The sequence below is a fragment of the Podarcis bocagei genome, assembly GCF_964188305.1.
Source record: "Podarcis bocagei genome assembly, chromosome: 8".
NCBI lineage: Eukaryota > Metazoa > Chordata > Lepidosauria > Squamata > Lacertidae > Podarcis > Podarcis bocagei.
The window spans coordinates 40120695-40263574 of record NC_138133.1 but is presented as its reverse complement, the minus strand read 5'-3'; the positions used below and the strand labels follow the sequence as shown (position 1 = coordinate 40263574).

Here is a 142880-nt window from a genome sequence, read left to right as displayed (position 1 = left end):
GGTAAACAAATTCCATCTGTAACAGGTTTTTCAATCCATAAAAATAATGTACTGGTGGAAATTCTAAGCCTTACACTAACAATTATGTAAACAAAACGGGAAGATGTTTGCATTTATATTTTCTGTTCCACTGTGAAGCTCATTGACATTTCCCCCCCTTATTCTTTCCTTCTCCCTCTTATGATGTCAAGCCAAGAGCTGAGGGTTTGGTTTTATTTTATTTTTTTCATTTTTCATTTTTCGTTTTCGTTTTTTGCTTTTACTCTGTAATAGCCTACTAATTACTTGGTATATAATTGCATGTTTCAGTATCTACTATAATTATATCTGAAGTACACTGACATTTGTGACTTGTGGGAGCCTGCTAATGTTTTTATTTCCGTTGAAAGCTAATCAAGCAGTAGTGAATATTCAGCTTCTACAGCTACACAAATAAGTATTGTAATTTCTTTGGTCGTGATTCAGAGTAGAGCAAAACAAATGTGAAAACAAACAAACCTCTGATGCACTAATTAAACAATTCATGAAGTATGTTGCTTGTGTTATCCCTGTATAAAGCAGCTCTGAAGCAATATCTGCCTGGGGAAATAAATAAATAAATAAATAAATAAATAAAAGCCCTACAGTGGCCTTCATAGTCATTATTGATCAACACCTTTTTGTGTTCTTATCTGAAATACTCAGACCGTTCCCAAATGTCAATTTCTTTTTGAATCACAATGATACAAAATGGCAGAATTGTACCTTTTCAAATAGGCACCTTAAAAAAATATCAAGGTATATTATTTATTATTTGCTTGATGTATGTACTAATTATCCTTTTGGACCCAAAGCTTTGAAAATGAGGTTCTAAGAATTCTGTATTAATGCAACCAGGTGATCAGCTGACAAAAGCATCATGTAATTAGGTTTTTCTGTGTGGTCAGAGGCAGGGCAGTATAAGTCAGCGAATGGGAACCTGTGGCCCTCCAGAGACTGTAGGACTCCATCTCCCATCAGCGCTTGCCAGCATGCACAACGGTCAGGGATGACAAGAGCTAGTGCTCAGCTGTATTTGGAGGCCCATAATTTCTCCATTGGATTCCCTGGGGTAAAGTAGAGAGGAAAGCCCTTTATGAAGCCTGTTGTGTTCCAAGGTAGACTTGTCTCTTCAGTCAAGCAAAGAGGGGAATGCCTTTGTAGTAATTTAGCACTTACCCTAAGGGTCTTTGTTACACAACTCCATAAGCCAAGGTTGGGGGGCCCTCAGGATGATGTGCCAAATGCGTTCCTCCAGGCCTCTCGACCTGCACTCTCTCCCCACCCATCGCCAACCCTGTTTCACATCCTTTGTTTTTGCCTGTTTGAAATGGATCAATGAAGTCTAATAAATGGCCCTTCTTTATCTGGATGGAGGATAGAAAAGAATGTGTGAGTGTGTGTACAAACTAGCTTAACACAGTAAAGTAAAATTTACACTTGCTTCTCTGACTTAATCTTATTTTGTACTGTGTTGATTTTGTTAACCTTCTTGAGTACAGCGGTACCTCAGGTTAAGTACTTAATTCGTTCCGGAGGTCCGTACTTAACCCGAAACTGTTCTTAACCTGAAGCACCACTTTAGCTAATGGGGCCTCCTGCTGCTGCCATCCGCCGGAGCCTGATTTCTGTTCTCATCCTGAAGCAAAGTTCTTAACCTGAAGCACTATTTCTGGGTTAGCGGAGTCTGTAACCTGAAGCGTATGTAACCTGAGGTACCACTGTAATGTTGTAGATAGATTAGGGAAAGTATTATGAATAATAATAATACCTTTAACTGACTAATAATATATAAATAAATAACAATTTCAGTCAATATAAATGAAAACCAGGTTGTTCTCTCTCTTGTGAGTGAGGTGGAACAGTGAACATAAGCCATTACTAAACAAATATCAACAATTCAATAGGAAAAAGTCTCCACATAGTGATGAACCAAACCACTCTCTGAAGTGGCTCCCACACTCTGTTAAACACCCGCTCCCCCAGTTATGTAATGGAGGCAGGAGGTGCTTCAGAGGGCAGTTTGCTGAAGCACCCCCCACCCTGCTTTAAACAGCTTGCTTGGCTGCCTGTCACCCATGCTGCTTGCTCGTTCACCTGCCTGCCACTATGTTATTGTGCTGGAGTTGGCATGACAACTGCATCATGACAACAGCCTTACAAATTTAGTATATATTAAGAAATTAAAGTAAGCTTAATTATAAAATTATAAATTCATTTCCTTCAATATTTGTTTTCCCCCTGTGCAGTTCTTCGTTATTTTTTCTTGACACAACCTACAGGTGACTTTGCTTCTTACCTGAAGTACATAGAAATAAATAACTTAGCTGGTTTAATTAGCATTCCCGGCACATGTTTCAAACATACTGCAAGAACATTAACACTTTAGTAAGTCCATATATCTTATAAGGTGAGATTAAAAGAACTTGGCTTGTTTAGCATAGGGAAAAAAGATGCTGGGGTGGTATGATAGTACTCTGCCAATATTTTAGAGAGGGTTGCATAGCAGATGACAGGGAGAAATGAGTTGGTTATGTGGAACAGCAACTAATAACTACTAATTGGCAATTAAGACATTTCAGTGGGGGGTATACATATATATATGAGTACAGTTTTGAAACAATTTTCCTTTGACTGTCATAATGGCCCATACAGCTTAAACAGCCCAGTCCTATGTTCAACAAATGGGTATAGGCATATCTAAGGAGTGGGTTGCAGGAATTACATTCAATGGAAAATACCACCCACCGTGAGTGGTTTCTTCTGTCCTTGCAAAACTGCGATAGAGCAAGCATTGCCTGATGAAATTTTGCCTAATATGCAACTCTCACAGACTAATCTTAGCCACAATCTTCAAAAGGTCTAATCCCTGGTAGGTCTAGTGTGGGGAAGGGTGGGCTAGGACCACTACCACCCTGCTACATTGTGGAAATCCGTCCCCACAGAGCATTGCACAACTTTCAGTGTATGTTGAAGATGCACTTCTTTAGCTTGTTCTTTGTCAGTTATTTTGTTCTGTGGCACCACCACCATGGTCTTCTTCTGCTGCTTCTGCTTCTGCTTCCTTTTCTATTCCATCTGGAATGGCTTTCTCTGTTTTATCATTGTCTGTTTTCATAGTTGCATATTATATTGTTGTAAACAACCCTGGGGCCTTATGGTGAAGGATGGGCAATAAATGTAATTAATTAATAAATGAAATAAATAAATAGCAATGAGAGATACTCAGGCACTGAAAGGCCTCTACTTGAGACTGCCAAACTAGACATTACTGAGCTACGCAGATCAATGGTCTGAGTCAGCATAGTAAAGAACAGCATGTCTCGTTTGACTACTTGAGGAGAAACGGCAAGCACCATCGTGCCCTGCCACTGCTGCTACTCCCACCACCACCTATCTGCTCCAGCAGCTGCCTACTCTGCCAGCACTGCACACCCTGTTGTATCTACTGCTGGCAGAGAAGCACCACTGCCATTGGTGGCAATTCTGGGCAAGGTCTCATCCATTTAGGGCAAGATATCCCCCCAGATTGGTGTGATCTCACCCAAAATTGGTATGGATGATGGCAGCACTTCTCTGCCACCACTGGCGGAGGTGGTGGGGTGGGCAGGGCACCCACAGGCATGCCACCTGGGTGTCTTCTGTCACCTGAGGCAGTGGCTTCACCCTGCCTAATGGCTTGCCCAGCTCTGAGTATAGTGCATGTCCCTGGCACACACATATACCACTGGTTTGTCTTCACAAGAGCATTGTGCAACAGCTTAGGGCTACAAAGTAGCAACAGCCACAAGACTGAAGTCCATGGCTAAGGTGGCTAATGTTCTTATGTGTAAGCTGCATTGAATCAAGGGAGATAACTTCAAAACAGACCTGGATAGATTTGGTCTGTGAGTCAGAGGACCTTCAACCTGAATACTATTGATGTTTTCCCATGTGTGCATAATGACTACTGAATCGCTTTCCTTGATTCTTCATACAGTCCCTACACACAGACGGAGTTTCCTAGACTGCACACTTGCACAGAGTTTACCTGTAATGTATAAGTGCTGCACACACCCCGTAATTTTTGCAGGTGATCTAGTGACATGTATAGTACATATGACTGTAGAGCCAAACATATAGTCAAGTGATGTCACTTGGGTTGGAGAAGAGTGTGTATATGTTCAATTTTGAAGGTGAGAAGTGAGACAGGCACATTCTGCTACTCACTCCACGTTATCTGGCATCCCATCCCTGCCCCCCCCCCCAGGAGTATACACTCAGCTTTGGAGGGGGAGGCAGGGGAGGCAGCTCCCTTGAAGCTAGGAGCCTTGCAGGACCTTCTGTCCCCAAATGTATTGTAAAGTGAACATATTGCTAGTGTACTGTTGTTGCCTATGTCTTCTCCTACTACACATCATGAGTGTTGAACTACCATCTAGGTATCCCTAGTGGATTTTTTGGTTCCCACTCTACAACTTCAACAAAAATAGGAAACACCTGGGGGGAAATAACATTTCTTAAATTTGAAACAAGTAGTTCTCTTTCCCAGGAGATGAAAATTCATGCACATAGGACAAATAATCTCTGCTTTTACATGGATCAGGATTTCTGTTTATCATTTATAACCCATAATGAGCTAGATGTAACAAGAAAGTGGATACCTCAAGAGAAGGGTGTCCACATTCACTCTTTTGTGTCCTACCCAACACAATTTAAACTCCATCTCAAGTGACATGCTAGCTATTGCTTTAGCCATTATTGGAGTCTGACTATGATGAATCAAAAGTACATCTCCAGTCAGACAGAAAGCTGTCACTACTGTGGGCTGTTATTAAAAGAAAATAGAATGGAATCAAAATGGTCTCTCATCTTTCTTCTTCTTCTTCTTCTTCTTCCAGTTGATAAAGGGAAACTGACTTAAAAGCATTATTGGAACTTAATAAGGAAGAACTAGTGGAGAGGTTAGTGTACAGGCTGTCACAGAAGTGCAGTGGAAGGTGACCTATTGCAGGAAAAAAAGTTGCCCCTGGACTTGTCTGCCTGTCACCACATCAGACCTGTCAGCTTAAATATTCCATAATTCAGGGGGATGTGGATGGGTAGCACAATGTCACATTTGAGTCAAGAGTACACAAGTGCATAACATTGCTCATCATGGGTCCATACTTTTTTTCCAGCTGAAGACAGGTCGTGCTGGAGAGGTGAATCTGAAACCTGCTGGTCTAGAATCATCCAGTGTAAAAAGCATACAGAAATCCAGACAGCTTTTGAGGAGCACAAATACTTTGTGGTAACGTTCAACTTTGGACCATGCAGCTACAATGACCAACCCATTTACAGCACAATAGTTCCCATGGATGTGAAGGAATATGAAAAAGTGGTGTAATAAAATATGTGACTGAAACATCAAAGAATGGGACAAAATAATTTTCAATCTTTTTAGGCTTAATTAAGTGTTGCATCTAGGGGGTCTATAAGCTGTTATATTGTTGTGAATTGTTCTGAAATAAATTTTACTTGATTAACTCTCCCCTCTGTTGTATTCTCGTTTAGTATGGCTAGTTGGACCTGTGCCCAACTTAAGATCACTCTGAATTATGGGTTTTGCAAACACAATATTTATACCTTAAAATGCTTCTAAAGCACTCTTCATTCTTGCATATTATTGGGTGTCTTAGAAATATATTTTAAATAAATAAATACTACATTTGCAGACCTCATTATGGATACAGTTAATTGAGGTGAATAGCAATAGCATCATGTTGCCAAAGAGAATCGTTTCCCATGATCCTCCTGTGCATTGTTGGTGGGGTGATGGGTAGTTCTTTAACATGTTTCAAAAGTACCGTATTTTGCGCCCCATAAGACGCTCCGGCCCATAAGGCGCACCTAGTTTTTTGGGGGGGAAATAAAGGGAAAAAATTATTTCCCCCCCAGGCGCGGGGCTGGGGCAGCCCGAGCTTCCCCCGACCCCAGCCCGCAAACAGGCAGCTCTCTGCAAGCCGTGGGAGCCCAGCGGTGGTTCCCGCTGCTTGCGGAGAGATCCGCGAAGCCTGCACGCGCTGGGATCAGCGCGGGCAGGCTTCGGGATGCCTGCAACTCTCCCCAAGCAGCGGGACCGTTCCCGCTGCTTGCGGAGAGATCCGCGAAGCCTGCCGGCGCTGGGATCAGCGCGGGCAGGCTTCGGGATGCCTGCAACTCTCCCCAAGCAGCGGGAACGTTCCCGCTACTTGCGGAGAGATCCGCGAAGCCTGCCGGCGCTGGGATCAGCGCGGGCAGGCTTCGGGATGCCTGCAACTCTCCCCAAGCAGCGGGAACGTTCCCGCTGCTTGCGGAGAGATCCGCGAAGCCTGCAGGCGCTGGGATCAGCCCGCGCAGGCTTCGGGATGCCTGCAACTCTCCCCAAGCAGCGGGAACGTTCCCGCTGCTTGCGGAGAGATCCGCGAAGCCTGCCGGCGCTGGGATCAGCGCGGGCAGGCTTCGGGATGCCTGCAACTCTCCCCAAGCAGCGGGAACGTTCCCGCTGCTTGCGGAGAGATCCGCGAAGCCTGCCGGCGCTGGGATCAGCGCGCGCAGGCTTCGGGATGCCGGCAACTCTCCCCAAGCAGCGGGAGCATTCCCGCTGCTTGGGGAGAGGTCCGCGAAGCCTGGAGAGCGAGAGGGGTCGGTGCGCACCTACCGCTCTCGCTCTCCAGGCTTCAGCGAAAGCCTGCATTCGCCCCATAAGACACACCCACATTTCCCCTTCATTTTTGGAGGGGGAAAAGTGCGTCTTATAGGGCGAAAAATACGGTATGACCAAGGCTGAACAGAAATTTAAAACTAATAATCCATCCTATAACAATGACAAAGATGATGTGATGAGCATGGTTTTATGAGTGCATCATAGCTGAGTGGCATCTAATTTAAAATGTTACAGAAGTTGATTTATAGTAGTTCTAAGTTATTGTACTTTGCCCACATATGGCTGGTGAGTATGGAGTAAGATAAAATATTGAGTTTATAGAAAAGGAGAAAACAAGTAATATAGTACATGAGTTTAGATTGGAAAGGGACACAGAAATCAGAACTGGAGCAATGTCATAATATAAATGCATGTATAAATCCCTTTCTGTCTTGTTTATGATATAAATTAGACAGCCCTGCATGGGTTGTAGCTAACATTACTTCTACTCTGAGTAGACACACAGTCATTAATGAGCATGTGGGGATTATTTTGTTAGTTTTTCTCTCTATAATATGAGTGCTAATTATAATGTGAGTTTCGAATTTAATTTGCACATCGCCCTTCATCCAAAGATCACAGGGTGGTTCATAACATAAAAATACAAAATGAAAACACAAAATACATGATAAAAGGAAACCAAGCCAATAACTCATCTCCCACAAACATAATATTCTTATTTATTAAATTTTACCCTGCATTATCTGTTGTGCTGTAGAACTGTGACTTTTGATAGATATACCACTATTTCACACTAAATTTCATTCACACTAAAGGGTGTGGTTCCTATGCAATATTTTTCTTTACAGCATTGGACTTTCCTTTCGCTTCCAGGCATATCCGCAACTGAGCATCCTTTCGGCTTTGGCCCAGCCGCTTCATCAGCTCTGAATCTACCTGTACTTGTCCTCTGCTCTTCCTCAGTAGCATGTTGGATGCCTTCCGACCTGAGGGGCTCATCTTCCAGTGTCATAACTTTTATATGCCTGTCTTTGTCCATTGAGTTTTCTTGGCAGGGATACTGGAGTGGCTTGCCAGTTCCTCCTCCAGGTGGATCACGTTTGGTCAAAACTCTCCACTATGACCTGTTCATCTTGGGTGCCCTGCTCGGCATAGTTCATAGCTTCTCTGAGTTATTCAAGCCCCTTCGCCACGGCAAGGCAGTGATCCATGAAGGGGCAAAAGCTATGGTTTTCCCAGTAGTAATGTATGGAAGTGAGAGCTGGACCATAAAGAAGGCTGATCTCCAAAGAATTGATGCTTTTGAATTATGGTGCTGGAGGAGACCTATGGTGCAAGAAGATCAAACCTCTCCATTCTTAAGGAAATCAGCCCTGAGTGCTCACTGGAAGGACAGATCGTGAAGCTGAGGCTCCAATACTTTGGCTACCTCATGAGAAGAGAAGACTCCCTGGAAAAGACCCTGATGTTGGGAAAGATGGAGGGCACAAGGAGAAGGGGGTGACAGAGGATGAGATGGTTGGATAGTGTTCTCGAGGCTACCAGCATGAGTTTGACTAAACTGTGGGGGACAGTGGAAGACAGAAGTGCCTAGCGTGCTCTGGTCCATGGAATTTAGTTAGAACCTTATGAAATTCAGATAAAGTTCTCAAAACATTGTGAGTTCAAATTCAAGCATTTGGCCAAAGAAACAAATAGTGCACATGCCGTTGAAGAAGTGACTCCGATTTAGATTCCATTGAGGGTAAACAGAATTGTTTCTCGGATTTTAAAAAGTATTTTTTTCCTGTCCTTTAAAGGTATGAACCAGATGTTATTTTATTACATTAACATTCCTTTCTCTATTGGTTATTGTTTTCCATACAGCCTGGGTCACAATTCGCCAGCTGAGGCTTTGTCTATACATCCATTAACTTTCTAAGCTGGAGGGCTTGGAACCAGAGCTGTGACAAGTTCATATTTTTGTGTTGTTGGCAGAGAAAATCACAACCATAACATCGTGCTGAAATATTTTCTGTTGACAAGTATTTACTCTTTTGAACTTCAGTGCCATCTACTGAAGCTTACTTTGGCTTCTTGTGGTCCTAAACATATTCTTGTGTAATGTTATTGAAGGTGAGCAGGAACTCTTTTGAAGTCCTGCAGCAACATATGAATCTACTCTGTGAATAGTCTCCCAGACAACAACACAAAAGAATGTAACCTTTATGAAGGACTCAGCAAAACATGCCATTATCCCATTAAAGTAAATCAACAAGCAATTACAGGCATTCTTTGTGACAGAATGCCAGTCAGCCAACCAAAAATAATGGTTTTGATAAATCAGCCAATCAACAGATAATGATGGTGCCAATTTCAGGGAAAAGGAAATTGTTTCTTAGGACCAGATATTTGAAGCATACGGCATCAGAAGGTCAGGGGAAAATCAAAGAAATGTGGACTTTGATGTGAAGAATGAATAGCAGGCAATTTTAAGAACCAGAATTTGCTGTAATGCAAAATTTTATGGCTCAGGATCAATAGTTCATCCATATATATTTCTTTTTTAGTCCTACAAATGTTTTGAATGACATTAGATTTCAAAACACAGCTGATCTACTGGAAGAAACACTAGTTCATTAGCACTTTAAAATAAGCCCTACAATGTAATTGCTCTTCATAATATTTTAAGTTAATCTATTGCCCTTATTACTAAAGAAGCAGCTTTAAATTAAGCAACACTAACTATTGTAGATTCCCTCTTTTAAATAATTTGATTTAAAGTTTCAATTATCTCTACAAAGGAATTCCACAGACTGGCCAGAGTAAGAAACTGTTAATTGTCCAAGGAAGAAATATGCAATTATTTAAACATTTATATATTGGTGTGTAAAATGACAATTCTAAAAATAATATGAATTGAAGATACTAAAAATTCTCTTCTGAAATTCTCTTCACTTGGCAGTCTCTCTCTCTTACATTTTTTTTTCTTATGGTGGAGGCTGCTATCTTCTTCCCACTTACTGTTACTGTCCTTGATGAACAATCGGTTGGAGCCACTGTCCTTGAAGACAATGAGTTGAATTTTACATGCAATGTGTTGTGTCCCTAGTGCACAGATCCAGGATGTGATGGAGAGATTGCCAAGCTTATTAAGCCTACTGATCATTATCCCTCCTCATTCATCCATATGGGAACCAGTGACACCATCAGGCACAATTATGAACTTAGCATATCTGACTCTAAAAGACTAGACCAAAAGGTGAAGGCCTAGGGACTTGTTTATTCTTGCTATAAAAGGAAGAGGAGTACAAAGAGAGAGATGAGCACATCTGGTGACTGAATGGCTACATAGATGATGTCAAAGGGAGAGGTTCGGTTTTCAGGACTACAGTCAAATCTTTATTTGTAATAGACTGCTGGCAAGAAATGAAAGTTACTTCACTAGTTATGTCTACTTTTTTAAAAAAAACAACAACCACAAACTTCATGTTGCTCTTCCAAAAAATATAGACAATATGGATCATTGCATCTCAGACATACTGATGGCACAATAGAATCTGTTGCATGCTGGCTCTTTACGATCAATATACAGGGTTGTACATTAGAGATAGGTGTAATTGCACCATTACATTGTACCCTGTGCTAAACATCAATGACAGCATGGAGTCCATTTGGACTTGAAACACGGTGCTGAGAAATGTAGGAGTGAAGTGATAAACAATAGAATGGGAGTGAAGAAGAATTAAATGATTCCCTATACAATTAGAACATTACTAAATCATCCTGAAAAGTTCTAATGTTGCATACATTGTCGATTGGCCGGAAGAGTTTATACGCCTTTCTGTCCCTGAATATTATTATTTCTTTGTGAACTCAAGGCTAACCTACCCCAATAGTCTGGGGTCACACCCCCACAGTTTTTGCACTTCAATAAATTGAAACTAAAATGTAAAAATATTGTATTCATTTTAAAACACACACACATATATAAAATCATGAAGAAGCAATATTATTGCATTTCTAATGCACTCATGGGATCTGGAAGAGAAGCTGACAGGTAAAATTGCCTGTAGTGATGGAGCAAGCTCAGATAAGATGTTGGGGGGTGGGGACTGTTGGAGAACAAATTTATTTATTTATTTATTTTATTTATAAAAATATTTATATCAATCAATCAATCAATCTTTATTACGGTCCAGAGACCCAACAAATCATTACAAATCAATACACAATTCATACAGCCTACCTCCAGGACGGGGAACACTTCCCAGCCATAAAAAGCATCAGTAGCATAAAAGCTTGTTGTTGTTGTTGCATTGTTGAGTATTTTGGGGTTCACGTGGGTCCCCTTTGTGTCCATCCCTCTCAATGAAATGGGAAAGGGCTGCGATCTTCCCTTGGTGCTCACACAATTCTGGAAACAAGCAGATTTAATATGAGCAGGTTTCCTGTCCATCTGTTGTTCCTGGTGATGTCTTCCCTCCCCCCCTTCTTCCTTGGGGGGAAAAGAACACACATACCTGTCTCTCTTTACCCCAATCCAGGCATCATCCTGCTCACCTGTTCTAGGGGGTGGAGAGTAAGAATTGAGATGAGACGATGGGAACCTTGTTCTGGAGATGTGTGATCGTCATCGAAATGTACTTACATTTGTCATGAAGCCTGGATTCTTGGAATCTACCACTGTCTTCTTTCAGAAATTGCAGTTGAAAGTGGGATGCACCCCAGGCTTTGGATAGAGCGGAAGACTGTTCCTCTCGTGTTCCAGATGTTATGCATACGATATCGAATAGTGTAACACTGCAGTGCTGTCTTTTCTGAGAAGGAAAAATGAAAGATCAGGATAAATTCTTTTAAAAACCCACAGCGATTCTCATTTCTGTATTGCAAAACTCAGCCATTGTTTGCCAAAGCGCAAGGATTGATTTCCTGGCGTCCCAAAAATATGGCACCAACCACTTTGAGATTTAAAAGCAACAATAACTTTTTAGTAATGACTGCAGAATTCAGCATCTGGATAATTTCTAGTTCTTTCCCCCCCTTTTTTGTACTTAAAAAAAAATCAAGTTTCTAGCCCTCATGATGAAGAGGACCAGCTTGATGATGTCTGTGGGCCCATATCTCAGAAGCATTTTACTGTTTTTCGTGTCGGCCTTTTGTCCCTTGCCCTGGCTTAACAGAGCAATTATGCAAAATATTTATATACCGCTATATCATAAAAGATATTGAAGTAGTTTGCAATAATATCTCTATATAACAAAAACACATAAAAATTAAAATCGGAGACTATCAACTAACTATTATGGAAAGATGTATTCTTGATTGCCTGCATAAGCCTGGCAGAGTGCAAGAGATTTCAGGAGGGGTTTGAAGGTTGAAGGAGGAGGAGGTGCTAGCTGAATCTCTATTGGCAGAGCATTCCACAGGACTGGAGCAATAACACTAAAGGCTGCATTTGGGGTCGATGCCCAGGGCTTTGCATATTAATATGAAGGGCTTTGAACCTGGCTCAGCAACGGATGGGGAAGCAGTATATATGCTTTATCACTGGTGTCAGATGTTGCCAGCCAGGTGCCCATACCAGCTGCCTGGCTGCTGCATTCTGCACTAGCTGGAGCTTGTAAACTAAGCCAAGGACAGACCCACATAGAGATCATTGCAGTAATCTAGCATCAAGGTTATCAACACATGGGCTACGGCAGGCTATACCTATTTAGGAACAGCCATAGTGGGTGAAACAGACAAAGCTGGTAAAAGGCATACCTCACTTAGGCCTCTAATGACAAACATGTGTCCAGAAGTAGCCCCAATCTACGTACTTGCTCCTTCAGAGGAAGTGAAACCTCATCAAGGATAGCTTACTTACCTATCTCCCCAACCCCCACAAGGGGGTTCAAGCACAGTTATTGACCCTCATCCAGTCCACCAGTCCATCTATGCACTGATCCAGAACATTTACAGTCTCTCATAATTCAAAAGTTAACGAAGAAGTAGAGCTGATGCCTTACTCCAAAATGCCGGATGACTGCTCCAATGACTTCATTTGGTATTGAGTAGCCCTAAGTTGCCTTGAGGGAACTTTTTGGCCAAATGGCAGCTCATAAGCAAGCTAAAATATAACACAATTTGTGAATAATTTCAGTATGCAGAAGTGGCATCACTGGAGAATTAATTGAGCAGCATGTTCTCAGAAGATCCCCCTTTTCATAACATTCTTTAAATATGTCAAACCTGAAGTGAACATAGCTATTTGCAGGGGAGTATACACAACAATCTGGGACTTCATATGAATGTTCTAGAAAACAAATCAATCTCCATAGCTGAATCATTTCTAAGGGGTAAAAAACCGCAACCGTCTACTAGCCTGGGATTTCTTTACATATACAGTATGCAAGTTTCCTTGAGGCTTTCAATTGATTTGATATTTCTGTGGTTCATTTAACTTGCATTTCAAGGTTTTCTGCTTATTTATTGCATGGTCCTTTTCTTACTGATGCTGGCAATGCCAAGCATTATGTTGAGATACCTTGCTTTGAGAGTCAGCGAAAACTACACCAGGCAGAGAGGAGTGCTGCATTTTCATGTGTCCTCAACCATTCCTTTGTGGGCTTAGGCTGGATCTACACAATTTTTTTTTTAAAAAAAAACCTATTAAAAATGCTATAAGAATACAGCTCCCAATGGAAATTTTCATCCACTTAAGATTGCTGCTCTACAGCACCATCTGGTGTCACATTATTAGAATGCATTAAATGAGTGTTTTAGCTTAATTTAAAAGATGAGCAAGAATATGGAAACCAATACTTTAATAATAATAATTTTATTATTAATATGGCACCCGACTGAGTTGCTCAAGCCACTCTGGGCAGCTCCTAACAAAATATTATGAACACAATAAAACATCAAACATTAAAAACTTCCCTATAGCCTTATGAGGAATGGTTGTGGGAGTTGGGTATGCTTAGCCTGCCTAAGAGGAGACTGAGAGGATATATGATAGCCATCTTCAAATATCTAAAGGGCTGTCACATGGAAAATGGAGCAAGCTTGTTTTATCCTGTTCTAGAGGGTAGGACCTGTGACCTGTGACTAAACATCTGGAAAAAGCTTTCTGAAATAAGAGCTGTTTGAGAGTGGAATGGACTCCCTTGGAAAGTGGTGGACTCTCCTTCATTGGAGGTATTTGAACAGAGGTTATGTGGTCATCTGTCAAGGATGCTTTAGCTGAGATTCCTGCATTGCAGGGAGTTGAACTAGATGACCCTCAGAGTCCACTCTAACCCAAAATTCTATGATTCTCTGAATTGTGAAGGGAGTGGAATAGGGAAAAAAGGAGACTTATAGCAATTTACCATGGATTTATTTATCCCCACTTATTCACTGACAGTTCATTTTAAAAATGTATGCTTGACAATGGATGTTTGAGGAGTTAAAGAAGCCTCATTCACTCCCCATATAAAGGTAAAGGGACCCCTGGCCATTAGGTCCAGTCACAGACGACTCTGGGGTTGCGACACTCCTCTTTCTTTACTGACCGAGGGAGCCGGTATACAGCTTCCAGGTCATGTGGCCAGCATGACAAAGCCGCTTCTGGTGAACCAGAGTAGTGCACAGAAATGCCGTTTAACCTTCCCGCCAGAGTGGTACCTATTTATCTACTTTCACTTTGACGTGCTTTGGAACTGCTAGGTTGGCAGGAGCTGGGACCAAGCAACGGGAGCTCACCCCGTCGCGGGGATTCGAACCGCCGACCTTTTGATCGGCAAGCCCTAGGCTCAGTGGTTAAACTTCTCCAACTACAATTCACTGGGTGCAAATTGGGAATTCTCCAACTGCCAGCTGCTTTGCCCCAGCACTGATCCCTGAGGGTGGGAGCAGTCGTGATTCGCCGCAACAGTCGCCCACTCCGGGACTGGTAAGCAACCATTCTCTTTACAGTTTTGAAGCAAGGATGGGAAAATAGCAGCCCTCCATATGTTTTTGCAGTCCAACTCCCATCAGGTCATTGCCAGCATGGCCAATGGTCAGATATTATGCACTTCCAGTGACAATGCTAGATCCAAAAGCAGAACCTTACTGCATGGTTGCTCTTTCAGGGGAAAAAGAACCCTATCCATTATAGGCAGTGGGTCAATTTCTCAAACATGGGACCCACTCACCTAAAGTAACTCCATCTTGCCAGGATTCAAGCTTCAATAAACACACCCATTGCTAAGATAGCAAATTATGCAATTGCTGAATTGCATTAAAATTAAGATGAAGATGACTGGCATCTCTAAGAAGAGGTTCTTTTAGAGGGAGGGGGTTTAAAGGCAAGATTATAAATTTGCTGATATACCCTAGGAAAGCTCAGCTAGATGCTAAATCTCTCTATATTATATAAGACAATTTCACACCTGCTCCCTTTTGTCACTCCATATGTTTGTCATCAATGAAAAATCCTCTCCAGAAGTGCCTTTTCAGTGAGAATGATTATGACACATCTGATTATCTTCTGCAAATTGGACGGTTCAGTCTTTGAACAGTTGAATAGTACCCTGCACAGATCTTGCCTGCAATGCAGACTTGGCTGGGCATTGGCGTAATTGAGCTGAACTCATGACACAGAGTTTGCTCTCTAAGCTCCGCTGTGAGCAGGAGCTTTTGAGCTGTAATGGAGAGTGCGCAAGCAGGTATTCCTCCTTAATTCAAAGGCCATGGATCTTTTAAACAATTTTAAACTAAAGCTGACCAGTTTTCATAAGCAATGAATGGTTGTCCTGACATTAGACATTCTGTATGTGATTTCAGTTGGGCGGGAAAGAATTTCCTAAGGCTGCACACTGGTTCTAAAACCTTTCTGCAAAGCAGGTCAGTGCCAGTTCTGATACTGTATCACTGTTACTACTTCATTAATTTCCTTTTAAAGAGGAGAGGAGAATGAATTATGTCGTAAGACATTTAGCAAATCAAAGCACCTGTGAAAAACTCTTGGAGTAAGGGCGCCAGCTATAGGTTTGCTGGATTTTTATAAAAATCTAGAATTTCTATAAGGCTAACACACCAGATTATGTATTTGCAAACACACACACACACACACACACACACACACACACACACACACAACTTTAAAAATACTTTCAAAATTGAAAAGGTTACTTTTTCTGTAGCTTCATTCTAAGCACACTTACTGCACTGTAATGTCTAGCATTCCTAAAATAACAGGATATTTTTTTTAAAAAAGCAAGCTAGCAGGCCCTGTAGGCTTGCTTCTGTATATCAAGAAACAGAGATGCTTGAGGAATTTGATCATTGTAAATTCTGATATGAGCTGATCTGATCTGCACCCCCTGGACGAATAGGCGGGTTGGAACTTAATTATCCACTAGCTTTCACATGTCTTGAATGTTCTGGCACAGTTCTTGGCTCAAGAAGCATAACAAAACACTTTTTAAAAAATGACTATTTGAGTATGTTTAGAAAAAAACACACATTTTAATATATCTAGAAATAAACATGCATTTTCAATGCACATTTTAACCATAATTTAATAACTAAATACATTTGCAGATTATGGTTGAAGCAGGGTGGAATGACAACAACAACAACAACAACAACAACAACAACAACAACAACAACAACAACAACAACAACAACAACAACAACAATTTATTTATACCCCACCCATCTGGCTGGGTTCCCCCCCAGCCACCCTGGGCGGCTCCCAACAGAATACCGACAACAACAATAAAAAAGCAATAAAATATGAATTTATAACTGGATTTATAAACCAGCAGATGAGAGACATGGGCTAGTAATGAAATAATTCCTCCATCCCTACAATGAACTGGCAACCATGACAGGTAATACATAGCAATTTATATCTGTTTTTGACCTTCAAAGCTTTTAAATACCTTTGTCCAGAATAACCTGGAGAATTCTTTCTCATAATCCCTCCACTTCCCAGTGAATTCAAAGAAACATTTTTACGGGCACCACTTCTGTAACTTACGAGGTTATCCTATACTGGGACTATTTGCCCTACTTTCTTCTGATAATGTTAATGAATCTACTGTAATTTAATAGGATTCTTAAAATGTGTATCAGTGATGTTCAACCATCTTTGATTTGCTCAGTTGTAAACCACACCAAAGGTGGAAAAGCAGTATGTAAAATTAAATATACACTAATAAATATTTGAGGTGTGGAGCCTGAGGCAAACAGGGCTGACAGCCAGGTTTTCACACGCCTCAGTTGGACTGCAATGTAAAGGAAGCAGGATCTACCAGGTTGAGCAGCTTAGACTGCAGCTGATCACTGGCTCAGCAGGTGTCAAGTCCCCAACCCTGGCTTACCAATGCAACATGCTCATCTCAGCCATCTTAACCAAAGCTGGCTTTGTTGTTGTTTAGTCATTTAATCGTGTCTGACTCTTCGTGATCCCATGGACCACAGCACACCAGGCACTCCTGTCATCCACTGCCTCCCGCAGTTTGGTCAAACTCATATTAGTAGCTTCGAAAACACTGTCCAACCATCTCATCCTCTGTCGTCCCCTTCTCCTTGTGCCCTCCATCTTTCCCAACACCAGGGTCTTTTCCAGGGAGTCTTTTTTTCTCATGAGGTGGCCAAAGTATTGGAGCCTCAGCTTTGGGAACTGTCCTTCCAGTGAGCACTCAGGGCTGATTTCCTTCAGAAAAGCTGGCTTAGTCAAAGGCAATGTAACCCCCATTCCCCAAGGGGGTGCTAGGGCCAGGGCCAGAGAGGGGAGACTGGAACCTAAGCCTGTTCAGCTTAGACACATGACCTGGCAACCTGTTTTATAACACTATTTCAAAGGCTTGTTTTCCCTCTGCCAGCCTTTGGCTCAGCAGCAACAGCAGTCCCTCTGCTGAACAGGGCCTGGATCTGGTATAGCTTTACCCCAGGCTATCTTATAGCACCTCAGTTTATGCCAGCTTCTTATGCATAGGATTGTTCCCTAATATTCACTGCAGATCAAAACTTAACTCTGCACTTACTAAATGCCACAACACAGTTCTTAGCAGTTCAAACCTATCAAAATGCATCTTGCAATAAGTATTTTGAAATAAAATAAGAGCGTATTGTGCATTATGAGAAAAAATATGTTAAGAACTGTGTATTTTGAAAGTGATATGTATTTTAATGGGGGGGTTTGGTACAGATTATTATTTTATTTTTGGTGGCAGAACCACTAATGAATGCAACAGCGGCACACGATGAACAGATATGAAATCGACATACAGCAGAAATAAATTGGTTTGCCCAACGGATTCCTGTTGGGAGTTGTGCCCTCACATTTCAGAGCTGAATTGACAAAATGTGATGTCAAAGTGCAACTTTTGCTCCGTTTCAAAATGTGATGATGTCATAGTAAGAGAAAATATATAAATGCATATTTTACATTAGAAATGTCTCATTGTTCTCTGTATAATTCCATGAAGTAGTGCTAAAGAATTACGCTCTTATCTGAAGCTTCAGAAACTTGAGTAGAACATGGGGCTTTGTGTGAACACATGACATTTCTTCAGAAGGCCAAATTTCCATTGATGGGTTTTATTTGTACACCAATAGGCACAGCGGCACTTTCATCTTCTATTTTTAGTTCTCAAAGCAGCAAAATATACAGAAACCACAGGAAGCCATTCAAACGAGAAAAATTGGACATATATTGAATTGAGGGTAAAAATAATAAAATCATCTGGAATGGGCATCTTTTTATGTGCCAAAAAAAAAAAAGAATGAGGAAAAAAAATGTTTACTTTTTAACAAGAGACCTATAAATACCCACACAACTGTCAATATTTGAACCAGGCTCTAAAATAACATTGTTAGGTTCATTAACAAAACAGTACATATATCTGCTCAGCCATAGTGAACAGTCTGTATGGGTGGTTTAATTAATATATTTTTAAAACTTTCAGGGGACGAGGATTGTTGACTTTATTCATAAAGGCACATGTGATCTTATATCATGTATACAGTGACTTCTTTTCATTTTGAAATCCTTGAGAGCACAAACACAGATCATGGCTTTCCTCCTGGCAATACTGACATTTCTACTGCAGAGCTGACCTAACGTGTTGCTTACTTTCTACATTGCATAGGGGGAAAATATTCCCTTTCTTCCAGTTCTCCCCTAATACCACAGTATTTGACACCTACTTAGTTTTATAAATCAATGGACTGAAGAGGCAAAATGACTGGATGGGGGAAAGAGGATGATTCTGAAAATGAAGAGATGAAACTGAACTGACATGAAGGAAGGAAGAGGTGTGGGAGGAGCCAGTCATAGCAAAAATGTTAGGGTTATGCAGAAGAACAGAAGCTCCTGCAGTTATCATAACCTCAGAGCAGTGATGGGTAGAAGGTCATTCTGGATCTTCTGGTAGATCTCTGGGTGATTTGAAAGTGTCTGCCATTTTCAGACACATTACACACAAATGCTAGTGAAGATTAAACCAAACCCAGTATTCACCAGGATGCACATGTCCTCACAGGATGCCAGCAGATCTCTGACTCAGCTGGCTGATTCTCAGCGCAACTGAACTATGCCCAAACAAGCCCCATATCCTGGCTCAGCCAGAGATATGCTGGCGCAAGTACCTCATCCAGCATTAACTGGGGCTTAGATGGCTAGACTGAGACTGGTGGATTTGATGTTGCTGTAGGCCATGAAAAATGGGGTACTGGGGTGTGGGCATGACCAAGCAAGGGGTACTTATGCTGGTCCCTAATTTAGTTCAACATTTCCCCCCTCCATTGGACTTAGGCCAGCTCAGCTAGTGATAGCTCCTGAATGGAATTTGGAAAAGGCATAATTTACACTGATTTAAATTAAGCCAGTATGAATTTCACCACTTCCTTTATTTAGGATTAATTTTAAGCTCACCCTAAGACTGTAATGGACGCGGGTGGTGCTGTGGTCTAAACCAATGAGCCTCTTGGGCTTGCCGATCAGAAGGTCAGTGGTTTGAATCCCTGCGACGGGATGAGCGCATGTTGCTCGGTCTCAGCTCCTGCCAACCTAGCAGTTCAAAAGCACACCTGTGCAAGTAGATAAATAGGTACCACTCTTGCGGGAAGGTAAACGGCGTTTCCGTGTGCTGCTCTGGTTTCACCAGAAGCGGCTTAGTTTTGCTGGCCACATGACCTGGAAAAACTGTCTGCGGACAAACGCCAGCTCCCTCAGCCTGTAAAGTGTGATGAGTGGCCGCAACCCCAGAGTCGTCTGCGACTGGACTTAACTGTCAGGGGTCCTTTACCTTTACCTTTTTAAAGACTTGCCTACAATTTATTACCAAATTCAGCCCACAAAGATTATATTTCCCCCCCCACAAGGTTTTTCAGCCTTCTGAGGTATATGCAAATGATAATTCTGAGAAACTCAGCCATGAGAAAGCAACATAACTCAGTTTCAGTTTTAATATGTAGAAAGACACAGAGGCCAAATTCCCCATTTGGGAAGGGAAAAATATTCCAAATCCTAAATTAAGTTACATGGACGAAGAATCATTGCCTAGTACCAGACTCAATAGACAAGGAAGAATTTTATGGAGAGAAGGGGCAATGTTCACGTGAACTGCTACCACTAAAGGAAATGCTATATGAAGCAACACATTTTCAGACGCTGCGTAACACTGAACGTAAAATTCAGTGGCATGCTACTACAATCATTCCATCATAATAAGCTTCTTTGGTTGCCAGATAAGCCCCCTAGGACACATTGAGACTTTCTTCTGAGTAATAATGCATACACTTGTACTGCATGCCCCAGATACACAGCCCATTTTCTTCCAGTCCCATGCCATCTCCATTGGGAATTACCGTATTTTTTGCACCATAACACTCACTTTTTTCCTCCTAAAAAGTAAGGGGAAATGTCTGTGCGTGTTATGGAGGGAATGCCTACGGGTGGCATGCCTACGGATTTTCCTCCTCTAAAAACTACGTGCGTGTTATGGTCGGGTGCGTGTTATAGAGCGAAAAATACGGTAATACTCTTTCTATGATTCTGTGATTATGATTTCTGCTCTTTCTATGATTCTGTGATAAAATATCTACACACATTTGCGTGGTGCATTTTAAATGCAAATAGCATGTGGACTGTGGATCGGAAATATGGAAGACATAAATTTCCGTTTTCCTGGTTGCTCTTCTTTATCCACCTATTCCTTCAACTTGATCATTTATCTAAATGCAAACGCACAGGCTGGATAGGTTAAACAGGCATAGTTCTCAGATCTATCATCTTGTTTGGCTGTTTGGTTGTAAGTCGCTATTGGTTGCCTTGGGCAAGATAAAGTGACTAAAAAAATTAATAAATCAGCATCATAATCATCAACTACCATGTTCCTAATTTTGTTTTTCTCCAAAATGATAGCTAGCAGTAATGTTTCCCAGTGCATTTAAACTGTGTTCCTTAACACCATAGCATAATTTTTGAAACATGATTGATTCAATACGTCATAATTTTACTGCAATAACTATGATAGATTTCACTTGGCAATATGGACAGCTTTCCTAACTGCATTTACAGCATTTTTCTCTTTATAATGCAACATTAATTATTGTAAAATTGTATTCTGGGCAGCAAGGCTAGGTATCAGTACTAAGAACATATTTCAGGATTATCAATGATCAATGATTACATCATTTCCTTATCTTTCCCCCCTTCTTGAGAAATGACATTTCTATAAGAAAGCACACACACCAAAAAGTATATCTCTTGCTTATAACTTGCTTGAACAAAACCATTGTAATAGCATACAATGATTTGGGTCTTTGGCCTGGTCTTTATTGGAACAGGGCTAAGTGGCTTTCATTTCTTGTTCTGTGGCTTTGGTTTGTGCTGTGTTTCATAACACAGGGGTGAAGGGATGTATTGGCATCTAATGGATAACAATCCACTGCTTCCTAAAATTCTATCCCCTCCCCCCAGTTAATAATGGATGTAAACCTTGTAGACTTTCTCACGTTGTCTCCCTCCCATGTTTTCAGCATAAAATGAATATATCAGATGAAGATTAGTTAGCAGTGGAAACTATTATGTCTTCCAAGCTTCAGGCTTTGCACACAAGGACCACAAAAGAGAGTGGGGAGGACCGGATGATGACTGATGTCTGTGCTCAGCTCAGTCCAAAATGTAGGAACAACATTTAACAACATCCCTAAAGGACCTCTGCTCACATACATGGTGGGGGACCACAATATTACTTATAGGCTAGTCTGCCGTTATATAACATTGGGAACAATCCTAAATATGACGAGTCAGCTTAATTTATGTCACCTCAAATTTAACCAGTATTAATGTACTCCAGATCCAAACTCCATGTGGAGTGGGGCTGTTGCTGGTTGAGCCAGCCTAAGCCTGGCAAATGGAAAGCAAAATTTTAAAATAAAATGTGATTTTCATCACCCTTGTTGCCATTGTAAATTCCACCAGCTTGCCAGGTCACATTAATAGAGCTCAATGGAGTATGAATCCAGCATAAGTCCTTCATCCTCCGATCCTGTTCCTGCTATTCCTGTAGAATGCCTTCCCCCCCCCTCAACTCAGCTGGCTTAGCCCTAACTTAGCCAGGATGAAGGAGTTACACCAGTGTATCTCCAGCTGAGTCATGGTTGGGAACGCACACGGGCCTAGCCTGGTTGAGCTGAGAACCTGCTGTCTGAGCCAGAGATTTGCCCAATCCTAAATTGCTCATTCTCAGCAGATCTAGAGTTAGGACAGCACCCTAATTCAATATTTTATGTTATTCCACATATCTAGCATTTATTGCATATATTTATTCTATACTACTGTATGTATATATTGGTTTCTACTCTAAACTCTGAAATCCCAAAATTTTCTTCTGTGTATACCTGCATCGGTTGGAACAGGACTTTCCCTCCTTTGTGAGTCTAGCTGGAATGGTACTGTGATGGGATGATGAGCTGCTTGTGCGTAAAATCCTAGTCACTCAGAGTTTGGTCAAGTCCGCAAACCTCTGTCTGTGACGGAGCGCCTTAAACATGGCTCCGTCAGTCACTGGCAGATTCCGACAGTGGTTGCTTTCGGAATCGCTTCCAACATAAAAGCTCCTTAACGGAAACACGTCTTCTGGACTCACGGCGTGACAGTTTCCGGCGAGGAGTGGGTATCCCTATGGGAGGTCCAGAAACCTCCCCACTGTTCTCGCTGGAAGTGTCTCTGAGCCATCCCTCCTGCTCACTTTCCCTCAGAGACCCTCCTCTCCCCCTGCTGGTTCCCTCTTCAGCTGCTGAGTCTCTCCCAACCTCCGTGAGCCCTTCCACCACCTGTCCTTCCGATGGCAGTTCCCTGACAGGTACCTTTCATTAAATTTCAGTGTTCACTTACCTTCAAACAATTTTCACTTGAATCTGTTGTTAATAAATAAAGGGAAGCAGGTCTGATCTGAAGCCAATTTACTGTTTATTGCATTCTGTTAGCCATTCTCAGCCTGTATTGAAAAACACAATCAAATTTCCCATACATTAAGAATTCAAAAGGAACAAAGCAAGAAAAGAAAATCAGGAAACAATTGGCTTGTCTTTCAACATCTCATTAAATAATGCCAATTAATTAATACACGTTGCACACCAAGCTTCTTAGCCAGCGTGTTCACATTTCCACTCACACTTCTTTGTGTTGTGTTGTTTGTTACTCCTTCCCAGTTCAGTCCATACCAATATGGAGAAGGATGTCTTGTCAGACAGAAAATCAGAGTCAATGCAGAAAACCATTTTACATAGTTTTTTTAAAGCTCTTATTGCTTTTCTAAGCTTCTCATTTATATTTATATTTTCATCTTTCCTTAAAAAGGCAAGCAAAACATACTAGCCCCAGTCCCAATATCCCCCTGATCTCTCTATTTGGCCCTCAAGACTTTCCACAGGACACACCTTGGCCTTGACCCTACTCTGCACACTCCTCAAATGCTCAAGGAATGTGTCCTTGAGCTATGATAATGCTTGCCTAGATAGAGGAGAATTCCTGTAACAACTAAGCAGACACCTTGAATTCTATAAAGAAGCACTCCACCAAAGCCTGCTAAAAACCAGTTTGTTGATATCCCACCTTTTCCTGCTCCTGCATTGAAAATCAACACAATGGGAAAACACACATCTTAGAGCTGGGCTGCACAGTCACTACATGGGGCCTGCTTAAAAGCACCTTTGTGATGCAACTGCTCTTCAGCATTAACCCCTCCAACTGAACAGACTGTGAGCTGATTTATATGTGACTGGAGCAAAAGAGCAGAAGAGGAAATGCTCACATCATTGACTCAGACTGCATGGCTCTAAGTCCAAGCATTACTGTAGCAGCATGGGTAGAGTACGGAGAAGATACTCTTACATTGCTCTAGGAACAAATGAATCTGCCGTCTCTCCATGCCAGCAATGGATGTGCTGTGGAAAGGCTCCTTGCAGTCCAGCTGATTCACAGCATGTCAACCAACATCTCTGGTGAGAAGTGGATTGGCAGCCTGCCTCCAACCCCAAGAACACATTCATAAGGAAAGGGCAGGTGAAGCCCCTGCTTCAATTCCCAAGTTTCCACTGCTCCCTGGATAGGCCCATGCCATCCTCAAATATGTATAGCATTGTTCCATTTTTCATTCCCATTGGGGCTTTGGCGTGAAAATGGATTCATCTTGCCCTCTCTTTGCTTCCTTGTTAGAATTTTGACAAGAGGAAATGAAAAAGGAAGGGGTGCACATTCTGTGCATTAGATTACATGTAAAAGGTCACCATCAATTGGTTTAGTAGTATCTGTCAAACAGCCAGAGATAAATGTATGCCAGATTTCTTAGAAATCATGTCGCTGATGCTTAAATCACTGTAGGGCCTATTTTCAGCTGCTGACCTTTTCTAGTTAGGAAAGATGTCACAGCAGATCTCATACACAGAAGCCCTGAAACAAAAATCTTTAAAGAGGAATTTCAGTTCAACATGGGCACGTGATATGGTAAACTGTTTAATCAAACCAAGCTTTATGTGGTATCTATGGTCTGTGGTAACTTTCGCATAATCAAGAAATGTGATCTAGCTGAAGTATGATGGGAAGGCAGAAGGGACCACAATAAAAGCTGTGGCAACAGGTTCCACCACTTACCCATGTGGTACCATTTCTTTTGCTCAAACCCACTTATTTGTCCCATGGCCCTCGCACACAGACAGAATAAAACTCTGTTGCCAAGTGTGGAATATTTATTATCTGATGGTAGATTTACATTACAATGAACATGAGGCCAGCACTGAAACTAACAAGCCAACACTGAATTCTTCCTTTTGTAACATGTAGATAAACTTACTCACATCCTGATATCACAAACTAGCGGAAGAGCTACGGCTCAGGTAGAGCAACTGCTTTGCACTCAGGAAGGGCTGAGAATATCTACTAGATACCAGATGTTGAACATCTGGAGGACATCATATTGGCTACTCTTGATTTAGACTTAAATTCAAGAGCTACCCAAAGCCTGAACATGAGATTTTGGCATTGGCACTGCATCAAGCTCGTCAGGGGGTGAAAAGGCACTGGCATACACAAAGTGTACCGAAAACTCCACTTGGTAGCAGAGAAACCTGTTATTAATTAGGGATGAGAGAATCTCTTAATTTTGATTCTCTCACTTATTCACTTTTCCATTCTTAAGCTCATTTCTCCACATTTCCATATCAATTTGAATTTTCTTAAATGGTTTTCATGAAAATTCACCTGCAATTTAGTGCATAATTCTCCTAAAAGACACAGTTTTGTATGACATTTTGCCCAACATACACATTTTTGCAAGCAATTTATTCTCATAAAATATGTTGTTGTATGCTATGGTACTCATATATGCATTTTATGGACACACAATGATTTGGCTGAAGATGTGCACTGCAAAATTCAAAGAAATGTGAATTTTGATGGATGGCTAGGTGTGGTTCACACATTGCTTTGGAAACTGTAAAGCAGATAAGTTCACCTTTAAATGCAAATTTAATCAAATTTCTCTCCATTCCTCATTGGAGATAAACACCCACTTTTCTGTACTACTGTTGTTCATGCACCAAATTTGATATCAAGGGTGCATAAAACACAGGTTTGTCATGCCAGTATCAGTTGTTTTTCCTACTGGCTTCTTTCACCCGAAGATATTTATGCAGTTGAGTTTCAATGATGAAACTAGATTTAAGTGCAAATTTAGAAGGATTGCTGTGTGTGAATTAGGTAGGTTTGCCCTGAAATGCTAATTGCCTCCTATCCTCCGTCCCATTCGTGACTCATCACTCACTGCTCTTCCTTGTAGCTTAGTGGGTATCCCTTGTCTTAAGCATCTTGAAATGGGGTGAGAGAGTGTGGAGAAAGATAGTACACTTCTTTGCATGCCCTACTTGCTGCTTTCAGCTCCTACATAGTTCATAAAGGTGAAGACATATACCATAACTCCTGGGAACTGAATGTTTAGGCCTAGCTGCCTGATGCATAAAAATCTGCACTGTACACATATTACCAGTCAGGAGCCGGAATGTTTTCCTACTGAAGTTGTTATTAGCTTACTCCACCCTTGTGAATTCTCTGAACTCGAATATCTCAGCTTGTCTGACATTTATTAGTAAAGTCCACATTTTATCTACAGTCATATGAGGAAAGATATACATTTTTATTACAGTTAACTCAGGCAAATTTATCAAAGCCACCCAGAGTTCTGAATATCAAACAGCCATTTGAAAAGAACCAGGAAGTCAGTCAAGGAGAATCATAATGTTATTCCCAAATAAAGCCAAATATATCACCTGCTATCAGTGTAAGACATGAATGAGGGGCTGTGGTCTTCCAGATGCTTTTGGACTCCAGCTTTCATCAGCCCCAGTCAGTATGACCAATGATTATGGATGATGGGAATTGTAGTCCAACAACATTTGAAAATCCACAGGTTCCTCTATCTCTTGTATAAGGAAGCAGTAAAATACATTGCTTGGACATAGTAAATACCTTTAATTATTTACTCTAGTGACTATATTACAAGTACGTTGGAGGAAAGATGAGTGTGAGAAGAAAGAAGGTTTGGAAAATATGCTTTGGCTTTTGTTTGAAATGAAAACCTTTCAATAAAACATTGAACACAAAATATATTGACTAAATTAGTATGCCTGTGTGATGACTCTCAGTAAAGCTATACTTCAGCTTAGCAAACACCTTTGATACTCCTTGATACTTGTTTAAATCTTGTAATTAAAATATTACAATCCCACACAGAGCCTGCTATAAAATACATCCTTGTGAGAGTGTTCCACCTGGGATTCATAACATTTATATTATTCTAACTAGGCGGATGACCCCAGTTGAATGTAGAATCTGAAAAGTCAGTATATGGTATAAAGAGCCATCCATTTTATTATATATTTTTATATTTGTTGTGCTGTGATGGCTAAGGACTTGGATTTTCATAAATGTAGTGGGTTCTATCTAAGTTTTACTCAGATTCAACCCATTGAAATGAATGAACTTAACTCAATGTGACTTCTCAGAGAATGACTAATGCTGGAAACAACTGAATTATTCTTATTACTCTTATTCTTATTTAAATTTATATACCACCCTTCATCCAAAGATCTCAGAGCCGTTCACAATATAAAAATACGGTAATATGTTGAAAGCTGCATATTCTAGGGTGTGCATAGAAATGTATGCTGTGAATACAGAATACAAATATGCAATCTACCTGGGGAAATTGCTTTCTCAAATTGTGCAGATTCAGGAAAATTGCATACAAAAATGGCACATTAGGAGAAAAGTGCATTAAAATGCTGGCAAATCATGATATATATATTTTTTAAAGAATTCAAGCTCATGTGGAAATGTGGAAAATTGAACTTAATATTGGAAAAATGAAAAACAGAGAGACTGTCAGATTTCGCCATCTCTAAGTGGCATCAGCTGGTAACACAAGTAGTGTGCTCATATCCTGTGGTGAAAGAATAAGATCCAAATGAATTTCTTTTTTTCCTCCTGGTTCCCCCAGGCTGAATGCACTCACAGAAATGAGTGTGGGGGTGGCTATTCGATCCGGTGCTTCCTAATAGTTTTGCATATTAATTTTAACCATTTTCCTCTTCTAGAAGCATCCCTCCAAAAAGGATACAAAGGAAATTGGCATGTGCTGTGTAACAGATGGATTGTCTCTCTGCCTCTTCCCAACACATTCTCAGGCTGCCATCCTGCCAGCCACACTTCCTTTCAGATTTGTTCGCTAGTGTTTTAATAGCCACTTTGGCATTTACACCACTGCCCACTCCAAGATCAGGGAGGGAGGGGCAGCAATAACCAGGTTTTATAGATGAAAACAGAACAAAATATCACAGTCTTAAACCAAACTGTAGGCGAGGTTCTGTATAAGACCATCACATGTCTGCTTGAAATGTGTCCAGTTGCCAGTGAAACTAAGACACCTTCATGCATTACCTGTGCGAAGGGACTATGTTGATGAAAGGGATGTGGATCTGAGATCTGCTGACCCAGACAACAATGTATAGTTATTCCTCTCAGTTACCTGACTTTCCAATTACGTATAGGGCTCATTGCTATGTACTAAAATTGCATCCTAGATTTTAATCTAACACCGCAGTTTACCTGCCATGCTTGCCCTCCTCAAACTAATCATTAGCACTGAGACCTATATATTGTCATAAATCTGGGGGTGCAAGACACCCTAAATTCCAGATTAAGCTAGTGTTAGAATTTAATCAAGGTTTGGTTTATTTAAATCAAGAAAGAGCCAGACCCATGTGTATTTGAGATTGACCCTAGTCTGTATTTGAGCCATGCTAGACCTTGCTAATCCTTTAATTAAGCCATGTGTTACAGCTAATTAAGGTGGCCAGCGGATTAGCAGGTCAGTGTTAGGAGTGATATGACAAGCAGAAAGCAAACGGGCAAAGAAAATCACCAATATCTTCTTTGAATCCAATGCTGCTCTTATGGAGGAGGCAAGACCTTCTTAGAGTGTAACTCTGGAGACCCCTCCACCATAGACTCAAGTTTTATATGTGTGTAAATAAGCCATATATCATAATGACACCACAGTCTCCGCTGTGCCTCATTTCTCAAAGGAAACACAGACCCTGGTGGGTAAAACATACCTGGAATTCCCTGGAATCTCGTACTGTTGTGGTGATTGTGGGTGGCATGTAACAATGTTCAACACTGGTAAGAAAGAGGCCTATACACTAATCACTGCTCTACATCATGAGGACTATTAAGGTGGTCAAAAATCTTGATCATTTGGAAATACCTTTCACATGGTCCACTATATACTCAGACATTAAGGGGACTGATGTCAGTGGGTAAGTGATTCTTTCTCCTCACCACACACATCGGGTTTATGATTTGGAAGAGGAACGCAAGTGTACCATAATGGTCTGCCTTCTTGAGCTCTGTCCGCCCCTCCATATAATGTTAGACTATAACTCCCCAATAAGTGGCCATGCCGGCTGGGGTTGATGGGAATTACAGTCTGACAACCTTTGGAAGGCACTATGTGGGCTAATCATGCCTTAGTGATCCAGATTTAGATTCAGATGTGCTGTGAACATCTTTTTAAACACACACACTCTTTAAAAGGCACAATAATGTATAGAAGGTTGAATGTAACTTTTGCTCCTGTTCTTAGGCACTTATGTTGCTACGAGCCTTGTGCTTTAAAGTCCTTACAATTGCATTTACCATTCCCCAGACTTCTACAATCTATGCTGGGTTATGCTGAAGTCAAAATTCTACTCAGTAATTACTCCACTATAATTACAAGCTTACCTTTGGTAAAAGTATATGCCAAAATAATAGAATAGATTGACACCAACAGTCATCAGAGAGAGAGATCTTCACCCAAATTAACACAAGCACTGAAAAGCCATTAGTATGTAACACAAAGACCAAAAGGTGAGAGCAACTAGTTCAGCAGGATTTGCTAAAGGAATAATTTAATTTGCAGTCTAATTTTGGGCCATGTTACTATGACAGTAGAGGATGGCTTGCAGAAAAATATGCAAAGGAAACTTTTATTTATTCAGGCTGCCTACACCCTTTAGGATACATATGCAGATGTTTTTAGTTATATCATACATAGCCTCTCCCCCCCTGATAAAATTGCCTGAAATGACAAACACACACACACACACACACATATCCACTCATCATCATCACATGCCGTAAAGGGAACACAAAGGGGAAGTAATTGTATGTTTGTATCTTGCCTCTTCAAAACAAAATAAAAACATCCAATGATACATCCAAACAATTCCATAAGATCATGTGCAATGTCCAGTACAGGCTCAGCTTTTTAGAAATAACTTTAACTTATAAAAAGAGCTGACAAACATACCTCGCTTGCTCTCATGCTCCATTTTGCCTGCATCCCACCCCAAAACTATGTGCTCCTGGACAGCCATTGACATGTCCTGACTCTCAAAGAGTCTAGGAACAAAGACTCAAAGGCAACTCCCTTCAAAATGGTGATTTGCAATTCAATACCTTTGTCACTTGATCTAAGTTTAAACCCTCAGGTGTTAGCTAGCAGAAAACAACAATAGTTAATTACCAACCGAGTTAAAACTTATAGTCCCATTCTTGGCTTCAATATAGCCCCATGGAAAATCTCCATATTAAAGCCTTCAGTAATACACATTTAGGCATTCACCATTTAAGTGTTAAGTATAAACCAATTATATTTAAAATCCTATGTGCAGAAACAAGGCTACTGTACAAAGGTGAATTTTACATTAATTACTCTACCTACTTTTGCCTCTGTCTCCAACTCACACTGGCACATCACCCTTGGGCTGAAAACTGTTCCCCACTACTACTGTATAATATGTCTGGATAGAGACCATTGTTTACAAAGGTCTCTAGGAGGCATATTTGTCCCAGACCGGTAGCTCCATAGCCCAGCCCAGCAATGGGATCCTTCTTCAATACAATGATTTTCCCATGTTGTCATTTATTTCAGCCACAGAAACTCTACACTTTTGTGTTCATATGCAAACTAGTGGGGAAGAAGACAAAAGCACACAAAAAATCCATGATCAGATGAGGCAAATGAATCCAGTTCCGAAGAAGCAGAAATTATATTTACGTCAACTGCTATCAGCCATGATCCTAACATACAATAAGAAACAATGAATGAGATGGAAAACCATGGGATTGGTCCTATAGATAATGGACTGAAACAGGAAGGATTGTTACAGTTCTGGAAACAAATTGAAACCATTATTTCTGTTCAATAAAACATGTGCCTTATGAGCTTGGCCACTTTGCTGGCATGCTGTGTGTGCCTTTTTACTTTGCTCTTTTGGGTCATCAGACTGAGGCTGTAGGCAAGAATCCATAATGCAGCTATGTGGGAATGTGACCCGAAGATACTGCTACGGTGACAGTCGCCAGATGGTGTGGTTTGGGTGGGTGGGAAAATCTCACCAGCTCTTCTTCTTGGAGTCAGAACAAATATTTGATCTGAGGCAAGTTATCTGAAATAAAATCTGATCGAGCGGCAGAATTTACATTCTGAAAAACCTATAGTTGCTTGCACATAACTGGAAATGCTGTTGATCCAGTGGGATGAATGGCCCCACATACCTGCCCTTGTCCAGGGCATGACCCTCATCATACTCTCCTAAATAAGGAGAAGATGAAAGTTGGATTTAGACGGCTAGTTACATAATTTCTTGTATTTATTCTGAAAGAGACAGTTGGTACAATCAACATATGAGATGGCTCTTTCAGAATAAATGAAATCATCATGTCACTGGTTATGTAGATTTTGAACTGATTGTTGTTTGATAAGGCTATAGACACAATCACTTCTAAACAACCGCAGGCAAGATAAAGTGTTCTCGGCTACTCTGCTGTGTTTCACAATTAATGACAATTAAATGGCAAGTTTAACATCTAAAGTGTAGATGGTGTAAAACTTGACTATGACTAGGCACAGATTAGAGCCCAGACCTTCTCTCTTCGAGAACACTGTCCAACCACCATCTCATCCTTTGTCGCCCCCTTCTCCTTGTGCCCTCAATCTTTCCCAACATCAGGGTCTTTTCCAGGGAGTCTTCTCTTCTCATGAGGTGGCTAAAGTATTGGAGCCCAGGCTTTAGGATCTGTCCTTCCAGTGAGCACTCAGGGCTTTGATCTTCTTGTAGTCCATGGGACTCTCAAGAGTCTCCTCCAGCACCATAGTTCAAAACCTTCAATTCTTCGGCGATCAGCCTTCTTTATGGTCCAGCTCTCGCTTCCATACATCACTACTGGGAAAACCATATCTTTAACTATACAGACCTTTGTTGGCAAGGTGATGTCTCTGCTTTTTAAGATGCTGTTTAGGTTTGTCATTGCTTTTCTCCCAAGAAGCAGGCGTCTTTTAATTTTGTGACTGCTGTCACCACCTGCAATGATCATGGAGCCCAAGAAAATAAAATCTCCCACTGCCTCCATTTCTTCCCCTTCTATTTGCCAGGAGATGATGGGACCAGTGGCCATGATCTTATTTTATTTTTTTATGTTGAGCTTCAGACCATATTTTGCACTCTCCTCTTTCACCCTCATTAAAAGGTTCTTTAATTCCTCCCCACTTTCTGCCATCAAGGTTGTGTCATCCGCACATCTTAGGTTGTTGATATTTCTTCTGGCAATCTTAATTCCAGTTTGGGATTCATCCAGCCCAGCATGATGAATTCTGCATATAAGTTAAATAAGCAGGGAGACAATATACAGCCTTGTTGTAGTCCTTTCCCAATTTTTAACCAATCAGTTGTTCTATATCCAGTTCTAACTATAGCTTCTTGTCCCACATAGAGATTTCTCAGGAGACAGATGAGGTGATCAGGCACTCCCATAGATAATAGAATCATAGAGTTGGAATAGACCACAAGGGCCATCGAGTCCAACCCACTGCCAAGCAGGAAACACCATCAGAGCACTCCTGACATATGGTTGTCAAGCCTCTGCTTAAAGACCTCCAAAGAAGGAGACTCCACCACACTCCTTGGCAGCAAATTCCACTGTCGAACAGCTCTTACTGTCAGGAAGTTCTTCCTAATGTTTAGGTGGAATCTTCTTTCTTGTAGTTTGGATCCATTGCTCCGTGTCCGCTTCTCTGGAGCAGCAGAAAACAACCTTTCTCCCTCCTCTATATGACATCCTTTTATATATTTGAACATGGCTATCATATCACCCCTTAACCTCCTCTTCTCCAGGCTAAACATGCCCAGCTCCCTTAGCCGTTCCTCATAAGGCATTGTTTCCAGGCCTTTGACCATTTTGGTTGCCCTCCTCTGGACACGTTCCAGTTTGTCAGTGTCCTTCTTGAACTGTGGTGCCCAGAACTGGACACAGTACTCCAGGTGAGATCTGACCAGAGCAGAATACAGTGGCACTATTACTTCCCTTGATCTAGATGCTATACTCCTATTGATGCAGCCCAGAATTGCATTGGCTTTTTTAGCTGCCGCGTCACACTGTTGGCTCATGTCAAGTTTGTGGTCAACCAAGACTCCTAGATCCTTTTCACATGTACTGCTCTCAAGCCAGGTGTCCCCCATCTTGTATTTGTGCCTCTCATTTTTTTTGCCCAAGTGCAATACTTTACATTTCTCCCTGTTAAAATTCACCTTGTTTGTTTTTGCCCAGTTCTCTAATCTGTCAAGGTCGTTTTGAAGTGTGATCCTGTCCTCTGGGGTGTTAGCCACCCCTCCCAGTTTGGTGTCATCTGCAAATTTGATCAGGATGCCCTTGAGTCCATCATCCAAGTCGTTGATAAAGATGTTGAATAAGACCGGGCCCAAGACAGAACCCTGTGGCACCCCACTAGTCACTCTTCTCCAGGATGAAGAAGAACCATTGATGAGCACCCTTTGGGTTCGGTCAGTCAGCCAGTTACAAATCCACTGAGTGGTAGCATAGTCAAGACCGCATTTTACCAGCTTCTTTACAAGAATATCATGGGGCACCTTGTCGAATGCCTTGCTGAAATCAAGATAGGCTACATCCACTGCGTTCCCTTCATCTGTCAAAAAACGAGATCAGGTTAGTCTGACATGACTTATTTTTCAGAAATCCATGCTGACTATTGGTGATCACAGCATTCCTTTCTAGGTGCTCACAGACTGTTTTCTTAATGATCTGCTCCAGAATCTTCCCTGGTATTGATGTCAGACTGACTGGGCGATAATTATTTGGGTCCTTTCTTTCCCCCTTTTTGCAAATAGGGACAACATTTGCCCTCCTCCAGTCTGCTGGGACTTCGCCTGTTCTCCAGGAATTCTCAAAGATGACTGCCAGTGGTTCTGAGATCACATCTGCCAGTTCTTTTAATACTCTTGGATGCAGTTCATCTGGCCCTGGAGACTTGAATACATCTAAACTAGCCAAGTATTCTTGTACTATCTCCTTAGTTATTCTGGGCTGTGTTTCCTCTGCTGAATCATTTGCTCCAAATTCTTCAGGTCGGGCATTGTTTTCTTTATCGGAGAAGACTGAGGCAAAGAAGGCATTGAGGAGTTCAGCCCTTTCTGTGTCCCCTGTTTGCATTTCACCATCTTCTCCTCTGAGTGACCCCACTGTTTCTTTGTTCTTCCTTTTGCTACGAACATACCCATAAAAGCCTTTTTTGTTGCTTTTAACCTCTCTAGCAAGCCTGAGTTCATTCTATGCTTTAGCTTTTCTGACTTTGTGTCTACACGTGCTGGCTATTTGTTTGAATTCCTCTTTGGTGGTTTCCCCCCTTTTCCATTTTTTGTACACATCCTTTTTTAATCTTAACTCAGTTAAAAGTTCTTTAGATAGCCACCCTGGCTTCTTTAGGCACCTTCCATGTTTCCGTCTCATTGGTATTGCCTGAAGTTGTGCTTTTACTATCTCCCTCTTAACAAACTCCCAGCCATCATGAACTCCCTTTCCTTTTAGTATTACTGTCCATGGGATCTCACCCAGCACTTCCCTAAGTTTTATGAAGTCGGATTTCTTAAAGTCAAGAAATTGAGTCCTAGTATGCTTGGCTGCTCCTTTCCGCTGTATAGTAAACTTCAGAAGAGCATGATCACTCGCGCCTAATGATCCTTCCACTTCTACCCCACTAATGTCTTTAATAACTCCCATGTCTTTAAGAACTTGCCATAGTTTGCAGTGGTCGACAGAGTCAAAGGCTTTTGCATAGTCAATGAAGCAGATGTTTCTCTGGAACTCTCTAGCTTTCTCCATAATCCAGCGCATGTTTGCAATTTGGTCTCTGGTTCCTCTGCCCCTTCGAAATCCAGCTTGCCCTTTTGGGAGTTCTCGGTCCACATACTGCCTAAGCCTGCCTTGTAGAATTTTAAGCATAACCTTGCTAGCGTGTGAAATGAGCACAATTGTGTAGCAGTTGGAGCATTCGTTGGCACTGCCCTTCTTTGGGATTGGGATGTAGACTGATCTTCTCCAATCCTCTGACAACTGCTGAGTTTTCCAAACTTGCTGGCATATTGAGTGTAGCACCTTAACAGCATCATCTTTTAAAATTTTAAATCAACATTACACCTGTTCAAAGTTGGCCAGTTGATCTGTTTGAGATCCTGCCAGGCCTGGTGAAACATCATCAGGTTGATCCATCAAAGGACTGTTGTGACCCATTTGCTTTACATTTTGCAGAAAAAAATTGCTTGTCTCTGCTTTGCCTTTGGTGACCTACTTTTGACTGAATCAGAGGTGGAGGCAGCCAAGGTTCTGCTTGGTCATGTTGTTATGGATACTTTTGAGCTTCTGCAGCGTGAGGATGTAAACAAGCAGCTTGGCTGGATGAAGCCAGCCACCTGTGTTCTGCCTCCCTTGGAGGCACAGCTGGTGGGGAGAAAACAGTGGCCATTTTCATTTGCAGCACCCAGACTTTGGACTCCTACTCCAGAAACACCTCGATGGCTGTTAAGATCTTTTCCCCAAGACAGTTTGTCCATACTGATTTTCTCCTCCTGCTTGGTTTTAATGTGCTGGCTCCTGTTTTACTGCTTATGTCATTCTTATGCTTTGACTACATTGGCATGCCTTTAATAGGAAGCCTCATTTGTGATGCAATGGTTTCTTGTCATGCTCAACATGGGCTGAGCTTACTTGCTCAGGTTGTATTCCACATCTTGGCTCTGCTCTCCAGGCAACACACAACAGACTCTGGTATCATAACAGTCTCCTTTATTACTGCTGTACAGAAGAAGACATTAACTTCTGAGGAGCCACTTGGCCTCAATTCCAAGGCCTGCTCTAAGGCAGGTTTCTGGGAAGAAAAAACTAAAACCTATATGATATCTTAATGCTATATATACACACTCCTAAAAATAAGGGCTGTGGTGTGTGTTGTTGTTTTTTAAAAAAACCTTATAATCTATTAAGAAGCATCCCTTTGTAATGACAAAAGCTAAAACTGTCAAATGTTGCTGTCAGATTATAACAGTGACACCCACATTTCAACATCAAAATGTTAAAATTTGGAATGAGCATGGCATAGTGAAAGCCTGCATGGCCTTTGGGAGTTCTTTTCCATCATGATTTTCATCTGAACTTCCCTCTTTTCTTTCCCCTACCCTGGGATGTCTGTATTGTGGCTGGCAAGAGGCAAAAAAATATTCTGCCTATGTATCAACTAAAGTCAGCAACTATTTATGCAGAAATAATGGGCAATGCTTTGAACTTTCACCCCTAGGTTAGACTATCACATACTTTGTTTTTTGGGTATTCTGGGGGGGGGGGGGGAGAGAGAGGCCTGCACAGACTTCAAACTGGACAAAATGCTGTTGTCAGAATTTTACTCACACTAAGTGGCCTCAGCATGTTGCAAGTATCCTGAGGGAGCTACATTGGCTCTCTGTCAAACATAAAATTGATTTTCAAATTGCTGTGATGGTTTATAAGGCAGGGCAGTTTGGGCACTGTGAATTTATTTGAGGCACTGCCTCAGCATGTGTTCAGTCTCTCTTTGAGATCATATGAAGCAAATAAATTGGCCATTCCAAACACCACAGTAAGGTTAAAAATCTAAGGTTCTCACACTGAGCCAGTTTGTAGTATTGCAATACGACTCTAGTATGTGTTCAGTGACCAAGCTTTTCATTGTGTACTTCACTGACCCATCCCTATAGTACTATATAACGAAGTTCAGATACTTGTGGGAAGCAACTGATGGACATATTTTTATCTAGACCTGTGCAGTTCATGTCTACTTGGAGGTAAGTCCCAAGTTAGTGTGCATTAGACTGAAGACTTATAACATAGAAGGCCATTATTTTTTCTGTATAAAGGTTGTTATGACACCCATAACTCTTTACTTTCAGAAAAGGAAGATGCCTCCCCTCTTAGTCATTCCTGTACTGGGGTTTTCCTAGCACTCAGATTTGAATTTAACACAACTTTGTCTGTCGTTCTGTCTCCTTGCATGCTCCCTGATATCTATAGCAAGGCTGTATGTCTGCAAAGGGATCCCTGAATGAAAGAGGATACAACCTAAATTTGTCAGGAACTAACATGCCCCTCCATTTATCCCAGATTCCCAGAATTTGTGGTTATAAATGGTGATGGCAGTTATTTCCATTTTGACTATCTGTGAGGATCTAGATGAGTGGTACCACATGATGCAGTTTTGAATCAAATCATGCCTCTCTGCCTTGCTGACATGTCTTCCTAGAATGATGTACCTAATTATGATTTTCCAAAGCCACATTTTGCTGTTGCTTTGAGAGACATTGTTTAAGGCCCTTGCTTTTCTGCACACTTGGATGCAGACATGAGATAATATATGGGATGAACAATATACTCTGTCCCATCTATATCTGCAAGGTAATAACAAATAATTATCTCAGTGTGGGTATTGCTCTTTAACAAGATGGCTACATTTTGACTCCATCCCTATCAGCCTGAGATCAGCCCTATTTCTTGGAGGTGATCCTCTCAAGGAGCTGAGGCAACTACTGACAGCAACATTAACCTCAAGGTGTTTCATCTTTGAGGGCAATGAAACTTTCTGTGCCCCAGGGAGGTTCCCATTCCACTTCTTTCCCACCACAAAGGCTTGAAGGTTGATTCTGGCATCTTCACCAGGAACAGGTCTCGCAACATTATCATACTTACTATTTTCCTTTCTAGCTCAGTCACGCACAGACATTTTATTGACTTCATCTTCAAGATGAAGAAACCTTTTTCTTTAAATCCCGTTAAATTTCTCACAAATTCTCTGTTTCAAGAATGGAGAATCTGTGGCCCTAAATATGTTGTTGGGTTCCACTCCCATGATCCAAAGCTAGCATGATCAATGGTCAAGAATGATGGGAGTTATTGTTCAGTAACACTTCTAAGGCCAACCTTTTCCCCACACCACATCTTTTTAATGTACTTCCTCCCCTCAAAACATATTTATCCCTCTCTTCTTTAGGCAATTCAGGCCTAGTTTTACTGAAGTGGTAAATTTGGGTTGAAGATGGAAGCCTAAGAATGCTGCTTGAAACAAAAATATCCTTCACGTAGGGAAACAAGCAATACTAGGAAGCTAACCAGAATATGCACTTGTAGAGTCTAGTTTTCTATGTGTGGTAGGTTTTTGAAAAAAAAGAAACCCAGCCACATTAAATCAGCTTCACTCTGAAATGAAACAGTCCAGACACAGGTTTACTACCTTTGTGAGATCAAGGCCTCCAAATACATCTTTAAAGTAATAGTTTTCATATTACCATAGCTCACATTAAATCTATAAAGTCTTGGGAGATTTCAAGTAGGTATTGCAATACTAATTGTGAACAGATTATGATAAATCACAAAAGGCTGCCACAGCATTTCAAAGAAAGGGTGTATTGTGGGGTTTTTTTGCTTATTCAATTAAGTTGTGATTTTATTGTGCATTTTTACAACAGATATCAACAATCCTGATGACATTTTCAATATGGCTATCAATGTCTCTCATTACAATTACTTCAAGAGCTTTGAACTTTATGCTTTGACAGGGAGGAAGGAAACGCTGATGACATTAGATTTTATGTTTTCTTAACAAGCCTCTGTAGACTATGCTTTAAAAAGTAAAAGTGTTCCAGAACATAAAAATCAATTATAATTATGTGAGAAGAAAAGACGAGAAGTACAATTTCATCAACTTTCTGGAAGTTATCTTGACTGTGTTAAGCAGAGTTAAAATAAAAGTAAAGTACCTTCATGAAATTTGGTATGATCAGATACTTTTCCTGGTGCTATGGCCACTCTATGGACCGCTGTGAATATTATAATTTTTCTACCTTGAAAATGAAAAGGAATGTTTTGCATTTAACTTTTTTTTAAAAAAGAAAACTACACTGTAAGCAGTAAAGCAATCTTATTTCTGATGAGATACCATATCTTGATGCTACTATAAGAAAAAAGGCCTCATCTTCACAGAGCAAGTCCTGGGGAAGATAGCTGTGGAGGTTCATATGAGAGGAGGTGGTTCTTCAGAAACCTTCTTCTAGGTAAGCAAGAAGAAAACTTACTTCTCAAAATAAATTAAATAACTCCAAGAAAATGTTTAGAGTTAGAAGTGGCATAAATATTTTTGATCTCCTAAAAATAAAATAGTATTTGCTATAGAATGCCCCAGCGAAGCAATGCTAGAACTAAATCTAAGCTAATCTAAATGCAAATTATTTGCACGTCAAGGCCCCGAGCCCTCCCCCATTCTTGAGAATAAATCACACAGACACCAGAATTTGGGTTAATGGGTGATGCAGGAGGAGGAAGAGAGAGCTTCCCCGGCCCTAGGGCCATTTAAATTGCCCTAGCCATGCTCTCCTGGATGACTGGATTGGTCAGCCAGGGCTGTGATGCAGCCAGGAACTCCCTGTGATCTGGGGGCATCGCCCCCCCCCCACTGTACATGGGGAGAGTGCATGGCCGGACTGAAACCCCACCCCCCTGGGATGGGGAGCAGATTAATATTTTGCTTGTTAGCATGCAAGAGGGGAAGTGGTGGCCCCCTCAGTATTTCCCCAGAGGCTGGAAAAGATGCTCAACACAAGTTTCGAAACAGTATCCAACATGGTCTAAGGCTGTACTTGTAGTAAAATCCCCATGTCCTCTTTGCAGGTGCCATTTTGCAGGATGCCATTTTGAACCAAGATGGTCAGCAGAACCTTTCAAAACTACACTGATTTGGGGGGTTTCTTAGAAATCCTGAGCAATGCTGGGTGTGAGGCTGCTAGTCCTTTGTAAATAATTAAAATATATATTTAGTGTTTTGAACTGTTATGTAATATCAACAATGTATGTGTTTGGATATTATTGTCAAAGCTAGCTCATTATAAGCAATCTTTTTAGTAACCTTAACCAAAATATTTTCAAACTTTTAATACTGCAGGTATTTCTTATTATTTTTTAAAGCCTACCTCTCTTTAGTTCGTCTTCTTTTGCAAAAAAAGTAATTTTATTCATTTAAAAGACTATGCATATTGAAAATAAAGTTGTTGGTAAATATTTCTAAGTTACATAGGTAAAATATAAAAAGTTTTGTCCCAAATGAAAACAAAATATAATAGAATTTAATATTCAATATTCCTCAGGCATTCTGAATTAATTCAGCACTGAAATATAAAAAGACCCAAAGAAAAGGACTCATGAATGAAGTCAAAAACATTGTTTTAGCATCCATTATTATTTTTCTTGCTGAAACCCAGGAGGAGGGGGAATATTGATTTACTACATTTGTAGCCGTTAGTTATCATTGATTTATTATTTCTCTTTCTGCTATTAATCTACACCATCAGACTAAAAAATAGCTTAACTACAGAAATTCTCAATTTGTATTTCCCAAACTAACCCTTCTAAAATATCAGAACAATTGGCCCTTTTGACACAAGCTTGAGACAGCACTATTCAAATATCAAGAGTTTAATAGCGATTTTCAAATGTTTCAGGAATACAATTTGGCAAGTAACTATTATCTGAAATAGTCATATATTTATTTCACTGTTATTTGGCAAATGTTTTAGAACCTGAGCCTCGGTCAATATAACATACTTTTTTTACAGACTGCCTAAAGAAAAATGCTTAAACAAGCCATGCAATCCCATACATGTATAAATTATACTAGAGATTGATGGTTGCTTTAAAGGATTTTTATGTAAGCAATGCCCTTAATTTCAACATCAGAAATAAAGGAAAATAGTTCAGGCAAGGAAGACCGATATAGTCCTGGGAGTAAAGTTAGATAACTGGGAGATGATGGAATGGCATTGGCTGAGGTGAATATAGATTTATAAATTGTTCTCTGCCTTGTGGCTACTGCAGGGTGTAAAAATGGTTTCTCACACTGTCAGCATGAGATTATATTAGGTTACAAACAGAGTACTTGATTAGTCAGACCAAAGTATTAAAATGGAGGGAAGCTTATTTTGAGGAAAGTGCTGTGTTGATATGTTATCAGAATAAGGAACATCTATATTTTTCTAATAGAAATAGTTCACCATTATACTAAACATAAGAGATCACAGTCAGACAAGATCTATCAGGTCCAGCTTTCTGAGCTCACAGTGACCAGCCAGATGACCATGGAAAGTCTCCAACCTCAATAGCACTTTCCCACTTGTTATCACCAGCAACTGGTCTTCAGAAGCTTACTGCCACGATTACTGGAAGTAGTATAACTATTGTGACTAGCAGCCATCAATTGCCTTTCAATTGCCTTATCTTCCATGAACCAACCCTGATCATCATCTGAGGCCCATCTCATGTGCCTTCTCTGCCAGAGGTCTGGAGGCAACACAAAAGTGGGCCTTTTTCCTTGATGGCTCCTTGCTTGTGGAATGCGCTCCCCACCTGGCGCCTCCATTACACATCTTTAGGTGCCAGACAAAAACATTCTTCTTATCCCAGTCCTTTAGCTAATTAAACAATCTATGGCCTTTTAAACTGTGTGTGTTGGGGATGTGTGTGTTTTTGTTTGTTATTAAGATATGTATTATGCCCCGTGATCTTACGACCTTAATGCTTCTATCATTAAACTTTAGATTGTTAAATAAGAATTTATTTAGATTGCATGAAACTATCATGAAAGAGATGGCATATATTGAACAATGACTTAATGGTTTATTGGAAAAATTCTTAAATCCAGATCAACTAAAGCTCAGTCTTAAATTTCATCTAATTCTTTCTCTTCTCTACAATAACCTGAAACAAGTATAAGATTGGCTCACTTAGCTAAGTTCATGGCTGTATTTATAAATAGTCCTTTCTCCCAGGCAAGCAGAATTAGACAGACTTAACAGAATCTCATAGGCCTTCATAATTCAGCACCTTGAATTATAGCTAAAACCAATGCACCAGAGATCTTGTAACACATGAAATAATAAAAGCTGTTTAATGGCACAAAAAAGCTTTGCATTTTCTTAACGACTTGTTAAATCTATTAATATCTATTAGGGAGTGGGGGGGGATGTAACTCCTTAAAGCATGGTAACTGTTACTTGGAATATGCTCTATAGGTACACCAATTATCCTTACCTATGGAAGGTTATTATTCTTTCCAGTCCAGCTGGACATCATCTGCTCATTAATTCAGATTAACAAAGAGAGGTTCACAGCATTCTAGACAAGGGTGACATATCTAGGACACTGTGGAAACCCACAGCACTACCAATGGGACAGACGTATGTTAAATGTTCTTATTATGAATACAGAAATTTCCTGAACTGTGACAATAATAGGACTATGGTTCCATGTAGTAATGAGACGGGCCATTTCCTCTTTAAATATACATGGGGTGTGTTGTTGTTTTTGCTTCTGATACATTTGTCTGCCCTTGAAAAATGACATTATTTGCCCATGAACTGTGTTCTTGTGTATAGCACACTTTGTCCATGTAGCAGGCTGGATAGCTCAGCTGGTTAGAGTGTGGTGCTCATAATGACAAGGTCGCAGGTTTGAGCCACTGTATATTTGAAAGGATCATAGAATTGGAAGTGACCCTGAATATCATCTATGCGCAAGAATTATAGGTTTTTGTTTTACAAAAAACGATGGGGGACGTGAAATAAGCTTTATTTTCTTGGCTAAAACAAGGCAGATAATACACAAACGTGGGAATGCTGGGAAGCATAGCTTGTTCCACCAGCTCTGCTGCAACAGGCCAGTTTCATGAGGGCTCCTCTCCTTCGACATTCACCTGGGGCAGCCATTCCATCAGGCTGCCGCAGTGGGAGAGATAGGTGGTAGGGCTCATTTCTCCAAATTGGCTGGAAGCCCAACTCCATCAGGGACTTCCTGTCCCTGAACAGTGCCAGCCGGTCATTATAGTAAAAACTGTTGAAAAAATTGTGCCTGAGTTTTGATTTTGATTTTCCTCTTCCCTCCCTGTCCCCTTTCCCTGGCATTTATTATAGTTGTCAGATTGTAAGCCTGTGGGTAGGGGCTGCTGTCTTATTTTGATTATATCTTAGCCACTGCGGAAGGCTTTTTTTGCCTGAAGAATGGGGTACAAATGTAGGTATGGTAAGTAAATACAACACTACCATATTCATAATCCAGTCTTACCCCCAGAATTGCAATTAATTTTGACACATTTATACTTCTTAAAAGTTTAATAAACTGCCTAGGCTCTCCTGCCACCTGCAGCCCCCCCACCTGCCTTCAAAATTTTCTCCAGTGGTTTGGGGTACCCTTTGGTGCAGATATAGGGGGCACCCAGGAAGAGGAGAAAAAGAAAAAGCTACTTTGTGCAAGCAGAAATCCACTTGCACAACGTTGATACACCATAACACTCTTCAATGACTGCTTATGCCCATAGGTCAGAATGGGGTAGGGTGGGGGCTAAAGCCAGAGCACTGAGGGACTCCTATGGAAAAAGGAGACAAGAAAATTTCTCTTGAGGAAACATTGAAACAACAATTAGTCATGCAGGAGGAGAAGTCACTACAGACAACATCAGAGAGACTTAAGAGTCAAAAGGGAGTCTAACAAGAGATACAAACAACTGTATCAAAGGTAGAAAGTTATACTTTATTAAAACTATCAGGGTTCACAAAGGCTAAATATATCATTTGGCATGCTGGAAATCGTATTTTCACACTTTGTTTAGAAAGATAAATAAATAAATGAAAAACACTGTTGATATACCTTTTAAAAATGCGGGGAGAGAAAAGAATTTCACAGCATACCATGGCTGCTGCGTGTGGGAGGCTAGCCATCGCTGTTTAACTAAGTAATTAAAGCAATCATAAAATTCTACCACATATGCTTGGCTTTCATTAGAATAGTGCTATATAACTGAAAAGGAGTGTTCCAAGTAAAAGCAGATGCAGACACTTATAAAATGTCCATAGGTATCTGGCATTCTCATCCACATTTGCCTTACTGTTATTATTCTATCCCATACTAGTTTTCTGACACATACACAAAATCAAGTTGGCATACAGAAGCATTCTTGGATGAAATTTTATAATTGACAGATTGGAGCAGTGGCCAGAGGGGGTGAGAGTTTCTGCATTTCCTGCTTTGAAATGATGCTGGTTTGTCAGCATTGGAAATTAGTGGCAATAATTGTCCCTGTCTAGCAGCTGAAAGAATGAGGTGCCAACTGGTGGCAAAGCTTCAATAGGCTGAGGAATACAGACAAACCAACCCTCCATTTTTTTTAGTGCTCCAAAGTGCTGAGAGGCAACAGTGAATGATTTCATACAACTATTCAGAAAATAAGTAAATGCAGGATTTTGGGGATAGCGATCTGCTCTTATTGACTACTTCCACTTGAAGAGACAGGAGTTTGAAAATACTTATTGCTCTTATTGCTCAAACTGTGTTTTCACTGGCTGGATCAGGCCAATGGCCCATCTAGTCCAGGATCCTGTTCTCACAGGAGCCAACCAGATGCTTATCTCCTAATAATTTCTGAGAGCCAGTGTGGTGTAGTGGTTAAGAGCGGTAGTCTCGTAATCTGGGGAACTGGGTTTGTGTCTCCGCTCCTCCACATGCAGCTGCTGGGTGACCTTGGGCCAGTCACACTTCTTTGAAGTCTCTCAGCCCCACTCACCTCACAGAGTGTTTGTTGTGGGGGAGGAAGGGAAAGGAGAATGTTAGCCGCTTTGAGACTCCTGAAGGGGAGTGAAAGGCGGAATATCAAATCCAAACTACTACTACTACTACTACTTCTTCTTCTTCTTCTTCTTCTTCTTCTTCTTCTTCTTCTTCTTCTTCTTCTTCTTCTCCTCCTCCTCCTCCTCCTCCTCCTCCTCCTCCTCCTCCTTCTTCTTGACAGCTCTACTGCTCTGACCTTCTGGAGAAGGACAAGTACACACAGAAAGGTTGTCATCTATTATCCTCCATTCCAGAAAAATAGCCAGATGTCCCTCTCTGTTTCATTGCCGCTCCATTCAATATCTGATAGTTCTAGAAATTCATTTTTATATATATATAAAATGAGATGGATCCAGGTTTCTTATTCACCTGAAAGTTAACAGTCATGGCAAAGGTATCCCTGACTGAAATATTTTAAGGTCTTTTTTTTTCGAGATGAGGGGAGAGCAGACAGTACAATGTCTTCCAAGCAAGGCAAGCTAAAGAATTAGAACAGTTAATGTCATTCTTCATAGCAGGAGGTCAATAGGATTGTTATTATTATCAAGAAAAGAGTTATTTTAGGTAATTTACTGCTGTAACTAACACAAAAGCATGCTGATAGGCATGAAAGGAAGTAGGCTCATTATCAGCCAAGAGTGGACAGGCTGGTAAGTGTTAGGTAATAAGGGTGAGGAAATATACTGCTATATCAAATCACAGCTCAAAGTTCAGAGCCACATTATTGAATATGGTTGATGCAAGATGTGGCCTTTCATGCCAAGAGTGCAATATGATGGGAAAGTTTCCTCCTTTCTCAGATTCTCAACAGTAAGAAATTAAACACTAAAACTGACCAGATTCTTTCAAACACTGTGATGACACTCCAATAAAATGTCAGGCACACACACACAGCATTTCCCTATCTCCTTCTCCTTCTGTACTTTCATATTTATCCCTACCATTTTTAATTAAGATAAGTGTTTTAAACAAAAACATTAACATTATCTCACAAGAAGCTGAAGTACCTTGTATCCATTCTCCTAGCCAAGGATCTCTTCAGGAATTATTGTGGTACAGTTGTACCTCAGAAGTCGAACGCTTTGCAAGTCAAACATTTAGGCTCCTGAATGTAACAAACCCGGAAGTGATTGTTCTGGTCTGCAAACGTTCTTTGGAACCCAAATGTCCGTTGAGGCTTCCAATTGGCTGCAGGAGCTTTTTGCAGCCAATTGGAAGCTGCACCTTGTTTCCCAAACATTTTAGAAGTCCAACGGACTTCCGGAATGGATTCCGTTCGACTTCCAAGGTACCACTGTATACTGGTCTGTGACATCCCTCTTGCGTTCTCAACACCTTTACCTTATGAGAAAATAATCTGCAAATAATTTAATCTATTTTGCAGTCCCATTTTTCCTTGCCTTTTGAAGCTGGACAAGCTTTGGAAAGAAGAGCGAGAGATACAAAAACCTGCTCCCCTGCTTTTATAATAAAGAGGATGAAGAAGATCCATCAGCCTTGGTGCCTGCCCGTCAAAGCAAGCCCTACCATTGGACATTTCTTGTCATCTGTTTTACCTTTATAGCAAAACTGAGTGATTTCACAATAACAAATGGGAAATAAGGGTGGGGTGAGGGTGGGAAGAGAAGCAACTTGTAATTCAGGCACTCCCCCCCCACTCCCAGTGACTCTCATTAAAGAACAATTTGGAAGCTAGTCACAGGGCAATTCAAAGGTTATTCACTAGTATTATCACATTATCCTCAACTAGAAGCAATAAAAAGGAGACAAACTGGAGGAACCTTTTAATTAAAGGCTCATTAGACCTGAGAGGTCTCTATATATCTTGGCCAGTCCATACTGGATATTTTGCACTGACACTGCATTGTATTACACACACACGCATGGACACAGAGAGAGCGAGAGAGCGCAAAACAGGTTTGAAATTTTTTGAAAAGCAATATAGAGACATCTAGAAAATAATGGGCTAGCAATAATATTGTATGGATCCTAGGTAAAAAGTGAGTGGCAGGTTCCAGACTAACGTTATAGTATGCAAAAGCTACCTACACAGTTCGCCTAGAAGATCTAGCTGCTCCTTTCATTTACCCAGGCAGTTGCATTATGTGATGCATGAGAGCAGTAAATAACCAGACTGTACACTGCTGATGGAATAAATTATTATTATTATTTTTAAAATATTTTTTATTAACAGGCCAATCAAATCACATTAATTCCAAATCACATTAATTCCAAATTACACAGCCAAATTTTAAATTTTTTGTTGGGGGTACCCATACTTCGAGCTCCAAACGGGATCCAAACATCTCTCTTGCTGCTGCTTTAATATACACAGTTCTATGCAAATAGTATTCACAGTTCTATTCCATCTTCTCTTTGTTGTTTTCCTCATCTTCTTGTTTTCTTTATGATCTCTGATAGTCTCCACAAGCAGGTTGAAAACAAACGTTATTATATCCTGTGTGGATTTTACACTCATCCAAGAGCCATATCAAAATAGACAGACATCATTTCAGCACCTCCGTACAAAACGTTTCCCACCGTCTGTCCTGGTTTCCACAGGCCTGCCACTCTCATAAATTTTCTCAGGGGGCCCTGCCAGGCCGATCTCACATTCCGATATAGTAACGGCCATAGTCCTCCTCCCCCTCAGTCCTCCTGTGGGCAGGCCTGCCATAACAGTCTCTTTTTATGACTGCGTCACAGAGAACTTTCTTGATGTTCCCACACGCCATATCTTTGATAAGTAATTAATTTCCACACAGTTCTTACTCATCCTGCTTGTGATCAGTAATCGCAACGATTCTTTCTTAGGGGGAAGGGTTATTGGGTACTCACATAAGACAAAAAAAGAAAAGCCCCCCCCTTTTCAGTCTCGCTCCGACATACCAATCCTTTGATGATTCTTCTTCTTGATTTATTGTTGAATCCAGCCCATCGCTCCACATCCCAGAGATCCCTTTAATTAGCAGTCTTTACTCCTGATCTTCACTCGAAGTATGTGCATTTGCTTCTTTTCTAATTGTTTATTTCGAGCTAATGCAGCCAGCGTGCGATCAGAGACAGCGTCCGGGAGAGCCGGACCCACACAAGGGCTTTGTACCTAGTGCCCTCACCCCCTTCTTTCAAATCCGGGGGTGATTTATGGCCACAGCAGGCAAGGCAGTGTTCCCCATTCCCTTGGGCAACAAGGGAGGCTGCATACTCCCATATCAACCTCTTAATTACCTCGTGTGAGCCGGAGAGATGTTATTGTCGGCCATCTTCCAATGTGCCCCTAGTGGCCCCCTGCTGATGGAATAAATTAGGCCAGATCGTTATTGACAACAACAATCATGGTAAGGGTTGGCATGGCATTGGGACTAGGACCAGTTCATCATTCCACAACCACATATTGATAGAATGGGTCTGTTGGGTTTGGGTCACCCCAAACCTGTTCCATGGGAGTCGGCCAGTGTTGAACCTTGTTGTGGTGCAAGCCAAACAAGCAAAGGTCTCATTGGGCAATCAGGGTGCAGATTCCAACCAGGCAGATACCCCAACCCAAGCTTGTGAAGTGCCATGGTCAACCTTCCCCCTTAGCTCTCCCCACATGCTATGTTGGTCCTGCCCAATGCCATTTCTGCCCTCATGCAAACAATGTACTTCTGCTTAACAAAAGTAGGCCATAATTTCACTGAGGGGAAGGTGAGAAAACCCCAGAACCAAGTGCCAATCATGCTGAGAGACAACATTACTTTCTGGCTTGTCAACCAGCACCCCAAAAGTGATCAGCGAAGGCTCTAACCTGAGGGTGGGTGGGAAGCACTCAAGGCAAAATGCCACTGAGCTCCTTGCCTAGTATTTTGCTGCAGTCTATGGGCCACAGCGCTTCGTCTTCTCAAAATATCTATAGCATAACAAAATCCCACCTCTTTCTCATTTCTATCAGCCTGAAATAAACCATAACCTACTTTTGCATCCACCCACTGTATTTACTTATTTTGTCTTAAACGTGCATCTTGTTTTTTTGCTGGCATCAATTTGCTGCTCTTAATGACATGTATGTGACAGGGATTGGTTTCTGTCAAGTTCTGCAGCTATGTCTCCCAAGCAACTTTTCCAGAACTCATTTTGAACAACAGATAATGTGTGACTGTGAATATGCTAGAGTGACTATGCCACTTGAGCACCTGCTAAGCATTGTATAAACACCTTTTTCCCTGAAATTCCTGATTTGCTATGAAATAAATTGTCTGTTTTTATGTTCAACATCATCCACAAATTTTTGGTTCGCTTCCAACTTTTCCATGTCATCCCCTAAGAAAGCCTGCCTTTTCATTACTGGTAATTCAAAGAGACTTGTAGAAGGTGATGGTGGTAGGAGCAAGGACAAAACTCCTAGCACAGATTCGTGGGTGATGTTGCTCTGGTGTAGTTTTAAGTCAGGCTAACACTCCTTAGTCCATTAAAATTCCAGCACACTGAACAACACTGTATTTTCTCTACTGGAGAAAAATACTTTGCATGTTGGAAAGCATATATTTGATTCTTGATGAAATACAGAACAGCATGAGAAATGAAAGATCATTGCAAATATCTTTCCCCATCATCATTATTTTTCTCATAATAGGAGAAAAATGAATTTACCAAGAAAAATACATTTAAAAAAAAAATTCCTAAGGCAATAATATGGATAATTGCAAATATTATTACTTTAGCTTGAATTATACAGACAAGGTATTTCAACAATTTACAGTACAACCGTCTACACAAAAGCAAATCCCAATAATTTCAGTGGGGCTTACTCCTACATAAATAGACATAGGGTTTCAAGTTTGGGCTGCAAGCCTAACCCCACTTAGTACTTGGGAGTAAACCCCTCTGAATTAAACAGAGCTTACTTCTGAGTAGATCTCTTTAGTACTACATTGTTGCGATTGCCTTCCAGTTCTAGGTGAGAAGACAAAAATGCAATCATCCAGAGAGAGAAACGGCATAGAAAAATTGACAGAGTTGTGCATTTGATAAAGGAAAAATAAATACACAAAGTTACACATAAATAAGCAATGACAAAGAAGAGATTGATTATTTGGTGCTTTAATAATAAATGTCTGCAGCACAAGCTGAAAAAGAAAGTATAATAAACAGAAAGAACATTCAAGATTAATAAGAATTATGATGAGCTGTGATGATTGCAGGATTTTGAAAATAATGGTTTTCCGCTAGTCTTTTCAGCCATCATTATATGGACATAAACCCTGTAATTTCTTCTTCTACTTTTCATTAGACTGGTAGTAAGCAAGAGTTTTGGCTGTGTTTGGCAGTAGGTTATGAAATGGGGAAAACACCCAACTCAGAATGATTATAGATCAGGATAAAAACTTGAATGATTATACTTCCTAGTTTTGAGGTCACTTGGCTGGGACACACAAATAAAATAGCCACTTTATCAGTGTTTGAAAACAGTTATTACTTTGCCATTCTCAGAAGCCACTGTTATGAAATGCACTTTCCTTTCCAGGGTACAAATTGCCATGAAACATTGACTAAGAAGGGGATGGCTTGAGGTTTGGATAGCTTTTTTCACTGCAGCTGAACATGACCTTAAGTTTGAGTCTGTGCAGTTTAAATATGAGTCTGAGCAGTTTACATAAAATAAAATTAGGAAAAAATAAAGTATTATTATTATTAATTACTACTACTACTATTAATAGCTTCCCATGAGGCATACCAAAGTGATTTAGGATCCAAGATACAAAATGCAACAATGACAACAAAACTTTTAAAAACAGATAAAACCATAGATAAAACTGAGCAGTCTTATTCAGTGTGAGGGGCAGAGGTTTGTTTTTTTATGGTTTTGATATTTTTCTTTTGAAACTTTTGAGAACTCTGTTGCTGACTTCATGGGATCTGGAACTTGATCCTTATTGTATGCCCAAAACTGTATTAGGGAAAGAGCTTGTTACTAGGAAAGGGGCCATAGCCTGTGGTAGAACATCTGCTTATTTTCTTTTTTCTTTGCATGCAACAAGGTCCCTGGTTCTTTCAGCAGTATTTCCAGGTAGGTTTGCTTAAAACCACTGTTTGAAACCCTGGAGAGCCACTGCTAGATGGATCAATGGCCTGATTCAGTAGGCAGTTTCCTATGTTCCTGTATCTTTTGGGGACTGCAAGTACAGTGGTACTTCGAGTTACAAATGCCTCAGGTTACAAACGCTTCAGGTTACAAACTCCGCAAACCTGGAAGAGTTACCTCGAGTTGAGAACTTTGCCCCAGGAAGAGAATGGAAATCGTGTGCCAGTGGCGCAGCAGCAGCAAGAGGCCCCATTAGCGAAAGCACGCCTCTAGTGAAGAACAGTTTCAGGTTAAGAACGGACCACCGGAACGAATTAAGTTTGTAACTAGAGGTACCACTGTACCACTATACATTTGAACAATGCCACTTGACGCAACCTGAATCAAACAATAAAATAAAGACACAAATCTGACATTATTGGGTCAGTTCTCCTACAATGCCTTATCACCACTTCTAATCCAAGTGACTTGAAGATTAAGCTAAGTTTGAAATTAACCTACATGGTTTTTCTATCGGAGTCCTTTAAACAAAATAAGCTTGTTTCATTCTTCTTGAGCAGACTGGTTTTTATGGTGGCATACTTGGTTCTCCCCTTCCTCATTTAATCCTCACAACAACCTTATGAGGAAGGCTAGGCCAAGAGGCAGCAACTGGCCCAAGGTCATCCAATGAGCTTAATGGCTGACTAGGGATTCTGGTCTCCCAGTCCTACACACTAACCACTATGCCACACTGTCTCTCCGACTTTGCCCAAGGCTTTCAGAGGGATCTGGAGTGTTAAGAGATATATGTATCTCATACTAGGTAGGGGAAATAACAGGTAGCTGAATATTTTGTCCCGGAGTGTTAATATTATCTACACACACACACACACACACACACACACACACACTTCTACTTCCACTCTCTATTTCTTTCCTTCTGAGTCTCACTTCATTCACTTTTTATGTTTTTTATGTCGCAATAAAAATACTATTAATGAACTTTATGCAGGTTTATGGACTTGAGAGCTAAGCAGGATGGCAGAAAATACATTATGGCATGTATGCCACCTTCCTTGATCTACTTACCTTGCTGTTACCATCTTTGTACTACCTTGTTCCCTGCATGACTCTGCATATCTTTGCTGGGATGTCAAACAGGGTCCCAGTATTTTAAGAAATTAGTGAAGTTATAACAGAATGAGAGATTATAGATAGTTCTAGTTAGAAAGAATCCATAGCTAATCTACATTAGCTTTCAACATCATGCTTCCTCTCAAAACAGCTACACTACAGCTAGCTCTACAGATAAGCATCTCTCTCTTTCTCTCTCTCTCTCTCTCTCTCTCTCTCTCTCTCTCTCTCTCTCTCACACACACACACACACACACACACACACAGAGAGAGAGAGAGAGAGAGAGAGAGAGAGAGAGAGAGAGCACAGTACAAAAAGTATTCCTAATTTGCCTGCCCTTCACTCTAAGGTTTTGGGACAGGTTACAATCACAGAAATAAGGTGGGTTCTAAAAATATACAGCTCAAGTGTCAAAGGCCAGGGTAAGCAGGTGAATCTTCACCATTCACCAAAAGCTGAAACTCCCTTCCAGAGGCTTCTAGGGCTTGAAGTGTAGGGCAAGACAGGTGAAGAAAGCCATCCCCCGATGGCCAATTTAAAGTCTCTCACCCCATCATATTTAGGCAGAAGTACATAAAAAAGAAAAGCAATGCCTTTTTAGATCCACTTTGGATAAGTTTTGTTGGTTTTTACAGAAGGCTACAACTATGAAACATGCTCGGAAGAGCAAGCAGGTTTGCATGCTGCCCCCCTTGGGAAATGTTAGCAGTGGCCACTGGCCAGTACACAAATAAGATTTGTGTCTTATAAATAGTCTTGTACATGCTAATTACCCTGCTGGAAATGTTCAGTCAAATAAACTGTTGCAGTGGGGGAAATTAGAGGAGAAATGTAGCTGTACGCAACAGATCTAGGTTATTTCAAAGACATACAAGCTGCCATTGTGGGAAATTAAGAATGAATGGGGCCCAACAATGAAACAATGTTCAAGGTTACCCATGTATGCTTACAATTAATTAACAGAAATGAGTGCATTAGTGCTACTTAAAAATATTGACGCTGTGGCATGATGTAATGGCATGGGGGAAGCAAGAGTCAGCTACCGCTGCAAGTCAAGTAAGTCTGAAATATTTGCATTCGATCTCATCTAGTCTCACCGACTCACAGGTTGCTAATGCAGTTTAACTTTGAGATTGCTTTCCCACATTGCTTCTCTATATAATACAACTACTAATAATTTATTTTTCTATGCCACCTATCTGACTGGGTTGCCCAAACCACTCTGAGCAGCAATGCGAGAATTCTAAAGCCATATGGGAGGAGCCCACAACTATGGCTCCTTCCTAATGTCAGATAGTGGGACAATACTGGTATGGGAAGGAGCCAGCAATGATTTGGGAGGTATTGACAGAAAGTGTGCCTACAAATGCATGTATTAATTAAAATGAACATACAAATGCATTGTATTGGGGAAAATTGCTCTGCAAAGAAGTCTGTATTAGGCAAAGTTGCATACAAAACTTCTGTTGTCTCTGGTCTGGTAACCTCCATGCTAGATTACTGCAATATGTTATATGTGGGGCTGCCTTTGAAGATGGTGTAGAAACTGAAACTGGTGCAGAATTCAGTGGCCAAATGGCTGACCAGAGTAGGACAGTCTGAAAAATAAAACCGATTCTGGCACAACTGCACTGGCTACCAATTAGTTTCTGGGCTCAACTCAAAGTTCTGGTTTTCAGCTAAAAAGCCTTATGCAGTTCAGGACCCCAGTAGCTCAAGAATCAACTTTCCCCATGTGAACCAACTCAAAGCCTGCTTTCATCATCTGAGGCCCTTCTCTCTGCGTGTCCCCACCCAATAAGGTGTGGAAGGAGGCAACACAAGGGCCTTTTCAGTGGTATACTTTCCTGAACCTTGCACATGTCAAACTGTGTCAAAAACAGCCTGTCTAATTAGTCTACTTTATTTTGGCTGCCTCTTACATAACATATATAAAGATGAGAGTTGTTCTAATATTCAGCATGATTCAGTCTCATGATTTCCCCCTCCTCAATTTTCTGAGCTTTTCACTTTTAAATAAGAATTACAGTGGTACCTCTAGTTACAAACTTAATTCGTTCCGGAGGTCTGTTCTTAACCTGAAACTGTTCTTAACTAGAGGTGTGCTTTTGCCTAATGGGGCCTCTTGCTGCTGCTGTGCCTCCGGCATACAATTTCCGTTCTCATCCTGGGGCAAAGTTCTCAACTCGAGGTAGTTCTTCCAGGTTAGCGGAGTTTGTAACCTGAAGCATTTGTAACTCGAGGTACCACTGTACATCAGTTCAGTCAGAGTTTTGGAGTCATAAAACATTAGAACTTTTGTTTCAATAGCCTTGTAGCACATTCTTAAACCCGGGGGGGGGGGGGCGGTACAGGGTTCAGATAGATGAATCAGAAGATAAATCAGAAAAAGACTATTTGCTTAGTTAGTAAAGCATTCTTAGTAGGGCTCAGGTCATAAATTAATAAAAATATAAGAAGAAATTATTCTGATCCTAGTCCTCAGTGAGAAATGTATTCTTAATAGATGATACAAGTGTTAAAACTAATGGATGATAGACACAGTGGACAATTTAGTTTTCCGTTTAGTATACTGCAGTAGTAATATGTGGATTATTTTACCCAAACCACATACTGTATTTCTGACTATCAATAATAATAAGGCAGAATACAACATCCCCCGTGCCCCCCCATCTGCACCAGAGGATCCCACAGATCACTCCCCAGAGCAGATGTTGAGGAATGACATGAGGCTTCAGGGGTGGGGGGAAGAAGAAAGTGAAGTCCCATTGCATTAGCACACAGTTTTGGATACAACCCATAATCATTAAAACTGTGTGTGTTTCCTATTTAGAGTTTTAAGGGAACCAGGGGAAATGATCACTCTGAAAACTCCTGTTTACTTTAGTGATCCTCATAACATTCATATTGGCTCTAAACTATCTCCTTCATAAGATGTCTGATGTATTTCTGCACTATGAAATCATGGGAACTGAATTCTATTATGTGTAGGCCATTTAAGGTGCATCTAAGCAGTCACCATAACTAATGGATAAAGTCTGCTGAAAGCCAGTTCTCAAGATTTTCATTCTGCACACTTTTTAACCTTGAAAATGTGTGGCTTTCTGTTTCTGGGTCCTCAGAACAAATTCTTCTTTGTACTTTATAGGTGGACATATGTGATGGATGATTTCCTTAGCTAGTCTGTGGCCCTGAAAACAGTGCAGCTAAGAAATATTCATGGTAACAGGTCTTAGTGCTATGGGTCCACCTGTGCTAAAGTTGCTTGACTTGGATCTAGTTCTGTTTATAGTATATTGACTGCAGAACTGCCTAGTTGTAGTGTTTTTGCTGTATGGCTTTGTTTATCTGATCCCTTTGGGAAAAATCTAAAACATTAAAGCCTTGGGTTCTAATAAAATATACATATATGCCTTATATTCTATATAACAGCAGATTTTATTCTGTTTTAGCAACTAACCACCATACAATTTCAATGAAAATGTACACTCACCTTTAGCGTCACTGTGACATTAATCCAGAATCATACAGGCTGAAAGATACAGAACTACAGTGAAGTAAAATGCAAGTGAGCAGCCTGGTTCACATTTGTAGCACTTTTATCTGGGGGAGAAGGTGAATCCCTGCTAGACATTTTACAACAGCATCCTTATGTAGATTCATTCAAATCCAAGCACTTTTTCAAAGCTACTGTTATGAATTTTCCTATCTTTAATGTGCCGTACCTACACAAATCAGATAGCAAATCTTCTAATTTATCCTGGCTTTCTTCTGAATTTCAGAAATAGCAGTTACACATTTCTAGTTTCCCACTCCAGTAAAAGATGCGAAAGAACCTATATTCTACATAGTCTATATACAAGGCACACATATTGCGGAGCCATTGTGGTATACTTAGGGAGCAATCTTATGCACAAGAAGATGGCATAAAGCATACCGCTGTTAAGTTAAGTAGGCGTGAAGTTACACCAGATCCAAACACCACTCAGCAGCACAGCTGCTGTTGCTGCTCTGCCTAAGCCTGGTAGAAGCAGGGGGACAACCTTTTAAAATAGTATTTGATGCTGGGTTGATAGGTCTTGTGACAGAGCTGAACTCGGCCCTAAATCCCCCTTCTGGACCTGCCTACCCACCCACTTTGGGGGACTGAGCCCCAGCTGAGACAGGATGAGCAGACTCCATTTGAGGATCTCTCCCTCATTACAGTCGATCAGGTATATGAAGACGAGCAGCAAAGTCAGTCCTCAGGGAATGTGCAGGCGACCTTGGAACGGACAGCTCACGGAAGAACCCCGACCAAACCCAAGAGGAGGCGTGTAGTGGTGATAGGGGATTCCCTACTGAGGGGAACAGAAGCAGTGATCTGTGGGCCTGACAAGATGTCTCAGGAAGTGTGCTGTCTCCCCGGGGCTAAGATCCAAGATGTAACTGAACGACTGCAAGGAATCATAAAACCCACTGACAAATACCCCTTCCTCTTGGTTCATGTGGGAACCAATGACACTGCAAGCAATAGCCTCCAGAAGATCAAAAGAGACTACGAGGCTCTCGGCAGGAAATTGAAGCAACTAAATGCACAAATTGTCATCTCGTCTGTCCTCCCAGTTGAACGACGTGGCCCAGGGAGAGAGGGGAAAATAGTGGAAGTGAACAGCTGGCTTCGCAAATGGTGTAAACAGGAACGGTTTGGATTCTTAGATCACGGACTGCAGTTTCTTGAAGATGGACTTCTGGCAAGTGATGGGCTGCACCTCACAACGGTTGGGAGGAATGTTTTTGCCAAAAATCTCAGAAATCTCATCAGGAGGGCTTTAAACTGACTAATGTGGGGGAGGGAGACAGTGCTCCTGAAGGTAGGAGTCTATCAATTAATGAAGATGATCATCCAAATGTCATAGACCAAATGGAGCAAACAGCACGCAGACCTAGTGGTGGGAGGAAAAAATCCTTAAATAAGAGATACGGGGGAATGATTAATGGACTTCAATGTCTGTACACTAATGCGCAAAGCATGGGAAATAAACAAGATGAGCTTGAGCTCTTGGTACAGCAAACTAAATATGACATAATAGGCATCACTGAAACCTGGTGGGATAAGTCCCACGATTGGAATGTAATAATGGGGGGATACAATCTATTTCAGAGAAACAGACCAGACAAGAAAGGAGGAGGAGTGGCGTTATATGTCAGGGATGTGTATACCTGTGAAGAGATCCAAGATTTAGAACCTCAAAGCCAATGTGAGAGCATTTGGGTCAAAATTAAGGGAGAGAAGAATAACAGAGACCTCATTGTGGGAGTTTACTATAGATCCCCAAGCCAAACGGAGGACATAGATGATGCCTTCCTGGAACAGATGGCCAAGCATGCAAAAGGAAGGGAGATAGTAGTAATGGGGGACTTCAATTACCCGGATATTTGTTGGACGTCAAACTCAGCCAAGAGCATAAGGTCAAACAGATTCCTCACTGGCCTTGCAGACAACTTCATTGTCCAGAAAGTGGGAGAAGCAACAAGAGGAACAGCCATTTTAGATCTGGTCCTAACCAATGTTGATGACCTGGTTAGTGGGGTAGAAGTGGAAGGATCATTAGGCACGAGTGATCATGCTCTTCTGAAGTTTACTATACAGCGGAAAGGAGCAGCCAAGCATACTAGGACTCAATTTCTTGACTTTAAGAAAGCCGACTTCATAAAACTTAGGGAAGTGCTGGGTGAGATCCCATGGACAGCAATACTAAAAGGAAAGGGAGTTCATGATGGCTGGGAGTTTGTTAAGAGGGAGATAGTAAAAGCACAACGTCAGGCAATACCAATGAGACGGAAACATGGAAGGTGCCTAAAGAAGCCAGGGTGGCTATCTAAAGAACTTTTAACTGAATTAAGATTAAAAAAGGATGTGTACAAAAAATGGAAAAGGGGGGAAACCACCAAAGAGGAATTCAAACAAATAGCCAGCACGTGTAGACACAAAGTCAGAAAAGCTAAAGCACAGAATGAACTCAGGCTTGCTAGAGAGGTTAAAAGCAACAAAAAAGGCTTTTATGGGTATGTTCGTAGCAAAAGGAAGAACAAAGAAACAGTGGGGTCACTCAGAGGAGAAGATGGTGAAATGCAAACAGGGGACACAGAAAGGGCTGAACTCCTCAATGCCTTCTTTGCCTCAGTCTTCTCCGATAAAGAAAACAATGCCCGACCTGAAGAATTTGGAGCAAATTATTCAGCAAAGGAAACACAGCCCAGAATAACTAAGGAGACAGTACAAGAATATTTGGCTAGTTTAGATGTATTCAAGTCTCCAGGGCCAGATGAACTGCATCCAAGAGTATTAAAAGAACTGGCAGATGTGATCTCAGAACCACTGGCAGTCATCTTCGAGAAATCCTGGAGAACAGGCGAAGTCCCGGCAGACTGGAGGAGGGCAAATGTTGTCCCTATTTTCAAAAAGGGGAAAAGAGAGGACCCAAATAATTACCGCCCAGTCAGTCTGACATCAATACCAGGGAAGATTCTGGAGCAGATCATTAAGCAAACAGTCTGTGAGCACCTAGAAAGGAATGCTGTGATCACCAATAGTCAGCATGGATTTCTGAAAAATAAGTCATGTCAGACTAACCTGATCTCATTTTTTGACAGAATTACAAGCCTGGTAGATGAAGGGAACTCAGTGGATATAGCCTACCTTGATTTCAGTAAGGCATTCGACAAGGTGCCCCATGATATTCTTGTAAAGAAGCTGGTAAAATGCGGTCTTGACTCTGCTACCACTCAGTGGATTTGTAACTGGCTGACTGACCGAACCCAAAGGGTGCTCATCAATGGTTCCTCTTCATCCTGGAGAAGAGTGACTAGTGGGGTGCCACAGGGTTCTGTCTTGGGCCCGGTCTTATTTAACATCTTTATCAACGACTTGGATGATGGACTCAAGGGCATCCTGATCAAATTTGCAGATGACACCAAACTGGGAGGGGTGGCTAACACCCCAGAGGACAGGATCACACTTCAAAACGACCTTGACAGATTAGAGAACTGGGCAAAAACAAACAAAATGAATTTTAACAGGGAGAAATGTAAAGTATTGCACTTGGGCAAAAAAAATGAGAGGCACAAATACAAGATGGGTGACACCTGGCTTGAGAGCAGTACATGTGAAAAGGATCTAGGAGTCTTGGTTGACCACAAACTTGACATGAGCCAACAGTGTGACGCGGCAGCTAAAAAAGCCAATGCAATTCTGGGCTGCATCAATAGGAGTATAGCATCTAGATCAAGGGAAGTAATAGTGCCACTGTATTCTGCTCTGGTCAGACCACACCTGGAGTACTGTGTCCAGTTCTGGGCACCACAATTCAAGAAGGACACTGACAAACTGGAACGTGTCCAGAGGAGGGCAACCAAAATGGTCAAAGGCCTGGAAACGATGCCTTATGAGGAACGGCTAAGGGAGCTGGGCATGTTTAGCCTGGAGAAGAGGAGGTTAAGGGGTGATATGATAGCCATGTTCAAATATATAAAAGGATGTCACATAGAGGAGGGAGAAAGGTTGTTTTCTGCTGCTCCAGAGAAGCGGACACGGAGCAATGGATCCAAACTACAAGAAAGAAGATTCCACCTAAACATTAGGAAGAACTTCCTGACAGTAAGAGCTGTTCGACAGTGGAATTTGCTGCCAAGGAGTGTGGTGGAGTCTCCTACTTTGGAGGTCTTTAAGCAGAGGCTTGACAACCATATGTCAGGAGTGCTCTGATGGTGTTTCCTGCTTGGCAGGGGGTTGGACTCGATGGCCCTTGTGGTCTCTTCCAACTCTATGATTCTATGATTCTATGATTCTATGATTCTAAGTTATGCTAGTTCATCTTCAGCTGAGCAGGGGCTCAGCTTTAACACTGGCCAAGCCCAGCTGATCTTGCCACACTATTGCCTCCCTTAGTGACATATTTGACTAAGTGAAACTAGAATGCCACACCTGATAAAATGCTTATTTTAGGAATGTCATTTGCTTACATCATATTTTGATTCCCAAACACCACATTTGCCTTGATCCCTTGGTCTATTGGGGAGGGTGATGAATGCAAGGCTATCAATGAATGCAAGGGTGACCTATCCTTGTACCTTTTGATGTAATGCCTTGAACTGTATGTCTTAAAAAACTTCTCCCATAGGTTGTGTGACACCAAATAGGAAGTAAATGCAGAAACATCCATTAATTTTCAATCTAGTCACTCAATGGTCTTGGTTAACTCATGTTTGTTTCAAATACCCAAATAATTTAGGAATTATTTAGAAAGGAACACTGATAGCATGACATTTTTGACAGTGCCCTCACAGCTACAGGTTTCCCTCCTCAGGTAAATACCCACATACTGACTTTTAAAAGAATGTTGACATTGATTTCTAAAAGAGCCATGAACTTTATTTTTTAAAGATCTATGTTTGTTTGATGTGCTCGTTCTTGAATTTTATTTGTTGCTGCTCATATAGGGTTATTTGGAAAGTTTGTTTTATGTGGTTTTATGTTTGTTTTTGTTTTGTGTTTTTTAATCCTTCTGAACCACCTTGGGAGAGCTGTGCTCTGAAAGGGAGGTTAGGAATAAATAAACCACAAATAAATAATACCTACACCATAGTTCGCCAGGGACAGCTTCCAGGAAAAGTGGGATTTTTCTTGGGTCATTTGGCTCAGAAATCAGCATATGTAGTACTAGCAGCAGCATAATGGTGACTGTGATAGAACTAGTCAGGTGAATAAAATTTAGACCTTAGGCATTTCCCTTCATTATTTTTTTAGACAGAAAAGCTTCAAATTCTTTGGATTTCTGAGAAACCTGAACGCATTATGTGAGAGAAAATCCAGAAATCGCAATCTATTCAGCTGAAGCGCTCCTCTAACAGACATAAGTTTATTAAAGCCCTTTATGAAATACTCTATCTGACTACCACTGAGAAGTTAATCACAATATGAAGCTGTGACTAGATATCAGGATTTCCTCCAATAAGCTCTGTGATCTGCACAGAAGGCTCCACTGTAGCGCTTCTGTGCTTTACATGTTCAGGCTTGGACCCACAAAAACCACTTTAAGCTGAAAAGAAAGGCAAGAAACACAGTAATCAGAATTTAACCTAATGCAGGAGCATGAAAGGATCTATATAATCATGTGCTTAGTGAAAGCTGCTTGTGCGGTAATTCTCACTAAGCACTCGTTCCTAACGTCCTTAGTAAAGGCACTGCTTAAAAAGATGGCAAAACTATTCTTGTCAGCAACTAAAATTACTGCAAGGACAGCAATTCTTAAAATACTTTTTGGGGTTTTAAAAAAAATACATTTCAAAGCTCAGTGCAGTTGCTTTACACTAATCTAGCAGTTTGGAGAAAACTGCTGGAATGACGATAGAGGTATTCCACATTTAATGACATGGCTTATTAACTTCTTTCATCTTTTTCCAGAAACTGTATCTTGTGTTGTGTGGACCATAGGGTAAAAATGCATTCTGCTAGATTTAGGCTGCAATTCTGTAGCCACTTTCAGGCTACAGTGGGATTTGTTACTGAGTAGACATGTGCAGGGTTGCATTGTTTGTGACTCATTGCAAGCAGAGAGGGCACAGATTTCCAGCTTCAGAGAGGCAGTAGCCATAATCTCTGTGTATGGGAAATGCAGACATTTAGCAGTCTGGCCCCTATAAAACAGAAATACGCTCCTGCAGATTTTAGGGGTGGGCTGAATGAGGTGAAAAGGAACAACATACTGGATCCTTTTGTTTGTGCTCACTTTTGTTAATAAATATTGGTAAAATAGAAAAGAGAATCTGCATAATATGAGGCCTAGACAGTGCTCCCCAACCCCTAGAAAAATAGGTCCTGGTACTCACCATGAAGTTGTTACAGCAAGTGCCACACTTTTTAACAACCAAAAAGAGGCATGCATACCACTGAGTAACCCCTGATATAAAAAGCACTGGCCCTGGATGATATTATATGGACCAAATATTTACCAGGGATTGTCTGGTTTTTCTGGGGCTATGCTGAACATTTCTCCTTTTCCTACTCAGCCAGATTCCTTTAACGGAATACCCTTTTTTAAGGAGGAGCAGGTGATGGCCACACCTCCCCTCCCCCAACCACACTAAGTCAATGCCTAACCGCCAAACCTTACAAAGTTGTGACGATTGCTGGGAGGTAGGTGAGAACCCAACTGGCCAGTGGCAATCTCCCAAGTGGACAAAATTCCTACCAGGCCCCTGCCACAAAACAGGTGACCAACTGAAGTCCCAAGCAAGGCCAGAGGACAGAAACCAAAGAGGGCGGGTGGGCAGGTGTTTGGCAGTGTGAAGCAACTGGCTCTGACATGTCACGCTGCCGTTTATAAACCCTCACCCTCCCCAACTTGCAAAACAACCTGATTGGGTGCTGGAAATGCCCGGGCTAAGCCCTGCTTCCGGATGCCATGGGGGGCCCCAAGGTCCTGAGTGCAATTAGGACCCTCTTTGAAGAGGATCCCATATCCAGGACTGAAACTTCCTTCCTCCAGGCAAGAGGTGGATCTAGCTAGAGCATGGAAGCTTTACCAGCTTGGGTTAGGAGCTGCATTTTTAAAGAGTGGGAAGATTTTTTGGGTGGGGGGGGGGCGGGTTGCAGTTTCTTTTTCCCAAAGGGAAAATAATATGAAAAGGATTCCCTGAAGGTATCCTTTTCTGCAGGTTGGTAAATTGACAGTAGTGTCTTCAGCAACAAGGAAAAGCTCTGTATCACCCTTCATGTGTTAATAATTAGAGAGACAACAGCGACTCCCTGTGCAAATTGAAGCTTTTTATCTGCAAATATTATGAGATGCAAAAGGAAATGAAATGTATCTACAGAACACACACATCCTTTTAGGGGGTGTTTTTAAATGTGTTTGTTTCTTGTCCTGCTTTGACCATTTGCTTTGTGGAGGCGCAATATTCATTCTTTGTCAGTGTTTAATGTTGCAGAAGCCATTTCACTTTGCTTTCCAAAGGCAGAGGTTTCCTATCAAAAGAATGTACCATAAATGATGTTAATGCATAATGATGAACTTTTTTTTCTAGCACACATTCCTTTTTATTGACATAGTTCTCTGCTACTTTCCCTTCACATATAAAATGCATTAGAAAGGCTGTATTGCCAATCCAAATAATTAAAAAAACTCAGCCAGCAATGTAAATGAATTTCACAAAACCACTATGCAAAGACACTTGAATAAAGTGCCAGGTAGCCTACATAATATGAAATTCAAATACAGCCTTTCCTCAGGTTGGGATTCCTTTGTCAGGAGAGAGCCGCTGGACTCTTATGGCGTTATATATCCTTTTTTTAAAAAAACACCACACAAATATATAAGTAGAGTTTAGGTAGAGGAAAAATTAAAACAAAGATAAAGCACTATTTCATTTTTCTTTGCCTGTTGAATATAGTGTTTTCCAGTTTCCTTCTCACATTTATTATGTATATATGGCAACTTGTATTTCTCCAAGGGAATCCTTCCCTCACCCCAATTCTGTCAATATTTCCAGCCTTATTTCCAGACTATCTTTTTTATTTCATTTTGTAGCTTATCTCGGCTCTCCCTAGTGTTGCAATATATCCCATTTTTATCATTGGCAAATGCCATTAAAATGCTGTTTATCTCCTCTTCCTGATCATTAATGTAGGTGTTATAAACAACGTGGATCCTGTTTTTTGCCCCAGGGAACATTTCCTTCCATTTGATGTGTTGAAGTTTATCATATTCCTTTATTTATGATCCTTCAGTTACTTTCCAATTCTCTTGACAAACTAGGTAGGTATAATTGTCAAGAATATGGAGTATCTGGCTGCTGACTTATTTACCTTGAGGCTTTGACTGTTTACTTTCTTCTTCTTCTTCTTCTTCCCCTTCTTCTTCTTCTTCTTCTTCTTCTTCTTCTTCTTCTTCTTCTTCTTCTTCTTCTTCTTCTTCTGTGCTAGGCTTTCTTTAGGTGTCATATAAACTGCTAGTTATCTAGTACAATTTGTATACTTTCAAATACCATCAAAATTATAGGCTCCTCTTTTCTTTAGCGTAGTATTACTCAGGCTGATTCTGTGATGCCTTGAAGCACCTGTTCCTTCAAATATATGAAGCATGACTCAGTTGGTGTCAGGCAAACAATCTAGGAAAAATGAGGGACATCTGCTGCCACCTTATTGAGGATCCACTCTGTATTTATCGAGAGTTGCTTCGTCATATTTATCAAACACCAAGTGCTTACATCTTGTTGGCATGTAGTGAATCATGGAGCAACAGAAGTGTGCATGTCTGGAGCAGGTAGGAGAACAGCAACCGTCAGATGATGGTAATTGTTGTGCTACACACCCTCCAACATTTCTCCAATAAAAATAGGGACATCCAACCATACCCTTCAACATTTCTCAGATGAAAATAGGAGTGTCTTTAGGAAAAGCAGGACATTCCAGAATCAAATAGGAAACCAGGACAGCTTCTGTAAATCCAGGATTGTCCCTGGAAAATAGGGACACTTTGGGGTCTGGTGCTATACCATGTCAACTAGTGTAAATGAAATTTAGCGTGCCATGATGGTATAACAGTCAAATAGCCACAGCTGTATAAGGCAATGGGTGCTGCTGTTTAAAAGGAACGTTAGCAATTGGGACAGTTTGTATCCATTAAAATAACACAATAAACCCCTGTCTGAATGCAGTCTTCATGGCTACATCGAGCTGGACTGCCTTTAAATAACATAACCAATTCAATATTAATGGCAAACAACTGGTTTGTTAATTGTGCATCCAGCACGTGCAGTTCATGAACACAGAAGTACTAGAGCTTGTGTTAGAAAAGGAGTGTTTAATAGGACATCTGAAATAGGAATGTTTGTGGAACTGGATTCTTTGTGAATTCTGGTATCAAGGGAGCTGATTCGAGCCACCTGGATTAATGCATAGAATTGAATTAGTTATCCACTGGCTTTCGCCAAACATTGCATTTCAATCACAGTTTTTGACACACACACACACACAGAGAGAGAGAGAGAGAGAGAGAGAGAGAGTATATACACATTTTTAAATTAAGTTTTAGATAAAACACATTTAGAAATCTATTTCTTTGAGAAAGCATATCATTGGAATACATGTTTTCATATGGACATTTTCATATGGACTTAAAAAATAATAATAATTACAATTGGCACAGAAAAAGGACTGAAAATGTATTGAAAGCAGGTTTATTCATCTATTCCCTAGTCTGAAAGGGGTTAGCTATGCACATAGAGCTGTAATTGTACAGAGGCTACATGTGATCAGGAATTCTGACCGTGCTGGATTTTTTATCAACTGGAGGGCCTCAATATTTAGATTGTATGCATACATGTTGACTGTATGCACTCAGTCTGAGCTATTTCACTGAATATGTAGACATCAAGTGGGATGACAGATGGATCTCTTATTGTTATAAGAAATAAGAACAAAGCCTCCTTTACTTAAGAGAGAGGAATGTGGGTGATTATCATCTGTGCTCACAGGTATCCTTGCGTGTCTCTGCCAATAAGCGCATTGAAGAACTATATTTAGTTTTCATAGCCACGTTCACTCCCGGTTATGTATCTCCGAGACAAAGTTTCATTCTTCACTTTTAAGGAGATCTGTAAAACTTCAGGAACTCCTTGGTGCTACACCACATAAAAGTAATTTAACGAAGTGTAGTGAGGAAACTCTCAAACTGTAGTGTCCATTGCTTTTACTTTGACACCTCCACATAAAAGAGGATGCATGCCCTGAAAACTCAAAGTACCATGTTATATGGAGTTTTGTGTGCTGTTATTCTATATCCTCCAGCTAAAGGGAGAACAGCATAGCCTGTGCTTTCAAATATCAAATCCACTGAATTTCATATTTCATCAGATCCCTAAAGGCAGAAGGTGTACACATGCTGTTATGTCCTACATTCTGGCTTTCCAAGACAGCCCAGAAAATGTCCTCAAGCCATGTGTGTGTGTGTGTGTGGGATGTGGGTGGCACTGTGGGTTAAAGCACAGAGCCTAGGGATTGTCGATCAGAAGATCGGTGGTTTGAATCCCCGTGACAGGGTGAGCTCTTGCTGCTCGGTCCCTGCTCCTGCCAACCTAGCAGCTCGAAAGCACGAAGTGCAAGGAAATAGGTACCGCTCTGGTGGGAAGGTAAATGGCATTTCCATGCGCTGCTCTGGTTTGTCAGAAGCGGCTTTGTCATGCTGGCCACATAACCTGGAAGCTGTACGCCAGCTCCCTTGGCCAATAAAGCGAGATGAGCGCTGCAACCCTAGAATTGTTTGCGACTGGACGTAATGGTCAGGGGTCCCTTTAACTTTACACACACATACAGTGGTACTTCGGGTTACAGATGCTTCAGGTTACAGACGCTTCAGGTTACAAACTCTGCCTAACCAGAAGTAGTACCTCAGGTTAAGAACTTTACTTCAGGATGAGAACAGAAATCATGCGGTGGCAGCGGGAGGTCCCATTAGCTAAAGTGGTGCCTCAGATTAAGAACAGTTTCAGGTTAAGAACGGACCTCCAGAACGAATTAAGTTCTTAACCTAAGGTACCGCTGTATATAAAATTTCATTATTATAACAACCAAATGAGGTAGATTAGGCTGAGAGAGTAAGAAATCCCTGAAACCTTTTAAGCAACCAAGCAACTTTCATTGTGGGGCAAAGATTGAGTCTGTGGCTACCCAGTACTTAAACTTACCTCTTTAGTATCTCCAGGCTGGGTGAATTGACCTAAAGTTGCTGGTGAACTGTCCTGTCTGGGGACTGCAGTAGATATTATGGACAGCAGAGGTGGCTAACTGAGGCTCTCCAGATTTTTTTGTACTCCAACTCCCATCAGCCCTAACCAGCATGACCGATGGTCAGTTATCATGGAAGCTGTAGTCAAACATCATCTATGCCACGTCCAACCTCCAAGAAACTGTGATCTACTCCCACTATAAATAAACTGGCAGTGATCTACCCATTGGATTGACCAGAGTTGCTAAGCTTTTTTTTTGGGGGGGGGGGAGACTTCTTCATAGTTGTTGAGCTTTTTTGGGGGGAGGCTTCATCAAAATTGATGAGCTATTTTTAGGGAGGATGAGCCAAAGTGGTTGAGCTTTTTTCTTCTTCATCAGATCAGTTGGACATACCTGAGGGTCAGAGGATATTCACCCCTGACATAGGTGACATATGACTAGATGTACTGTACCTATAGGGACGTAGGTGGCGCTGCGGGTTAAACCACAGAGCCTAGGACTTCCCAATTAGAAGGTTGGTGGTTCGAATCCCCGCGACGGGGTGAGCTCCCGTTGCTTGGTCCCTGCTCCTGCCAACCTAGCAGTTCGAAAGCACATCAAAGTGCAAGTAGATAAATAGGTATCCCTGCATTTCTCTGCGCTGCTCTGGTTTGCCAGAAGCGGCTTAGTCATGCTGGCCACATGACCCGGAAGCTGTACGCCGGCTCCCTCGGCCAATAAAGCGAGATGAGCGCCGCAACCCCAGGGTCGGTCACGACTGGACCTAATGGTCAGGGGTCCCTTTACCTTTACCTCTTACTGTACCTATGCAGTTCTATTATTCAAATAGGAACTATTGAGAAAAGGATTTAGGTCAGGACTGCAGTATGGGGAAGGAGAGTTGAATACTTTCCTTATCCAAATGACTTCCTCACACCGTTGTTAGTCAAAAAGAGGGATGCATAATAGCTCATTTCTCTTGCTCCCTTCATATGCTTTACAGGAGAAGAAATTATGTGGGCGGAAAGATATCTCTCTCTCTCTCTCTCTCTCTCTCTCTCTCTCTCTCTCTCTCTCCACCTTCACATGAATATTCATTCTCCTCTACCCCCTGTAAAAGAGAAAACAAAACAAAACCCTATACAGCCTTCAGGAAAGTTCTAGAACATTACTTGGTGAGATCCAGTCACAGAACAACTAATTTTGGCCCTAAGAAACTCAAGCTATAGAACAAATTGGCGGAAAGGGGCTGTGCAGGATTTGCAGAGGAAGCCTGGGTACAAAACTGTCAGAGACGCTTTAAGTGAAGGTTATTTTGTTTTAAATAAAGATTGAATTAAATTACCAATATTGTCTCTTACCAATTCCACTACACTATAGTTAAGATGGCAGGCAAATTGTCCCTTTACCAGCAGCTTTCCACTTAGCCTATACTCTTCAGGTTTCTGTTTCTGTCTAACAAGCAAGTATAATAGTACAAACACTGATATTTGCAATTCCGTTTGCTTTTTGCTTCTTCATTTTTGCCTCAATGGTAATTCATTTGAGATTTCCTGTCTGGTGTTTCTTTTGCTTTTGTTCTTAAAAACAAAGTAGCTGATGGACTTGTTTTCCTTATCACAATGCCAGCTTTCGGGTATTGAAATGTTTCAATTGATTACACAACGCGGAGGCCATAAAATAAACACCTAATAGAAACATGGTAAATAAATAAGAGGCAGGGCTCTCTTTGCACCGGATGCCATTTGAATGCATTTGATGACTTTTAGATCACTACATTTTGTGCTGATCAGCCAGATGGATAAAGTGACAGAGAATAATAGTTCTGAGCCAATTTTATACTGGCTGTAGATTGTGCAAACAAAAATACAGCAGGGGAATTTAATTTGGAAGACTGACTCTATTCCTGAAAGATGAAATGGAATGGGATCATTTTCTGAAGAGCTGGATTAACATTAAAGTGTTTTACTATCTTATTATCTAATGTTATACATAAAGTTTTATGTCCACCAGCTTAGCATTTTAAAGATCTTTAATACTGTGACAATAAAATTGAGTGCTGCAGCTAATTTTATATTCCATAATAAAAAAAATAAATCTGTGCTGGGAAATCAGTCATTTTTTAAGCTCTTAATAAAAAGGGAAAATGCCCAGATGTGAATAGTATTTGGTTTTTTGCAACATGCTTGATTACCATAGTTAAGTTGAATATTGATTCACACTTGAATCTGCTATATTTTTACTTTTTCAGGTTCTGCCAGTGAGAAAATTAATTAGGAGTTTAACAAGAAGTCACACTTAATTATGAGATCTATGTTTTAATGCAGATAAATTAGATTTATTTCAATTTGCTATTTCAAAATAAATACTTTTGCTGAGAGTAAAGTATATGTACAGCCACAACAAAGACAAATCACAAATTATGTGCACCTATTAATTTGTCTGAGGAAATGTGGGTGAAAGTATCAGAGAGAGAGAAATGTGAAAAATAAAATGTCTGTCACAACCGAGTTTCAGATTTCTCTAGATAATTCTAGAATTGGCAGCGAAACACATTGGTTTTTTTCTTTCTCTCCAAGATTTCAGGTGTTTCTGTATTCACTATAAACTGTACAAAATTCCATACTGTATGAAATACATATAAATTTTTGATTGTGATTATTAAATTGTAGCCAGCAGAACTTTGTAAATAGCTGAAAAGCTTAAACTGCACAGAATACGGAAAGAAAATTAAGTTTTTCTGTACTTGTAATGTTGAATGTCTATTTTTTAAAAGGAAAAAATAGCACATACTGATAATCTGAGATGATCATTTTAAGCAAGGATGTCTTTTCAAATGCAATATCCCTGTGCACAGAAAATAATGTCTCAACAACAGGTGCACCAACTCACAATTTGCTTATATCAGAATCTTCCATTTTTGAAGGGAAGGTGGGTAGCCTTTATTCTAGCATCGTTTCTGCAAGATGCTGCCAGTACACAAATATATTTCTAACAACCATATGCCAAAAATACAATTTAAATAATAAGACTTGTGCTGTATTTCAAAACGGCTTGGCTTTGCCATCTGTGTTGATATTTCCAACTTTCTCTGATACAATAGGAGAGTTGCAGTCTTTTGTAACTATTGCCACAGTCATGTCTGCTGGACTTTCCCATAATGTCACAATTAGCAGTGCCTATGGCTTTGCCCTCTTTGCAGAGCCCCAGGGGTTTCTTACATACTTGAAGCGAGATCCCAGTTCAGGAACATAGTCATAACTTTCATCCTGTTCAGAAGAACTTGATCCCAGGGAGCTAAGCGATCCAGCCACTGACCCAGTACCTTCAAAAGCATATATCTGAAGGGAATCATAAGGGGGAACATCGGGATCAGAGTTGGCTTCTTCTAACTTCATTGTAATGAATTCCCGGAAAACAGCACTCTCGGGGCCAACCTGCAGAGATTGCCTGTAAAGGCTCTGGATCTGTGTTGTGATATTTCTTCGAGGTTTGTGTTCTCTGAGGACAGTTTGGTTCCTCAGGGCTGAAATATCAAAAGCCTCCGTGTCCTGCTCCCCACCTCCTTCGTCGTCATACTTCACAATGTTTTCTCTGAATGCTTCTCCTCCTTTCTTGTGAAATAGAGATTGCTTTGTCTGCTGCTTCAAGGCCACAATTGCTAGAATAAAAACTGCCAAGCAAACAAATAAAAGCGTGGTGCTGGTGAAATACTTGAGAAATACACACACACGCACAATTTTTACTAATCTTGATGCTACTGCAGTGTGACCAGTTTTATAGACTCTGGTTTCATGGGTGAGATAGGAAGAGTGTGGATCATGAGCATGGTAGTATTATGAGCACATATATGTGTATGGAACTGGGGTAGATAAATGGGGTCTATGAGTTATTGTAAATGGGGTTTTGTGTCTGGTGCTTTTTTAGTTTTTAAAAAAATTGAGGTGTTGGTACTCATATCTTGATAAAAGTGCTATAAGCACCAGCACAAAATCATTGTCATCGTAGCAAAGGAAAGTGATGATGGCACCCTGTACCAGTGAGTACTATCACAGATACAAAAGCACAGGTTGCGTCCAGGATATAATCACCATGAAGGTGTTGAAAATTAGGGTAAGGGAAACTCAGGGCTGGGAGTCAAGTGTAGTCCTCCAGGCACGTCTATCTGGACCTTGGAACTCTCCCCAGGCTATGCATTATCTCATCAGCCCACACCCCTCACTGGTTCTACTTTGTACACCAGCTGTCTGGCTATAATGCATTCTTTAACTCTAATCACCTCTCTTCCTTGTCTGGACAAGGATAGTGAGGATGTATTTCTGTGCATGTGTGTAGAAACTAGCCTATTATACAATGATAAAAGTTACATTCATTCCTCTGGGCTATTTTTGCCTCTGGCCTTGTCCACCACTGGCATCTTGCTCTAAGGAGATTGCCCAGAAGTGAATACAGTGGTACCTCGGTTTTTTAACGTAATCTGTTCCGGAAGTTTCTGAAATGTTCGAAAACCGAAAACTCAATAGCCAACAGCTAGGCCTCAGGATCTTGCACTCAGCGGAAGCTGCGTGGCACATTCAACTTCTGAGGTGTGTTCAAAAACTGAATCATTTACTTCTGGGTATACGGCATACAAAAACTGAAATGTTCATCAACGGAGACATTAAAAACCTGAGGTACCACTGTATGGTCCTCTGTCTAAAAAAAGGGTGCCATTGACTCATATATGAGTTCTGTCAGGTTTTAATTTGGGTAATACAGACCATGTTCTGGGCAACAAATCCATGGAACCAAGAAGACATAATATGAAATGAAGAAAGGATTGTTTTTCTTACCTAATATTATTAGTAGGCAAGCTACAACAGCAACTAAAGCTTGTACACTGATGCCCATTGAGAAGAGCATTGCTCCATATCTGCATGACTGGAGACTAGGTTCGTGGTCACAATCGCACACAGTGACGGTCAAAGTGTTTGTGCCGGTGAGGGGTGGACTTCCGTTGTCAGCAATTAGGATTGGTAAGGTAAAAATAAACTGTTCTCGACGATGAAATCCCCCTCGTGTGGTGATAATTCTAGCTGTATTATCTTTAAAAAATAATAACAAAAAAGATGATTTTGTTTCATGACATTGCTTATGGGTTTCCAAGTCCAACAATTCACATTCAGTTAGAATATCTTATTTATGAGAAACAATGTGCCGTATTTTGTGCAGATAAAGAGGTGTGGGGGAAGAAAGTTGGAAATCATGATGCTAAGGGGACAACTTAGTCCCACTCAGATCAGTGGAGCTTGCCTCCTCATAAGTGTGTTTAGGATTATGCTGCACATTGGCTAAAATCTGAATAGTTCAGATGCACCGCTATCATCATCATCCCTACATAATCTCAGCAACCCTTGCAGTACTAAATCAATAAGGTAGACTCGTATTATGTGCACCTGGGTGGTGTGAGGCTGAGAGGCAGTGGTTAGTCTAAGGCCACATATTTTGTGGGCCAGGCAGCATCTGAACCAAGCAATTTCTTATTCAGAATACAGTGAACTTTCCAAAAGTTAGCTGTATTGATTTATTCACCTAGCCAGAACATTCAAATAATTAGCAAAGTCAATATGAGCAATGTATACTTTAGTTGAATTTGAAATAGCTCTTCTTCTAAGTCTCAGAAGGCTGCCTTTAAGTGGTCTCCTTTCCTGCAATTTCATCAGCTGTTGAACTTAGGTTTTCCCCTCAGATTAGTTTCGATTGGTGTCCCCCCTTTACGATTCTTTCTCAGCCTAAGGGATCAATACAAATGCTGCATAACATCGCAGCACAGAAAAGTCATTCATATGATGTCATCTGTCTATCGATGAAAACAGTGTAATGGGGGAACAAGAAACAAAGTTAAATAATTGTGAACTGTGCCTTTGTCTTTAACTGTGTTTTAGCAGAACTAAATACAAAGCAGAAGCTTTTATTAATATTAAATCTTCACTTCATTTTAAAAACCTGCTCTCTCCCTTGCACGCTCTTCCCTTTTCTAATACTACCAGTGTTTGGCAGTTTAAGAGATAATAGGGAAGTTATTACTCCTACAATTTGCCATATTTAGAAAGCAATTATTAAGAGATAAAATTGGCTTTTGAGATTTTGTTCTGAGGGTTTTTATTATTTCAGAGCACTATATCTGCAGATCTGTGAAAGAGCTGCTGGAATAAGAATCTGCCAGCGGTGCTCTACATAAGAGGGAATGCAGTGGCGTAGCGTGGGGGGTGCCAGGGGTGCCAGCCGCACCGGGCGCAACATCTGGGGGGGGGGGCGCGCTCGCTGCCTCCGGAGTCGCCGAAGAGCCTCGGGCGCAGGCTGTAGCGGAGCCGCATGTCTCGCGGAACCGACGAGCTGTGCGCGCATCCGGGCTGAAGGCGCCCGGCAGGCAGCGGCTCTCAGCCCTTGCCGCGGAGGACGCGCCAGGCAGCCCCTCTTCACAGCCCCGCCTCCGCCGCTGCTGCTGCAGCTGCTGGGCCGTTGAATTTTCCTCGCCTCTCTGCCCCCCTCCTCCTCCGGGCAAGCGGCGTCGTTTGGGCGGCAGCGGGGGGCGCAAATTACTTGCCTTGCCCCGGGTTAGGGGGCGCAAATTACTTGCGTTGCCCCGGGTGCTTACAACTCACGCTACGCCGCTGAGGGAATGTATTGTATGAAGCGGTGCTTCCTTTTGAATCAATTTTATTGGTTGACTCCTAGTACTGTGAGATCACCTCATGAGAAGAGAAGACTCCCTGGAAAAGACCCTGATGTTGGGAAAGCTGATGGGCACAAGAAGAAGGGGATGACAGAGAACGAGATGGTTGGCCAGTGTTCTCGAAGCTACTAACATGAGTTTGACCAAACTGTGGGAGGCAGTGGAAATCAGGAGTGCCTGGAGTGCTCTGGTCCATGGGGTCACGAAGAGTCGGACACGACTAAACAACAAACAACTATAAGATGAGGAACATCTCCTCTTTCTCCTCATGCTATCCTTACTTTCTATAAACAACCCTACCATTCCCACCAACCCCACCAGAACCAAGCTGAAGATGTTGCTACTGAACTGTGTGCAGTCTCCCAGTGCCCTGGACTATTGGCATAAAAGAGGCTGCAATCTGCCTTGCTACTTCTCTATAGGCTTTCTAAGTCAGAATGCAGTTTCTTTTGCTGCAGAGAAGGACCCTTGAGGAGAAACCTCATGAAATTCAGCATCACCCTAGTCCTTAGTCATCTCCCCCACCCCCTCTAAATCAGAAGTCAACAATTCCTAACAATCTGCTACAACTGCCCAGATAGTTGCTTATTTGAGTAAGTGCTTAATAAGCTTTTTTTTTACACCAAGAATAGTGACTCTGGTAGGACTCTGGCTATAGTCACTTACCTCCGTGAGATTACACAGACTTAGGTGACTACAGCTGGCAAGAATTAAACACAAATGTTATTAGGGACAAAATATTCTGTCCCTGGGTGGGGGCAAATATATCCACCCTTGATAGGAGACTTGCAGATGGTAAGATCAAGCAGGGTGTGGAAGGCTTAAGGTAATGGTGTGGAGAAGCAGGTCAAGAGAAGTTTTTCTAATAGTAGAACTCAGGGCCATCCATTGAAGCTGAATGTTGGAAGATTCAAGACAGACAAAAGAAAGTTGCATAGTGAAACCATTGCATCAGCTCCTCCAAGAGGTAGTGATAGCCACCAACTTTAATAGAACTGTAGAAAAATTCATAGAGTTGGAGGCCATCAATGGTTACCGGCCATGTTGGCTGTGTTCTGTCTCCACTGTTTGAGGCAATATGCCTCTGAGTATCAGTTCCTAGGAATCACAACTGAGAAGAACACTGCTGTACTCAGGTCCTGCTTGCAGGCTTCCTAAAAGCATATGGTTGCCTCCTGTGAGCAGAATGTTTGACTGGATGTGCCTTTGCTCTGATCCAGCAGAACTCTTATAATGGTCTCAAGCTACACAGTAAGAAAAAGAGGAGACTGAATATGATAGTAGAAATGCTTGTGGGGATCTATGTCCCATTCAGCAAAAAGCAGCACTATATTTTATCATTAAGATATGGAAAAGAGGTGTAATTAATTTGTCAGAAGATAAATGATAGATATGCCATAAATACAAACCCAATTTCTTCCACATTTGGTGGAGGAATTCAGGAACTGAAAAATCTTGGAAGCAATAACTTATCAACTTCCTGCACCTTAAATAGAATATTTTATTTGATCTATGAGTTATTTTATTTGCATTCTTATAATTAGATAAAAGCCAAGCATGCCAGATTAATTTTTGCTTATTAGCTGTAGCTCAATTATAAATAGCTAAATTGGGGAGGGGATGACATCATGAGATCACTGCCTAATAAAGGTTTCAGAAACAGCAGACATAGCGGAATTCTTAAAGCAATGCTTTCCTGGCCTGATGACAAGTATTTAAGATTTGTGGAATGTGTGCCTGACTGTTGAGTATGCTGTCTTCAGTATTGTGCTTTACAACAGCTCAGTAAAAACACATTTTAAAAAAGGAAATGGCTCCAACACTCTATAGTTATTCTGCTCAACACATGAAATAACCAATGATCACAAACATCCTTATTCATTTTAATATATATATATATATATGTGAGTGGTGGTGTTTTTAGTGTGTTTATACACCATACTTCTAGTGTAAATACATCTCTCAGGGCAGTTTGCAACATATAAAAATTATAATTTCATTAAAAACCTCAAAGAGACAGCATCATCAGTTGTTGTTTTTTTAAAAAAAATCATAAAAGTGTTGCCTATTTCAAAAATTAAAAGACTGCTAGAATAAAACTTTCTTTGATGCCTTGCAAAAAGCAGCAAGTGTGGGGTGGGACAGTGTTGAACTACACTTCATTGGTTTTTCATATTATGGGACCAGTCTGGAGAAGGCTGTATCCTCACTGACTATGCCTCTACCAGAGGAGACACTTCTTCTGATCAAAGGAAATGGGCAGGATAATAAGGGATGCGATGCTCCCTAAATTGTCTTGGGCTAAGCTGTTTAGGACTTTAACGGTAAACACCATCTCTACGAATTGTGCCTGTAAGCAAACTGGTACATAGTACAGATGTATTGGTGCAAAGTGACCCCATTTGCTAGTATTCACCAACAGCTACAGAGGTAATACCATGTGGAGTGCATTACACAGACCAGGTTTAATTTCCTAAGGTATGTGCACTGCTGGTACAGCAGCCTCAGCTGACCAAAGGGACAGCAAAGCACAGACACCACTTGATTATCCAGGTGTAAAACCAAAACCAGGATGACTGAAAGGGACTGTTCCTGACAACTTTGACATGATTAACTGTGAGAGTATGCTGCAGATTCGTTTTAGATGAAGACACCAGCCCAGGTTCTAAACACTAGGATATAATTATGTATGTGGTATGTTTTTATTCATTGGATAACTATCCAGCCATATCAGCAAGAAATTTACAGACAGCAAGTTAATCTCATTAATATTCCTGTGAGGTAATAAAAGAGAATGACATCATTGATGTTCATAGCTGAGCTCTGAGTTGAGCCTGGCATTCTAAATCCTGAAAATTAAGCCGTTGTGTGGCCCACAGTGGTTCTCAGCTATATACCACAATTTGTACTATTTACAAGATGAACAATAGACTTGCTCAGATGTTAGCTTTCAAGAGTTCTCAGAACATATGGAGAGAAGACCACATGCACTGCCCCCACACCCCAGTGTCTACATGTGAAAAAAATCTCCACCCTCGATTGTAGAAGAAGAGAAGAGTTTGGATTTGATATCTGACTTTATCACTACCCAAAGGAGTCTCAAAGCACCTAACTTTCCCTTCCTCCCTCCCACAACAAACACTCTGTGAGGTGAGTGGGGCTGAGCGACTTCAAAGAAGTGTGACTGGCCCAAGGTCACCCAGCAGCTGCATGTGGAGGAGCAGAGACACAAACCCAGTTCACCAGATTACAAGTCTACTGCTCTTAACCACTACACCACACTGGCTCTTACTATTGCAACTGAGTGGGAAGGTCAGCAGGGAGAAACTTTGCACATTCAGCTGAACGTGTTTAGAATTTTCTGTGTGAACAGGAACCACAATTGCTCAGGGTTTCCAGCTGCATAAAGGCTTCTAAGGGCTTTCTAAGTTCATTCTAAGTTCATTCAAATGAACACATGAAAATTCCATCTTTAGATTCAAGATCTAAGGCTGCAGTCAGCACAAACAGGGTATGCACAACTAGTTCCTCCCTCCACAATTTCTGAGAACACAATTTCTGAGAAGGTGAATGTCTGAAGAGGTCTAGTGAAAGTTTCATAATTAAAGTGGCAAATTGAGCATTAATTCTTTGCAGAAATATTTAAAGGGCTGTGCACACAATACCTACTTTGATTATCTTTGACTGCAAAACCAGAGCTGTTTGTAGCCTCCTCATTCAAATAGTAGAAGAAATGATGGTCCTCCATAGAATTGTCTTTGTCCACTGCACTGATGGTCTGAATAACCTAAAAGCAAACAATGGCAAACAATATGCTTAGCACCAAATATTATTGGCTGCCTTTGAAAGCAATGCAACAAAATTGCGTGCAAGACATTCCATTCAATTAGTAAGGTTGAAATCCCCCTGCCTTGTCTCTGAAGGGCAGGAAATGTATTAGCTGCAGCAGCAAATACACATCACTTAACACAAGCCTGTTGAGCTTGTTGATTTTCTAATGTCCTACAATTATGCCACTTGATTTTGTATTGATTGGGAGGAGATAAGCACTAAAGTCGTGGGCTAATGCAAATGGCTTCTGGAATTGAAAATGCAAAGGTTAAATAAAGTTTCCATAAGGGGAAAAAAAAGAATAATGTATAAAGTATTCTGCCCTTCCTTTGTTCTCCAAGGTGAAAAGTATATCATTCTATATTTGAACACATCCTTCAATACAAAAACCTATTTCCTTCCAGCCCACAAACATCATAGGCATCACTCAAGTGATGTATTATAGTTGCCGTGACCGCAAGATTGTGACAAGTTCATGTGCTGAATTGTTGATTCTTTGAGATAGTAACAGATTGATTATGGGAACACTTGGTTGTGTTTTCAAAGAAACAAAATAGCCTAAATTTCCAAACCTATTGAACCAGATTGTCATTTGCAGGAAAACAGAGTCAAAATTAGTGTCTTTGCATTCAGAAATCATTGATTCCATCACCTCAAATAAACAAGCCATGCTGCAGTTGTTATAATGAACAGTTGCCCTGCTTGCTAAGAGTAAATATTTGTTACCATTATCGGTTGATACCATTGGGCAAATCGTACATTATCAGTGACAACATTTTTTATCTTGCTATTTCAGCTCCACATTATCTTGCCATTTCAATGCACTACCAGTTCATTTCTTTCATTAAGAGGGTAAGTCTTCTAAAATGCTGTTTAATGGCTAATTGGGGCTTAAAAACCCAGCCTTGCCAAGTACAGGGTCAGAGAAGCCAACAGACAGCCACAGAAATTACTTTGTGATTATGGCACAACCATAGTTCAATGCAATGATGGGCTAATAGAGTTTTTTAAAGAAATTATTTTTAAATGTTTATTTTCATTGATAACAGCCTGATTCTATCATCTGCTGCTTTAGTCCTTAGGATGAGATGCAAGCTTCTGCATCAACCTGACATAAAAACAAACTGTTTCACATTACACCTATGACACCCTAAGTTACTGATCTAATCATAACAGGATTGCAACAGCAGGTCCTCTAACTCTAGCTACTACAAATTGTCAGCTGTCTCTTCAAGCAATAGCAGCAGCTCCTTGTAATGACTTAACTTTACATTAGATACAACTCCATGGTGGCAGAATACACATGAACAGATTGGGTAGGCAAACTCCCCTTGCTCCCTCTTCCCCTTCAGAAACAATAGTGGGTGTGGTTTAAGAATGGACCATCTGTCAGTGTCATCCACCCCACCCAGTTTCTCATTTTTCAAGGCTCAAGTTAAGTGTTCTGCATCAGTTTGCATTAAAAAAAAAAATCCTCTTGAAAATTCACCAGCAGTTTAATGCAATTTTTTCCTGTGCACAGTTCTGTAAGCAATTTTGCCGACAAATACATTTATTTGGTTAGAGAATTGTCTCACAAGATTCAGAGGAGTATAAATTTAAAACAATTAATGATCTCTCACATCGTTTCTACTTTGGTCCGAAACTACCTGATAGACAGCAGTTCACTAGTTAAACCATCATCTCCGTTTCTCATTTTTCAAGGCTCAAGTTAAGTGTTCTGCATCAGTTTGCATTAAAAAAAAAAATCCTCTTGAAAATTCACCAGCAGTTTAATGCAATTTTTTCCTGTGCACAGTTCTGTAAGCAATTTTGCCGACAAATACATTTATTTGGTTAGAGAATTGTCTCACAAGATTCAGAGGAGTATAAATTTAAAACAATTAATGATCTCTCACATCGTTTCTACTTTGGTCCGAAACTACCTGATAGACAGCAGTTCACTAGTTAAACCATCATCTCCTTTAAAAAGAAAAAGAAAAGAGTGCACTAATTGTTTCTGGATCAGGGTCTAATATGACTCCATGTTTTATGTTAAAACAAAGGTAACATAGTTGGATATTACTTTGGAAAGCTTGCATGGGTTGGTTTATTGATTGTGCTGAAATCTAATTGCCAAGAATTGTGTCATATCAAGGCTCATTAATCTGAAAACTGTAACAATCTACAAGTCAGTGGGGAAGACTACTAACTGGGGAACTTGCCTGGTCATTGTTTAAAACAGAAATTGGTTTGAGTAAAAATCCAGGCTTTAGAGAAGGGTCAGCCCTAGCATTAGACATAGTGAAGCAACTGCTTCAGGCAGCTGCATTGGATATCATGATTATATTTGTACTGCCATAGAGGGTGGAGAGCTTTCAGCATAACTTGACTGGCCTTGGGTATTCTGCATCTTGACTTGGGGATGTGGACTTTAATGCTCAACCTAAGGCAGCAGAAAAGTGCCTTGGGTCAGCCTTTGAGAGGAAGCAGCTCTACCTCCTAAAAACCTTGAAAGCAATCTGAATCTTGACAGCTTGAAGTCTGCCTGATACAACCAGTAGGCCTTGAAATTATTGTGGCAGGGGATGGAGGAAATGGTCAACTACAGTTTCTTTCAGTTTCATATTTTTCCAGACTTGGGATCAGATTGCCACATTTATGCAGCCAGGCATAATGTATTTCTTTTTTAAAAGGAGTCTTCATAAAAAAATTGCCACCATTTTAGTGTGCATTTCTAATATGCACATTTTATCATGCAGTATATATTTTCCAGAAATATATGCTGTTTTGAGCACGGTATATATGTATGTCTGCACATATTTCCTGGTTGGAAAAGATCATCACAAAATTCAAAGTTGTGCTTTGGTTCGCAAATGCAAATAAGGTATGTCTGTGTTAAAATGCAAACTCAACTGAATCTCTTTCCCATCACAATTTGTAGCTAATCTGGCCTTCATTTCAGATGAGTAATCCAATTTCTTCCTCATTCCATCCTTAACACTACTAACCTTCTCTACCAGTTGGAAGGGAAGGAGAAAAGAGTATATAAACCTGGTGCGTATTGAGAAAAAAATCATTCTCCAGCCTTGTACATACATTTTTCAGTGGGTGATCCTCTCACTTCCCCACCTTTCATTTCCCACTTTCTTTCTCAGCACCGGAGCCAAAGGTAAAGATAAAATCAGTAGCTACCACACAAAATGAATTTCCAAACTGGTAAGAGAAGCTGTGCACTACTGCAACAGGAACTTGAACCCTTCTTAGGCATTATGTCATCTCATTGGAAGGCAAAAAAATGCAGGGGAGGTTTCTGTGGGCAAGTGTGGTGCATGTGCCCCTTGTCTTCATCGTTGCATGGTCAAGCTGAATAGCTGTAGAGGGCTTTGACTTCTTATTCCTTCTGTCTCTCCCAGGGTCTGTTTTGCTGATTTGTCAGTGGCTGATTTTCAATGAAAAAAGCCCTGTTCATCTGAGCTGTCTCCTTTTCATTAGTATTACATGGGAGCTTCAAACACACTTCATTTTTCTTTTCAAGGATGGTTAGTGATGTTCAAGGATTTCATTTGACTTGAAGATTTTTACTTGATTCACATCTCAGGCTCAAACTGCCGTTTTCTTGCACTTCAAATTTTGCATTATACTTCACAGCTCAAAGAACATACCAAAATGTGTACAGAATATATACTTTAGGTTAAAACACAAACAAAATGCACACAGAAACCTATATACTCTGAAACAATACATTCATGGTTTGTTTCTGTATTTTAATACAGATGGATGCAAAAATGGAATGGGACAGAAATATTAACATGACATGTGAAACTGACACAAATCAGAAACAGAATGATCTATCCATCTCTTTTAAGCACTCCCACATAAGAACTTCTTTGAATGCAAGATGGCTGCCAATATAGTGTCACAAACAGCTATCAGATGCCATCCTGTGGCCCTGAGGTTCCACCAATCAGATTATTGTAGCATGTCCCTCAGACCTTGTAGAGGGCCGGACTATATGTTGCCATGATTATGACCCACATTTTTGCCAAAAACCCTTATTGGGACCAACCCCCACATTGCCCAATTGTTATTTTTTTTTGGGGGGGGGGGCGCCTCATACACCCATGCTGCTTCCTTTGCATTTTTCGTGTTGACAGTTATTATTTCTCTCGTAAGGTGGGGGGGGGGGCTGACGTAAGCATGCCATTCCTGTCAGCCCTGGAGAGCATGTGTGCATGCGTGGGTGAAGAGAAAAGCCATTGGCCATGCTAAGTCAGGCTGGTGCCGCTCAAGCTAAAACGTTCTTTTCCCCATGTGAGGGAAGATGAGGCGGCGGCTATTTACCTTTCCATGGCTTGCACTGTGTAGTTAATGAGCGGCCTCCTCAGCAGAGCGCATAATTGTTTTGGAGTGCAGCCACCCAGGCACTCACTGCTTCCTCCAGTGGGGAGCACTGCCGCTACAGACACTGGCGGGCGTCGCTCCCGAGGCACCTCCGAGCCCCTGCCAGCACAACTACCCTTTCTGACGTCAGTCACTGGCAGCTCCATGGTGGAAATCTGAACTGTGGCTCCTTTCCCCTCTTCCCCACCCTCCACCCCAGAAGAAAAGATTGCTGCGCGCACGCAATAGACAGAAAAGGGACTTGTCTTGAGCAGCCGCCCGTCTCACTTTTGACCCCCGAGCCTGGCTGAGTCACAAAAACCATTGTGCATGCACACTATGCTGGCTGCCTGGATCTAGAAGGCAATTGGGCTGATCCGACCCGCGGGGCTTAGTTTGCCAACCCATGCTTTAGATGAATACAGTTCCCACACCCTTTGGGGAACCTGTTAAGCAGGCTTCCTCAAACTTGTCCCTCCAGGTGTTTTGAGACTACAGTTCCCATCATTCCTAACCACTGGTCCTGCTAGCTAGGGATCATGGGAGTTGTAGGCCAAAAACATATGGAGGGCTGAGTTTGAGGAAGCCTGCTGTTAAGGGTTCTCAGAACTGGAGGAGTCTTCTGTGTGAATCTCTGTAGGGTCCTTTCCTCACTAAACCTAAATGCACAGCCACTGGGGGCATGGCCAGAAGGTACATTCACACTGGGGGCAGGGTAGGTGAGGAAGCTTGGCCCGAAGCCATAGGACTCCATTTGCCCCTCACATATTCAAATGAGCACCCTCCTTAAATGGCTTGCTGTCTTCTGGCAAATCCTATCAAGTCTTAGTAAAGCCAGTTGCAATGTGTAGATCTTCCGATAGCCAAAGATGCAACATCCACACACAAGAGAGTGGTATCAGCAGGTCTGGGGGAAATTCCAAACCTTGCAGAAAAGCAACAGCAATAGCGATCTTTAGAAAAACACTAAGGTGTGTAGGAGGGGGAATCCCCAAAAGGGGAAGAACAGTGGAATGGCAAAAATGGTTGTGACCAAACTGGTTACACTCCCCTAAATCTATCCCTGCTCTGAATAATAGCATGTCAGTCTGCAGCATTTTGTTTCATGTTCCACTTGTTCATATGGACCCTTGCTTGTTTTATAAAATATTATCTTCATTCTCATCTTCCTACATAAAAACAGGTAGGAATTTCACAATTAGGGATCAAATTTGCCATGGTCTAGAAGTGCACGTAAATAAAACAACTGGTCTCTGGTGACATCTTCCAATACTTTTCACTTGTTGTTTCTTTTTTTCTTGATCCACTACATCTAGATTATCAATATTGTTTTAATTTATACAGAATGCCTCCTTAGTTTTATATTTTTTTAAAATGGTTGAATTATATTCAAGTTGTTATTTTTCCTGGCATTTGCGGCATTATCTCTCTTTTATAGAGAACTAATGTCAAGTAAGTAGCTTTCACTTTGACTGTAATTGCTGACTATTTTATTTTATGCTAAGTGCTGGGTAAATATGTATTGCCTTGCTATCTCTGTTTCAAAGTGCAAAATACACATTCATCCACTTTACGAGCTAATAAGTAAATGGTCAAGTAAATTGCTGCATCAAAGTCAATTCACAGATGATACGCAAATTGCAGGTATTTGTGCCAGAATAAATATGTATTAGAGAGGACAGTATTATTTCAGAAAGATACAAGTAAACATAGTATCTCACCCTCAGCAAAAAATATTATTCTTCCTTCATGCAAAGCAACAGTAATGTCCACAAGATAGCAGGGATACACTACTATTATTGTTATTATTTTCTTTTGTTGGTTTTTAAAAGGATTATTGAGTAGCCACTCATTTTAATGATTCTTCTGTACTACTTCTAAAGGGTTTTATTTAAAGGTTTGTGTACTAATATGCACCACCCTGATATTTTTTGAGAGGGTAATATATAAATGCTTTTATAAATAATAATAAAAAACCATTTTCATGGATTTCATGCTCTCCAAGGGTGTGTGAACACTGCATACTGTCTTCAAGCTGGGTTTTTAAAAAATACAATACTGTACATAAAAGTTCAATATCTGAAATAGCATTAACAATGAGTAAAATACAGCAGCAGATAAACCATTATTAGATGCAACAACTACAAAATCATCCCAATGCAAACTGAATTTTTAAAAAAGTCTTTGCAAAAACCGTAAAAGCCAATGGAGAGAGTGGAGGGTGCTCTGGCAAAACCGGGGCACCACGAAGAAGGCTTGATCCATGTTACTTACGAACTGAATCATTTTCACTAGTAAACTTGCAACATATGGTGATAAACAAGTTCGGTCAGGTACATATGGATGTAAGCAGTTCTTCCAATAATGATCGCTCTCCACATCAAACGGAGGGCGCCTTTTGTGTGCCCACGCCCAGTACCCCCGATCCTATGTGACTTTTGGCATCTGGCACAGCACTCCTGGACCAACTCCCCAAGTCACGGACCTTGAGGTTCCTGGCAAACCCTAGTTCAAATAACCAATCATGACTGGGAAGTAGAGCCAGGGGAGCGGACCAAGTAAGGGTAGGATCTGCTCTTTAAGCATAAAAGAGGGTGGAGCCTACCTGGGAGCTCTCAGTCGGCTCCAGAGCTTCACCCACCCTATCCTCCCTTCATTTAGGCCTTTTATTGCAGGTTGGCTTCTTCTTTACAGGTATGCGAGCACTGCTGCAGTCTTACGATGGTTGCTGTTAAAGGACCGGGAAGGAATTTCCCCTGCATTGGCAGGTTTCACCTTCCCCATAGCAAAATGTCACAACTTTGGCAGTTTTAGGCCTTGGCCAGAATCCTTTAATCTATCCCCCCCCCCCCCACGGCGGCAAGCCCAGGGTTCCCCATTAAAGGGGTTGTGTTGAGGGGAATCACTGGCCATACACTGAAAGGTTGTCAGTGCACACCCCTGTGTTGCGGTGAAATGGGGGGTGGGCTCTCTGCTTAAACATATGTCTTCCAAAGCCAGCCCAGTCCCCAGACAGATTGGTTAACCCTGATGTGCCCCAGATCCCCGGATGGGGACTGGGAGGGATAAACACCCAGTGCCAAAGCCAAGGTCTTCCTACATCTGAAAGTTTTATAAAGCTGTGGCCAATTTTAATCCTGTAACACGCTGTCACGAGTCATTATTCCACCCGGGTGTCGCATGGGGTCAGGGGGTCTCAGCCTGGGCACACAAACTGCTTACAAACCATTGGGGGTTTTAAAGAGCAATAACATAATGCTTAAATTGGCCCTGAAATCAAACAGTTATAAAATGTGACTGGTAGCAGCAGCAGCAACAACAACACATTAGGATCAAGATGGCACAAGCAATGCAAAGTAGATGCTCCTAAAAATGTTCTTCTTTTGCACTCTAAACCAACTGAAGTTTCCAGGTGTCCCTCATGTTTCTTTTTCAGCTTGAAAGCCATGGTTTGAGGACCAATGCCCCACATAATCTGTGTTCCTTTTTTATTGGCTAATCAAAACATTCACCTCAGCATTCCACTTTGCAGCTTATTTGCTGCTCATATCTTTTTTTTTTTTTTTTTTTTTTTTACTATTTCATTCCAGTGCAAGTAATCCAAGCCATCTGGGATCATGTTCTGAATGCCAAAATACTAGGCAGCCAAACTTTTGGGGTTATTGTCTGACATCCCTAAGGGCAAATGAAGGTCATTTAAGCAATGCTCACTGTACAAATCATTTGCACAATCCTAAACAATCAGGGATCACAAACTATCAGGGATCAAAAATGAAACTTTTATTTATTTATCCTGAACAAATGATGAAAGTGCATTACTTCTTCCAATTCTAGCAAAGGTGTGTGTGTGTGTGTGTGTGTGTGTGTGTGAGAGAGAGAGAGAGAGAGAGAGAGAGAGAGAGAGAGAGAGAGAGTCCCTTCTGGCTCAGCCAGAATAATACAATAACAAATACACAATACCAGAATACACAATAACAAATGTTGCTCAGCTTGCTTGCTTACTTACTTGTCTACAAATACATTTGAAGCAGAACGTTTCAATCTTCTTTAGGTCAGAACCAGGTTGTGGTAATTCTGACTGAGTCAGATTAATTCTGCTGTAGCATCTAAGATAAATTTGGTCCCCTTTTATATTGCTGGATATATTGCCGCCATTCTGGCACCCTTGTTTGGAAGTAAGCACAACTAAAAGCAATAGGATTTATTTGTAAACTGACAACTGCTCTGTCCTGAACGTTTATGCTTTACTGCAGCAAGTCTTATCCCAGAATGGACTAGAGAGCCAAAGACATGTAACAGCAGACTCAAATCTACCTTGATCATTGTAAAGGAAAGGGCAAGTGATAATTTAGTCCACCCCAAAGTCATTTTTACCCTAGCTCTGGTCAGATATGAGACATTTTACTAGGAAAAAAGTAACCTTGGAAAGGAAAGTACATAGCAAAATGGTGTGTTTTGTGTGCATGTTCCTTCACCCTGTCTCACCCATTTCTCTGCTTGGTACTTTAAATCACACACTCCGCCACTTAAGGCAGATCCAAGTTTGTGACTGCTGCCTGTAGTTTGAACCTTAGGAGCAGTTTATAAGCGATAAATACTCTACAGGTTGTTTGGATGTAAATTCAAAGTTCTGCTGCACAAGGACTTGGGAAAGACATTCTGTCAGCCTAAACCCTGCATCTATCAAATGAGAATCTTAGCAACCAGCATAATTTATAAAATGGGAGTCTTACATGTGTCTGTTGTGTAGGTGAATGGCATAATTACTTTGCACTTTAAGAACTATAGAAATGACAGGGAATAATAAATCAGTTAAAGTACAGTGCGGAGCTAATTAAAAAAGATCTTTGTTTTGTCAGGTTTTAATCTGATCATATTGCCCAGCTTTTATAGTTTGCTCTGAGAGCTGAAGAGAGGCAGTGTAAATTCATGTAAATGTAACACACAATTTACTGGTATTATTCTGTTACACCTGATGGCTATCAAAGGATTAGACTTTCATTTTATTGAGTTCCTTTCATGCACATCCTGTTTTGAAGTGTTTTACAGACCAATGAATCCAACTCTAGGAATGCACTGGACTTGGTTTGTGTAAGAAAAAGTCAGCTATTGTGTAGCCGATGCCTGGGTTTGTGGAAGGTGTGGAGCACTGACATGAAAAGTATAATGGAAATCTATTTAAAGTATCTGGTAAGCATGATGGATAGAGTTATGGAAAAATCAATCTCCTTTTACATTTAGTTTTTATTACCAAGTTATGTTTTCATATGATAGTCCCAAGGACTTACATATAGAGAGAGACCCATTTCAGAGGGTAAATCAAAAAGTTCAAGAGCACCCAAAAGTCACAATAAAGGCAAAAAGAGGATGCAATCACTTTACTAAAAGCAGCTTTCCCCCCAGAATCTTGATAAAAACTAAAGAAAATTTCTATGGAAGTGATTTTTATTGGGAATTTTACAAATGGACTCTCCTGCATTGAATTGAACAGATGTGAGCCACATTAGCATAGAATCTCTTTTTACTTTTAAGGTAAGTTGGATCCTCCTAACAGAGGGTCCATGTTGTGCTCAGCCCTGAAACTTCCCTAACCGGCTTGTGGGCGGGGCTTCCCCCGCTCCAAGCCAGTGGTGCCACAGTTATGCCAATGCCCTTTAGCCAATCAGCAGCGTGGCAAGGTTGGGGGTATCTATTTGGCAGCACAATGTAGGGACCTCCTTTTGCTTCACGCTGCCACCTAGGGGTGAGCACCAGTCAATATACACTGACGGAGATCCTCCCGCTAGTTGTTTACCCTTCCAGACTTCCTGCATGGTGGGGCAGGAGCCAGATATAGTTTGATACCAATGCCTAAGCCAATACCAGGCACACTTGTGTATTTTAATAAAGTTGTGGCCAAAATTTGCCCATTAACATTTAAACTAAATTCTGTCTCCACTGTGTCTTTATTTCCATTCAGGGTGGGTTTTGGGGCTCGAAGCACAACTATGTAGAGGGCTTTATGAAATGTTAGCCCTGGTTCATATATTTGGTCAGTATCAGTGCTGAGATATTGTTGGAGAAATATCAGTAGATGCTGTTTCATTAGGTAGGGCAACCAGGGCTTAGTCTGACCAAACTAAATTTCCAGAACCTCCCGACTCAAGCAGACATCCACTCAATCTTAACCCTGCTTGTCCCAGCAAATTTCCCTATACAACTGCTCATTTAGGTGCTAAGTATTGATGAAACAACAATGTTTTAAGTCTCTACGGTTTCTCTGCAAAGAAGAAGGAAAGAAGAAGAACCAGAACAGGTGGAGGTTACACAACTTTCTTTCCCAGCATAGAACAATTCTGAAAAATATATATGACATTTTTCCATTTGGTTAGGTGCTGCCTATTTATAAAGAGCAATGCTTAAGTGTCTGGAATATATTTGCAAGGGAGGAAGCTGAGGACCTGGCTATGCCACATCACATGACCTCTTAGAAGTCCCAACAGGTCTAGTGCACATCAGTTGCCACTGGGCGTGAGTCTATCCCCTTTACTAGGGAATTAGTCTTCAGTGTGAAACAAACCCTCTATTTGAGCACACAACCTATGAAGGCCCTGTTCACATTATTTCTCCTCTTCAGAAATTGGTCAGGAAGAGCATACATGAAATGGGACCTGCTCCTGGCTGTTCATAAGGCCCAATTTCACATTATTTAGACACTAGGAGAGGATTTGCTTGAAAGAAGCTGGCACAGTGACTGAAAATATACGTGCTACCCTTTTAAAAGGGAGAACGCTAGACAGTCTAAAACCTGCAGTTTTATGGCCCACCTGCTGCGTGTCTGGCAATGTTGATGTATTGTGTGGTGACCTTGGCATTTATGATTCACCTGAATAGCATTGTTATTGGTTTCTAGGGCCCCCACAATTCTTGTTTTCATCATGATGGCACTCGTATGAGGTTTGTGCCCTTATAGAGTGATCAATACACATTCCCTGCTCATTGTACATCAGCTTTCAATACCATGGGTTATTATGAGATGCTGGTGATGTTTCTGTGGAAGCTAACAGGCATTTGAGAGATCTTATCATGTCCCTCTTTGCAGACAAGATAAACATGAGGCTGCTAAGTGGTATGTCTTTAATATACTGCTCTTACTTCTTTCTTTAAAAAGTCTGACCCAGATGTAGTCTGGATACAGTTGGTGAGCCAATAGAAGCTGGAGTACAGGATTAGTACACAGGACATTATATGTTTAAATCAAAATATTTATATACCACGTTTCATTTAAAAAAATCCCAAGGTGACATGCACCAGGATTAACAAAAGGAGGTAAATAACTGGTATAGAATGATCATAAAAGTGACTGGCTCATCTTAAAAGTTTAAACCACTGAATAAGGGACTTTCCCCCCAGGATTCCGGTCAAAATAGAAGGGTTAAACCTCCCCTTTCTATGTACTGTGGTCTCAATCCTTATTCCAATTCCAATTAAAAAAAACCCTGACATTCCTGCAAGCCACCCCTTTAACATCCTGCGTAGCTAGTCCTAAGTTTGAGTGAATCATAAGCAGGATATATACAGAAGATAGGATTCATGTTAGTGATTAGATTCAACCTCCTCTAGATATCTGGTGAGTAGTCTAGGGTACTCTTGGATTCAGTGACAGTAATTGGAATGGTAGCCGGTGATGGTGGACGTGAACTATTCTCATCATCTGTATCTGATTAAAATGAGCTATGACATTATATTTCAGTTTCACAGCTGATGAATGTCAACCACAACTTTGAACCTGCACAGTAATATTGTGCTTGCAGGAGAGAATACGAGAGGAGGGAGGCAGACAGACACACAGAAAGAAAAGGACTACAGCTCTTATTAACAACACAAACAAGCATTATGGAAACCTGGCACTGAGAGGACAGGGAATGAAGCAGGTAGAAGGCAAGAAGACAATGCAGATCAATTACAGAGTCAGTTGTTTCTGTTTTTGTCTCATTTCACAGTTTTACCAGTTCCATTTCTTTTTCAAAATTTGCATACCTGCCCCAATATATAAGTTCCAGTTTCAACAGTGGACAATGAAACACCTGCCCAGAGCAATGACCCATCTAAAGGGATGCCAAGCACTGATGAAAAACCCAGGATCATATGACTAATTTTTTTCCTCATGGCCATCCAAAGAAGCAGTCAACAAACACCCACAGTGATAACAAAAGTGAAACAAAAAACAATGCAGATGAGGAGATGCAACAAGACTGAGGTCAAAGCAAGGCTTCACTCTCCATTTACCTCCTGTGGTGGACTGGAAAGGAGAAGTACTCCAATGATATGAACCACTAAAATCAGCTGCCACTGAAAGAAATCATTCATCCCACAGTACCTGTCCAAATAAGAAAATCTTACACAATTTCAGGCAGCCAAGAAAGGATGAGCACTGGCAGATCTCAGCAGGGAGGAAAAGAGATCAACAAGACTTTTTCATCTTACCTGTCCAGAACCTGCATTCTCACACACATATGTCTCATAGTAATCCGAAAATTCTGGCACATGTTCGTTAACATCACGAACATGTATATAAACATTCACTTTCGATATTTGTTTGGGGTTCACTGAAGCAAAGGAAACAAAAGTAAGTATTAATAAAAGGCAAAAATGGCAGCTCATAGTCTATTGTGCGACCCTGTAGTATGATATATAATTTTGTCATTAAAATGCTTTGTTCAGCTCTAGAAGACGTGACTATTGTAAAAAAGAGAACACCTCTCCTGTGAGACATACTGTGCCTTTGATTTCAGCAACAAATAGTATGACTGTTACATATTTATTATATGTCACAATGAAGTAATAAAAATAATAGTCATTTTGCATAGCATTATCCACTGTGCTGATACAGTGGCTTCAATAGGGGTAACTGCTTAGCATTCCATGACTACCTTGACTGAGTCACATACAGTACAACATTCTAGAGCATGTGATGAGTTCATTTAGGCAAGTCCCTCCTTTGATCAGCGCAAGCGGCAAATTGCCTATTTGAAAGAGCCACGAAAGAATAAACACCCCAAACAAATATTCCCTGATGTGACTTAAGACAAATGTTGTAGGTAAATGAACTGAGTAAGCAATAACTGAGATATGGACAAATGTGAAAGAAAATAACTGAAAACCAGAACCACTGAAGGAAGGAATTTACTTTCTTACTTTCCTTCTTTCTAGCAATTCTTTTACAGAGAATTTTAAATGCTTTTGAACAAATGAATCTTTTGCTTAAGACAGGTATGGCAGAGTATTGGCAGTCCCACACTTAAATAAGCTTAATTTTCAAGAAGTACTTGATAAAGCCATTTTTTGTCTTTACTTTTACAAGTAAATGAAATTTAAAATTCTCTCCATTGGCTCTCTTCAACAGTTTTATTTATTAATGGGATTTTCTTAGTCTTTGGATATTGTTCCACAAGTCAACATATCATTGCTTAGAAAAAGCAGAAAAGGTTAATTTTCCCTTATGTTGAAAAGAGGAAAGGGATTGCGGAAACTGGTTGTAAAACTTGGACATATTGACAAGGTCAGTCATGCCAATGGAAATCTGCTATAATGAATAAATGAATAAAATTTATAATGAATAAAATTAAAAGCAAAAATACAACCCATATTTTGAATAAAGGCCTTTGTGACATTTTTTGACAAACAAATAATGCCAATTAGTTCTGTTTTGTTGTTTTGAACAAAATGTTTTAGGCTCTTTTATCATAACACCTGCTGTTCCAAGGAGGAATTTTCTTCTCCTCCCCAATTAGCTGTGCCACTGTTTGATAACAACTAACGTGACTTGCTTTTAAGAAATGAGGGTAGGATTAAAGAAATTAATTCAATATTTTTTGAAAAACCTCTGGAGAACAAAGATGTCAAACTAGATTTTCTATGTTATGTAATGCATTTTTTTTATATTGACCAAATTAATATGGCAACTATCACTTCCCAGCTTAACAACAAAATAAAAGCTAGCATACAGGTATAGAACTTCTTTCTGGATACTTTATCGCTAGATAGTTTCAGACAACCAGGCTTTTCCCAGTAAACCAGGCTTTTCCTGGTCAGCAAGGGATGAAAATCGTATGTATGCTGCACAATCAACTTTCCTAATATCCTAATTCTGCCACAGGTATCAGGAAACTGTACTTATTAAAGATGTCTGTAACTAATGGGACAATCCTGTAGCAAGATCCTCTGGGATGAGCAGTTTAGCATGCAGTGGTTCAGCTACAGTTAAGTCCCCAACCCTGGTTTAGCCAAAGATATACCACTTGCTCATTCTATTCAGGACTCAGTAAGTCACCCAAAAGGGATGTTCCAGGGGCATGGTGGGATGGGACCAGAACGGGAGGATTTAGGCTGCAACCTAAGTCCATTCAGCTCAGTCACAAGACCGAGCAACCCAGCACAGAATGCTATCTGGAAGTCTCTCACCTATGCTAGGCTTAGGCAGAGCAGCAGCAGCAGCCCCACTACTGAATGGGGTCTGGATCTGGTGTAAATTTATGCCAGCTTAATTTACGCTGGCTCACTTTTCTTGTGCACAGGATTGCTCCCTAAACCCATTCTGATTTTCAGTGCCTATAAATCATTGCACACAGCAATCTGAGATTTTCTAAAATTGGAATTTTGTGAGAATTTGTGATTTCAGAAAAAAGATGAGAGATATGTAGAGACACATAACAGACTACTGAATACTATTTGGGATATTGCACAAAGAAGATCTCTTTATTGTCATTCTGTGTTGTTGTTTTAAAGGAAACAGAACAAAAGTGAAAATGGATTCAAAATTTCACGTGATATGTTGGGATGTTTCAAGATGGAAGGGAAAAAATGAGCTATATTATTTTGAGTTAAACTGAACTCAGTTTAAAATCTATTAGGATTCTATTTAAAAAATCTGTACAGTTTTTCCATGCTGTAAGTAATTTTTATTTTGGTATAATTTAATTTGTGTGTGCATTATCCTTTATAATGAAAAGCCCACAGCTCATCTTTTTGACAAGACAATCTCAAGTTATCTGAAATTGTTCCCTTGTGGTTTTCATTTACTCTTTTTATTGCTAGGCACTAAGTTTCTGGCACACTGTTCCAGATTTACATTTTTGATTTTTTTGGAATTACCTCCCTAAGGCAAGGTGACCTGTAAGTGAGAGCACAAACGAGGCAATTTGCATTTGATTTTGAGACAAAACTGACAGGTGATATCTATATAAGGTATGCTTTCCTGATTTAATTGCAACTGTATGGAAGTCTAGCTGATTAAAGCCCTGCTTTCACAATTAATTTGAGACACAGGTTTCTGACTGGTGTTAAATTAAACCCTGGCTAATTTCATACCAGTCAAAAAATCTGCTGTGAAATTAACTGGGGTCTAATTTAACATAAGATCTTGTACCAGGAGAGCAGTTTTATATGCTTCGGTGTAACTTAAAACTGTTTTATTTTCCAATATTTTCTTTTTTTAAAAAATGGTATAATATTTTATGAGAATCCAAGACTTGGGAGATCAAACATTATTTGGCTTCCAACTCATCATTTTAGCAATGCTACATACGGTAATGTTAGCTAGCAACGGTAAAAATAATGAAAAAGTAGCTTATTTTCTCAGTTCAGAAAGAAGAGATGTACTGAAGATAATTGCAAGGAATTCATGCCATCGCTCAAGCATAGGGTTCCTTAAAGTCTTACTCACTTGATTCTGTGGCTGAGACGGTTATGTTGTGCCAAGCCGCTATCTCTCGGTCCAGAGGTTTGGTTATACTGATTGTTCCATTGTGTGCATTGATGCTGAAAAATCCCTTTAAATGCTTGCTGTGGACAATAGAATACCTGCACATCAAAGTAGGGAAGGGGGAGATGGAGACTTTCTTAAGAACTGAACAAAAATGGTACTTCTGAAAAAAGGCTATATAAGCTATTGTCAGTGAAGAAAGGAGAGTGGTGTAGATATGAATATGGATGTGTTCTCCAGCTGCTCAGAAATCATGAAAAATGTACACTGATAAACATTTAAAATTCACTGCTACCAAGATCAAAGCACTTCTTTCTATGAAACTAAATATGCCTCAGACCTATATTAATGTGAACCAAATCTAAAATGCATTATTCATTCTCATTGCGCAGGCAGACTCACAGCAGGTGAGTGACTCAATTCAAAAGAAACAGCGAAGTGCCACTTGTGAAATGAGTAACACTGGCAACTTAGTTGGGATATAACCGTACATTTATTTCATCATGGTTGGCTTGATGCAGTGTCAAAGAAGCAGAGCAAAGGAGGAAGAGCTGAAAAGAGCCCCTTTGATAGTATGTATCCCACTTCCATAAAATAAAAAGAAAAGGTCAGAAAATGGTGTTGCCAGGAAGTGGGGGGAAAGACCTTTGGGCTTGCTTTTCACAAACTGTTTTGTAAGGCAGAACAAGGTTTTCCTACTTAAAAGACCTCCTTCTTAGCTTCCCTACAGTCTTCCAGCACCCCCTCCTAAAAAGCAAAAAAATTGATATTTTATAGATGAAATTTTTATATTTTTTTAATATATACTTATTCTGTACCCTTGTAAAAGGGGCACTCAAAAATCATTTTTTTAAAAAATGGCTTACTTTAAAGCAGGCATCACCAAACATGGGGTCATTTTGAGAAAATGCTGTTGTTTGCAGAGAGGGCAAAGCGTAACACAAAATGGCTGCCATGGGGACATGGCATAATGGTTGCCACAACTAAAACAACAGAAAAAATGGAACAAGACCATAAAATGGTGTGGGCATGCTCCTCAGCAATGAAGAAAAGGCACCTACACCAGCCACCACAATTCATCTCAGTCAGTGAGATAAATTATTGGGACTTCTCTGTTCAGATGACATGTTCATTGGCACAGAGGCTGGGCCAGTGCAAACAGGAGCTGAGCAGGAACGGCAAACAATCTCATATGCTGTGGATTTTTGAGGAAATATTTACTGAGATCTTTTGCAGATACTATTGGAAATACTGACAGGTCCCATGACAGGGACCCCTCCAATGAGATTTTGCAGAGTGCATGAGATCTCATGATATTTGGGCGAGATCTTTTCAAAATGTGCTGCTGGTGCTGGTGCTTCTCTGCCAGTGGGATGGGCAGGACAGCACTTCCCATTTTACCTAAATTGGATGGCAAAATGGGATGTGCCACTCCTGATTAGATAACCCATTAAAAGCAGCTGCTATTGAAAGAAATCATACATCCCAGAATACCTGTCCAAATAAGTAATTCTTATCAGATTTGTGGCAGCCAAGAAAACATGAGAAGTAACTCTGTTTCAAAATGTTTGCATTGTTTAATAACCCCATTTTCTTTCCCAGGATTCACTTTACTTCACAAACTATAAAAGCAGTTATATTTATAAATCAGCAGTTCTTTCTAAACAGCAAATGTGCAACTAAACACTGAATATGCAGAGTCTGGATATGTGCACAGAGGCCCCCCTTTTGCAAGGCTTTGCCATTGTATTTAAGGGAAACAAAGCTCCATAGATGTACCATTTTAAACACAAAGAGGAGAGCCTCAACTGAATTAATGGGGAAGTGCCATACACCTCTCAGACGGAACATGCAGGTCTAGATTTGAGCTGTTGTCTTCAGTGTTATTCAAGAATCTATGACAATCTCAGCTGTAGAAGGATCTCTTGAAGCTGCACCTGATTGAACTGTTGACACTGTCTGGATCTCTGGAACTCACAACTCCTACAAATGAATTGTTCAGATCCCCTTCATCAATCTCCATCACAAATTCATCTAACGTGAAAATGGGAGGCTCATCAACATCCTTCACTCTGATCCTAAGAGAAGTTGTGTCTTCAAAAGGCCCATCTTTCAGGAAGCGCTCATCTATGTGCCTGTTGAAACCTTTCACTTTCATATTATATATGCTTTGATTCTCATAATCCAATATCTGTATGTAAGAAAAGGAAGGGGGGAGTAGAATATTTTCCATTCAGCATTAGGAAACCAATAATAAGTGTAGAATTAAAGACAATAAACATATTAATGGTTCATCTTTGCCTTGCCTCTCTTTGCTTTTACTATTAAGTTTACTCCTTTAGTTTCCTGGTGTTTTTGATGATCAATCATTGGGCTGGAGCCTGGCTTTAGGAGTCTGCTCCTCCCCTGAGCTCTTCCTCTTGGCATTTTGCTGTATGCTCCCTCCCTATATGCAGCGTGGGCTTTGGCTAGATGCCTTTTAGAAGAAGCTGAGCAGGATTTTTTTATGGGGGGGTCCTTCATTGCCCATTAAGGTACCTCCTTGTTTGCCTACTCCACACTGGGAACAATTTGCCTGGCATTCTGGGGAGTAGCATAGATTAGCTGCTCATGGAGCATTGAGCCTGGGCATGTGGGGAAGCTGAGGGGGGAAACCTTAGGTATATCGAGGGATTACCAGGTTAAGGGCCCACTTTAGGGATCCACCACTGTTTTAGGTGTGGTAGCATTGGGGAGGTGCCCTGTATACCTGGCATACATATTGTGGTTGGACACTGGGCAACAGGGCCTGGGTACACATGGAGAACTCATACTCAAGGCTCACCCAGCAAAAAAGGCATTGTTTCCTCCTCATCCTTTGCTGGGGAACCACAACCTGCAGCTGTATCGCGTGCCCAGGGGTCTGGAGGGATGCTTCCCTACCATAGACAAAATTCTCAGCTGACCACAGTTTCTTAATGTGGTTAATTTGGTTTGTCGTTCCTGCAAGGTGTTGTATTAATTAAAATGCCATTGTCCCATGTTTGGTCTCATGAATTTGTGTGGGTCTAGGGCCATACTTTTCTGCATACAGTCAATCTATACTGGGTCATGCTGGAGTTTGGCATACGTCTGAGAGAAGATTTTCTTCTTCAAAACAGCCCTTTGTATTGCATTGATATTTTATAATGACCAACAACACAAGGCTATAACAAGCAAACATACTTAATCTTGTCTGTTTCAATGATTTCTGTGATATTTCTTTGTCAAGTAATGGCTGACGTCTCACCTTGTTTAATATGACAGTTCCTTCTTGAGTCTCATTGTTAGTAACGATGCGAACAATGTGAGGAGTGTCTCCTTCTATTACATAGTCCATGGCAGCATTCTCTCCCAGGTCACTGTCATCTGCCTTGATTTTGCCTAGGATGCTGCCCACAGGTGCTGCCTCAGATGCATACATTTCATAACGCTCTTAAAGAAACAACCAAATATCAGAGAAAGTTGCCAACACAATCTTGATCACTGACATAACAACTAAATGTAGACCACTTTTTATTCTGAAAATTGCCCAGTTACACAAGATATATGGCTTGGGGTCGGGGAGCTTATGTCATAAGCTCATTTTCTTTTGTTAAGCTTGGCAGCCTTGACTTGGATCATCCATTCATGAGTTTCAACATTCATGAGCCAATTCAACATTCCAGTTGTTTATAAGTTCACCTGCTTGCTTGTGTGCAATACAAAAACTCAATTGAACAATGAGATAGCAATTGTCCAACCACCAATTTCAAAGAGGGGAGATGAAAAATACAACTAATTGTGACTGAAACATCCAAGACTGACTTCATTTTTAAGGGAGACTGGAAATATGTATGATGCTTTTCAAAACAATACCTCAATAAATTTCATTAGCTAAGCATCCAGAAACTGTCCCTAAGCAGTTGTGGGTTGTTTCGTATTGAAAGCAATGCATTCTACATCCTCTAATGATGTGTTCAGTGTAAACTCTACAGGAAAACACTGGGAGAGGTCATTAGGTCACTTTATGATGTTCATGTCTAGAATATTTTTCCTTGTGCTTTCATTGCACAGTAGCAACCTAGTACCCACTAAAATTAAAGTTTTCCCCTAAAGCAATGGGGGTTTCAAACATTCCACCTTCTGAGGCTCATTCCAGATCACTTTGTCTTTTGAGGAACCTGTGGAGAAGGTTTGAAGGAAATGTCATTACATGTGCACACAATTCACTGTACTGATCAGGACTGCTGGACCTCACCATTGCTCTACTTGAACTGAAAGTGCACCCAAAACTATACTCAGCACCACCCTGCACATGAGAAAAGTGTTTGCAGCATTGTAGGAGAGGAGAGAAAATTGCAGGCTGTCTGTCTTTTAGGGAAACACATTTGCCATGACTGCTTTTTTTTTTACTGAGGAACACCTGATAAGCTTTTAGAGAATCCAAGTAGTGAAAACCACTACCATAAATTACAGATTTTCTGTTATTAAAAATCTAAGGTGTACTATGCCTTGCCTGCTAGATTGCACTGAGATGTGTTGGTCCCAAGTTACTCAGTTTATATTTATCACTTAATTAGTTGGTCCTCAGAGGATTTTTGTCCTTAGCAAAACCTCATTTTATCCTTGTCGGTATATCAACAGTAGTTACAAAAATATAGGCTGCTATCCCCAAGAGAGGTGGAAATTGTATTAGGTGTTCAAAGGAAGAGTTTCTTTCTATTTTAAATATCTGTATAGAAAGTGATAAGGCTGAGACAAAATGGCAGGGAACATGTTTTGTGTGAGTTTTACCTCCTCCAAAAAGAGATGCTCCCTCTTTTAGCAATGGGAAATACCAATATGGGGAGAAAATATTTGTAGCATGGTTCTCTCTCTAACACCCATTCAAGATAAAAGTGATGCTCCTGGACCTTATTCTGAATTGCCTTTGTGATGCAGTAAAATCTAAGCGGCTCTGTGGTATTTTTACATAATCAAATGTATTAGGCAATCCCTGGTTTGTTAGGATCATACAGGGAAGGGGAAGACATAGTGGAGAGGTACATGGCACTAAAGCAACAGTGAAGAAAAATAATTTTTCAGGATTCTCCATGTACACTCTAAACATTTTCACAGGGTGACTATTGGGAGAACTGTTTGTTCAAATGAAGAAGCTGCTTGCATTGGTAATGGACATGCAACTAAAGAAGAAACAGTTGCAGTTTTCTGACTGTGTTTTCTTTACAGGTTGCTCAATGCTTTTATTTTTTATAGCTATATAAACATAGGGACTACATCTATGTTACCAAGACAAAATTGACAGTACAAATTTAAACCGGTGTAAAAAGACTGAATTTGTAGCAGTAGTAGAGTTCTAGATGCCTCAATTAAGAATTCACAGAAGTACATTTCTCAAAGTTCCTTTATCTAAATTATAAACGTTCCAACGAAATGGCTTATGGAGTCTGGACACACTGGGTTTATCTTCCTTTGGCATTAATTATACTATCAATGCAATGTTTCTTTGAATGGGTTATAAAGAGACAATGACATTTAATCAAGGAACATATGCAATATAAAAGCGTTAATTTTTAAGTTTTGTACAAAAGTATTTCACATATAACATATGTTTTATTTATCAGAATTAGTTGGTCTGAATTTGCTCCCAACATTAAAAAAAAAAAAAAAATGAACCAAGAGACATTTTACTCACTCTGCTGAAATCGAGGAGGATTGTCATTAACATCAGAGAGGTTGATAGTTACAGTTGTGGTAGCTGTAGGAACACCAGCTTCACCAACTCTGGCTTGAATGACAACAAAGCACTGATCCTGTGTTTCTCTGTCCATTGGGTAAGCCGTTCTTACTACCCCTGCAAAATATACAATATTTACAGCTCAGTTAGATGTCAATGAGACCTGCAGCCTGGCAAGCATGTCCAGCACTGGAGTCTTAAAGTTCAAACTATTTTTCTCACACCAAGACATGAGAGTATTTTATCATACCATTGTCCCAGTCTAGAAAGGACACTTTGCATGCACAGAGGGCTTCCATGATTGGATAGCCTCTGGCTCTGCCTTTGTATGGACAAAAAGAAAAGGAAGCCTACAGGACAGTATTCTGATGGCCCCAGCTGTTTTGAAATCTGAAGGTACTGCTGAATTAGTACTGTGACCTGTAAGGTAGTGCTAAGGAACTTGTGACACCCCCCCCCCCCCGAGATTATTGATCTACAACTCCCATCATCCCAGAACACATAGACTTGTGTTGATGGGACCTGGAATCCAATAACAACTGGAGGACCACAAGTTCCCCTTCCCTGTTCTAAGAGCCCAGTTGCCTGTTTGGGAAAGACAGTCACTCTCTACCTCCAACTGGTGAGAAGTGCAGTCAAAGCAATCTGGGTCAGTATCTGTTGATTTAGAAGCTGTGCACCACACACAGCTGGGTACATTTTGAAGAGCAATCCATATATGGAAGCTGATGTGGGTTGAAAACGACCACAACTTTACTTGTTACAGCTGGGATCACTGGGTGGGCTGCTCCTATGTGCCCTGTAAACAAACACACAAAGTCCCAGAAGGAGGAACCAGTACGAAGAGGAAGGGGAGGAAGAGGAAGAGGAAGAGGAAGAGGAAGAAGAAGAAGAAGAAGAAGAAGAAGAAGAAGAAGAAGAAGAAGAGTCATCCTTCCTCCCACCTTCATCTTCATCAATGGAGCATGGAAGAGGGGGCCACCATGGGGAAAAGGCAGCATCTTCCTGCAGCTCCATTATGTGCAACCTAGTTCTTTTAATTTAATTATAATACAGATATAACATTAAAGGGAGATTATTGGTTATACAGGTTTTTCACACCCATTTTTTGCATTACTGATACTCAAGCGTCTTATAACCATAACCAGCAATACCTGTTGTTGGCTCCACAGAAAAATAGGGTTGTTCAGAAGGGATACTGTAAAGCAGGCGGGCGCCTGTTGGAGCTGTAGCTGTAACCTGAATCACCGAAGTACCTGTGGAAGTGTTGAGTGAAAGGTACAGTTCTTATGGGAGCATTTACTATAGCTAGCCATGTAAAAAGTTACTCAATGTTTGTTAATGTTTCTATATGTATATAGACATATAGGCAACATAAAGATACTTTCTATTCAAGATCCTGTTAGGGAAAGTAAGGGTTAGGGTTAGTTTGCATGCTTAATTCAATATATAAAGAAATACCATATTCCTTTAAAGTGTAGATGAAATCCTCTTTTGTGTGTGACCCTTTATTTACCAAAGTATAGTGGATCTCTTTACAGAAACAACCAGCTTTTGGAATTATTCACCTGAAAAGCTACCTGTCTCATTTTTTATGAGATTGCGAAGCCTAGCAGAATCTAAATCTTGTCCTCCTTTTTACTGAATTTCACTGTGAATGCCTCCCATATCACTGCAAGGACAGCTACTTTTGGATTACATTTTGCCCATGGTAACAATGTGTAAACTAACCATTTTATGTATTGCATTTTTAGATTTCTAGTATGGCCTTTAGACAAAATGGAAATAAAACTCAACTGACAGCACAATCCTATGCATTTCTGTGGAATTTAAGTAACGTAAGTAACAATGTAATCCAGACCCATGATCTTTTTGGATTAGAGTTTGGATCTGATGGATCTTGGGCTTTCCTGGCTGAACCTTGCCTCAGCCAGGGCTCAGCAGCTTTAAGACCCTCTCAAAATATACATCTCAAAAGCCAGTCTAAAGAGACACATTCACTAAAAGCTGTGCAATGAAAATGCACCTGTTTGGGAAGGGAGTTCCGCATTATAGGGGCTGCCACAGGAAATGCCCTCCCAAAGGCTACCCCCCAAGCTTCTGAGGGTGGTTAGACAGCCATGAGTACTCCCTATGCTAGGCTTCCTCAAACTCAGCCCTCCAGATATTTTTGGCCTACAACTCCCACAATCCCTACCTAGCAAGTCCAGTGGTCAGGGATGATGGGAATTATAGACTCAAAACATCGGGAAGGCCGAGTTTGAGGAAGCCTGCCTATGCTGATCTGAACACCAAGGGGTCTGTAGGAAATGACGTGGTCTTCAGCTATTCAGGGCCTGAGTCATTTAGGGCTTTAAACACTAATTTGAGCACCTTAAATTCAGTCCAGAAATGAACTGGCAACCAGTGCAGTTGTTTTTAATTGGCCATACTTTTAAAACAGGAGTATGGGGCCTGTGGCGCTCTAGATATGGCTCAGCTACAACTCCCATCATTCCTGGCCTTTGACTATGCTGGCTGTTGTTGAAGGGAGCTGAAGTCCAGCAACATATTGAGAGCCACAGTTCCCCCATTCCTGTTTTACACTTTGTTTTTCGCACACATGTGTACATATGCGAGATGCTCTCTTAATTTTCCACTGGCTACAGGTTTAAGAGATAATAAAGGACTCCATATTAAAAAACACACACAAAAAACTCCACCAAACCAGGAGCACTGCATCAGTCCTTAATTTAATGCCTGTGGTGCGGCTTAAAAGAAATAAACTCAAAACAAGCAATGCAGGCAAGACACACAACAGGATTCTGATAGCTTTTTATATCCTTGAGGTTGGTAATGAGCATTTTCCACTGAATAACAGATAGTGCAATCCATCTAGAGAAGACAATTTTGTCTCTGGTTGGGAGCTGGCTACATCCTAGATCTAAATCTGACACCATCCCCACAGGCCTTTCATAAGATTATACCCATGAAGGAAATATTCGTCAGAGCTTCTCATTTTATAATGCAGTGTTTATGTCTAACTCATTTCTTTCCTAACTCCTAAATACAAATACAAATCGACCTCTCTTGGGGCACGCAAGACCTCCAGCCACTTTCTATCATAGAATCACATTATCGCATCTTATCCCAAGACATTCTACTACAACGGCATGTTTCTCTGATAAATTAGTCAGCAGCACCCTGAGGACTTTTAGATGCCTATATAAAGCTGTAACATTATCTGTAAATATGTTGATAGGGAATCTGGCTGCTTTCATGGCATCAAAAAAAAATGTCCCAAACTAATGGCTTTTGTGTTGTATCTCACCTGCAAACTTATTTGTATACTATTACTTAAGAAAGCAGCACAGAGTATTAAATTTATCTGCTTGGAAGCTTCTTTGGGATCACATCATTTAAGTCAATTATGTCTACCCTGTGGGCCTTCAGAGGTTGTTGGATTACAACTTTCATCATCACTGACCAATGGCCATGATAGTTAGGGCTGATGGGAATTGGAGTCCAATAACTTCAGGAAGGCTGCAGTTTCCCCATCCCTAGTATATTTTGGCTGTGACTTAGTTTAAGTAAAAAGGAAGTCACTACTAAAAAGATAATCCTTAGGTAACACCCACTACTATAATCTTATTATTGTGTGGCTTCAATCATGTGATTTTTTTTGAATGGCCCATGAGGCACCGAATAGCTCATGAGGCTAGACATATGACACATAAACTGGATTGCTACGTACATATGCTTATATGATCCTGAGGTAATACGAGAAGAACAACTCTGAAATCTGCATTACAATAACCAGATGGATATTCAGCTTTTTGCAGACTTATAAGACCATTCAGGAAAATGCTAGAAATGTGGCAACCTAATAATTTCAAAAAGTTGACAAAGATGAATCAGTTGTGCCATGGATTTTTTTACAACTCAAACTGTCTTCTGGAATGGATTATGTTCAAAAACCGAGGTACCACTGTATTTCCTGTTACACTTTAATTTAGTACAGTGGTGCCTCGCAAGACGAAATTAATTCGTTCCGCGAATTTTTTCGTCTAGCGAATTTTTCGTCTTGCGAAGCACGGTGTCGGCAAAGTTTTGGAAAAGCTTCAAAAATCACCAAAAACCTCAAAAAAGGCTACCACACCGCGTTCTATGAGTTGCTCCTCGAAGTCAAGCCACAACTGTATTAACGGTGTTAAGAAAAAGGAAACAAACTTGCAAAAAACGCAAGACATTTTCGTCTTGCGAAGCAAGCCCATAGGGAAATTCATCTTGCGAAGCAGCTCAAAAACCACAAAACCCTTTCGTCTAGCGAGTTTTTCGTCTAGCGAGGCATTCATCTTGCGGGACACCACTGTATAACACTTGTATTTAAAACCTGAATAAAATGTAAATGCGGGAAAGTAAGAAAGTATAGTGGGGAAGTAAGAAAGTGTACTATATAATAAATTAATGTGCATTCATGTTAATACAGATATTGATTCTTGAAATCTCACTTAGAGCTACATATTCTGCTGAAGAAACTATATAATTTGAAGAGCCCTGAAGAGACTGTGTGAATGTGAGATAGCAACTGAATGCTAGGAAGGAGTTAAAACTTAATTTAACCAGTTAAACCAGATTTAAATTGGTATATCTCCTATCCTTTTGCAGAACCCCCCAAAAGAAGGATGTGATCTAGACAAGCTACAATTTAGATCTCAGGAAACCAGCTAGTCCAAAAGAGATGTTCAGATGGAGAAAACAGAAAAATAAAACCAAATCAGAGATTAAAGACTCGTACAGACAATGTGTTTATTGTGCATTCATACTGATTTGCTTACTCAAGGGTTATACAGTGTCCACGCTTTTTGAGCATTTGTTCTGATTTGGTTGTGGGAAGCTTATGTGGCAAAGAGCCTTTTCTGCAGTGGCTCCCCATTTGTGGAGTGCTCTTCTGGCACTTTCATTACATACCTATTGTTTCTCTATAACCTTGCCTTTGGTTGATCAAATATTGTATGGCCTTTTAAATATGTTTGTAGGAGGAGCGTAATTGGTTTGGTTTTTGTGTTTTTTTATTTTATGTTTTGTGTTCTCATTTGGTATTTTTATGTAACTTTGCCCAGCGTTTTGCTGCAATCTATGGGCCACAGCATCACTGGGCAAAGGCATCCCATGATTATTGGGCATGGAACAAGGTTTATATGAATGAGAGGGATGTGATGATTAGAAATGCTGGTTTAGAGAAACCCCATTGGTTTGCACATATTTAAAGTCCTGAATCTTTTCAAATTTTGATTCTTTAGGAAAATGAAATAATCTAGCTGCAACAGCCTACTTCATACACACAAACACATAGAATAAATGCAAGGTCAAAGTACAACACACAGTACCTCTTACAGACATTTCGGAAACAGTGGCTTCATAGGGTTCATCCAAGAAATGTGGTCCATTATCAGCCAGGGAATTGTCTTGTTTATCTACATCAGATTTCAGCTGCGAGAATAATGAGTAACAAGCTGATTTCAAGATAGGATTCAAACAAACAAACCTTATCAAATTTAATGTCAAGTCGGTTTCCCCCCCAATAAGGTCAGAAATCCATTTAATGTATTGATTTATACCAAATTGAATGAGATTGTAGTATGTCATTCTGATTGCAAAGCAAATGGAGTCAATTTATTTTCGTAATTAGCAGAAATTTCTCCTTGTAATAGAAACAAACAGTTGTGGAATTTCACGAATGCCCCATGATTCAGCAGTTGAGATATAAAAGCTGCCCAATATCTGGAAACAACTTTCTGGAAACAACTAAAGGCATTTTTGATCTGACAGACTTTAACAGCTGAATAAATGGGTCCTTGCCATGAATGTCTATTTTGTATGATTTTAGTTTTGTTTTAAACGTATTTGATGTTTTGGTTGTCTTTATTGTAAATCATCTTGAAATGCTTGTTTGGAGTGTGAATAATTCATTGATTGATTGATTGATTGATTGATTGATTGATTGATTGATAATTCTTGCAAAGACTAAATAACAAGTATTTGGATCTGGTATCCATCATTATCTATATTAGCATGGTGAAATCTTCTCCTTAGTATGGCATCAGTGAAAAAAGGCAAGTTCATCAGATATGACAAATTTAAATGATATGAGGTGCTAATCAAAATTCAAATATTTATCAAACCATCTTGATATATTCAACTCCATTTCCCAAAGCTGAGAAACACCAGCCATCTTGATTAATAATCAATCAGTCTTCCCAGGGAATTCTAGGAACTGTAAGAGGAAAGGTGGTCTCCTAACAACTCTCAGCACCGTTAGCAAACTACAGTTCCCATGAATCTTTGGAGGAAGCCATCTCTGTTTAAAGTGCTATAATACTGCTTTAAATGCATAGTGCACATGAGGCCTCAATAAGGCTTTTTTAGGCTTATATGTTTAAGGAGAAACTTCAGAAGCCGTTTCTAAATGCATTGATGACAAAAAGGAGGGGCAAAGGTACCCAGAAAATGCTTCCTATAAACAAATAGAGGCCCTCTGCATCACATTACATTCTGCAAATTAAATCCATATTTGCTTTTGGTGTTGTTGTTTTAAAAAGCAAACTTTCTGAAAGCTGATCACATTTTTGTGACCTTTCTGTTTAAAAAAGTGACCCATATTTGCAGATTCACAAAATATAAAGGGATTGTCTTGTTGTATCCTTTTGAAATGAGACATCATACTTCCAGAGTTTTTGCTTTGAAAGGCTGTAAAAAGTAATTAATGAATTTTGAGCACTTCACCCTTTGGGCCCAATTAAATTTTAGTGCTAGTTAATTAGTGGTTAAACTTTTTTTTGCCATTCATTCAGCTCAAAAGTTGCCTTACAGGAAAAGGATGCAAGATGGGAGATTAAAAATGGCTTTAGCATTGTGTGTTTTTTTATTCTCTTGTTTTGATTTGGTGTTGTTTTTTTAAGTAACTAAATAACAGCAATAAAGAAGAAGGGGGAAGAATCATTAAGGAAATTACTGGGCATCGTATGCATTTTCAAACAGGGTGGAAAATAATTGCTTATTGTGCCCAAGTCACGTTAACGTAATGAACTGTGCCGGTTCCTGGTGCTTTCTTACTGGTAAAAAGGATTTAGTATTAATCTGCTTCATTAAAAATTAATGAGGGGTAAATCAAATGCCACTTAACGTAACAGAATATCAATCTAAATAGTGTTGGTAAACTGCATTGCTGCTCAGTGTGTCTGTTCTGATGCAATGCCAAAAAAAGGGAGGGAAAAGAAACAGCCTAAGCAAGTTGCCAGATGTTGATAAATGAGTCCTTTCTTTCTTTTCGGAAGATGGAAGGGAATTTCAAAACACTTTTGTCAATACAGCATGATACTATTTTTTAATTGCACAGTGCCTTTCCCTGTGCTGTAGCCCAGATAAAAGTCCAGAAATATGTACATACCAATCCTCAAGTTAAACTACTATGATTGGCTACCTCAGCCCATAGGGAATTCGATTCTGAGTTTGTAAGTTCCTTCAAGGAGCCAGGGAAATGCTGAGAAGTGGCCTAAACCAAATACGGTTTTAAGTTTATGATAGCAACTTTAGTGTCAAACAAGTACTTGCGGTTGAAGGACAGGCTGGATGATGAAAAGTGGTGGGAGGTGCCAACCCAAGAACCCCTTAGAGATGACATAGAGGAAGAAGACTTGGACCAGGACAGTGGTGGTGGGACACTGAGGAAGAAACCTGGGAGGTGGTGGAAGCAGGAGGCTTGAGTGAACATAGAGAGTCAGAAGAAGGAAGCTGTCCACAGACAAGGTGGGATGCCAGGTATGTCAGTTTGAGTGCAGACTCTGAAAGAGAGCAGCCAGAAGCTGCCTCAGTTTCATATCAGTAGGCAAGTCCTTCTACAGTGGCCTCTCCTCCTCCACTGACACCAAGATCATGAAGAGCCTTGCACATTGCTGAGCAACAGGCCAGACAGGCCCAGAGGAGGGGTCACTCCTCCTCACCATAGCTTATGTCTGCTTGGGAGGAGTCCAGAGGCAAAGGGCTAAAGAGGGAAGGAGGGGACAGATGCCAGCCACAACAACGTCTTCAACTGGGGCAGTTGAGCCTGAGTGAACTCTGCTGTGTTTTCCTTTTCTGAATGAAAAAGCTGACTTCACATTGAGTCTTGAGTCATCATTCTGACCTGTGGATGATCCTGCCTGTCTGACAGTCCTAACACAGAATCTTACATGACTCTCTGACCAAGTCCTCCAGTCCCAAGTAAAACTTGGACAGGAGATCTTTCAGATTCTCTGATGCTAAAGCATCTTTGAAAACATGGAGCAGATCGTTAAACAGTGCAAGAAGGGCAAAGATGGTGCTTATTCTTCGGGTATTGCTGTATATTGCTGCACATCTCAGAAGAAAGGCTTCAGGGAGACTGTTCTTTCACAAGGCCAGATTGAGGGAAGATTTAGAAAAGCAAGCAGGTACTAATCAACACCTCAACGAGATGTTAAACCTCCCACAGAAAGAGTGACTGTACCTGGCCCGATTTCAAAGGATGTGTTAACATCAGTTCTTCCTGCACAACCAGCAGGTTCCGAACCCCGCCATGTTTCACTCTCTGACGTCTCACAAATGCTTGCTCCAAGTCATCGGGGTTACACTTGTGCGTACAGGGAAAACAGGGCCCAAGCTGAGCCAGGGTCAGTGCGAGTGAGAGCCATTTGTAACAATGCATGCTGAAATTTCCTTTTCAATCAATATGCATCTGTGGGAAGACAAAAAGTAACTCTTAAAAAAGCAAAACAAATATTGATTCTCCGTCAAACTGAAGGCTCAATTTTCGCCATTAGAAAGACTTTTTTACTCTTGAACGAAAGGAAGTAGAATAAAGCCGCAGGTTTCTGATTAGAAACACAAAACGCATAAAGTCAACCTCCCCCTGCCTTTCTTTGTTTGTGAAATGTGTAAACGCCACACAGACACATTTGCCACATAAAGGAAAATAATCTTACGTATTAAGCTTGGTAATGCCTATTGTGCAACCAAGCCATTATGCTTTAAGTAGATTCCATTGTCACATTCTACCTACCCAAAATTCATGTTGAGATGCAGGTGCCTAGGACATGAATGATTTGCTGATTCTAATGAGTGCAACAAGAAACAGGAATCCTAAAAATTGTGGTTGGAATGCACATTCTCTGCTCTGAAAAGAAATACTTCAGAAGTCTCATTTATGTGTTGCACGTGAGAAAAGACTAAACATGAAGCCAGGAAGTGTGGAGTCCTGTCTCCACATCCACATGCCTCCCACTGCTCCTGATTTCTCAGTCACTGTATTCACCATAACTTATTCAGCAGAACTACTACATGATTTAGAACCTTGATCCTTTAGGGTTCAACAATGGGCAAGGAGACTTCATGCAAAGAGCAGGCTCCCTATTGGCAGAGGTTATGATGGGCACAATGATGTCAGTGGAGGCAGTCATGTAGTCCCTGGCACCATGATTATATCAGAAACATGTGAAGAATATTACCCACATGTTTGAGTAAAGATGGATGTACCTTCCAATTTCAGGTCCTTATTTTTCTGATCTTAAATTCGGTTCTCCACATTTCCATCGAAATTTTTGATCTGTTTTGGGGAAAGAAAGAAAAAAACCAACCTACAGCATTAGTGAATTTCTCCTAATAAATAGTTTTGTATTTGGTTTTGACAAATACACATATTTTTGCAAGTAATTTTTACCCAGGCGCATTTCTGTTTTGGTTTTTTCATCAATGCATGCATTTATTGGACCCTTCCCCAGCTCTTTCCCAGGGCAAAACCATTCTGAGTCTTCTTCCCAGGGGAGTTGGGTTGTGGCAAATTCACCTCCACTCTAAGGCGGTAGTAGCTGTTTCTCATTAAAGTGCAACCAGAATGAGATCCTCCCCACAGCCCTATGTGTCACATGGTTTCCAGGATCTTTTTGCCTCCTCAGAAACAGAGTATCATAGAATTAGGATGAACTTCATTTTCACATGTCTTCCCTCAAAAAATCATGGGAACTATAGCTTACCTCTCACAGTGCTACAATTGCATCCTTAACAAATAATAATTCCTGGGATTCTTTGGGGAAAGTCATGTGCTTTATATTTGTGTATATGCATCCCAAGTTTCAGGAACATGATAGAATCTCAGCAGGTCTTTTTTCTGAAAACATAACAGCATCTCGTGTGATTTTAAAGGAAGAGACTAGCATGTGGAAGAGACTAGCTCCTTAACAAATGATACAGTACTTCTCTCTCTGTTTTTCTTTTTAACCTTTTTATGTCCTTTCATGCTATCAGTTCGTCTGACAAAAGGAAAATGTGACCCGCAAGTTCCTGGTTTAAAATGCATGAATGATAAATTGATGATGCAAACGATGCACTTGGTGAGCCAAGCATTTTTGGAAGATGCACACAATCAGCATTTGTTCTGAGTGGTTTCTTTATAGACAAGGTTAATAAACCTGAGTATCAGAGGCAAAGCTTCAAATGACTGAGCACGGCTTCCCACCTTCCATGATGTAAATAAAATATTTCATAATACCCAGCCATTCACACATTTTTATTTTATTACAAGGAACAGCTAAATCTAATAGTGGTAGGCATTTAGAGTTTTACAGTTCTTAGAAGGAAAGATCTGTCTTGTATACATGTGGCAAACCTGTCTGCTCCCCATTTACAAAGTGTGTTTGTGGGCTGCATGCGTGTTTGTTCCAGGAGCTACAAGCTTTCATGAATACAGGCCTCCCTAGGCTAGACCTGACAGAGCCCTTCTAAAGGCACCCTTTGAAGTCCTCAGAGCTTGAAATCCCAGGGCCTAGAAAAGGCTGGCAGATACAGCATTCAGGGTTTGAGGTCTTTAGTCAATGGATAACTAGTCTATGCTATAAAGCTCAGTTGCTTCAGGACACCATTGATCAGCTGTGGTCCTAAAGTCCACACCACTTTCCAAGGTGTTGATCTTCCTTCCACAATGGAACCCCACCAGGATCGTGCTGCCGGGGGCGGTACACTCCCCCCGCCCCCCTCTTCCTCCGCCAGTGGGTCCCTAGGTTCAATTCCTAGAATCTCCAGGTAGGATAAGGGATTTCCTTGCCTGAAATTGTAGCCAGTACTGAGTGACATGGTCTGACTCAATACAAGACAGCTTTTTGTGTTTCTACATACATGTCTTGCCATGGGCAATTATGTAGGGGTCACCAACTTCAGACTTGAGAAAAGCATCATCAATGAACTGGGGAGGGGGAGGATTTCTCATCCATAAATACAGAGCCCCCCCATCATAAAACACCACTCTATCAACAATAAATCCAATGTATCAACTAAAATAGGGATGCGGGTGGCGCTGTGGGTTAAACCACAGAGCCTAGGACTTGCCAATCAGAAGGTCAGCAGTTTGAATCCCCACGACGGGGTGAGCTCCCGTTGCTCGGTCCCTGCTCCTGCCAACCTAGCAGTTTGAAAGCACGTCAAAGTGCAAGTAGATAAATAGGTACCGCTCCGGCGGGAAGGTAAACGGCGTTTCTGTGCGCTGCTCTGGTTCACCAGAAGCGGCTTAGTCATTGTCAGGGAACTGCCATCGGAGCCAGAGGGAGAGGGAGGGCTCCAGAGGGATTCCGGAGAGCGTCCCGGGAGGGAGAGAAGCAGCAGATCTTCTGGGGAAGGAAATCAGCGTAGCACCAGTGGAGAAGGGGGGCAGATGGGGGAATCGGCGAGGTGGCTCCAAGACTCCTCGCCGGGGACCAGCGGGGAGAGCACGGGTCCTCCAATGCCCACACCCTCCCTGCGCAGAAGGCTTCCGTGTAGGGAAAATAGGCGGAGACTAGGCATCAAAGAGCTTCTTTGCTGGAAGAAGTTCAAGAAACGCCCACTGACGGATTCTGCCAGCGATTGAGACAGCCACGGGCGAGTGGCTGTCCAGACAGAAAGGGTTCACTCAGGCAACCCAGCCAGGTGTGGCGCCAATTTACGCACGAGCAACCCCTAGAACCATTACAGTCATGCTGGCCACATGACCTGGAAGCTGTACGCCGGCTCCCTCAGCCAATAAAGCGAGATGAGCGCTGCAACCTCAGAGTCGGCCACGACTGGACCTAATGGTCAGGGGTCCCTTTACCTTTTTATCAACTAAAATAGCACAGACATTTGGATCATACTTTGTACATTTTCTAGCAATTTTTTAAAACTTAATGGAAAAGCATTAAGTCTCATTTTTTTAAAAAGCTTTCACACTCCTGGGGGGGAACTCACCTATTATCTAGCAACACCTGCAGATGATTTAAGATGCTTATATTTATGCTTTAAATGTCATATTCATTATCTCAATAATACCCATGGGGAGACACCAGCATAAATCAAAGCATGTCATTAATGCATTTGTTAAGCAGGTTTTCTTTGCAACATACTTAGGAGAAGCTACAGATCAATGAGGAAATCTGGAACTGCATGCCAGGCAGTGACTATATAACATTATTCTTACTAAAATTGTATGGTGAATTCCACAAGGATAGTACACACCAATTACTGAATTTGTGGTGCTGATTAATTATCCATCTGATTGCTTTTCAAACACACTGTTTGTTTTTTGCAGTCACTGTGAAGGAAAGACTGATGTACCATTGTCTTCTCAGTTTAGATTAAGAATATTCTGCACAGTGAGCTGGATAAATGTATATTAGAAAGTAGTGTCATTTTGAATGAGTTTCTTTATTCATGTCATGCTGGTAAGTCACTCTGCTGTTGTTGTTTGTTAGGGAAGCAAATTTAGGGCAAAGCTATCAGTATGAGCCCTAGAAATAGTTTTCTTTTACATGATATTACTTGTACTTTTTCCTAGGCTATGGGGCTTATACTTAAGAATGGTTCAACACATTGATTTGAAACATCATGAGAAGAAAGCTTGTACATGGAGCATGCTGCATTTGAGGTATAAAGGATAGGAAACAGCTTACTTTGAATGAGTTAACTTGTTTGACAAGACACTCTGGCACTAAACAGTTTGAGAAAAAATGGGGAATATAAAATACTCAGGCAAAAATTCTACACGTGCTGCTTTTCCAAATACTTGCTGTCTAAGTAAACTAAGAATTTCTGCCTGATAATCCATAAAATGCAAGGTTCTCTCACCACAGCAATGTGTACTGGATATCCAGTAACTAATCCTACAGGTTCAGCCTCCTCAAACACTTGCTGTATATGCATCTGATGGTCACATTTCTCACTCTCACACATGTACACTAACACCCACCCACCCATTTTGAGTGGAAAATCAGCATGAATGACATTTGGCTGGATCATAGAATCACAGAGTTGGAAGGAACCCCCATAGTAATCTAGTCCAACTGCCTGCAATGCGTGAAATCTCAACACATGGTCCCCCATCCAATTTGAAACCATACCAGACCCTGCTTAGCTTTGAAAATGTGCTAGCCGTTTTATTGCCAATTTCATACCGACACAAAACATGGTTTCAATTTTATTGAAAATACAATTTATAGAGAGGGCCAATATGGTATAGTGGTTAAGAGTGTTGGAGTAGGACCTGAGATAACAGGGTTCAAATCCCCATTGAGCCACATGTGTCACTGGATGATCCTGGACCAGTCACCATCTCTTTGCCTAATCTACCTCACAGGGCTGTTGAAAAGATAAACTAGGAAAGAGGAGACCCATGTATGTCACCTTGAGCATCAATCAATCAATAAAGTATTTTCGATAAATAAATAAATAAATAAATAAATAAATAAATGTACTTTTAGCTTGCATTACAGTTGCATGGTGGATCTATTCCACCGAGCAGATAAATCTGGTCCACCTCTCTGTAACTGACAGCCATCCACCCCCCAGTAGTCCTGAAACATGAACCAACCACAATATAGGATACCATACTATATTTATATTTTCTAAATAGCCATCTATTAAGTGCATAACCCTGCTGCTATTTGCTAGCATTTTAGAGCCTCAGTGAACAGAGAAAGCCTTTAACACAACTTGGCAGACTAAAAGCGTTGTTGTTGTTGTTGCTGCTGCTGCTGCTGTTCATTAAATTACAGAAGATGGTTGCACAAATCATTAATATCATCAGAAGAAAGTAGTTTTTAAGACTACTGGTTTTGTGACCAAGCTCTGTGGTTTAACACGCAGCTCCACCCACGTTCCGTAACCTGAGGTACCACTGTACTAATGCTGCTGTTGGGGGACTGGCACTCAGCTTAGTCATAATCATTATTTTCAACAGAACTGCTATGAGTTGAATGCCATCCCTAATGTTTAAACACCATGAAGAAATGGGATGCTTACAACATTTGCTTGCCAAGTCAGCACTGTGACTGATGCAGTGCCTCACAAAAGCTGCACAAAGGAGCTTATGCACAGACCTTATAACTGCAGCTTTATACCTAGGAAAGTGCTCAGGGCCAAACCCCTCCTGGTTTACACTGCTCTTGTCAGCAGCCATTCAAATCTGGGGGAAAAAGAAGCAGCTTAATGTATTTGATTATGCTTCTGATTTAGAAGTGTGCTTGTTTGATTCATGAATAATTATCACTTTCTCTTCCATGCAGATTATGCTTGAACGCAGCAAAATTCTTTTCCAGTCAAATTGCATCTGAATGCAACCACTAAGCTAAGCAGGGAAAGGGTGTAGGAGTGGAATATTTATCTGAAAATTGGATATTATGCCAAATTGCATTCATTTTGTAGGTATTTAATAACTGTGGCAAATGTGTTTTATTTATGTGTCTCAGTCCTTGTACTCAATTGAACAAATATATCTACAGAGTCATTGTGCTGGGACTTATAAAATGGGAGTGCATGCCAATCTTTGCTTCTGTTGTCCTGACTATTTTTTGATATTGAGTTAATGTTGAGAGTCAGGTGTTCCTACCATGGGAATTTGCTCTTCCTAAGCATATTTGTCTCAATAATATGATATGAAAAGAACTCTGGCAGACTTAGTTGCTCCAAGTAACTAGAATGTGAGTCACACCCATATATATGCAAGGCGTAACAGAGTAAGGACTCCATCCAATGACCTGTTCACACAGCATACATGCTGATTTGCTTGCAAAAAGCTGATGCAGTGCTTAGACTATGTCCTGTCTTTACTGAGCATTCATACTTATTTGTTGATGGGGTGGTTATATGGCAATAATCATTCATCCTAATTTGCTTGCAAGGTCTTGACCTGACTTCCAGCTAATCATTTGTCCATCCCACATTTTTCAAAACATTTCCCTGTCTTTTTTCAAACTGCAAAATATAAAAATCCTGAATTTGTTGCATGAGTGCAAGAGGAAGTGTTGGGTGTGCTACACGGCCAGTTTTGCAATCAGCTGCAGCAGAGGACACTCTCTTTGCTAGTGCTGGAAAAATATTTAGTTGCTAGTCCAGTCAACTTCTGTGCATGAGAATTAGGGGAGAGGGGGCTATCTTGTCCATTGCTTCCAGCAACCACATGGCTTAACCCAGCCCTAGCAGTCAGGTGGCTTCATCATGACACTCCTTTTTGTCACAACATCCAAAGTGTTGGTGCTGACCTTTAAACCCCTAAATGGCCTCAGCCCAGTATACCTGAAGGAGCGTCTCTACCCCCATCGTTCAGCCCGGACACTGAGGTCCATCACTGAGGGCCTTCTGGCGGTTCCCTCACTGCGAGAAGCCATGTTACGGGGAACCAGGCAGAGGGCCTTCTTGGTGGTGGCACCCACCCTGTGGAACACCCACCAGATGTCAAAGATAACAGCAACTACCAGACTTTTAGAAGACATCTGAAGGCAGCCCTCTTTAGGGAAGCTTTTAATGTTTTGATGGATTACTGTATCTTTAATATTTTGTTCGAAGCCACCCAAAGTGGCTGGGGAAACCCAGCCAGATGGGTGGGATAAATAATGTTGTTGTTGTTGTTGTTACTCACAGCCGTTAACAAGGTAAAGGGACCCCTGACCGTTAGGTCCAGTCGTGACTGACTGGGGTTGCGGCACTCATCTCGCTTTATTGGCCGAGGGAGCCGGCGTACAGCTTCCAGGTCATGTGGCCAGCATGACTATGCCACTTCTGGCAAACCAGAGCAGCGCACGGAAACGCCGTTTACCTTCCCGCTGGAGCGGTACCTATTTATCTACTTGCACTTTGACATGCTTTCGAACTGCTAGGTTGGCAGGAGCAGGGACCGAGCAACGGGAGCTCACCCCTTCACAGGGATTCAAACCGCTGACCTTCTGATAGGCAAGTCCTAAGAGTAAGTTGTTAATAGGCAAACCCTGCTGAGCACCCACATGCAGAACCTCATTTAACATTCCAAGTCAGGAAACAACGTCCGGGGGGCGGGGGCGGGGGGGGGGATAGAAACCTGCAATTCCTAATGCAGCTGAGCACTTTGAGCTGGACAAATTTGTGCAGCAAACCAGGCAATTATGAATTTTGTCAACATCACTAATCATTTTCTTAGTTCCAAGTCAAGGCATTTGACTCTCGGAGATTAGAGCAATACTATTTCTGACTGCTTCTGAATGGCAATGTGGTTATTAACTGCTGGAAGAATGCCAAGATTCCACTGTCCCTTGGTACTTCCTCATCACTATTCATGATTTAATCAGGATGCTGAATATGGTTTGCATCCTTATGCAGATTTATTTACATGGGCATTATTTTCTTAGCTGTTTTGAATTGCTTCTTCCCTTTGAAAAGATATTCAGCCACGGTTGTTCAGAAGTGCCAGAGCCATTTGGCTGTATTTGCTATCAGTTAGCATTGTCTATGTGTCAGTGATTATCAATCCATAGTCCACATAATTACAGCAAGAGGTGTGGAGTGGGCAGGATACAATTCTACCCTATATTGGGTTTAGGAAGGATTTATTCCTATGAATTCAGTTTATTGGCAAAAATTAAAAATTAAAAAAATGGTAGGGATCAGATGGCAATAGAAGGGTAGTCATGGTTTTTGGGTCAGGTACCTTAAATTCCCTCAAACGTCAGCCTAGCCCCTTATCCCTGACACCCTGCTAGCACTCTTTCCAGTGGATAGTTCAACAAACCCCACAATGCATCACAAATGCCATTCCTCTCAAACATTGTATTGCTAGACGTTCCTCAAGCTGGAAAACCCAAAATGGGCCTTCTAAGAGCGAGCAGTGGTGTTGAGTGTGGGACATAACACTTTATGAACACTTAAGCTGTCATCATAGAGTAAAGGGAATGGTAAAACATGAGAAGTTTGACAAAATTTGGTTTCCATTTATCAACTCTGTTTACATAATGTAAAAGCATCACCCTCCAGACACTTCATGCCAGAGAGGTTGCCTTATGTTCCAACAGTCATGAATGAGAATGAGCTTTTCTCTCCTTGGCTACTTCTATATGATAGTGTGCATGTATGTTTATGAACTGTCGTAACCGTGATATGTTTACATGTTTTCTTGAACTATTATATACAGCGGTACCTTGGTTTAAGAACAGTCCGGTTTAAGAACGATTCGGTTTACAAACTCCACAAAACCGGAAATAGTGTCCCGGTTTGAGAACTTTACCTCAGTCTAAGGACGGAATCCAAACGGTAGAAGGGCACCGGCGGTGGAAGGCCTCATTAGGGAAAGCACACCTTGGTTTAAGAATGGTTTCGGTTTAAGAACGGACTTCCAGAATGGATTAAGTTTGTAAACCAAGGTACCACTGTATAAATATATGAGTGGCAAAGAGACAGAGAGATGGGGAAATACTAGGCATTGCATCACACCCTTACTTCATTGGCTTCCGATACCACATCCTACCATGGTTATTCAGGGTACATATCTCAGTACAGGCCCTTGGGAACAGCAGGTGTCTGGGGCTTTCACTCTGGGGTCCTCTTTCTTCTGCAGCCCAGAAGGAAAAGGAAAGAGAGATGTTTCTACTTCTCTACAAATCTGCTGAGCTGGCCAGAGTCCATATGCAATGGAATAACAAGGAGAGTCCTTGAAAGCTTCCACAAGAGACACGGAGAGAGTCTATGGGGGTCACGATACTCATATCGCTTTAAAAATTCATGCTGCCTCTGCATTTGCTTCCCCGCCCCCTTGCTAACTCTCTCAATCTGTATATGCATATATAACATATTTTTATGAAACAGTGCTAAGTGTTTCTGCCTTCTTTCCCTCAGTGATAAAATCCAGTTGAGGTAAAGTCCTTGTAGAGCAGTCTGCATTCTTAGTATGTGGTAAAGAATATATTGATTGTCCTGTGCCACTGGATATACAATATATACCCATCAAAAGGCTGAATAGATGTAGAGACACTATATTGTTATGAAACTAGAAGTAAATCAGGCTATGCATAAAGAAACACACACACACACACACACACACACACAATGAAATATGCATGGAGTGAAAAAGTATTAGTGAATGAACTCTTGTATGAACTTGATTAATACCGTATTGGCTCAAATATAAGCCACACTTTTTTCCAAATTAAAACAGTAAAAAGTTAAAAAGTGTGGCTTAAATTTGCGACCTTACAAAAATTGCTGTGGACAAACCACAGCAGCCCATGAGGTAGAGGGTGGCAGGGAAGAAGCTGAGAAGAGGGGCCACAAGTGAGTGGGGCAAGGCGGGCGTTGTATGAGAGGGGAGAGAGTAACTTCCCCTCACGAGCAGCCCAAGTTTGTTCTCCTCTTTGGGGAGCGCTCCCACTTCTCCCGTCAACGGTGGGCTCCTCCATTTCCCCATCCTTCAGTCTTTCTCTCCAGTGATGCCTGGACACCTTGAGCTGATATGGAAGACAAGAAGCCAAGGCAGGAGCAAGAGCAGTGGGACAATGTGTGCCTGTGCTACTTGCTAGGAGGAACCGGCCTGGAGGGGGTGTGAAGAGCGTGCATGGGAAAGCACCTCAGATGCATGGGAAAGCACACACGGCGAGCGCCTTATATTCAGGTATTTTCTCCCCCCCCCCTTGAATTTTAAAGGTGCAACTTATTTGTGGGTGCGGCTTGTATTCGGGTCAATATGGTACATGGAGACAGATTTCATCAGGTGCTTTGTTCGCAAGATCTTCATGACAAAAACAAAACTACTGACTGTTCTCCCCCCACCCCCACCCTCTCTCACTTTTCAAAAACATGCATAATGAAGGTGACTTGATCACTGAAGCCAGATCCCTTGACTCATAGATCACAGCCTGGCAGGCCATAGGTTTACCATTGTAAGTATTATGATTTATTTCACTGGGTTGCTTCCATATTGGGTGGTATTAAACTAAATAACTGCAGAAGTGGAACAGCATCCCCTTGTGCAACAGGACTTCTCCCATCCTCCCCCTGCACATGCCCTGCACCACCTAAGAAGATCTCCTTTGGAAGGCAGTAGGAACCCAAAGAACAGATTTAGGAGGAATGGGAGGGAGTAGAGCAGGCATAGGCAAACTTGGCCCTCCAGATGTTTTGGGACTACAACTCCCATCATCCCTAGCCAACAGGACCAGTGTTCAGGGATGATGGGAGTTGTAGTCCCAAAACATCTGGAGGGCTGTGTTTGCCTATGCCTGGGGTAGAGGCAGAAGTCCCATTGCACAAGGGGAAGTTCTTCCACTCACACCATTACTTGGTTGACTACCATCCAGTGTTCTTGATTCCAGAGATTATAGCAATTTAAAAACAATTTTGATGCTAATGGAGCCGCTGCATTTGCAGGATTAAAATAGTAATAAATCCTAAATAGATTTCTGTTCTTTAAAAGGGTTAACATTTTGATTGCTCTGTGCTGGCTGGGATAGAGGTTGGAGTTTGACAGGCAATCAAGAAGTCATGATAGATGAACCGGAAAAAAACAATTCAGAACTCTCTCTTTTCTATCTGGCAGAGTTGGAGAACACAGTGCATTTTTCATTCATTATGGCTTTATGTTTATAATTAACCAACCCCTTCCACAAACCCCTTTCACACAGTAGACATGCTCACTTTGAAACTCTGCACACAGAAAAAAAGGTTGGAAAGGTTGGAAACAGCAAGGCTAATGCTGGTGCTTCCAGTTTTTAATGCTAATGAGGCTATGTAACCTGATTCTCTCTGCTTCAGTTCACAAATACAATTTTTGGAGACCAAATAAATGAAAAAGTGGTATGACAGGGAGGAAAATTTGCTTGAAAAATATTTGATGCATCACATTTGTGTGTCATGAAATGTCCCATTTATTTTGATGCATTTTATTCTCTTATGTTGAAATGTGCATGATGTGAAACAGTCTGAATTATACAATGCGATATCTGGAAGGAAAGTGTCAGAACTAAATAACAGAAAATGATGGTATTTTCTTGGCTCAGACTAACAGCTAACCTTGGACTTGGCTTCTGGAAACAAGGAAAGTGGAAATAGAGCCTGATGACCAAGTTCTCGCCTAGGTGAGGGATTGTGATAAGCAGTGTATGGTAATTCTTGCAAGTAAGGCTGATTTTGTTAGTACAGTGGTGCCCCGCAAGAAGAATGCCTCGCAAGACGAAAAACCCGCTAGACGAAAGGGTTTTCCGTTTTTCAATGCGCTTCGCAAGACGAATTTCCCTATGGGCTTGCTTCACAAAAGGAAAAAGTATTGCGAGTCTTGCGATTTTTTCGCTCCCCCCTTTTTCTAAGCTGCTAAGCCGCTAATAACCTTTTAGCCGCTAAGCCGCTAAGCCTTTAATAGCCGCTAAACCGCTAATAGCGCTAAGCCGCTAAGCTGCTAATAGGGTTGCTTCGCAAGATGAAAAAACCGCTAGACGAAGAGACTCGCGGAACGGATTAATTTCGTCTTGCGAGGCACCACTGTAAAATCAATATAATGAGCTCTAGTTGAGCACATATCACTTTACACATGATGATAAAACTAGAAAGGGAAAAGTAACAATACTCTGAAAGAAAGAAAGAAAGAAAGAAAGAAAGAAAGAAAGAAAGAAAGAAAGAAAGAAAGAAAGAAAGAAAGAAAGAAAGAAATGCTCCCCTAGGCAGTGATGTAAAAGGACAAGGAAAAAGAAAAAGTACAATTCATCATTTGAATCTAAATAGAAATATTCTCAAATAACTTTAAAGAACTGGAATGCCCATAAAATGGAACTACTTTTCTATAATATAAAGTGTTTATGGTTAGTCACACTTTTGTAGTGACTGATCATTCCCCTATCCATAACAATAATATTACAGGGATTAGGCCATCGGATTAAGTGTCTCATTCTATACATCCCTGTTTTACACATACCACCCATCACTACCTTATGATAAAGTAAGCTTATCCCCACCCTACCCCACATGGAAATTATTAAGGAACTCCCAAGTGTGCTGCAAGCAATGCAGACAAATGGAAGCCTCTTTTGCAGCAAAAGAAAGCTTCTGAGAAATGTAGAACAAGTTTCAGCTCATGGCTAATATAATCAATAAAGTCAGTAGATGTGGTGGTGTCCCCATGACAAAAGTATGATGCATCTCCAATAGTGTTCTTCAGCCTTGGTTTCCTAATGCTGTTAGACTACAACTCCTATAATCTCTCACTATTGACCAAACTGGTCAGGGATGATGCGCAACATCTGGAGACAACTGCTGAAGAACCCTGCAGTCCAACTCATATTCCTGCTCATGGATGTCATTCATTTATTTCATGCTCTCCAACATTTCTCCAATGAACATAGGGACACCCCATTCCATAACAATAATTTTACTGTTCATACCCACACATCTTACTGAGTTGTCCTAGCCACTCTGGGCAGCTTCCAACATATATAAAAAAATTATTAAACATTAAACATTAAAAAAAATCTTCCTATACAGGGCTGCTTTCAGACAGCTCAGGGATCAGATAACTCCATACCCTCCAACATTTCTCCAATGAAAATAGGGATGTCCTATGGAAAAGTGGGACATTCCGGGATCAATCAGAAACTGGGACAGCTTCTCTAAATCAGGGATGTCCCTGGAAAATAGGGACACTTGGAGGATCTGTTATTTTAAATTTAGATCTCTGACTCTATTTGGCTTCAGTTACAGATAGGTAGCCGTGTTGGTCTGCCATAGTCAAAATAAAAAAATTCCTTCCTGTAGCACCTTAAAGACCAACTAGTTAGTTCTTGGTATAAGCTTTCGTGTGCATGCACACTTCTTCAGATACACACTGTGTATCTGTGTATCTGAAGAAGTGTGCATGCACACGAAAACTTATACCAAGAACTAACTTAGTTGGTCTATTTGGCTTGTAATAATAAATCATAATCACTAGAATAAGCAGAATAAAATAGCTCAAAGCTTGGTCACAATCAGCCCATTGATTCTCCCTGGTAGGATCAGGCAAGCTCCCATGGATTCAGTTTGTAATGGGCCTAACTCCAAACATGCAACTTAGACTAAATTAGACTTGATCCTTGGTCCTTAATTCAGAATTGGCCTGGAGAAGCTTATTTCTGTTTCTGTTGGGCCATTCTGTAAGACCTCCCCACAAACATCTCCTGTCAAAGGTTGTGGCAATTGAGGCTTCAGATTAAATCTAGGTGCTCCTGTGAAAATTGTCATTCTGAATCTTTAATGGAAGATGCTGTTTGCCTATGAGCACACCTGTGTGAATTCATCTGGGGTAGACAGAGGAGATTTCTTGCCTGCTTGAACAGATTGTATCTGCCTACATTTGTTTGGTTTGGTTTTATTCATTTATATAGCAAATAATAATTTCTGACAATGTGTTACCCAAATGCTTGATTTTCCAATTCTTTATTCCTGGTGTGAGGTATGTACTGGACTGTTTCACATAAGTCAAGTGGAACTAACCCAAGACAAGTAGCTTTATGATTGCTATGTAACACATTAAAACACTGCACTTTGCAGTGCATACTCTAAATGCTATTTGTTCATGGTGAATTTTAGGAGACATTGTCTTTTATGCGTTTTGTTATATTGTTTTATGTTTTAAGTATGGCTCACACGTAAATAGCTTCGTAATAGTTTTATGCTATTTTATGCAGAAGAGAACAAAGAAGGATAGAACAAAAATAAAATATTATTAGTGGAAACCAATTATTCAGAATAGCCTTAAATTGAGTTGAATGCCAAGGTAGTTTGGAACAATGTAGATTTAACCCTGAGTTTATGAAAGAAGGCAGTGCTTTATGCAGACTTATAGTTTAGGTAAGAGCAATCTGTTGTGACCATTTTATTGCATGAACAAAAGGGGAAATTAGTGCATGCATATGAGCTTCAAAATTAAATTACAAATTAAAAGCAGTCATTAATTAGATAAATAGATAAAAGATAGATGATATAGATGTATAAAAATTAAGATAAAAGGTTGATTGAACTATTCATTCTATTTCATTCAGCTTTTAATTAATTTATTTTTACAAGAAAGAAAATACAATGACATTCCTCTCAATCTGAAACTGGAAATTTTATGTTGGGGTGGAACTAAACTTTTCTCTGGCAGAAGCTGTTGTTCTCACATTTTCTACATGCATTATCTTCTGTCATTTGACTGGAAAGCAAATGAGAATAGTTTAGTCTGTCATAATTGAAGTCATTAAGGGTCTCAGGCCAATTCTTAAATAATACAGATACATAGGTTTCTATATGATATGGCAAGATGCCATTTGGAAAATGAAAAAAGAAAAGAAAAGATGGTAACCAAATATAAATAGAGGCACTAGCGGAGGAAGGGGTGTATGGTGGGTGCAGTCTGACCTGGATGTCATCCCAGAGGGAGGTAATATCGCCGCGCCTCCCCCCGGGACGCTCACCATGGGTGGCGCCCCCTTGAATGCTCACCCCGCCTCCGTGGGTGGCAAGGTAGGTGGCTAGCCCCACCCCCCGGGCAGCTAGTCCCACCCCCGGGTGCGCAGCTAGCTCCACCTCTGAATAGAGGGGAATCCTTAACAGACCACTTCACTGTTCCTTACAACACATTTAACATATAAATTGAATTGGATTCAAATGCTACATCATTAGATAGCTGGAATACCTGGTCATTTTCCTTAAAAAAGTGACTCCTGAAATCCATGAGGAGCTTTTGGAAATGCTATGCAGATGTAAATTGTGTTGATTGCTCAGCTTTCTGTGTCTACACACACAAATATGTTAATGACAGAAAATAAGATGCTTTTGAACTATCTAATTGATGATGCCTGTATATATTGCAGTCCTTAGAAAGATGAAGATGAGCTCAGTCAAAAATATGTGAAATAATGCTCATTAAAGATCAGAGAAATTAAGAAAGCTTAAATGCTTTTCTGGAGAAGACTGTGGTCATAAAAACAAAGAGAGAGCTAAGCTTCATTGGATACATTTGGGACTCACTTTATGGGACTATATGCACATCAGGTACATTTAAAACTACATTTGATCCAGCACAGCATCTCCACAAAGAACTGGAAATCTCAGGAGCAAGGCACTAGAAAAACAATTGCTATGGTAGCCTTCAGATTGCCAGTATTCTGCAGAAACAATTCAAGTGCATACTGGAAATTTAGGTTTATTTAATTAAAGTGGACAAAAGGGCTCTTGTCAACCTGGCACAACAAACCCATTAAGGAAAGTGGTCATCAAATGCATTGAAAAATGTGGAGGCAACAAAGCATCAATACCAAGAGGCATCAACACCCCACAATCAAATCTGGATGAATGCTCATTACCCTATAATCTACCTGCAAAATAAACAAACTCCTCCTGTGAGCTTTGGACAAACAAATGAGGGTGAATGCTTAGGAAATAGGTCCAGAGGAGTCCTATGCTCTCGTTTTTTGCCCTAGCTAACATCTGATAGATGCCAGATGGTGCTGGTACACTCTTACAGAGGAGTTACTATGGCACAGAGGAGTTAGTATGGCACAGAAATCTGGAAATTGTGTAGGGCACCACAGAAGTATAGGATCCTGTTTGCCACTACTTTCAGTGCTTTTTAAAAGGAATTTTCACTGGTAGGGAAGGAATGTGAAAATTCATTTTTAAACTTATTTTAAAATTTACATAATAAAGCAATACTATGATATATGTTTTCCACCATTAAATAAATTTAGAACTTACATTTCACAGCAGTATTCTCTATTCCACCCTCACACCACTACCAACAGGAACAGTCAAAGAATCATAGAATTGTAGAGTTGGAAGGGACCCAGAGACTCATCTAGTCCAACCCCTGCATTGCAGGAATCTCAACTAAAGCATCCATGACAGAAGATCACTCAGCCTCTGCTTTAAAACCCCTAAGGAAGGAGAGTCCATCACCTTACAAAGGAGTCTGTTCCACTGTCAAATACGTCTTACAATCAAAGTTCTTCCTGATGTTGAGTCGAAATCTCCTTTCCCATAACTTGAAGCCATCGGTTTTGGACATACAACTGTAGCAGCAGAAAACAAGCTTCCACCATCTTCCATGAGACAGCACCTTAGATACTGGAAGATGCTTATCAGAACTCCTCTTAGCCTTCTCTTTTCCAAGCTAAACATACCCAACTCCGTCAACCATTCCTCATAACCATTCCTGACCCTTGAGCATCATGGTCACCCTCCTACAATACGATATGTCTTTATTGTCATTGTCCCATGCAGGACAATGAAATTGCACATGTTGCAAGTTGTCAATAACAATATCATTCTTAAATTGTGGTACTCAAAACTGGCCCCAGTACTCCAGGAACAACCAAGGCAGAATAGAGTTGGGCTATGACTTCCCTCCCCTTCATGGATCACTGCCTTGCCGTGGCGAAGGGGCTTGAAGAACTCAGAGAAGCTATGAACGATGCCGAGCAGGGCACCCAAGATGAACAGGTCATAGTGGAGAGTTTTGACCAAACGTGATCCACCTGGAGTAGGAACCGGCAAGCCACTCCAGTATCCCTGCCAAGAAAACTCCATGGACAAAGACAACAGGCATATAAAAGTTATGACACTGGAAGATGAGCCCCTCAGGTCGGAAGGTGTCCAACATGCTACTGGGGAAGAGCGGAGGACAAGTACAAGTAGATCCAGAGCTGATGAAGCGGCTGGGCCAAAGCCGAAAGGACGCTCAGTTGCGGATATGCATGGAAGCGAAAGGAAAGTCCAATGCTGTAAAGAAAAATATTGCATAGGAACCTGGAATGTAAGAACCATGAACCTGGGTAAGTTGGATGTGGTCAAAAATGAGATGGCGAGAATAAATATTGACATCCTGGGCATCAGTGAGCTAAAATGGACGGGAATGGGCGAATTCAGTTCGGATGACTATCATATCTACTACTGTGGGCAAGAAACCCGTTAAAGAAATGGAGTGGCCCTCATAGTCAACAAAAGAGTGGCGAAAGCTGTACTGGGATGCAGTCTCAAAAATGATAGAATGATCTCGATACGAATCCAAGGCAGACCTTTTAACATCACAGTAATCCAAGTGTATGCACCAACTACTGGTGCTGAAGGAACTGAAATTGACCAATTCTATGAAGACTTACAAGACCTTATAGAAGTGACACCAAAGAAGGATGTTCTGCTCATTATAGGTGATTGGAATGCTAAAGTAGGGAATCAAGAGATAAAAGGAACAACTGGCAAGTTTGGCCTTGGAGATCAAAACGAAGCAGGGCAAAGGCTAATAGAGTTCTGCCAAGAGAACAAGTTGGTCATCACAAACACGCTTTTCCAACAACACAAGAGACGACTCTACACATGGACATCCCCAGATGGGCAACATCGAAATCAGATTGATTATATTCTCTGCAGCCAAAGATGGAGAAGCTCTATACAGTCAGCAAAAACAAGACCTGGAGCTGACTGTGGCTCAGATCATCAGCTTCTTATAGCAAAATTCAAGCTTAAACTGAAGAAAGTAGGAAAAGCCACTGGACAGGTAAGATACAATCTAAACCAAATCCCTTATGAATACACAGTGGAAGTGAGGAACAGGTTTAAGGATTTAGATTTGCTGGACAGAGTGCCTGAAGAACTATGGGTGGAGGCTCGCAACATTATACAGGAGGCAGCAACTAAAACCATCCCAATGAAAAAGAAATGCAAGAAAGCAAAGTGGCTGTCCAACGAGGCCTTACAAATAGCGGGGGAGAGAAGGCAAGCAAAATGCGAGGGAGATAATGAAAGATACAAGAAATTGAATGCAGATTTCCAAAGAATAGCAAGGAGAGACAAGAAGGCCTTCTTAAACGAGCAATGCAAAGAAATAGAGGAAAGCAACAGAATGGGAAGAACCAGAGATCTGTTCAAGAAAATCGGAAATATGAAAGGAACATTTCGTACAAAGATTACCATAATAAAGGACAAAAGTGGTAAAGACCTAACTGAAGCAGAAGACATCAAGAAGAGGTGGCAAGAATACACAGAGGAATTATACCAGAAAGATATGGATGTCTCGTACACCCCAGGTAGTGTGGTTGCTGACCTTGAGCCAGACATCCTGGAGAGTGAAGTCAAATGGGCCTTAGAAAGCACTGCAAATAACAAGGCCAGTGGAAGTGATGGTATTCCAGCTGAACTGTTTAAAATTTTAAAAGATGATGCTGTTAAGGTGCTACACTCAATATGCCAGCAAGTTTGGAAAACTCAGCAGTGGCCAGAGGATTGGAGAAGATCAGTCTACATCCCAATCCCAAAGAAAGGCAGTGCCTTTAAAATTAAAAGAAATTAAAAGACGCCTGCTCCTTGGGAGAAAGGCGATGGCAAACCTAGACAACATCTTAAAAAGCAGAGACATCACCTTGCCAACAAAGGTCCGTATAGTAAAAGCCATGGTTTTCCCAGTAGTGATGTATGGAAGTGAGAGCTGGACCATAAAGAAGGCTGATCGCCGAAGAATTGATGCTTTTGAATTATGGTGCTGGAGGAGACTCTTGAGAGTCCCATGGACTGCAAGAAGATCAAACCTCTCCATTCTGAAGGAAATCAGCCCTGAGCGCTCACTGGAAGGACAGATCGTGAAGCTGAGGCTCCAATACTTTGGCCACCTCATGAGAAGAGAAGACTCCCTGGAAAAGACCCTGATGTTGGGAAAGATGGAGGGCACAAGGAGAAGGGGACGACAGAGAATGAGATGGTTGGATGGTGTTCTTGAAGCTACCAGCGTGAGTTTGATCAAACTGCGGGAGGCAGTGGAGGACAGAAGTGCCTGGCGTGCTCTGGTCCATGGGGTCACGAAGAGTCGGACACGACTAAACGACTAAACAACAACATGACTTCCCTTGATCAGGACACTATACTTCTGTTGGTGCAGCCTAGAACAGCACTTGCTTTTTTGCTGCTGCATTACACTGCTGATACATGTGCTATTTGTCCTCTGCTAACACCCCTAGATCCTTTTCATATGTACCATTGGCAATCCAGGTGTCCCCATCTTATATTTATACAGCTGGTTCTTCCTGCCTAAGTGCAAAACCTTACATTTGCTTCTATTGAAATTCATTTTGTTAGTTTAGGGGCAATTCTCTAATCTGCTAAATTCATCTTGTATCCTGGTTCTGTTTTCTGTGGCATTGGCTACCCTCTACCAGTTTAGTGTCATCTGCAAATTTGATGAACATCCCTTCAATTCCTTCATCCAAGTTGCTTATAAATATCTTAAACAACAGTGGGCCCAGGACAGAATCCTGTGGCACCCCACTTGTCACTTATTTCCGGGATGACGAGGAACCACTGGTAAACACACTTTGCGTTCAGTTCTCTGAGTATGATTTTTGCTTCCTGTACAACAGCATTGGTCAATTTTTGGTTTGTTTTTTGATGCTGTTATTCTAAGTCTTGTTGGGTTTTCCACATAATTTTATCAGCTATCCTCTGCTTGAGGAGTATCATCTATCTGATTTAATTACAAGATGGCTTTCTCTAACTCAGTGGCAGAAGCAATAGTGTCAGCTGAAGAGCACTTGGCACAAAACCTTGCTAATGCATAACATTAGGGAATTTACAATGGCATAAATTCTCTCGGCTTAAGTTCCACCAGCATAGCTTCAGTTCAGCCAAGATGACTTGAGCCAGGACAGACCAAGATCTGCCTATTCCAAACTTTCTCATTGAAGCAGATCTTAAATTTGGATTGCACTGTTAATCTCACAACTCAGATTCATACCTAGATTCCTTATCTATAGCACAGAGTAAGCTATCAAAGATGTGTTTGCTTGCACTTCAATTGTCTCTTGCTTTCCAGCAAAAGCTCCATGTTGGCCTTTAGTATATCAATGTATGGAACTAAGTAAAGGGGTTAGGACAGCAAACAGGTCATGTAAGGACTTCTTTTAATTAGGCGTGACACGGGGAACTCTCAAAAAACTGGTTGATGGCAAAGGCATCATAATCCAGATAGCAACTCACTCACCATTCTGCAGCTAAAGTGAATTTAGAAAGACAGCTAAACAAAGAAAATAAACCAGTCATACACTCTGTGCCCTTGTGGATTGGCCCTAATTTAAGACATTACCTGTAGCCAACGGAAAGAATGTAAAAATGTCTTGTCTGAGGACTGATTCATACAAACACATTGATCACTTGATGCCTGAAAATCCATTGCATACATGTGTGGCTGATGCAGAATGCCTGCCCACAATACTCTGCCTGGTCACATGTTTGTCCCCAATGCCATATCCTGGCCACATGCCCTGTGGAAGAGTGAAGAGTACAGATGTACACTCAGGAGCCTCCTCTAACACAGCTACCATTGGTTTAGTAAAGGCCTGCACATCTGCATCTGTACAGTACATCTATAGGAGCCCTTCACACTTCAGCTGAAGGGATGGCTGTCAATGAATGGCCATGTCAAACATGGCAGGACAGGGTCTCCAAACAGAGATGTACTCTCCCAAGTGCACATTCCCAGCACGTGCTCTCTGGGGAGCTGGCTTCAGGCACCAGGCCCATTGACAGACCAGCTCTCTGCATTACAAAGCTGTCTATGTGAAATGAATGCTGACAACATTATCGTTGCCATGTGGGAATTCCTTGCGGATGATCACAGTGCCTGGAGACAGACAGTCAGGTCATGTATCAACAGCAGTCAGGGGGAATGACTGCTGGGAGAATCACAGAGAGAAGAAACACCATGGCACACCTATAGCAGCAAAATCAGACACCTTCATCTGCCCCACCTGCAATAAAACATGTCTCCCCCATATCGGTCTCTACAGCCACAGCAGTTGCTGTAACTCACCAGCAGTTTGACTTTACCCTAAAGGCACACTCTTCCATTGTCCACTGAGACAGATGGATGACAACAGCAACAATGGATGCAGCAGGAAGGCCTATTTGTGCTTAAGGTGTGGCCAATATGTGCATTTTCACTCCTTCCTCATTTGTCTGGTAAATGCAAGACAAGTACAATGGAATATTCTTACACTGATATCTGATCATTTTGAGCTAGTTCACTCATATAGGTCCATAAATTTATTTATGGCAAGCAAGATTTGGTAGCCTTGTATACAACAGCTTAATTTCTTGATACTTCATTGCTATATACCGGATTGATGGTGTGTGGCTGATTGTGAGAACTGACGCCATTGTAAGACACTGCATTCAGCATTATGTGAAGCAATATTATTCTGTCTTTGGCTTTATATTTGCAGTGCGCCATTCATAATTCCTGTTCAGGAGCTAGGGATCCAAGATTACTGAAATAATGTTAGGGTCTGCTCTCAGTTTTGCATGATAATTTGAACATTTATCAATGTCTCCCACTCATACAGCTACATATGTGGGAGCTATGGACAGATATAATAATATGTGCAAGCAATACAGAGCTTTCCCTCCCTTGATCGATGTGCATTGAGAATAGAGGTATTTGGGCATGTCAATATGTGATGTTGTAGTAATTAAGAAGCAAACATGCATATGTGAACCTGCTTCAATAACTGAGCATTCAAGTGATGAGAAAAACAAGCTATGTTCATGAATGTGTGAACTAGTCTTCAGAGACACACAAGAGCTACAATTCTTTTCTTTCTCTCTTTCATTAGCATTGATAAAATTAGGACACAATTCAGCTCCAAATCGGTTCTCTCAAACGGTACGGAGATTGTATGCTTTACTTGAAGTGTTTAAATACAGAAATTGTCAGTATCTTTTTAAAACACAGCATCCACCATGCCTTAAAATGTAGAAGAGTTTTCAAACAGAAAAGAAGTTTCAAGAGAGGAAAAGTTGCTGGTTTTTTAACTGCTGGTGTTTTCATCTTTCTCAACATAAAAGTAATTTTGTTTGATGGAGCTATGACCATTTCTTCCGCTTTAGACACCTTGAGAAACAGGAATCTATTTTCAACCTACCTAAAAACATACTGTAGCTGAAATAATCTCACAGTGTCAAAGAGATAAAATAAAAACCCTTCATCTTTCAAAATTTAAAGGAAAACTATTTGTGTGTGGGTGTAGAGTCAAGAGCTAGCATTTTAGGGTGAAACATTCTGTTTGTATGGCCAGGGTTAAGCTGAATTTTGGCCTATAACTCCATTCACAGTGTCTTCCTGCCTCTTATTTTGAAGAGTTTCAGTTATTTGTGCTATTTGGGTTAACTAAAATCCATCAAAATGACCACTTGCTTAGTTCTCTCCCTCATTGAAATAAATGGAACACATTGAACTTTGGCTGAATTATGTCTTTGTCTTCAAGGTTTTAATGTTCCACTTGTCTTCAGTATAAGGTTAGTCTTTTCTTGAACTTCTCAGTCTATTCAATTTATCTACAAGTTCAAGAAAAGACAGTAAAAGGCACATTTGAAAACAACAACAACTGCTCCTTGTTAAACCATTTAAAATATACAATGAACTTCAAACTTCTGAGTAACTATAGCTGCAGTTTTCCCATCACAATTTTTAAAAATTAAATTATTAAAACAGGTTCTTTGCTCATAAGCAAAACATTTTGAACCTGTGAATTATAATGCTGTAGATGAAAAAACATTTTTAAAAAACTGAACAGTATATTCAGCATGATCAAAAATTGATTTTCTTCAAAAAATATTCCAAGATGCATATATTTCTTTACTCTAGAGCAAGCCATATTTGCATTAATTTATAGACTTCCAGTCATTGTGTATACACATAGAACTTTTTCTGCTGTTACAGTTCTGCCTCCTCCCATGCAAAATTCCAAACTTTTGCATATAAATAAATCCAGAACTATCCCTGTAGCTTTAATTTGAGTAGCATTTTCAATAGTTCTTTCCTAAAGGAAAGTGTTTGTGGTAATATTTTCATGGCATACTACAATTTCAAATCTGCAGTTTAATAAAGTCATAGCAATTTGTCTCAGAGGTCTTGGCTATTTGAGCACATTGTTTGAAACTATAAACCAAAATGAAAGAGAAATATGAATTGCTGAGGTTGACCGCTGTTGTAGTAAGGTGCTGAATTATGCAACAAATTAGTTATGAAACTGTTTCGGAAGGAATCAGGGAACTGTACACTCTGCAAATGAAGATACTCTGAATGAAAGCAAATCTATTGTTTCCATGTATTTTTTGATCAAATTTTGGTGCCTTCTATGAGCAGAGATAGATAACTGCTTTAACAAATCTTTGGCATAAAAGTAGAAACTTTTCCCTCATGAATGCTCAATTGAATGGACTTCTGAGTTGATTTGCTTAGGACTGCAGCTTTAGTTAAGGAAAACTAATCCTAAACACACACTCAGTGACTAGAAACTAATTCCCACTGAAATCAATTGGACTTCTTTGGACTAAATATGCTTAGGATTGCATTGTTGGTGAAATATTCAACATTTACTAAACTTGTAAAATAATATCTGAACAAGTTTGCACAAAATAACATATTTATATTGGAGAAATTACAGAAAAGTCCCATTCTCTATCTCTCCTCAGCAGGAAAGAAACCATTTGTTTTATTGCTGTGATAATGATGATATGATCATTAAATGTGGTTATTTTTTATCCCATTACTGTATTTGCTTCAAAGATGTTTCGCAGATTTTTTTATGCTGCTTCCAAAACCTAAAAACACTTCATAGATTTCAAATGACAATGAGGCCAAAGAAATATATGTACAACTTTATCACACCTGGCTCCATCTTGATGCATCCCTTTAGACAAAGCACTACTTCTCTGCCTATCCGAGTTTACCAGGTTGCTTAGAGAGAAAATAAATAGCAGTATGATTGTAAGCTACTATTGTTGTAAACAACAAGAAGATTTGCACTCTGATCCAAAACACATTTCTTGAAGTGTAAAGTGTCTACCTCAATCAAAAGATGTCAATTCCAAGTAAACGTATTCAGAACTAGAGTATTGGTCATTCCAAAACTCCCATTTGAAGTCGTTTTAGATTTTATTCTTTTATTAAAACCAGTACAAATATTTCTTTTTTTAAAAAAAAGGTATTGAAAACTTACCTGTGCGGCACCAGGCCCTCCTTGCTTTTGAAGAATGAATAATACAAAAAAATTGGCTTAAACATCTGATGAAAGAAAGAAGTTATTTTGACTTCAGAGCCTTCTGAAAGCTTTGGGAAGAAACAATTTCCTGCCAGTAAAAGGCACTTATGCTTTGGGATTTGAAAACTCACAGTATGTCACTGCTTACTGCTTGCTATTTTGGGTGTTCCTAGTAAAACATAGGCTCTTTTGTGCAAAACATCATAATGCTTCTCTGAAGTTCAGGCTGAACCCAGCATTGAAATGATGCAAGACGGATGTAGTGAGCAAAATGAAAACGGATTTTCTTTCTTTTTCTTTCTTTCTCTCGTCTGGAAAAAGGACTTACTGGCAAGGACCAGATGTGTTAAAGAGAAGAGTCATTTTCTGTGTGAGTGTTTTGCAAATGAAATAGACGTGCCCTGCACTTAGATGTTAAGAAAACAATTGATCGTTTTACAGGAGCTACAAAGTAATATGAAGTAAAGGACTGGTTCTGCAGCACTCCCCTTTTGCTTCCTTAAATATATTTTTCTATAAATTCTTAAATAATCCTTCCTGTTCCCAGTCTCTGAGTGGATCGTGCCGACCTTATTCTTTTCATAGAGCTCTGCACCCTAATTTCAGCCAGCTTTTGACACTTGTAATGTATATTTTTAGGGCCCATCTTATTTTTATAGTTCTCCGTTGTAATAAGCTGTTTTCAATATTGTGTTGTAATTGTTCAAAAGCACACCAGTGCAAGTAAATAAATAGGTACCACTGCAGCGGGAAGGTAAATGGCATTTCCATGCGCTCTGGCTTCCATCACGGTGTTCTGTTGCACCAGAAGCAGTTTAGTCATGCTGACCACATGACCCGGAAAGCTGTCTGCATACAAATGCCGGCTCCCTCGGCCTGAAAGCGAGATGAGCGCCGCACCCCATAGTCACCTTTGACTGGACGTAACTGTCCAGGGGTCCTTTACCTTAACCTTTTTACCTGTAATTGTTGTAACCTGCCCTGGAACATTAGTAGTATTATTACTATCATTACTATCTCTATTTCCAATTTCCTGAAATTATTCTCCCACTGTGACTACAAAGACAGATTTTCTGCTACTTTCTGGCATGGGGAAAGAGAAATTCTTTCAACATGTTGGGAAGGCTATTGCCACTTACCTTCCAGAAGTGTGGTCCATGGGAAGCTATGAAAAGAGCCCAAACTACATCAGCTGGCTATTGATGCAATGCAACCTGCGAGGGGCGGGAGGTGGAGGGTTTGCACATGGTTAGATTAGTTGACCCTTCGTGTCACTTCCAACTCTACAGTTTTATGATATTATGATGTGGCATTGCTTTCAAGGCATTCCAGGAAGTGTGGCTCATAGCAAGCTGGGGTTGGGGGAATCTTGCAACACAGTAAGTGGCATGGTTGTTGTTTTTTTGTTGTTTTTTTTTTAAGTTACTAAAGCAATAAAAATGGAAAGTCATTGGCTGCCTCCTAAGGTTACTTATGGTAAGCATCTACCGGCTTCCCCCCAAATTGGAGAAATTTATTCCCTTTATAGTTCTTTGGGGAGGGTTTCATTTTGTCCCATCCATCCCGTGAACTTTTAATGAATTTAGGATCATGGATCACATAACAGTTTGAGAAGAGGATATCCAAAGCTATAGACCAAAGGTTGGCAACCTTAATTGGAGGATGGGCCGGTCAACGCTCCATCTGTCGGAGAATGGGCCAGAGCGTGTGGGCATGCGCATTCGTCCAGGTTGGAGGAGTGCCTGTGCACGTGTGCACACACTATTTCCGGCGCTCCTCCGACCCGGAAGTGCACCAGAAATAGCGTGTGTGCATGCGCTTCTCTGTCTTGTATGCATGTGCACGTGTGCGCACACTATTCCCGGCGCTCCTTTGATCCGGAAGTGCACCAGAAATAGCGTGTGTGCATGCGCTTCTCTGTCTCGTATGCATGTGCACATGCTATTTCTGGTGCACATCCGGGTCGGAGGAGCGCCCATGCGCATGGGCCGGTTAGACAAGCCTTGTGGGCTGCTACTGGCCCATGGGCCTTAGGTTGCCGACCCCTGCTATAGGCGATCAGTTGTGCAGTACATTTTTCTTCCTTTATATTTTATTGGATTTCAGTGACATGCTCATTGTAGTTTCCTAAACAAAATGAAGATGCAAGTGTGGTACATATACAAGGTTTTACTAATAGCACAAACCACATGGACAACCACAAATATTTTAAAAACAACAAAGATCCTTGTGGCACCTTAAAGAGAAATAAATTTACTATGGCATAAGCTTTGTGAGCTCGAGTCTGCTTCATCAGATGCATTGCCTATGTCAGGTGCACAAATGTCTTATTTTAAGATTGTACAAGATTTTTTTGCTGTTTTTTCTTCAGCAGACTACCATGGCTACCTCTTTGGAAAATATCACAGTGGAATCTTGTTGCTAGATGTGGAGTATGACAAGGAACTGCTTGACCTTTCAGTGGACTGCAGAAATTAGTTATTTCTGATACACTTTTGGTCTTTACTCCTTCATCTATTATTTCAATTTAGTTTTCTTGGAAAAGATCATCGTGACCAAAGTTCACTCAATGGTGCAATACTGGCTATGAGAAAAGAGGAAGGAGAAAGCTAAGGCAATTGACACCGGTGGGCAGCCTGATAGCTTTTAGCAAAATTTTGTAATGTAAGAACTGTATAGAATGCAGTGTGCAAGGAAATTTAGCTCTTGTACTTTACAGTACAAGATGCATTAAAGAGCTTGGATCAGCACAAAACTGCTTCAAGCAATCACCAGGAAAGCCCTTTGCCAGTTGCCTCATAAAACAAGGCCAAATTTATGTTTGTGACTTTAATCACAGATACTTGTGGCAAAGATGTCGTGCTGTATCAGGGTGAAATTGATTGTTACATGGGAAGTCAGTGGTGATATCTCCCAATGTTTTTCTTTGTTGGTTTGTTTGTTTTTGGCTAAAAACAGCTGGGCAGGGTGTCCCATTTGGATTTTAGCTGTGGGACAGGAGAAAGGAGCAATGCAGAAGAAGGACATTCTACACACTAAGAAAGTCACCTCATTGTGTCTTATTACAGAAGCACAAAAAGGCTAAGGCAGTTTTCACAACATGGAAATGTATGCCCAAATAGTGTGTCAGCATTCACTAAAGTTATCATTTTAAGAGCTACGTTTCAAATTAGGCTTCAGAAGTTAACACTTGCTCTTGGCACCTGACATGAGAAATAGGGGCTTTTACATGGTAGTGCCGATCCTCATGAAATGTTCCCCCAACCAAGATTTGTCAGAGTCCCTCTTTTTATTTCTTTTGCTAGGCAACACTTTAATTTCAATGGGCTTTTAATGTGTTAGCACCTCATATTATTGCTCCCAATTTTAATGTGTAATACCATTTACCCTGTCTGCTGTTAAGCTTTTGCTTTGTTTCATTTGTAAGCGTTGATTGTGCTATGTTCTTTGTTATTGCTTTTCAAAATTGGTTGTTGCATTTGAATTTTTTATTTTGTAATTATGTTGCACATGGTTCTGTGGACTTTTAGTGTAAGAGTGGGATGTATACTAATGATGATGATAATAATAATAATAATAATGAAAAATCACACCTATTCAAGGATGTGTGTTTCAGCGTAACTGATCTTTCATCTCAACTCACAAAACATGGACCATTGCAAACTTTTTATTATTCCCCCCACCCCATGAAATTCTCCTTCAGCAGCTATCATAATCACATCTGACAGATTGCACTTTCTGAAAATTTAACCCAGAATGTTTGGCTTTTTAAGGAGCTTCCTAAACCAGACTCATTTGAGGCCATATGGTTTTCCTTTCTGTTTATTAACTCTTCTGTTGAAGGTAAAAAAACAACAAAAATCCTCCTGGGTCTCAAAGCCTAATTCCGGGAGAACTTGTTAAGTATAATTGTTTAATTACACATTGAAATGGAGAATGACTTTGTGTATGTTGCTAAGGGTTCAACACTGGAAAATTTCATTAGAGTATTCTAAGCTAGAAAGAGGTCCCTGAGCTTCCAGCTAAGTTGATAATTAACTGTTAATGTTGTCTGCTAGCCTTCACATGGGTGTTTAACCTTAGATCACATGATTAAGGTATTCAATTGCAAATTTTCCATTTGAAAGGGAATTGCCCCTTTTGGTCTTTTGATTCCCCAGTCACACTGAGAAAAGGATGTGAAAATTATTCTCTCCAGGAGCTTCTAATGTAAGCTGTGGAACAGACAGAGCTTTGATTTTAGCCTGGATCATAATTATGTTATACATTTAAGAAGAAGAACCTATGCCTGGTTATGCTTATGCTTTATACAACTTTCTGGGTGTATCGCTGATTGTTTTGTACCTGTTTTGATGATGTTCTGGTTAGTAAAGTTCTGAATCATATTTATGGGTCTGGACAATTTTATTCCAAAAGGAGTCAGCTTTTGTGCATCCAGTTGCTTCATGTTGCACAATATTAATATCTGCAATAGGACTCTATGCTCCAATAGTTGCTCTTACTTTCCCCTTTGCCCCTCCCCCTCTTCCCACTCCCCCAGTTCTGAATGTGTACAGCTGCAATGAATAGCCCACATCCACACATTTAAAAGTCATTCTATGCACATGGCTTAATAATAATAATAATAATAATAATAATAATAATAATAATTGTGGTAACTGTTATTTGTTAAGGGTGCTGGGAATTATAGCTCTGTGAGGGACAAATTACAGTTTATGGGACCCCACATGTTTTACATGTGCATTAAATGGTATTTAATTATATGGTGGGTTTGACCTTATATTCTTTAAGCTCGGGTTTGCTTTTTACAAAAAGAAACAAAGTTTGTATTTCATCATTTGCTCTGTTAATGTAAATCTTTTTTATTCATATTGAAAACCACATTAAATACAGTTTAAAAATTATCAGCATATAGAATGTACACAAACATTACAAACTATCACATCAATTCAGTTGTTTGTTGCCAAAGACTTTATCACTATCCCACAGCATCTCTTAGTGCATTACAGTATAGAACTAGCTGCCTCTGTACTCTAAGTAGGTCTGTTATGGAATGCAAAGGAATAAAAATGATGTGCACAGCACAAGGAAAGTGTGGCAATGAAGATAAAGAAAGCAGAACATTATTGAGAGCTACAGGTGTGGAGCACAGGAGGTTATATCACAAGACTCAGGCTCTGCATTTAGGAAGGGATTAAGGCAGTGCAGAGTAGACAGAGGATATATGTAAAAAGGGCTGAGAATGAAAGAGTTATAATTGAGAAGCAACATCAGTTGATGTTTCCAAGAATAAACCAGATGGAAAAGCTGCAACTGGGTGAGCTTGGTGAGACGCCAGCTGAAGAACTAGCTTAGCCAGCAGACAAGAGGAAAAGAAATTATCCTAGAGGCAAAACAGCAAAGTCCCAGTTAGATCAAGTGTTGGCAAGCCCAGCAGCAAGGTCAATCATTTCTGGAACCAGCTACCCACTGGCCAGATGGAGACACCATTTGGGTGTCAGCCTGGGCCAGGCAATTGCTAGAACAGCTTGACCACTGAGCAAAATAACAAGCAAAATGGTAGAATTTCAAACTCCTAAGGTGCCTAAAGGTACAGTAGGTTATAATTATGATTTAATGAGCAAATTAAGACATTTTGGAAGGTATTAGCAGTGCAAGCAGATTGTTAGATCAGAAGCAGTCATTTGCAAATATAGTACCTGCTAGCTTATATATCTTACCCAACTAGTGTTAATAAGTGATGGCACTGGCTGCATCCTGCATCGTGACTCAGAGGGGAGGCATGCAAATTGGTTAAGCAAACCAACCCCTCTTTCTTTCCTATCCTCATGATCCTTAGCTTGGATTTTGCCTTTTCCTACAACTGATACCCACTCTCAACACAAGGAAGGTTTCATCACCAAAAGTGCAAGTCAATGTGCATGAGAACTCTGAGAGAGGGCTTGTATGCCCACACCTGTCTCCCCTTCACAAATACAGTTTAAGAGTGTTCAGGTAAACACCTGCAAATGCCACACTAAGGAGTGTATCTGGTCATGGTTCCAGCTATTCAGCCATGCCATCTTTCAGGAAATTCAATTCTGTTGTTTTTAGGGAAGGGGAAGGATTGCTTCCAACCAGCAAATAAATAAACAAACGTTCAGACATCACTGTCAAAATAGTCTCTTCAGTGACAATAATACATTTGCTGTGAAATATCTTATAGGAACCTCTGAAGGAGAGTGTCTGATGAGTGCTGAAATAGCTTAGTTTGTTTAAAATAAGAGGATGTGAAAAGTAGCTCAGCCCCAGAAGACTATTTCTAGAATGGCTGTAAAAACGTCATATACAATGTATGGCTTTGACTGGCTAAATTCAGTTCACACAGTAAAGAATAGAAAGAAGGTCACTATTGCCCCCCTTCATTCATACACTATCACATCTTCTCATTACTTGAGCTAAAAGGAGCCTTCTGACTCAATTCTGGGGCATTAAATTCCTCGACATTCCTAAAATTCATTTAGCATTTAACTTCCTAGTGAAATCAGCTGGACATAATTCCACAAAATGTGCTTAGGATAAAAATTCCCCTTAGCTTATATATAAGTATTACAGTTTAATTAAATTGTAGATTGTACAATTAAGACTAGATAGAGTTGCACCGAAGTGTGGTGCAATAAATAAAATGCAAGAATGGAAGAAAACATGTCTCTACATTTTAATTATCTTTGTTCATAGTGATGTTTCCTGGAAGAGCCAGCCCAGAAATCAAAATGAGGAAAGGCACTTTGTGATTTCAAAACCAGAAACTCATCGAAAACAGCTCAGGTTTTAACTGAGGAAGTAATTCTGTGCCTGGGCTGGGCCACTTTTGACTGCAGCTGAAGGTCATGTGGCGATAGACCCTATTGTGTAGCACCCTTCCTGCAGTGTTGTGGTGCTGGTTGCCATCTTAACTTAATTGTTATTTTTATTATTTTAAAACTGTATTGTGGAACGTACTTGCCCTTTCCTGGGACTTTGTGGTGAAAAGCAGGTTATAAATTCAAAGAAATAAAAAATAAATTGTGTTTATTCATTTGAAACTTTAACTTATTTAATCTTATTTATATTGGACTGTATCTAATGTGGCATGAGCAGTGCTCCCCTGATGCTACAAGACTTCCCTTCCCTTTCCTCTCCTCGTGGAACCCCAAAATTTACTCTAGTCTCCCAACCCTCTGGAACAGATATTGAGATTGTCTGGGAGGTTCCATGAGAAACAAGGGGAAAGTACCATTATGCAAGTGGAAGTCTGCTGTGCAGCTAAACTGCAGCACTAGATACAACCCATTATTTATTCCACCATTTGTAAGCCATTTTTCACCACTGGGTGATCAAAGTGGTTTCTAATAGCACTCAATAAAGCAAACCATCAATCAAAGCAGTGCCGTATTTCAAACTACTAGGCTGGCTGAGTTATAATGGTGCCCTTTGCCTCCTGCCTTCAAGGAGGAAGGTGAGTCTGGAGCTCCTATCCACTTCATCGTTGGCGGGAGCTGCTGCAGCAGACGCTACAGGTGCATGGACTCTGGGGCATCCATGGGTGCTTTGCAAAGCTTTTGGTTTTCATCACCCAATGTCAATCAACTCATGCTATTGGAACTCACATTACTAGGTCAAATGGACCATTACAGCAATTTGCTCTATCTTTCTAGTGGTTAAATAATTGCAAAGGGTTACAGTCATTCACATCTCAATAAGGTAACGATCATAACCCAGAAATAAGTTCTGATATAGAACTTTTGTTGCCACCCATCTGTCTCAAGAGGATGAAGTCAAACTGCTGGAGCTGCAGAGATTGGTAACTTGTAGCTGCTGCCTCCCATATTGTTTTTGCTGCATTACTAGCACTCAAGTAACCACTACAGGGCACAAACCTGGGCAGTATGTATGGAGGTCCTGGGCTGCTCAGATGACAAGACCTCACACTCAGCCTCACAGATGTGGTCCAAAGGAAAGGAAAGCAATACATTTGGGACCATCTTGGCCTACAAGACACCATCCAACAATCTTAGGGTTCCCACTCTGAATTTGTTTAGGTTTTACTCCTTAGCCTTTTCTTCTCCCAAAGATGTCCTGCAAGACAGTGGGTACAGATTTTTCCTCAGAGTTTATTCCTGAAGGCTTTCCAACAAATGATTATAGTCATAAGACAGTGGAGGTTTAGCATCAGAGTTTTCCTTTTCCTTATAGAACTTCCTAATAAATAGATTAAAGGGTGTGCAGCAATCAACAGGATCTGCCTTGCATCTGCAACATTTGGAAGAAGCCCAATTTGTTCAGTTTATTTTTTGTCCTGCTTTTGATGTGCTGCAGTTCCTCCAGACAGCAATAATTTTGTAGCACTAAAGAAGCATCACAGAAACTAAAGCAGAATAAATCCACCACTGGTGCACTATTAATGTGTTAAGAACATTTTGCACTCGAACCCCTGTCTGGAGAGGCCCTTAGAACAAGTTGCATTTAGGAGTGGCATATCCCATTAGCCATTAGTAATCTGTCTGTGGATCAGGACATTTTCCTATACATAAACTGCACTCTTGGTGGCATTGCAAGGACTCATACCTTGATTATTATTTTTATTTTATACATTGTTCCTTTTTATCCATATGTTGGATATTTTGAAGAGTTTGCATATAAGCCACGGTCTTCTCAGCTGAATAAAGGAGATACCAATTGCCATTGGTATCAGCACTTCGGCTTGAGTGGGTTGTGGTGAGGAGTCTGAAGTACTATACTGCCTCAATCAAGTGTGTTTTTGATGTATGGACTAAATTTACATTCTAAATAGTACAATTCATCTTTTAATTCAAAAGAAACTGTGGAAATGAGAACTCTATTAATGGGAAGGAAATATACAGATGACATTCTGAAAGCGCTGTCAATGGCCCAATAAAATAGCCTGACGAATTAGTAGATAACAGCTCTTGTAAATCAGTGTCATGTTCCTCTTAACTATGACTGCATGGACACACACCAAATCACACCCCAGCCTTTTGCATTGTTGCTAAAGTTGTTGGCGTAAAATGAGTGGACTCAGTGTTCGTGATGTCAATTAGAAGGCTGAGTTTTCTTCCCCCTTTTTCTTTGAAAATGGGAAAATTAAGAGAATATCAGTACCATACTGCAGAAATGGAGATTCCTTTCAGTTCTGCAAAAGCACGCCTCCGTGCCTCTCTCCCACTGAAATGGCTGGCAGCCATTCATCAGAATAAATCCTGTACAGTGAGCTGGCATTGCCCCCTCCTGCTATAAAGGCTGACTGCCTCTCAATTTAAAGCTAGTGAAAGAGGCGTCTGCTGGTGGACAGCTGAACAATTGTCAAACCAGACAGCTGAACAGTGGGGTGGTGAAGGCCACAGTGGAGAGGGAAAGAGGGTCGGTTTCTGTCAAAAAATGAACAATGACAGTTTGACAAATTTCATAGTGCCACTTTTTCTTCTCCCACAATTAGTGCCGCTTTAATCCAAAGGTAGCAAAATTGCATAATTAATGATCTGTTTAAGCACAAATGTTAAAAGAATATTAGAAGCACCAGCCTTACCTTTAAGTCTCTGCTCCACCTTATCACTTCAGCTAGCTATTTTGTCCCCTGGTAATTGTAGCTGAATTAAAAGGGAAACATAGTAAGTTTTAATAGGTAATCTTACCATTGAACTTAATGTTGTCACAACATGTCACTGGGCAACTTAATCTTACCTCTGGCTGTAAGATGCTTTGTATTCCAGATGTGATTCCAGCATACATTTTGCTCCTGAACAAAGTAGTAGTCAAAGAAGAGTCTGGAAATATATTACCGTATTTTTGGCTCTATAAGACTCACTTTTTCCCTCCTAAAAAGTAAGGGGAAATGTGTGTGCATCTTATGGAGTGAATGCTGGCTGCGCAGCTATCCCAGAAGCCAGAACAGCAAGAGGGATTGCTGCTTTCACTGTGCAGCAATCCCTCTTGCTGTTCTGGCTTCTGAGATTCAGAATATTTTTTTCTTGTTTTCCTCCTCCAAAAACTAGGTGTGTCTTGTGGTTTGCTGCATCTTATAGAGCAAAAAATATGGTACATTAGGCAATAGACATTTGTAGTTGTACCTCCTTCCCAAGGGGTGGCTTTCCTACTGAAGATAAGGGTCCAGAGTTTACTGAGATGAAGCTAGCTACCCTTCACTTCCCCAAAAGCTTATAATTACATCAACAGAATCCCTGTCATGTGGATTCACAGGATTTTCCCCCCAAGGGACGAGGCAATGTAAAACACTGAAAGGCAAACCTGTTAGCTCCTAACAACAATATAAGAAGCATATAAATGTATATTTCACCTTTCATCCAAGGATCACAGGATCATTTACAGCATAAAAAGAAGAAGAATACCAGATAGGGAGGGAAGGAGATCTTGAAATTATGGTTTGGGGGTGTCAACTGCCCCCAGCCGCCCATGGATTACTATGACCCCGGAATACACATGGTTTGTATAT

The 142880-nt window shown here is 40.7% G+C and overlaps 1 protein-coding gene across 4 annotated transcripts; it reads right to left on the bottom strand.

Annotated features, from left to right (window-relative positions):
* Positions 1-69188: 69188 nt before the first annotated feature.
* On the bottom strand, positions 69189-132577 carry LOC308593316 (cadherin-19-like). 4 transcript variants are annotated; one of them, XM_081205601.1, is made up of 14 exons: positions 132350-132577; positions 116833-116916; positions 108597-108666; positions 107572-107799; positions 104435-104537; positions 100220-100321; positions 99024-99182; positions 96597-96781; positions 95266-95519; positions 93290-93426; positions 90052-90173; positions 77062-77179; positions 71510-71761; positions 69189-70350 (listed from the first exon to the last, which is right to left on the bottom strand). In XM_081205601.1, the coding sequence occupies exons 4-14, from the start codon at positions 107767-107769 to the stop codon at positions 69857-69859; spliced, it is 2124 nt and encodes a 707-aa protein (XP_081061727.1). In that variant the 5' UTR covers positions 107770-107799; positions 108597-108666; positions 116833-116916; positions 132350-132577; the 3' UTR covers positions 69189-69856. The 4 variants fall into 4 exon arrangements, with proteins under 4 accessions (XP_081061727.1, XP_081061728.1, XP_081061729.1 ...); XM_081205602.1 differs by lacking the exon at positions 116833-116916 and adding an exon at positions 109094-109227; XM_081205603.1 differs by lacking the exon at positions 116833-116916 and having other exon boundaries at positions 108573-108666.
* Positions 132578-142880: the final 10303 nt, after the last annotated feature.

What these genes read in the sequence shown, in the direction of transcription:
- LOC308593316 (XM_081205601.1), bottom strand. Translation starts at nt 107,769, where the DNA reads ATGCATTGTTACAAATGGCTCTCACTCGCACTGACCCTGGCTCAGCTT. An exon ending in ATCCTTTGAAATCGGGCCAG is followed by an intron (nt 104,538 to 107,571) that starts GTACAGTCACTC and finishes TTATTCTCGCAG; the next exon opens with CTGAAATCTGATGTAGATAA. An exon ending in CGTCTCAGCCACAGAATCAA is followed by an intron (nt 90,174 to 93,289) that starts GTGAGTAAGACT and finishes CCTTTGCTTCAG; the next exon opens with TGAACCCCAAACAAATATCG.